The sequence below is a fragment of the Malus sylvestris genome, chromosome 5, assembly GCF_916048215.2.
Source record: "Malus sylvestris chromosome 5, drMalSylv7.2, whole genome shotgun sequence".
NCBI lineage: Eukaryota > Viridiplantae > Streptophyta > Magnoliopsida > Rosales > Rosaceae > Malus > Malus sylvestris.
In genome coordinates, this window is record NC_062264.1 from 37,143,807 (window position 1) to 37,269,583 (window position 125,777).

At 37.3% G+C, this 125,777-nt stretch overlaps 12 protein-coding genes, 1 long non-coding RNA gene and 2 pseudogenes across 42 annotated transcripts; 6 read left to right on the top strand and 9 right to left on the bottom strand.

Annotated features, from left to right (window-relative positions):
• Positions 1 to 5,776: 5,776 nt before the first annotated feature.
• Positions 5,777 to 6,292, bottom strand: LOC126622857 (uncharacterized). Its single transcript, XM_050291555.1, has one exon. It carries the CDS (start codon positions 6,290 to 6,292, stop codon positions 5,777 to 5,779), a length of 516 nt encoding a protein of 171 aa, XP_050147512.1.
• Positions 6,293 to 12,344: 6,052 nt separating this feature from the next.
• LOC126624305 (phenylalanine--tRNA ligase, chloroplastic/mitochondrial-like) lies at positions 12,345 to 17,257 on the bottom strand. 3 transcript variants are annotated; one of them, XR_007624044.1, is made up of 12 exons: positions 16,923 to 17,257; positions 16,185 to 16,375; positions 15,726 to 15,932; positions 15,514 to 15,631; positions 15,194 to 15,270; positions 14,345 to 14,524; positions 14,127 to 14,171; positions 13,619 to 13,723; positions 13,068 to 13,181; positions 12,896 to 12,949; positions 12,761 to 12,807; positions 12,345 to 12,685 (listed from the first exon to the last, which is right to left on the bottom strand). XR_007624044.1 is itself a non-coding variant. In XM_050293343.1 (11 exons), exons 1-10 carry the CDS (start codon positions 17,128 to 17,130, stop codon positions 12,899 to 12,901), a joined length of 1,296 nt encoding a protein of 431 aa, XP_050149300.1. In that variant the 5' UTR covers positions 17,131 to 17,257; the 3' UTR covers positions 12,743 to 12,807; positions 12,896 to 12,898. The 3 variants fall into 3 exon arrangements, 2 of the variants coding, with proteins under 2 accessions (XP_050149300.1, XP_050149299.1); XM_050293343.1 differs by lacking the exon at positions 12,345 to 12,685 and having other exon boundaries at positions 12,743 to 12,807; XM_050293342.1 differs by lacking the exon at positions 12,345 to 12,685 and having other exon boundaries at positions 12,743 to 12,949; positions 16,923 to 17,256.
• A 932-nt stretch (positions 17,258 to 18,189) lies between these two features.
• Positions 18,190 to 19,230, top strand: LOC126622858 (uncharacterized). The gene is made up of 2 exons (XM_050291556.1): positions 18,190 to 18,255; positions 18,502 to 19,230. Exon 2 carries the CDS (start codon positions 18,628 to 18,630, stop codon positions 19,228 to 19,230), a length of 603 nt encoding a protein of 200 aa, XP_050147513.1. The 5' UTR covers positions 18,190 to 18,255; positions 18,502 to 18,627.
• Positions 19,231 to 19,470: 240 nt separating this feature from the next.
• LOC126624049 (uncharacterized) lies at positions 19,471 to 19,955 on the bottom strand. The gene is made up of 2 exons (XR_007623975.1): positions 19,623 to 19,955; positions 19,471 to 19,545 (listed from the first exon to the last, which is right to left on the bottom strand). It is a non-coding gene; the product is annotated as an uncharacterized LOC126624049 (long non-coding RNA).
• A 23-nt stretch (positions 19,956 to 19,978) lies between these two features.
• On the bottom strand, positions 19,979 to 21,594 carry LOC126624050 (uncharacterized). 2 transcript variants are annotated; one of them, XM_050293044.1, is made up of 2 exons: positions 20,824 to 21,594; positions 19,979 to 20,595 (listed from the first exon to the last, which is right to left on the bottom strand). In XM_050293044.1, the coding sequence occupies exons 1-2, from the start codon at positions 21,074 to 21,076 to the stop codon at positions 20,345 to 20,347; spliced, it is 504 nt and encodes a 167-aa protein (XP_050149001.1). In that variant the 5' UTR covers positions 21,077 to 21,594; the 3' UTR covers positions 19,979 to 20,344. The 2 variants fall into 2 exon arrangements, with proteins under 2 accessions (XP_050149001.1, XP_050149000.1); XM_050293043.1 differs by having other exon boundaries at positions 19,979 to 20,658.
• Positions 21,595 to 22,694: 1,100 nt separating this feature from the next.
• Positions 22,695 to 35,688, bottom strand: LOC126623001 (serpin-ZX-like). The gene is made up of 2 exons (XM_050291676.1): positions 35,057 to 35,688; positions 22,695 to 24,064 (listed from the first exon to the last, which is right to left on the bottom strand). The coding sequence occupies exons 1-2, from the start codon at positions 35,657 to 35,659 to the stop codon at positions 22,919 to 22,921; spliced, it is 1,749 nt and encodes a 582-aa protein (XP_050147633.1). The 5' UTR covers positions 35,660 to 35,688; the 3' UTR covers positions 22,695 to 22,918.
• Positions 35,689 to 44,565: 8,877 nt separating this feature from the next.
• LOC126623002 (UDP-N-acetylglucosamine diphosphorylase 1) lies at positions 44,566 to 49,605 on the top strand. Its single transcript, XM_050291677.1, has 15 exons — positions 44,566 to 44,830; positions 45,073 to 45,127; positions 45,208 to 45,359; positions 46,443 to 46,482; positions 46,608 to 46,700; positions 46,930 to 47,042; positions 47,163 to 47,237; positions 47,428 to 47,467; positions 47,588 to 47,670; positions 48,011 to 48,088; positions 48,352 to 48,495; positions 48,672 to 48,739; positions 48,838 to 48,952; positions 49,048 to 49,204; positions 49,316 to 49,605. The coding sequence occupies exons 1-15, from the start codon at positions 44,681 to 44,683 to the stop codon at positions 49,411 to 49,413; spliced, it is 1,461 nt and encodes a 486-aa protein (XP_050147634.1). The 5' UTR covers positions 44,566 to 44,680; the 3' UTR covers positions 49,414 to 49,605.
• Positions 49,606 to 50,492: 887 nt separating this feature from the next.
• On the top strand, positions 50,493 to 52,046 carry LOC126623003 (uncharacterized; annotated as a pseudogene).
• Positions 52,047 to 52,249: 203 nt separating this feature from the next.
• LOC126622995 (protein FAR-RED IMPAIRED RESPONSE 1-like) lies at positions 52,250 to 57,086 on the bottom strand. 15 transcript variants are annotated; one of them, XM_050291665.1, is made up of 9 exons: positions 56,940 to 57,086; positions 54,007 to 56,237; positions 53,845 to 53,901; positions 53,519 to 53,587; positions 53,328 to 53,393; positions 53,140 to 53,205; positions 52,905 to 52,967; positions 52,718 to 52,825; positions 52,250 to 52,543 (listed from the first exon to the last, which is right to left on the bottom strand). In XM_050291665.1, the coding sequence occupies exons 2-8, from the start codon at positions 56,206 to 56,208 to the stop codon at positions 52,745 to 52,747; spliced, it is 2,604 nt and encodes an 867-aa protein (XP_050147622.1). In that variant the 5' UTR covers positions 56,209 to 56,237; positions 56,940 to 57,086; the 3' UTR covers positions 52,250 to 52,543; positions 52,718 to 52,744. The 15 variants fall into 15 exon arrangements, 8 of the variants coding, with proteins under 8 accessions (XP_050147622.1, XP_050147621.1, XP_050147620.1 ...); XM_050291664.1 differs by having other exon boundaries at positions 52,905 to 52,973; XM_050291663.1 differs by having other exon boundaries at positions 52,250 to 52,562; positions 52,739 to 52,825; positions 52,905 to 52,973; positions 53,137 to 53,205.
• A 10,044-nt stretch (positions 57,087 to 67,130) lies between these two features.
• On the bottom strand, positions 67,131 to 78,650 carry LOC126622993 (protein CHROMATIN REMODELING 4-like). Of its 7 annotated transcripts, none has more exons than XM_050291657.1 (12): positions 77,951 to 78,650; positions 77,260 to 77,372; positions 76,765 to 77,000; positions 75,715 to 75,816; positions 74,773 to 75,582; positions 74,428 to 74,535; positions 71,492 to 74,302; positions 71,112 to 71,260; positions 70,816 to 70,930; positions 70,507 to 70,586; positions 69,589 to 70,204; positions 67,131 to 69,427 (listed from the first exon to the last, which is right to left on the bottom strand). In XM_050291657.1, exons 3-12 carry the CDS (start codon positions 76,984 to 76,986, stop codon positions 67,412 to 67,414), a joined length of 7,029 nt encoding a protein of 2,342 aa, XP_050147614.1. In that variant the 5' UTR covers positions 76,987 to 77,000; positions 77,260 to 77,372; positions 77,951 to 78,650; the 3' UTR covers positions 67,131 to 67,411. The 7 variants fall into 7 exon arrangements, with proteins under 7 accessions (XP_050147614.1, XP_050147610.1, XP_050147609.1 ...); XM_050291653.1 differs by having other exon boundaries at positions 76,765 to 77,108; XM_050291652.1 differs by having other exon boundaries at positions 76,765 to 77,121.
• A 3,636-nt stretch (positions 78,651 to 82,286) lies between these two features.
• On the top strand, positions 82,287 to 86,683 carry LOC126622999 (uncharacterized). 2 transcript variants are annotated; one of them, XR_007623557.1, is made up of 11 exons: positions 82,287 to 82,794; positions 82,892 to 83,012; positions 83,302 to 83,390; positions 83,531 to 83,945; positions 84,041 to 84,141; positions 84,257 to 84,323; positions 84,582 to 84,809; positions 85,133 to 85,597; positions 85,737 to 85,809; positions 86,005 to 86,373; positions 86,438 to 86,683. XR_007623557.1 is itself a non-coding variant. In XM_050291675.1 (10 exons), the coding sequence occupies exons 1-10, from the start codon at positions 82,352 to 82,354 to the stop codon at positions 86,250 to 86,252; spliced, it is 2,250 nt and encodes a 749-aa protein (XP_050147632.1). In that variant the 5' UTR covers positions 82,287 to 82,351; the 3' UTR covers positions 86,253 to 86,683. The 2 variants fall into 2 exon arrangements, 1 of the variants encoding a protein (XP_050147632.1); XM_050291675.1 differs by having other exon boundaries at positions 86,005 to 86,683.
• A 4,708-nt stretch (positions 86,684 to 91,391) lies between these two features.
• On the top strand, positions 91,392 to 98,705 carry LOC126622994 (uncharacterized). Of its 2 annotated transcripts, XM_050291659.1 has the most exons (10): positions 91,392 to 91,563; positions 92,459 to 92,495; positions 92,577 to 95,699; positions 95,794 to 95,874; positions 96,627 to 96,779; positions 97,137 to 97,300; positions 97,397 to 97,544; positions 97,712 to 97,834; positions 97,965 to 98,052; positions 98,241 to 98,705. In XM_050291659.1, exons 3-10 carry the CDS (start codon positions 92,652 to 92,654, stop codon positions 98,441 to 98,443), a joined length of 4,008 nt encoding a protein of 1,335 aa, XP_050147616.1. In that variant the 5' UTR covers positions 91,392 to 91,563; positions 92,459 to 92,495; positions 92,577 to 92,651; the 3' UTR covers positions 98,444 to 98,705. The 2 variants fall into 2 exon arrangements, with proteins under 2 accessions (XP_050147616.1, XP_050147615.1); XM_050291658.1 differs by lacking the exon at positions 92,459 to 92,495.
• Positions 98,706 to 100,464: 1,759 nt separating this feature from the next.
• LOC126623004 (APO protein 1, chloroplastic-like) lies at positions 100,465 to 101,748 on the top strand (annotated as a pseudogene).
• Positions 101,749 to 104,625: 2,877 nt separating this feature from the next.
• Positions 104,626 to 109,480, bottom strand: LOC126622998 (potassium transporter 10-like). Of its 2 annotated transcripts, none has more exons than XM_050291674.1 (9): positions 109,313 to 109,480; positions 108,684 to 108,917; positions 108,174 to 108,399; positions 107,715 to 107,960; positions 107,282 to 107,332; positions 106,911 to 107,171; positions 106,653 to 106,820; positions 106,311 to 106,565; positions 104,626 to 105,898 (listed from the first exon to the last, which is right to left on the bottom strand). In XM_050291674.1, exons 2-9 carry the CDS (start codon positions 108,807 to 108,809, stop codon positions 104,856 to 104,858), a joined length of 2,376 nt encoding a protein of 791 aa, XP_050147631.1. In that variant the 5' UTR covers positions 108,810 to 108,917; positions 109,313 to 109,480; the 3' UTR covers positions 104,626 to 104,855. The 2 variants fall into 2 exon arrangements, with proteins under 2 accessions (XP_050147631.1, XP_050147630.1); XM_050291673.1 differs by having other exon boundaries at positions 108,684 to 108,920.
• Positions 109,481 to 111,751: 2,271 nt separating this feature from the next.
• Positions 111,752 to 118,575, bottom strand: LOC126622997 (potassium transporter 10-like). 4 transcript variants are annotated; one of them, XM_050291670.1, is made up of 9 exons: positions 118,100 to 118,574; positions 117,366 to 117,720; positions 116,856 to 117,081; positions 116,067 to 116,312; positions 114,811 to 114,861; positions 114,411 to 114,671; positions 114,125 to 114,298; positions 113,300 to 113,554; positions 111,752 to 112,960 (listed from the first exon to the last, which is right to left on the bottom strand). In XM_050291670.1, exons 2-9 carry the CDS (start codon positions 117,495 to 117,497, stop codon positions 111,918 to 111,920), a joined length of 2,388 nt encoding a protein of 795 aa, XP_050147627.1. In that variant the 5' UTR covers positions 117,498 to 117,720; positions 118,100 to 118,574; the 3' UTR covers positions 111,752 to 111,917. The 4 variants fall into 4 exon arrangements, with proteins under 4 accessions (XP_050147627.1, XP_050147628.1, XP_050147629.1 ...); XM_050291671.1 differs by having other exon boundaries at positions 117,861 to 118,574; XM_050291672.1 differs by having other exon boundaries at positions 116,856 to 117,078; positions 117,366 to 118,575.
• Positions 118,576 to 125,777: the final 7,202 nt, after the last annotated feature.

Below are 125,777 nucleotides of genomic sequence, written 5' to 3' on the forward strand. Positions count from 1 at the left end.
TGTATATTTCATTTCGACAAATTGATGAAATTTACAAAAGATTCAAAGCCGACGTATTACAATCAATTCTCCTTCTGGATGCAATGGTATCTTCAGCTGATTTTCCGATGTCTTCATGGATGGAACCCGATCAGGTGATCGGGTTGTGCTGCCAACATGAGCCTGGTAGAGGATCCTCAGACAGGACCATCACCATAAGTGATGGTGAAGCCCGACTTATCACCGCAACAAGCAGGAAGACAAGCCTTCGAAAGGAAACCGCCTGACCAGGGGTGTTGCAGATAGCGGGGTGTTCGACCAAGGGTGTTGGAGATAGCAGTCCTTTGATGAAAGCCCTTTTTCTCAAGAAATTGGAGTTTTAGGAAACCCCACTCAAAGCCGGAGGAACCCATTTCTCAGTTTCTAAACGCTCGAGGAAGATGGAAGAGAATACTGAAGAGGATTTGATGGCTTGGCAGAAGAAATTCCGAGCCAGAATTTATAGAGCCCCCTGAGGATAGTTCAAAGGTCGTGAGGAGAGCAAGGGGCACAGGGTTGCCTTCATCCTGTCTAGAAAACACAAAGTTCCAAAAGATTGATATACACGCATGCGGATATTCAATCAATGATGGCGCCTGGGATTCCAACCTTAACATTAATTGAAGGAGGCACTGTTTGGATCAAAACTTGAACTTTGGGCTCAAGAAATGAGCTGGCCCAAAAGGAGGCCTGAAGGAAAAGTCAGCCGAAGCCCAGTCGAAATCCAGAAAAGCAGAAAGGGCATTTTCTGACTTGGTGCAGCTCATGAAGACCACTTGCTTACCTACCCAAAGGCCAAGTGGTATAGACTGACCAGCTACACATCCCATAAAGTACTTTATGATGGCAGTACATGTAAAATAGCTGATGAGTCATCACCCTTCAAACCGCATTTGGGCAAGGTTGCTGCTACAGGAGACCAAGCCGAGTTGTCTATATAAGAAGAAAGAGAAACCAAGAATAAAGACACTCAATCAAACAAACAAATGCAAGCACAAACTCTGCTCAAAACCACATTTGCCTTCAAAATGAAGCTGTAGTCAGTCCAAGCCTTCATCCCTCTCGGGACAAACCTTCATCCCTCTCGGGACAAACCTTCATCCCTCGCGGGATAAACCTTCACTCAAACCCTTGTAATAGCTCTACTACCTTGTTCAACCTTGCTATAGTATCGATTCATCTTTTGTAAATCTCTCTCCCTCTCTAAAGCTTTCATACCCTTGATAAACTACAAAGATAGGAACCTGCAAGACGACCAGGCTTGCCCAACAAGGTTAAACCTTGCCTGACCTTCTTTGTTTTTGTCTTTTCATTCATTAGCCTAGCAATATGTTGTATACTTCCAGTTATATTCAAGTTATTTCTAGCAAGATGACTATTAAAAGGCTTTCTCGGTACTTGGATCCGATTTGAATATATCTTCAATGTTCAAACCAGATCCAAGTCATAAGCCCTCGGGCATGTAAATCTGATTAGTTAAAAGTCCTTGGCCTCAAGGCATAAAAGAGAACCTTATGTGGACTTAAACCATCCACGACAATCATTGATAAACGAGAAGTCCAAAGTTACTTGGGGCGCAAGTAATCGACCTACCTCTTAGTCTTATTTCTATTACATTATGATTATCATAGAACGCTTAAGCATGGGAAGAATTCTGATAGGAAGCATCAATGCCTACACCTAAGGCCCCACGAAGGCACCTATTTAGATTCATTCCATTCTGCGGTCTAGAACGTTTGAGTATAAGAAAGAACCCTAATGGGAAGCCTCAAGGCCTACATCTAAGGCCCTACAAATGCACCTATTTGGGTTCATTCTACCTCTTGAACTCGGGTAATCAGAAGTATAATAGTTATAAGACTCATGCATTCACAAGAACAAATATGATGTGTTCGAGCACTGGTTTAGTTATTGATAGGAAGCCTCAAGGCCTACACCTAAGGCCCCACAAAGGCACCTGTTATAACTAACACGGTTTCTCGGGTATATACATATGCAACCAAAACTCGATATCCATTTCATATCTGCCATACTGAAGATGGCAGTGGCATGCCTGAACACTTAAAAGTTAACCTTGATTGTGAGCCTCAAGGCCTACACCTAAGGCCCCACAAAGACACCTCTCAAAGTTAACTCTGTCCTTCTCTTTTAGCCTTGCCCGACGAGCCTTGCCCGAAGAGTCTTGCCCGACGAGACTTGCCCGACAAAGCCCGACAGTGAAGCAGAAGCCCGACAGCAGCCCTCAACCGGCGCCAACCTCCCGGGGAGCTGTGTGCTCGTCGGCCAGGAAACATCCCCGACGGAAATTCCTGACGCGAACAGCTTGCAAAAAAGTTAGGGTTTGATTTTGGGAAGAAGAGTCAGGCTACAATGGCATGGTTAAAATGACAAATGCTTGAAACCCTAATTATCTCTTCAACTTGCATGACATATCTAGCTAGAGTGGTGCTATCCACACACCTATTTTTACTTTTCACACACACATCTCAATTTGCGGTCGTCGGATTGGATGAATTAAAGAAGATAGATGGTCAAAAATTAACAATGGCGTGTGATAAGTAAAAATAAATGTGTGAATAGCATTATATATCCATCTAGCTAATAAACTAAGATGCTCATGATTTGGGATGCAGCTTACCGTACCCATTCACAGTGGGGGTCTTCTCTTTGGAGTAGGATTATCTCCCTTCCTATTCTCATCTACTTCCCTCCCCTTCCCTCCCATATTGTTTTTTGTCTTATTGTCTTTATAAAAAATATAAAAAGTTGACGTGGTTAAACTGTAACTGTTCAAATAGGAGGGATGAAAGGGAAGAGAGATCAGAAGGAGAGATAAGCATCCTCCCTTCTCTTTTGGAGCGTTCAGATCAATTTTAGGTAATGAATTTCACTTCGAATTTCTACAATCTGCTGATCAATCAGTTTGGCACTTGGCCACGGTTTGACATTCAATGGAAAACGGCTTTTCAATTGGCCACGGTTAATTGCTCAAGGAAATATAATAGGAGCTACTTGATGCAGTTTTTTTTTTTTTTTGGTCAAACTACTTTATGCAGTTGGAAACCTTACAAATTGAGAAAAACTTTGCTATTTGATATTTTGGATTTTGTAACTATTAGATCTTTAGTTAAAATTATAAAAATAAAAATTCAACGATTACAATACTCGAAACATTTTATACTTTTGAGCATCAAAGATTTTTTTTTGTTGCACACAGACAAGTTTTTCTCCTTTCAAAATATTGATTTTTTATTTTAATATCTATGGACGCTTAGTGTATGCACCTATTTAACTATGAAATTGGATAACAAGTGGCCTCTACCATAGTGATGGAGAGGAGTGTTGCTCTTGCATTACAGCGTGGGCGAGAACCCCGTTAGCTCTCCAATCTAACATTTAATCTGACAAACTTATCGTTTGACAAAAAAAATGAAGGTACTATGTTTAATAATACATCAGGTTATGTTAATTATGAATCAAGATAGACTTTGTTGAAGTAAGCTCAAAACACATTGTGATATTTCAAGTTGATTTGTAAAATTTGAGCATGAAAACTATCAAGAGAATCTAACACTTTAAAATTTGAGTAGTTAGGTCATGTCATTGGCACCCGAGTCTTGAGTTCCTCAAGCTAGAACCCTATTTACTAGTTAGATCTGATGAATGATGAGTTTGCATTTAAGGCTAAATTGTCAAGTTGTCCCCTAAACTATCACTTAACTTTCGATTATCTCCTAAATTTTTTAATTGGAAAATTAAGGACTTAAAACTAATTTTTTTGGTTGATTTGCCCCCTACCGTTAGTTTTTAATAGATTTTATCCAAATTAATGTTAACCCTTATCACGTGCCCACCACGCGACTCTCCTTTGTGGACAAAAACGTCACTTCGCTAGACCTTCAGACACAAAAGCTATAGAATCACACATATTTGCATAGGTTTATATTTTAGAAATCTAAGATTTTCAATTATTTTAAAGAATGAAACAACCGAGCTACCCTCACATATTGTGCACTTGCTTCCATTTAACAGAAATTTGGATAGAATGAATAAAAAATTAACAATAGGGGTAAATCGGTTAAAAAAATTAGTTTAAATCCTTAATTTTAAAGGGAAAAATTAAAAATTAAATGATAATTCAAGAGGCAAATTAGCAGTTGTATGTTTCAATATGCGTGCTAAATTCATGCATAGTGATAAGTTGATTAAGAACAAAGAGATTTCTAAATTAATATGCGTGCTAATCTCGTGGGTTACCTTGTAGATGGCTTTTGTTTGTTTCAATCGATCAGTTCTCAGAACCACTCTTGAGCTCTCAGCTTTTCTGCAGAAGAAAAATCAAACTTGAATATTTTAAAGCATTTTCATATCATACAGAAATGCTTCTTCATGGGGCACACCCATGAAGTGACTAACATGCGTTGACTAAAATCCCCATTCAAACTCCATCATCATTGTGTTTGCCACAAGCTACCAATGGAAAATGACCTAACTGGTGCATTTGTTGGATTGCATGCTACACTTTCCGATTTCATTTACCAATTCTTTTTCCCTCTCGCCTTTGTAATTTGTATCATGCAAAAGGTTGAAATGCTAAGGGCATCTCCAACCGAATGATTCAGAAGATCAGAAGGTCGAAAATAGTTTGAAAACCATCTCCAACCGAGGGCTAGGCCAAATGGCTTGTGGGTCCTACTGGACAAAAAGGGGTCAAATGGCTGATCGGTTGGCCCAACTCAACCAGTCAGCCAACCCCAGTTGGCTCAACTCAGCCGGTCAGCTAGCCCCGGGCTCGGCCATAATTTTCATTATTCATGTCGATTATATTCGATAGCGTTGTACATATTCATGTCAGTTATATCCGATAAGAATGGTTTTAATTTATTTTTTTTTTACAAAATTTGTTTTAAAAATTGAAATTTTTTTTTTCCCTAAACTTCTAAACCATTAAACATTACATAACATTAAGTAACATGAAACAACATTAAACAATATTAAATAACATTAAATAACATTAAACAATATAAAAATTATTCAACATAAAAAAAAAACATTTAACAACATGAAACTTAAACAATATTTTTAAAAACATTTAACAACATAAAACTTAAACGCTTACACCATGCTATTTTTGGCTCAAAGATGTGCAACAAGATCCTGCTGTAGGTACTTGTTTGTGGCACGGGAACGTATTATTCCATAACGTCTCATGTACTCATTTATAGAGATACTACCAGTTATTGGATTGAAAAGCAAATTAGGCCCATCATATATTTTTGCACGAGCCCTTCTTAACCTATTTGGATCATCTTGGTTGGCATCAGACTCTCCATTAATATACTCATCTCATTCATCCTCTACTATCATATTGTGTAATATGACGCATGACATCATGATGGAGGCCAAATTTTCTCGACTCCACCCTCTTGCCAGTTCGCTGATGATCTTCCATCGTGCTTGTAGAATACTGAAAGCTCTCTCAACATTTTTCCGGTATGCCTCTTGGTGTAAGGTAAATAACTTTTCGGTGTCATTCCTTGGGTTTGGAATTGCTTGGACAAGTGTCGCTCACTTTAGGTAGATGCGATTTGCCAAGTAATACCCCATATTGTATTGACGACCGTTGATGTAGTAGTCAAGTTGACGTGTTTTACCTTCTGTCAGGCTATTGAAGATGGGTGAACGCCCAAGAACTATAATGTCATTTTGGGATCCAGGGGCTCCAAATAAAGTATGCTAGATTCATGTGTCATACGAGTCAACCGCCTCTAACACAGTAGTTAGCTTTCTTTACCTTTCGTATAAGCCTCATTGCCATCCGGTGGGAATGTTCTTCTAATCTTAATGTATGCAGTCTAATGACCCCTATCATGCCTGGAAACCCAGGGTCTTCAGCTTTGTGAATGAGCCGATCTAGATCTTTTTTATTTGGCTCACAGAGGTACTCGTCTTTGTAAACCTGAACAATTGTGTCACAGAATTGTTCAAGAGTATCAGGGCATGTAGACTCAGACATACCATGTGTTTCATCTATCAAATCAGCTGGGGAGCTATAGGCCATCATTCGAAGTACAATAGTAACCTTCTGATAAGGTGAGAAATCAGGGCAACCTGCTCTGTCCCGCTTCTGTTGAAAGTATAGATTAATCTGCTGGACATCGCGAAGTAAACACTTGAAGACATGACACCTCATCCGGAAGCGACATCTGAAACCCTCTTCTGTGTACATTGAGTTAGGGTTGAAGTAGTTGTTCATCAGATTGACTTGCGTCATCACTCTGTTTTGTGGTTTATAAGAGCAACTAGCAACAGAGCCACCCCATTGAGGTTGTTCCTTAGTTGGCTGACACACCATGGCCGCACTCATGGATGCTGCTCTGTTTTGTTTGTTACACCTTACTTCAGCTTCTTCATCAGACTCCTCATCTTCTCGTCTCATCTGCGCCCATTTTTCTTCTAATTTGGAATTATATGAAGACCTCCAGTTGGAATCCGAAGAGGATCCAAAGTTGAAATTCATTGCAAACTTGAATTGAAAGAGATTGAATTGAAATAGATTGAATTCAAAGTTGTATGAATTATAGTCTAATATCCACCCTATTTATAACCAAAAAACAATTCAAATCCAACGGCTAGCTGACGTCATTTAGCCGTTGGATTTGAATTTAAGTTGTAGTTTTTAAATAATAAATTATATTTGACCCTCGGTTGGAGACTATTTTTTGTGACAGGGCTTAAACGAGCCATATGGCTCTGTGGCCCTCGATTGGAGATGTAGGCAAATATGACTTGTACTATTCATTGTCTTCGGTTGGAGATGGCCTAAGGGTTTCTAGTGCTAGTTGCGCACACATCCTTTCATTATTTGTACCTTTTGTTGGAGAACAATTCAGAAATAAACAAAAATAACAGAAATTCTAATATTTTATTAACCAAAATATACTTGCTATACAAAACGAAAATTACACAATAAATACAAAAATTAATGTTACTAACTTGTTTACAAAAGGTAGAGGCTAGCGTAAAAGCTATGTCATTCGAACAGTATTTTCGTCCCACTCATGTGCTTGTGGTTCTATAAACTTAATCTGAAAATTAAAATTAATGAATCAGATTAATTTTAAATTCCAAGGCCCAAGGCCCTTGTCTTGATTAATTAATATTAATTGTATTTAGGCTATATTATACAAGCCTAATCCACACAACCATAAGACCCAAGCCTTCAATTCATTTCCAAATGGCCCATGTTGTAATTACTAGACTAAAACATTAAATCTATATAAAGATCCTTAGGAATCTTGTTTTCCCCAATATGGGACAAGAGTCTTAAAACTTCCAACACGTTTACCCTAATTATCTAGAGGAAGTTGAATATTAAGCAGTAGATTTGTGAAGGGAAATTTAGATTAGAGTTAATATCTTATTAACAATAGAGTTAAATAAAATGCATGGCCCGGGTTGTGGGGAAAACTCACAAGCTCAACAGCATGTTTGTGGACGAGTTCGAGTTTACAATGAGAGGTTTACAAAGACATGAGGTCATCTGACCCCGTCGATCCCTGCAGAATCTGAGTAGTCGTTGGGACTCATGTGGGACTTTGGGAAAAGATACATGATGCATACGAGAGAGAGAGAGACGTTAGTTCAAATCGATATAAAATATTAATGATATCGGAAGTATTAGTAATTTAAAAACACGAAAATTTCAATAGGAATATCGAAATATTATTTATATCGATAAAAATTGAATAAAAATCACAGAAATTGTAAGAAAAACTTAAAAAATTTTATTGAAACTTTGCAGGATGTTTATTTAGTCAATTATCTATTAGTTTATCACAAAAAATTATAAGGAAATGCATTGCATGATAGATTTAACTGATTTAAGTTGATTATATAGCAAGCTGGCAAACATTGTGAGTGTAGAAAGTATGTAGTAATTAATGAAAGAAGTTTAAACACACCATAATCATTTATATATAATGAATTAGTACAATATTTTACACTTTATGCATTGCATGGTAAGATACATGAGTGATTTAGCACTACATAAAGTTCCTATTAAGGTCTAAAATATTTATAATATCGGAAATATCGTAATCCAAAAACACGAAAATTTCGATAAAAATATCGAGATAATATCGATATTTTAAATCTTGTTTAAATACAATATTTCTTTAAACACATCGATCACACATCGAACACACCCTTGTCAGCCTTACAACTTGCACCTGGCTCTCATCTCTCTCTCTCTCTCTCTCTCTCTCTCTCTCTGTCTATCTTTCGGCGGCTTATTACGTCCCTTCCATCTGAATTCTGACCTGGGTGAGTTTGTAAAAGCCAAAGCCACCACGCTGTTTCTGAATCCTGATGTGAAAATTCATATTCGATTTAACGCGCTCTACAGATGGTAGAGTGTATCCATACATTATAGGCCTGATGTTAATTGCGAGATAGCATTGATAGGGATGGGCCATGTGGCTGCTCACTCACATGCAGGAGGCGAGGCAGAGATAAGAGCAACTGAGCAACTCCACCCGCTTTACTTTATATATTAATTCTTTGGGATGTGCTATTTATACATATTTTTTTACTTCTCACACATTTTTTGTTAATTTTTGTCATTTGATTTTCTTCAATTCATTCGATCCGACGGCCGAAAATTAAAAGGATGTGAGAGAAGTAAAAAAGGGTGTGTTGATATCACATCCCTAATTCTTTTTGTGAAAATTCACTTATTTGGAAAGCAACGATTACTATTCACAAACATATTTTTTATTTATTAATATTTTCTTGATCTTATCCTCATATATCATTATCGTCTTAAATTTTTCAATGAGATTTTTATCCAATTTCGGTGCATAATGTATCATTATCCATTAGCAATATATGCTCAGATTTTGGTTAAGATTTTTGACTATTCATGTAATGTCACGTGTTATTATTCTTTAGTAGTATCTGCTCATATTTTTGTTTAATTAAGTTGTGAACTTTGCAAGATTTTTCAGAGTGAACATTGTAAATATTTTGGACTTTTTAAATATTTTATTTATTTTTAATCGTTGAATTAATTTGGCCGTTGAATTTTTTAAATAGTTTGAAATTAAATGCGCCACAAAGCACCGCGTGCCACAACAACAGCTTAATTTTCGATTTTTTTTCCGTTGGAATCCAAGGTCCTCGTCAATAAACCGTTGGAAATCCAACGACTGGCGCGCCTAAATCGGCGTCATTCGGCTGACTTCGGTGCACGTGGGTGGGGCCGGCCTTCTGCTGCTTGACGTCAGGCCCGACAATTGTTGCAAGGGCATTCCAACAGGCTTCCCGAAGACCACCAATTCCCTGCCCAATTTTGCACCGGTTGGACCATCATTTTTTTGGGTCAAGGGCAATTTAATGCAATTGCCTGCGGATTGGGCCACCGCTGGACTTTCTCTAATTCGTTCTCACAGATTGGAGGAAAAGCACTTTTCTTTCTGAGATATGCCAGTAGTTTTTTAAATTGACATTTATGATAGCGAGTAATATTTTTGTATAATTAATCGTTTATTTTCCGAATATACATGAATAATTTATTTTTTTTAATTGAACGAATGAAATGAATTAAATTATTTGTATAGTAAAATAACATCAGAGATTACAAATAATATATGTTGTTTTTTATTTATTTATGCTTATGAAGAAATGTAAAGCAAGCATGAGATAAAGATTTATCTTGGATCATGCATATTGAATGAGGATTTTTTTCAGATCCTCTTTGTGGAGATCGTAGGGATTCTTACATCCTAATCGTCCGTCGTATATTGTGGGATCAGTTTTTATTAGGTACTATTTGTGTTTAAATATAACTAAAAAATGTCAAATAATTTATGACCGCACAATATACGATGAATGACTAAGATGCAAGAATCTCTAGGATCTCCATAATTTTGATCCGGATATGATCCAAATCCATGCATATTTGTGGTCTATAAAGATTGGCAACGGTTGACTACAGTATTGAATGCATCCTTGGTGACATCGAGCTTCTAGTACAAAGGTTAACGTCTGTGACGTTTTCGTTTGTGCCTAGGGAGAGTAACCGTGCGGCTCACTCGGTGGCGAAGTTTGTGATTTTGTTTGGTATTGTATTGGGCCAGAGTTTTTGTTTAATGTTCTAGCCCACGATGTAAACATTCCTATTCGTCTCTAATATATCCTATCTTCGGTTAAAAAAAAAAAAGATTGGCAATAGTTGCAACAAGTTTAAGAAGGTTAAAGGCAGGTTGCATGCATTATTGGGGTATCAATGTCGTCGGATTTGTGCAAACACTGAGCTTTACCTCCCCTCCTCAACAACACTACATCAACCGTAACCGAGACAACTATGACTTGATGTTAATATTAACGATCTGAATAGAAATGATTGCTCCACCCTTCTAGATAAGAACCTTGTGTATTGATTATGTCGTTCGTACGTAGCTTTTACAAAAGTATATTTTTTATATTTTGATCATGTTACAGCATTATATTTATTCAATTTGTGTGAGAAACTAGAGAATTTGGCTTGTAAATGATTGTATATTTTTTTATGTCTCATTTCTTCATCCCGACACTCCAGCTTAGTAATGAATATGTTTTTTTTTTCAATTGATTAAATATATCTTTTTGTATATATCGTCTCATCGTTAGATTTTAACTTTCGACGTGTCTATTCATTTTAGCATTTAACACGGATTGAAGGAGAAGAACCCAAAACGATATAAAACAAATTCTTTCTAGCTAGTTGTTACACCACAACACAGTTGAAGCCTTGAAGATAATGTAGAGAACACATAGCTATGGGAAATGGATACTCAAATAGGGAGAGGACCTTTGTGCTTAATCCTCTAAATGTGGATTGTATTCCTTAAACAAAATTTGGGGGAAAATGTTTAATGAGCTGAATGAGGATCCTCGGATCCTCATTGTGAGGATCTTGGGGATCCTCAAATTATGTTCGTTCATCGTGCATCGTGCGGTTAGAAATCGTTTTAAATATTTCTATTTAAAAATAAACATGAACAGAACATGATAAAAACTGATCACACGATGTACAACGAACGAACATGATATGAATCTCATAGAGAGGATCCTCATTCGAATGAGCTAGGCATCCTACCTCGTACATTACTTGGTCCTTGAGCATGGACGGAGCCAATGAAGGCTCACTGGGAGCAAATGCTCCAACTCAAATAATTCATTTGTTTAGTTGCAGACTACAATTATATAATATACACATATTATCTTTGAAGAAAATATATGTATCTAATATCCAGCATACATTCATTCTACTTATACTCCATATCAAATATTATATAAGCACTAGTGCTCTTGTTTTGTGATTCGAACCGAAAAAACTCTCTCCCGCCTATCATGTACTTATATTTTTCTCATCACTTTGCCACTTTTCACTACTATATTGAAATTTTTGTAACATTAGAATTGTGATACATTATCATTTGAAACCATCCTTAATATCATATTGCATATAATCATACTATAATAAGGCTTTCTTAGTTGTTTTCGGTTGCCCCCATTAGAAGAAATTTCTAATTCCGTCGTTGTCCTTGAGAGAGGGTAGCCAAGGGTGGAGGTGGGAAAGGGACCCGACATCAGATATTCGAGAGGCCATCATTGTCCCAATTGTTTGACTCATGGCACTCTACGTCCGTCTTCCCTTTTGACCTGTTGCCATCCTGAACGATTACCTTCTGGCTCATGGCAGCACAATAATACATTGTCGGCAAAAATGGCGTAGATATTATACAAGATTTGTTCAAGTTTATAGAACGGTTGCGTTTCACCACTACATACCTCGATATTGTTTTAATTTAATTATTCATGTAATCAGTAAGTGGGGGATTTTTATGCCAAAGTTTTGATGCAATTAAAAGTGCAACCATTTAGTATTATTTGTGATTGTTTTGTAAGATGACCGATATAGAATTTTTTGCTTTGTTCAACAGAATTACATTCTTCTTGCAATTGTGTATAACATTTGGATAGATTAAAGAGGTAAGAATGTGCAAACAAAAGAAGTATGCAGAATTCATTACTGTTTTACTTTCCTGCATTAAGGATATTATCATTGTATTCTTCAACTAATGTTTGTATTTCTCTTAATATAGCTTCCTTTTTATTTTCCGAAAATTTGGAGGTTGAGTGATTAAGAACGTTTATCTTTACATATAGGATGTTGTGTTCGATTCCTTATGAGTTTGCTCTTTCATTCGCAGAAGGATGTGAACAAACCAGTTTACAGATCACACAAAATCTGTAACGAACTAGAAGTGAGCTCCAGAAGCTTGCAAAGTAAAGACTCATGCAATTTCCAACTAAATTGTGGAGGCCATGCTTCTGCATAGAAGAACCAAGTTTGGGGATACCGTAGGTTGAACTAGGGTTCCCCTTTTGGATATAATCAAAAGCCCATTTGCATAAAGTTCGTATCACTGCCTGCAAAACACCAAAAGGGCATATATCTTTGCGTGATGGCCCTTGATTCACCTTTGATTTACTCAACCAAAAGGTCGGAAATAAATAAGGGTATGCATGAAGAGAAAACGGGCCTGCGCATCTCCCTGAAACAAATTACCGCTGCTGAAATAATACGTTCACTTGCCAAAACCACTTTCGATTCTACAACCTTTCTTTTTCCAGTAAAAAAAAATAAAAAAAATATTTTCAACGTCTCCCCATTGAATTCTTGGAAGGTTGATCTCTTTATCTCTTGCCAAGGCAGGCTTAGAAATCTGTATTCACAGGCAGCTGAAAAAAAAGGGAACAATTTTACAATGCAGGTAAAAATTCAACACCTATAAATCATGACTGCCAAAATAGGCTACTGCACCGAGACCTCTCATCTTAGAACGACGTTCAACTTGCTCTGCACCAACTCTCTTACATTCCACTGCATAGAGAATCGAAACAGTTATGGAGGTGTGGCTTACACATTTGAAACAGTTATGGAGGTGTGAATGCTCCTATGAAGGAAAGATGAGATTACATCGGCTTGTTATCGGACTTACCTGCAACTTATTAATTTCATCATCTGTGAGCGAGCGTTCCATGGATCGATATGCGATTCTGTAGCAGTGACTGGTCATTCCTTTCTTGTTTGTGAAATTGTCTATCAATTGTACCTGGCAATCATGGAATAGCTATTTCAGAAAACTGCATAAACCCCACTTCCAATATACTGTCAGGTATTAGAGATCACTTCATCAGACTCCAGACTATGTTGGGGCGAAATATTTGATGGACAAATATCACACAGTGGTAAAACTTCCACACTCGGATTACAAATAACTTTCTAGGTGTAGGAATTATTCAGCCGAACCAATTTAGTAAGGTTGATATGGTTAATTAATATAGCAGTTTAAGTGTGGGGATTATATATAACTTTCGAATCTTCCAATTTTAAGCCACTTCGGTAGAAATTCGTTTCAGAAAACTAGCTGCACTGAAGACGTCAAGTTAGAGCTGCTTTTCATTTCCAATAAACATCGACGTATCCCTTTAACCATAATGTTCAACGTCTACACACCTCCAGAAAGTTTATGAGTGTAAACAGGCATACCTCCTCTGCAAGATCTCCAGCAACTTCTCTAACAACTTCACATAGATTGTTTTCCGTGAAAGACTCGTTTATCCAAAAACTGACATCTTTGTAACAAGGAGGATACTGAAACGAAAAGAAAGAAACTTTATAAGAAATGCTAGCAAGCAGTGATTTACCCTCAAACTAGTAGTTAGATCCATAACTACCAAGATCTTAAGAAGCAATATTTTTTCAAGGCAATCAACAAATCCATTCATATATCAACTGCTGTAAGATCATCATTTATTTGTTCTTTCTTTTTTCATGATTCAATTTTTGCTTTCTTTCTTTTGATTTACAAGATATAACAAAAGGGCAGCCCAAGCTCTAAACACATGAAGGAGGGAGGCATGGAGGCATGGAGGTCAAAGATCTCACTAAACTTTATCTTAATTTTACACAATAATAAGTGACCAGAAAACTCAGTAACCAGACAAAAAAAAAAAAAAAAACATGATAATTTCCTCTGTGTGAGTTGCAACATTACCTTGGAAAATGGCTTGAATTTGACTCCCAGCTGGCCACTCGAAAACTATATCCAAAATCCAAAATTGGACAATCAGATACTGGATTAGAAATGACAAGGACTTTATTACTTGCTTATTTCACTTGTAAGTCTTAAAATCGAGCTAATGGAATATATCTGAAAAAAAGAGAGGAAAGAGAAAGAAAAAAAAAATCATATTTAACACATTCAGGAACCACCTGAGAAGTGAATCTCTCATCACTTGACCAGAAAAGACGAATATCAGGGATGTCAAATAAAACCATTGCCAGCCGTTCCAATCCAAGTCCAAAAGCCCAAGCAACATTGTCTGTTTTGCCACTTCTCCTCAATATTTCTTGTTCTGTCACCCCACAACCCAAAACTTCCAACCATTTTTCCTGGTATTGTATTCAACATCAGCTTATAAAATTGATTTAATGCTAAAAATATTCATGCATCCAAGCATCAATTCAAAAGAAATGACAAGGGGTTTCAAAGCATGAACTGTAACAACAGAAAACTTTCCTTAACATTTAAGAACCACAACTTATATCAATGGCCACTAGTTCAACATGAGATTTAAATATCAACAGGTGTCCCAGTTCAAGGCATGTCAAAAGCACTAGTTGAATATGAACAGTAATAATGAGGAATAGAAACAGTCAGAATAGAAAGTATCTCCTGGGAGTTGCATAGATATATTTTTGATAAGTTTTACTTTTTCGTAACCAGAAAGAAAAAGTTCTATTACTTTTTCATCTACATGCATTCAACTCCTTGTGTTTTGGTTTCTAAGGGTCTCAAGGGACCTACATGTAATCTAGGACAGGCATCAAGTTTAAATCTAGCATAAACACCTACTTCCACTCTAGAATTCCTAGATATCCCGGGCAGTAGATAAAACAAGTTATACAGGCAGAAGCAGAGTTCCAAATTTGGAAGTATCCATATTATATATATACAATTATACATACATACATCAGAAATAGCATGAAGTAGATTCACAATCCAAAACAAACACGGAATGTTATTTTGTGCCCCCAAAATCATCATAGTCAGTAGTATACCTGAAAAAATATCTCAAGTTCAAATGATGGGTTGGTAAATGGGAAATATGTATCAACCCAGCGCATTTCCACAGAACCTGAAAATTTCAATTTAATCAACTTAGATGTTCCAAAACAACTGCATCATTCATATAATTTATAAATATATAAATAAAATAAACTAAGAAAACAATTGAAGAATTTTTAAAGCAAATAACACTCCATAAAAAACACTCCATATACCTATTTGCTATTTGTTGGATACTAAAGCACTCAAATGGCAAACCAAATTATAGCTTGTCTATGAGATACCAAGCACAGTGGTTCAAGATAGATTTTACCAAATAAGTGGCGTGCCAAACCCTCTAGACATTTCTTTAAATCTCCAGCGGCATAAGATGTGCCATCTGTCCCAGATGCCTCCCAATCTTGTGGAGAAAAAACACGAACACCTTCCATCTATATGGGCAGGAAATAAATTCATTACATAAGGCAGAATCCCAAGAAGCTAAGCAGCATTGACGTCTTATTGTAAGCATTAGAGTTAAGAAACCTGATGGAACACAGGGTAATGAGTTGAGTCAATGGAATCCCTACGGTACACATCCCCCGTTACAAGGAAGTGAGTATGTCCTCTTCTCAATATTTCGGCCTGATGAGCACTTGTATGACACCTCAAAACTGTTTGAGAGTCAGTATAGTATGTATCATTATAACTTCGACTCACATGATCAGCAGGAACCAAAACATCGTCAAAATTCTGAAAGAATTGAAAATTTTATTCACTGTCAAGAAGTAAGTCATAGGTTCTTACAATCTTACAAGGATAAAAGAGCATTGCAATAACGCACATCTACAATTCTTCTCTTATGAAAAATGCATGACATCATCAATGAGGTTAACAATCCACAAACATAGTAGATATGAATGATAAACACTGGAAGCTAAAGATTCTTTATCCCTTCATTTGGCGTATTTCATGGCCCAATTTTTAATAAAATCAAGGTCATACCTCTTTAACAGACACAATTGGACTAAGATTATCAAACTTATCGAACTGATTCGAGTAATTGGTGTCAAAATACTCGTATATTGCATTCTTCAAAATCCCAAGTGGGTGCTGATCTCGTCTGTGGAGTTGGAGTCCAAGCTTTGCGAAAATTGTATCCGGAACATTGTTTGTGGGGTCATCCCTCAGCACATCTACAAACACATAATCCAAAATTATTATGCCAATAACAAATCTTTCAGAAAACCAAGTCGGCAACTTTCCATTTGTACAAATCCGACACAGCATCAAACGCAACATATGACGAGAGTTCTAACATGCTTCCAAGAGTTTGTTAGACTTAGGCCATCAAACAGACATCCAACATTGGACTGGAATGTACTCGAATCGGAAACAAGTATTCCAGAGTGCAACGCCTTTGTGTGAGATACAATTCTAACAAGTATAATAAACAAAATGCAAAATTTTTCAACCAACCAATTGCATACCGAACAAAATATACTGCAGCCTTAATGAATAATAAAATAAAAGGGCGAACCCAAGTAGTAAAAACGTAAAACCAATTCAAATATAACAGTTTCACAGAAAACTACAACTTATGGAATGAAGCAATTCAAAGTTTCGGGATGTAGAAATTCAAGCCAAGTACAAAAATTTCATCACCACTCAAACCCAATACGGAAAAACAGCAAAAATATCAAAAACAAGAGCAACCCAGATGGGGGAAATGGTTAAAGTTACCATCTTTAGCAATCTTGACGCCGCCCAGCTCGAGCACCGAAGCCACCGGCTGCCTCCATTTCTTGATGTGAAGCTTATCGGAGGAAAGAGCTGCAGAGGAAGAAGAGAACGGCAGGCAGAAAGTGAAGCTTCTGAGGCAAGCTGCGCGGAGAGAAGGTGAGGTTTTGGAGAAGAGAGTGGTCTGCGCAAATGAGAAGGCCGTTGCCATTCTCGTCGGGTCTGAGAAGAGCTGTGCGTGGCAGAGTCTCTACTCTTTATCGAAGATTTGGGCCTCTAATTTTCTTTTCTTGAATTTTTTTTCTCGGATTTGGGAAAGAGGATCCTTTCTGGATTCATTTTGAGTGGATCCTAAGAGCAATTCCAGCGGGGACAAAATGTCCCAGCCCTCAGTCCAAAAAACGTGCCGGGCCTCTGTCAATCAAGTCCACCCCATGAAATGAACTGGTACCCAGCCCGAGCTGGGCAAGAGCCCAGCCCAAAAGAGACTGAGACAGAAGCCGGGGAGGAAGCCTGGCGCGTGCGCTTCACGCAGCCGTGGCGCGAGTGCCCGACAAGCTTTCAGAGCCCGGGCCCGCGTGCAGGCGCTGTCAGTTCCACCCCCCGAGTTTGCGACGTGGCTCCCTCTCTGCCGTTGGATTTCCAACGGCTAGTTTTCTAGACCGTTGGATTTCCAACGGTAAAAAAGTTTTAAATTTTACTTTTAAAATAGACCGTCGGATCAAAGATCAACGGTCCACGTTTTTTTCACAAAAAGTTAAAAAAAAAAAAAAAAGGGCCCAACGGTCAGAAATATGACCGTTGGCCACGTGGCAACTCCCTAGCTCTTGGATTTGAATATTTTTCAAATCCAACGGTCCAGATTAATTAACTATATTAAAATTCATTAAAAATTATTAAAAAATACAGAAAAATTATTAAAAAATACAGAAAATTTTGAAAAATGTTAATTTTTTTTCCTATAAATACTTAACCCTCATCTTCTACCTTTACACCACATTCCAATATTTTCTACACTTTCTATACTATCTACATTTCAATATTTTCTACACTTTAAGAGAAAAAAATGTCTTCGTGGAAGCTCATTGAAGATGTTACGTTGTGTGAATGTTGGGTTCACACTACTCATGATCCGATTACGGGTAATGAGATGGATAAGCGAGAAATGTGGAGTAAAATTACGAAAGCGTTTTGTGATGTACATGGAGAAAACGCCAGAACTAGTCAAGGTCTTCAAGGTCGTTGGAAAAAACTCAACGCATCGTTTACTTGTTGGAAAAACGCCATCTCTCATGCTTCCGGTAACCTCCGTAGTGGGACAAGTTTAGCGGATCAGGTGACAATATTTTTATTTATTTATATGCATTCCGCTCACATTAATATTTTGATTTATTTAATTTCGTATGTAATTTTTATGTTATTTCTTATGTAATTTTTATTTAATTTCTTATGTCATTTTTATTTAATTTCTTATGTCATTTTTATGTAATTTATATGCATTCCACCCATATTAATATTTTGAATTTATTTATTTGTGTTACACCCGCATTTTTTAACACTATGTTATCCCACATTTTTATAGACACTACAAGCTCAAGCATTCTACAATTCAAAGAACGGGAACAAATCATTCACTAGATGGGAATGTTGGCAAATTGTCAAAGATTGCCCTAAATACAAAATTGTCGCAACTGGTCCAGAAGTTGTCATGCACGGTATGGGTCTACATAGTTCTCCAGAACCAGACATGGCCGAACAAGAAGCCGACACATTTCAAGACACGGAAGGGATGCCTGAACAAGTGCCCGAGACCCAACCGACTCGTCAGTCCCTCAGGCCCGTAGGTAAAAAGGCGTCAAAGAAAAAAGGTAGTTCTTCCAAGAATGACTACACTAAATATATGGAGGAACTTACTCGCCAAGGTGAACTGAACATGGCACGAGAAAAGGTTAGAGATGAGGAAAAAGTTGATGCTATGGCAGCAATATTAGCAGCTACTGAGGCCCGTGATGCGGCGGCTGAGAGACAAAGAGAAGTAGTTAATCGAGAGAACGAGCTAGTTAGAGAAGCACTTCATCGAGAAAATGAATTGCTTCGAGAAGAAAGGATGGCTCAAGCAGATCGTGACACTATCAGCAAGTCTCTAGTAGGACTGTCTCCGAATTCTAAATATTTTTGGACATCGGAAAAAAGAGATGTCATGCGAATGAGGCGTGCAAGAGATGCGGAAACAAGTCAAGGGGGTTCTAGCAACTTTTGTGACAACCAAGATCCTCACTTCACATATCCTAACTCGAGAGACTTTGTATAATTTTTATGTATTTTTTATGTTTTTTCTTTCTTTTTTCTTTTGAACTTTATTTAATTTCTTATGTTTTTTTATTTTTTTAGGTTTGAACTTTATTTAATTTCTTATGTAATTTTTATGTTATTTCTTATTTATTTTTAAAACTTTATTTCTTTTGTACTTTATTTAAACACATGAAATAAGATTACATAAACTCACCAAATAAATTTAAAAACAAAACACACTACATAGAATTACATAAACTCACCAAATAAATAGAATTACATAAACTCACCAAATAAACTTAAAAACAAAACACACTACATAGAATTACATAAACTCACCAAATACATATAATTACATAAACTCACTAAATAAACTTAAAAACAAAACACACTACATAGAATTACATAAACTTTAAAAAAATACAATTTATTCTTCAACCACAAGCCTCATTCTAATTATCTTCGCCTTCATGCAATCCCCACTGGTGCTCAATCAAGTCATTCTGGCGGGTTACGTGTCAGTATGGCTCTTGCACATTAGTGTAACGTTGAACGATCAATTCATTGTAACGTCCATCGCGTTCCAACGGCTCATGTTGCACTGGATCTTCGGTCCCATCATGAGCACAATAGATACGTGTTCTTGAGTTGTTCATCGGATCCGGCTCATATTCATCGACGCCATCATAATCATACTCATCTTCAACAATCATGTTGTGGAGAATAATACACGTCATCATGATGGATCGAAAAACATCGACATCAAACATTCTAGCTGCAGCCCTGATAATCGCCCAACGAGCTTGCAGGATACCAAAACAACGCTCGACATCCTTCCTACACCCTTCTTGACATTTTGCAAAGTGTTTTTCCTTTTCAGTCTGTGGATGTGGCACTGTTTTGACAAATGTTGACCACCTTGGGTAAATGCCATCTGCAAGGTAGTATGATCCCTCGTATTGGGTACCATTAATGGTATATGTGCATCTCGGCGAGTTTCCTTGCAGCAGTTCGTCGAACACTGGGGATTGGGCAAGGACATTTAAGTCATTCTGAGCTCCTGGAACACCAAAAAAAGCATGCCAAATCCATGTATCAAATGAAGCCACCGCTTCCAAAATGATGCTTTTGGCTCATTTTCTGTTGCCATATGCTCCTTGCCACGCACTTGGACAGTTTTTCCAAGTCCAGTGCATGCATTCCATGCTTCCAATCATGCCAGGGAAGCATCGCATCTCACCCTTCCTCAGAAGCCTTCGCATGTCCCTTGGCGTGGGTGTCCGGAGGTACTCATTGGTGTAGAGGGCTTCAATTGCAGAGCAAAAACGCATCAGGGACTCCAAAACAGTTGTTTTTCCCATCCTCGCGATCTCATCCACTTGATCTGCAGATGCTCCATATGCAAGCATTCGCAAGGATGCCGTAATTTTTTGCTCGGGAATGAGACCTAGAACATGAAAAGCATCCTCTTTTTGCACAAAGTATGAATCATGGTTGCAAATATCACTCATGATTTTGTTGAACAAATTTCGTTGCATTCTAAAACGCCGTCTAAAAATATGATCAGGAAATATGCTATTGGGAATAAAATAATCTTCCAATAGATTTTTACCTCGTTTTTCCCTTTTTCTATCGAGGTTTGCAACACGTCTTGGTTTGGCTATCTGACCCACGGCTTCCATGACACGGCGGGAATGTGAGGCCTTCTGCCTTCTATGGTGATCATCCTCATCCTCCTCCATGAAGAAAGCCTCATCTCCACCTCCACTTCCACCTTCCTCGAGATTGGCCAATTCTGCCTGTTGTGCCAACAACCTTTGTTGTTGCTCCTGCAACTGTTTATACACCATTCTTGAAGAAGACATTGTAATAAGAACTTAAGATTTGAAAACGATGAACAAGGATTCTGAGCTAAAAAGAAGGATTGAGCTTGGTGTGAGGATGGATGTAGGGATGTAGGGTTTATATGGACAAAAAAAAGAAAGGATGAGGTTCTGGACAATGCCACGTGGCACTACGTGATTGGTTGAAAATCTTATCGAAATCTTGGCTAAATTATTGTAAACCGGAAGTGACACGTGGCATGTCGGGATTGGTCGAAAATATTATCAGAAATCTATCCACAAAATAGTACGTTCAGATAATGACACGTGGCATGACGTGATTGGTTGAAAATCTTATCGAAATCTTGGCTAAATTATTGTAAAACGGAAGTGACACGTGGCGTGTCGGGATTGGTTGAAAATCTTAGCGGAAATCTATTCACAAAATAGTACGTTCAGATAATGACATGTGGCGTGACGAGATTGGTTAAAAATCCTATCCGAAATTAAAACTATTTTATTTTTTTATTCTTTTAGACAAAATTTAAAAATATCTTAAATGGGCTGGGTGCCAGCGCATTTTGTAAGGATAGAGATCGTTTGTGCCAGCGCATTTTTTTAGGGGTGGAGATGCCTTGGCCTATTACTGTTCATTGGAGTCTGTTACTGTTCATTTGAGTGGATAAATGCGCTGGGTGCTGGCGCAAAGTCCTTAGGGGTGGAATTGCTAAGGATCCTTACATTTTAACGTTTATCGTGCAGTAAGTTTTCGTCAAATATTTATGTTTAATTTTAAATAAAAAAAATTAAATAATTTCTGATTGCAAGATACACAATAAATGATTAAGATGCAAAAATAGTGAATCCGGATAAGATCCAATTCTGGGTTTGGGTTTGGTAAAATTGAAACGCCCAACCTCATAGCAAGGCCTAAGGCCATATATGTATCATTATGGTCTAGCACACTAATGAAAAGCAATGCCAATCCGGACACGATAAGTTACGTAATTTGAAATCCGTACGAATCATAAATAAAATGTGTACACCATCAACACCGTTCAAGTAATATTATGTTCACAAAATGATAATATTATAGTCGGATTTTCCTATTAGACTTGCGCGAGTTGACACCCTTACTGCACACACTTTTAAATTGTTCTCTCTATAACTCTTTTAAGTTTATATAGAGAGGTATTTTGAAGTTATTTCTTGGAGATATCTTACAAGCACTTCGCACTAAGCTGCATAGACAATGCATATCTTGAACATATTTCTTCCAACCCTATTCATTGTGGCTCTAAGCCTTTGTGTGCAGATTTGGATCCCATATGGATTCAAATTGTGAAGATTTTAGGGATCTTCGCAGCTTAGTTATTTTTTTTATTTAAAATTAAACACAAATATATAGTACTGATGAAAACTGACCGCACGATGTTCGATAAATAGCTAGGATGTGATGATCCTCTTCCTTTATGTGCAGCCTATGGTCTAAAGCATCATTGGCTTTACCCACTTCCTTTGAATAGTATAGCTTTCTCATAAAAGCCTTACAATTTTACATTAATATTTCAACAGAGATTGAATCGACTTGTCATGGAAACAATCACTGAACCTCAAACACCAAAAAGAAAAGAAAAAAAGAGGGAATGAATTAGAGGAATTTTGATTAACTTCGAAACACAAAACAATCCTTGAACCTCAATTGTTAAAATATTGCTTGAAAGAAAAACAAGAAATAAAAACCATCTCTAAACGCAATCATCCCACAATGTAAATAGTTGAAAAACATAAAGGAAAGGAAAACATATAGAATACTACCAGATTTAAGTCTAAGGGATAAACTATAGCATGTAGAAATAAACCAACAGAGTTATATATTTCTACTCATCTCCTTTCAAGCGGATTGAGCACGTGACCGATGAATAGAACCGTTGCAGTCATTTCCTCTCTGATGAAAAACAGGAATGGGTGATCAGCCACAAAGTCTATCATTTTAGTCGGTTCATCGTCGTGTAGAGAAAATTGTATGTCATCAACAGTTACAGCTGCAGCTTTTGTGCCTTCTTCATCAACTTCAATGAAGGACTTATGGATAAGTCTGGCCTTACCTCGGGGTGACTCCACCATCTCTGTCAGTTCACCATCATCACTAAAAGGCAACACCAGTCCTAAATCCTTGAGAATATCGGAAGCTTCAAAGCCAGAGGTGATCTTAAACCTTGGCATTTTGAACAAACGAACTGGGACTAGTGGTTCGGGGCGATGGCAATCTAAGAAATCATGCTGGGAACAAACCCTCTCGACCAAAGCTGGGAGCCCATCCCTTGCATCGGGAAGTAATAAGTGCATTGCAAACTGCCGCTTCTCGTCTTCGCCTTGTTCGTAAGGAAGCTTCAAGATTTTGAAGCCATCAAAGACTTTTACAAACCGGTCCCCGTAGCTTCTCATTAATGGTGCCTTAACAAAAGTACCATCGAGGAGGTAGAAGCGACACTCTTCTGTCTCCGATGCATCAAACGGGTCGCTCCACACTCCTTTGAAGTATATTGCATTTGCAGCTATAAGCGTGGTTTTGTTGTTAATTGTCCCAGGACCAAGAACATCTTTGATAAGGCCCTGCGTCGCCTTTTTAGCCCATGCGTTCACTTCAGCTCTCGCTTCTTCAGGGTTGGTCCGGAAATTAACTTGTTTTATAGCCGCCTTGTGAACAGTTTCCACAACCTTTTTGAAAGAAGGTTTGATGGAGACAGATTCCTCAACCCAGAGGCCATTGGCAAAGCTCAGGCAGGGACCGCCTCTAGTGGATCCATCCGCAAAGATCAGAGGGACAAGATGGGAGGAGAGGGAGTTGAGTTCGTCGACGGACTTGGACTTGAGGAAAGAGAGCAACTGCTCCTTTGTGGGACCCTGGACGACCTGAATAGACAGCGGCGAATACACCATGTTCTTGTCTTTGCCGTCAGTGGTGAGCAGTTGCTTAGTAATTTTGAGAGAGACATCGGTTAGGTTGCTGATGGATTCTTTGGTCGACTGAGATACGTACAAACAAACAAGCTCCAGTTACAAGGAAATTAAACACAAATAATAGCGTTTAGAAATCAACCAGAAATCATAGATTTCAAAAACCCCAAGTGAACTACCAATGCTTAATTCTAAACTCCAACAGTCAAAAGTGCTACACAAATTTAATTATTATCATCCAGAAATATTATATTATAAGAAAAATTAAACCAACATTGGGTTGACCCATATATAGTTTAGGGAAAACAGATTTAACATACATTAAACCCTAAACCCTAAATCCCATATAGAGAAACAACTAATTGCCCGGTGGTGAAAGCGGCATGCAATATTTGGAATCAAAACCTAAATAGTAAGGTTCTTAATTCCAAAGAGTACAGATCTAGGGTTTTGAAGGAAGAATAATGAAAAGACTACTCACCATGTTGTACGAAACAATTTTGGCAGCCACGCTGGTTTTGAAGTAGATTTGGAAGGGGGTGGGGAAGCGAGAGGCGTTTAAGTGAACTTTTTATTGTGGAAGGGGGTACAATTTTTGTTTTAATATAGAAAAAGGGTAAATCGCCAAAATAGTCATTGAGATTTGCATAACTCATCACTTTGGTCTCTGAGATTCCAAATCGATAAAATGGTCCCTGAGATTGTCCACCATCCATCATTTTGGTCTTTCCGTTAAAAACTCCGTTAAGTGTCCTGGAGCTCTTGGCCGGAAGTTTGGGCAATTTTCAAAGCTTCGTAACTCAATCGTTTCTTAACCAAATTCGACCTATAATATATCAAAATGAAGATAGAAAAGTGTAGAATAAGATTATACCTATTTCAAAGCCCAATGGCGGTAGGAGATGGCCGGAAAATAGCCTCAAAGTTGACTGGTCCGAGTGAAAACTTGAAAACTCGTCGGAAACTGGGTAAACTTTAAACGCTCATAACTTCTTAAATACTCAACGAAATCAAGTGATTCAAAAATAAAAATCATACTTCTCGACGAGACAAAGAGAATGGTACCTTTTTCGACGGCTAACTCGCCTTGGTTTGGCCGGAAAACGGCTCGAAAGTGGCTAATTCGAGACCAAGGCAGCCACTTTCGAGCCGTTTTCCAGCCAAACCACGGTGATTTAGCCATAAAAAAATGTACCATTCTCTTTGTCTCGTTGATAAGTATGATTTTTGCTTTTGAATCACTTGATTTCGTTGAGTATTGAAGAAGTTATGAATGTTTAAAGTTTACCCAGTTTCCAGCGAGTTTTCAAGTTTTCACTCGGACCAGTCAACTTTGAGGCTATTTTTCGGCAATCTCAGGCAACCATTGGGCTTCGAAATAGGTATAATCTTATTCTACCATTCCTATCTTCATTTTGATATATTATGGGTCGAATTTGGTTAAGAAACGATTGAGTTACAAAGCTTTAAAAATTGCCCAAACTTCCAACCAAGAGCTCCGGGACACTTAATGGAGTTTTTAACGGAATGACCAAAATGATGGATGGTGGACAATCTCAGGGATCACTTTTATCGATTTGGAATCTCAGGGACCAAAGTGATGAGTTATGCAAATCTCATAGACCATTTTGGCGATTTACCCTATAGAAAAATTAGAAGGGGCGTGAAAAACTAGGACTCCCTTGATAGCCAATTGGGCCCAAACAGGGCCTATTTGCGAATGTGTTTTTGTAGAAAGTATTTTAGCTCGCTATCATGAATCTTGCCGGATTCACGAAATTTATCTCTTATTTATTGTAATTGGTTGTAATCAATTAGCTTAGCCATTCAAGTCAACTTACATGGAAAGTGATTTTTGTTGAATTGATTTTTTAATAATAGTACAAACATATATAGTATACAAGAGTTGACCTGAATGGACAAGGGCAAATACACCATGTTCTTCTCTTTGCCTTCAGTCGTGAGCAGATGTTTAGTAATTTTGAGAGAGACATCGGTTAGGTTACTGATGGATTCGTTGGTCGACTGAGAAACAAAAAAAACAGAAACCTCCATTTACAAGGAATACAAACACAAGAATAATTAACCTAACAATGAGAAACCCTAAATCCAATATAGAAAAACAACTGATAGACCAGCGGTGAAAAATGCATGCAATTTTTGGAATCAAAAGTTCAAATTGAATTGTAAACCGTAAGGGGATTAATGTTCAAAATTTAAGAAATTAGAATTCAAAATCAAAAGGAAAATTGAAAGCTAGGGTTAGGGGTTTGCACCGAATAATAATCAATAACAAAAGGAAAAACTTACTTAAATATCGCGACTGGGGAGGGAGAAGGGAAGAAGAGCAACAGGATCAATCTTACTCATCAAATTGACGTCCTGGAAGGGTTCCAGGTCTGCTGTCCCTGTTTGGATTAAAACTTGATTTTTGGCCCAAGGATGGAGTCGGCCCAAAAGGAGGCCTGAAGGAATAGAAGATCAAGGCCCGGCCGAAACTTGGGAAAGCAGGAAAGGGCCTTTTCTGACTTGATACAATTCATAAGGGCCACTTGCCTACCTACCCAAGGACCAAGTGGTGTAGACTGATCAAACTGCACAGCCCATAAAGTACTTTATGGTGGCATTACATGTAATAAAGCTGATGAGTCATCACCCTCAGACCGCATTCGGGCAAAGCTGTCGCTACAGGAGCCAAACCGAGTCGTCTATAAAAGGAGGAAGAGAAGACAGGAATAGAGACACTCAATCAAACAAACAAAAGCACAAACTCTGCTCAAAAAGCCAGATTTGCCTTTCAAAACAAAGCTGTAATCAGCCCAAGCCTTCATCCCCCGCGGGATAATCTTTTCTCCCAACCTCTGTAATAGCTCTGCTACCTTGTTCGAACTTGTTGTAGTATCGATTCACCCTTTGTATTCTCCTTTCCCCTCTCCCCCTCTAAGCTTTCAGACCTTTGACAGAACTACAAAGATAGGGACCTACAAGACGATCAGCCTTAATTGATAAGGTTTAATCTTGCCCGACCTGCTTTGCTCTGTCTTTGTCTTCTCTTTCGTTAAAGTCTAGCAATATGTTGTATATTTCCAGTTATATGCAAGTTGTTTCTAGTAAAATCACAATGACAAAGCTTTCTCAGTACTTGGATCCGATTTGAATATATCTTCAATGCTTAAATCAGATCCAAGTCCTAAGCCCTCAGGCATGTAAATCTGATTAGTTTAAAAGTCCTTGGCCTCAAGGCATAAAAAAGAACTTTATGTGGACTTAACCCATCCACGACAATCCTTGATAAACGAGAAGTCCGAAGTTACTTGGGCGCAAGTAATCGACCTACCTCTTGGTTTTATTTCTATTATATCATAATTATCATAGAACGCTTAAGTATAGAATGGATTCTGATAGAAAGCCTCAAGGCCTACACCTAAGGCCCCACAAAGGCACTTATTTGGATTTATTCTATTCTGCGGTCTAGATGGTTTAAGTATAAGAACGGACTCTAATGGGAAGCCTCAAGGCCTACACCTAAGGCCCCACAAAGGCATCTATTTGGGTTCGCTCTACCTCTCAGACTCGGATAATCAGAAATATAATAGTTATAAGACCCCGATAACCATAAAGACCAAATATAATATGCTCAAGTACTGGTTTAGTTTGACAGGAAGCCTCAAGGCCTATACCTAAGGCCCCACAAAGGCACCTGTTATATCTAACACGGTTTCTCGGGCCTATGCATATTCACAACTAAAACTTGACATCTATTCGACATCTGCCATAATGAAGATGGCAGTGGCACGCCTGAGCACCAAAATGTTAACCTTGATTGTGAGCCTCAAGGCCTACACCTAAGGCCCCACAAAGGCACCTCTCAAAGTTAACGATGTCCTTCTCTTTCAGCCTTGCCCGAAGAGTCTTGCCCGACGAGACTTGCCCGACAAAGCCCGACAGGAAAGCAGAAGCCCGACAGCAGCCCTCAACCGGCGCCGAACCTCCAGGGGAGCTGTGTGCTCGTCGGCCAGGAAACATCCCCGACGGGAATTCCTGCCACGAACAGTCCCCTTTTGTGTGTCTCATTTGTGTCTCATTGCTAATATTTTGACACATGTCATCTAACTTAACCTCAAACTCTGTTAACTTTTTATTTAACATTTAAAAGTTTAAAAAATCCAAAATAATCTGCAAATCCAAAATAGAATTCTTTCTGTGGTTGTTGGGTTACCAACATAAGCAAACTTCTTCCAAATTTTTCTGCATCGTTGTACTGCTTCTTCATTTCTTTCCAAGTCAGCTCTGGTTGAACTTGGAGTCTGTCCAGTTGAAACTTGAAAACAAGCTCTTATAGGAGTTCGTTTTCTCCATGGTTGTACTGCGTTTTCTCTATAGTTTATCCTTGAGAAGTTAAGCAACAAATCAGGTATAGGATATATATATATATATATATGTATGTATATATATATGTATGTATGTATATTTGAATCATTTATAGTTTTCTTGCTTCTTATTCATATATAAATTTGACTCTCATATTGTATTTTTCATTTTTCCTCAAAGACATGGACGGACAAAATAATCCATGTGAAGCCAATGGAACCGAAGCATATGAAAAGCACCAAAGAAGGATTTAGGCTTTGATCAGCTCTCAAATGACAAGCACCACAAAGACTCATGATAATGATATGAAACTGCAAGATGCTATGAGAAAAATGCTCAACGAATTTACTCTGTTTTGGGACTAAAGTTTCAGTTAATACTTTTTATTAAAGATTAATTTTATTTGGTTTGATGTTTGGAAAGTAGTAGCGACTATCAATTCTTGTGATTTTCTGATGACTCATAAAATAGTTTGATTGAGAAGAAAGAATTTTATTTTGTTTTTAGAGTGAAATTTGTTTGACACCAAGGAAACGAACCCTGCAACAGCTTTCTTCGAGTCACAAATCAGTTCTTGCATTTAAATGACATAGAGAGCACTACAATTGTGAGGGATGATTTCATATTTGTTGTAATCTCAGTCACCTCAAACTGAGATTTTCTGCACGACAATAACAACAGCAACATACACACAATTGATAATGAATAAAACCCTCCGTTTGCTTACTCAACCTCTTCACCCAGTATGCTTGTCCCACTGTTTCGAATCGTTTCCGTCTTCACTAAACAATTTATACCTCTTCTTCGATCCAGAATTCCCAGAGAATCCTTGACTCCTAGAATACAACGGGATTTCACACCTGAAAAACTCTCACTCTACCACCTCTTAGCAAATCCATATTATGTGATCTTCTCGTTGACTTCAGCCAACAGCTTTTGGCATATTTGGTAGAGAAATGTTGGCAGGATATGGGGTCTCATGGTAAGCTTGTTTTCAAGTTTCAACTGGACATAATCCAAGTTCAACCAGAGCTGGCCTAGAAAGAAGTGAAGAAGCAGTACAACGATGGAGAAAAATTGGGAAGAAGTTTGCTCACGTTGGTAACCCGACAGCCACATAAAGAATTCTATTTTTGGATTTGCAGACCTCGATAACCCAACAGTCAGATTATTTTGGAATTTTTTTTTTTAACTTTTAAATGTTAAATAAAAAGTTAACAGAGTTAGAAACCAAGTTAAGCTAAAAGACATGTGTCAAAATATTAGCAATGAGACATAAAGGAGACGCACAAAAGGGGACAACAGACCTGGAGCCGGAAGGGAAGGGTGTCGGCTCTTCAAACGAGGGCATATAGAACGGACCCTCAGATTCTAAGGCGCCAGGAGAACAAGGCTGCTGAAAGTTAAACAACAGCGTCTGCTGCTGAAACGTCGACGGCGGCCCCAAGACTGCCGTCAACGAAGGCGTCACGTACGGGGACGACGAAGATTGATCTCCGAACATCGTCTCTCGCTGTTGAATGTAGAGAGGGAGAGTGGTGTAGCTCAAGCTGCTCAGCTGTTGGACGTTTTGGGGTTTTGAGGTAAAAAGCACCAAATCTATGACCAAAACGGTGTAGAATTTTGATTTAAACTTCTGCAGAATGGTTGCAATATATAGAGAGGGTTTTAACCTCAACCTTGTTGCGGAAGGAATGTATCCAATTATAATATAATAGAGAAATTATGTTTTTATTATTTGTGTGTGTGTGTTTTTTTTTTTTGTCAAATGATAGATTTTGTCAGATTAGATGTTAGATTAGTCACTAACGGAGTTTGAACTTAAGATTCAACACATTTCCACCACTGTGGTAAAGGGGCACTTGCTTTGTGTTTTTATTTATAATAAATATTGAAAGTGGAGTTTGAAGGTGATTCAGTATTGACAGTTGCAGCTATTGCGCAAAACGGCGATGATATGTCGACGCTCGGACCGATTATTAATGAGCTTAGGGAGTATGTACGTGCTTTTTCTGAGACAAGGATGAACCATGTTCGAAGAGATGCTAACCATGTGGCACATAGATTGGTACGAGTAGGTCTGGACCAGCAGGTAGAGATGCAATGGAATTTGATTACTGATGTACTTTTGCAAGATAGCATTAGTCGTGCTTAATCCCTTTTCGTGGTATTGAGGATAGCTTTCTCTTTGTAAGTGCGGGACACTTTTTTTCCTTTCGATTGGGTTGCAATTCCTGGCAATATTTTTATCGAGGCCCAGCTATGCACTGTATCCTCACCCTTTAGTTTGTACGTTTTCCCGGTTTATTGAATATCGTTTTTACTCAAAAAAAAAAATTATAGTGGACTTACTTGTCTTGCAAGTAATACAAAACTTTAAAGAATAAGATTTTCTAGATCACCTCAGAATTCTAAATATAATATACTAATGATTTATACAATCACACATATATTATAATTAATATCACAATATTAGGAAAAGTTTCTTTTGGAATCCATTTTTTTCCTTGTGATCAATTTCTTTTTTGTGTGAAGTTGAGGGGGGCATTTTTCTTCTTTTGTGTCAGATCCCAGTCCAAACAATCTCAGTTTAATATATAAAAATAAACGATTCGATTGTATACTCTAAATGTGGAAATTGATTTTCCTTGGATTGATTTGTGTAATACCACAAACATTTATAGTATACAAGAGTTGACTTGAATGGCAGATCAATCTAGGGAGAGATTTTTCAGTGTGACTAGTACACGGGGTGATACATCACTTGTCATTAAATAAATTATGTGATATGTGTGCTAAAAAGTTAATAACTTAAAAAATAAAAATTTCTAACATTCCTATTAAAACACGTGGTACATCAGTTGTCATTAAACAAATGATGTGATATGTGTGCTAAAAAGTTAATAACTTAAAAAATAAAAATTTCCACCATTTCTATTAAAACACGTATTGTACCACTTGTATTCCTGTCACAATTAAAAATTTCTCCAATCTAGGTCAATCCGGTGAGATTTCCGATGGCGAGAGAATCTTGCTGACATATATGTTCATGGTCTAATTGTTTTTAGTATAAACATTTTTGGAGTTGTTATTAAAAATTTAAGTTTTTCTACAAAAGCGTTTTTGGCTGTGAAAGCACTTTTAAAAGCAATTTTTTTGTATAGCGCACTTCATTTAATAACACCTCAAATGAAATACATTTATAACTTGCATCAAATTAATACACAGCGTTATACACACCTCAATTGTTTTGGTGTCTTAGTCTTCGACTCTATCCGGCAATATCACTTGTTGTATGTAAATAATTACAAATAAACAAAATTTTGCGTGTTGATGGGGAGAAATTTTTCATTGTACCCAAAACAAGGGTGGTACACTACGTGTCACTATATAAGTGGTGAGATATTTGTGTTAAAAAATTAACAACTTAAAATATAAAACTTCCCTTGACTTGTGTAACACGTGGTGTAAAATGGTGTAGCTCATCTTTTCAACGTTTTTGCCAGCCACACTAGGGTTTTGAACCCAATTCTCTGATCAAAACGGGGTAGACTTTGGTTTAATTTTCTGTACAATAGTTAGGTCAAACACTAACCACCATGTTTCCTCAAAAATAGGAATTATTAACAGAAGCAAATTAAACTAATAAAAGCTCAATAAAACTAAGGGATAAATATCCACACACACAAAAAAAAAAAGCGGGGTAGAATTTTGGTTTTATTCTTTAGGTTAAACTAAGTAATCTTTTTTCCATACGGAATCCTATTTTGATTACTGTTTTTTTAACAAACGATATTATCTACAATAAATGGAGAAGGTTTAGCCTCATAATGGGGCTAACAATAATGTGGTTCATATTCACCTTTGGTGAGAATCGAACCTTGGAACCTAAAAGTTCTCTCTTATAAGTAAGAGTTCTCCTTTATAAGTTAAGAAGAATACCACTAGACCGTAGTACTAAGAGAATTCGGGGACATATTTCTACTCCAATAGCGTCCAGAAAAAACAGATTAAAAAGGAGAGTTGCCCTAATGATAAATCATTTTTCGAGAGGATTGAGAAGGTGACTAATGAACAAACCGTTTCAGTCATTTCCTCTTTGATCAAAAACATGATCAGCCACAAAATCTATCTTTTTGCGAGAAATCGGAGGACCACCAGAATTGAAACAAACAACTACATAACTAGAAACTGTCGCAACTTCTGTACCTTCTATTTATGATACATTGTGGCCGCATCTGGTGATGACTCCACCATCTCGGTTGAATTACCACCATTGAAAGGCAACACCAGTCATAAAGCAACTTTTTTTTAGTAGGTATGAAGTATGTATATAAACAAAATTTTGTATGGTGGTTGGTCCTTAAAAAGAATTATTAGTTAAGATTCATAACACCTTTTATTTGAGTTCACCGATATTTTTATCTATGCCAAGTTTTAAATTAAAACTAAACTCGTTTTATTAACATCCACATTTTCATCCACACCCACAAACACTCATACCACCCAAATGGTTTTCTTTCGGTCTGACTCTGGCGACTATCTCTCGCATCTCGGCAACCATCCCTCACTGCTTGTGAGGCATTTACAGTTTTAAATTTTTTTGAAAAAAAAAATAAAGAACAAAAGCAAAAGGGTGGACATAGAAAAAGGAGAATATCAAAGACCGTGAAATAAGGTTTTTTGTGCCTAACAATCCTCACTTGGGTTAAATGAAGAACTCAAAAAGGTGCTAAAAGGGTTCAGCTGCAGGGATATACGAAATATACGAAATTTTGTTTTCATTTAGATGAGGACTTGAGAGAGTTCAGAGAAATACTTTCGTTTTACAATTAAATATAATAAAAAAAAACATAAACGAGAAGAGAGAAGAGATTGGATCAACTTGTCGAGGGATCACTGTCCCTTTTTTACTCCTAATATTGAACATTATACTGTTTAGATCACAGTTTATCTCATCATCGTGTTCGTTTATTGCCTATCAAAAACCAATAATTTTCTGAGAAACACAAAGCAATCACTGAACCTCAAATGTAAAAATACTGCCCAAAGAAAACTAATCAATAAAAATTAGTAATCATCCCAACCGCAATCATACATCCAAATTATATAATATATAGAGCACTAGTTGTTTCAGTTAAAAAAAGAGAGCAAAACTACCAAATCTAAATCTAAGGGATATCAAACCTAAAAGAGAGATAGAACAAGAGAGATTTTCTGACCCTATCTATGATAAAATCATTCTTTAAGAGGATTGAGCACTTGACCAATAAACATAACCGTTCCAGTCCTTTCCTCTCTAATAAAAAAGAGGAATGGGTGATCAGCCACGAAGTCTATCTTTTTAATCGGTACAATCGGTCTAGCCGATGCAGCTGAATAACCGACAAAAGTAGAAACAGCTGCAGCTTTTGTGCCTTCTTCTTCAACTTCGATGAAGGATATATGAAATATCTTTCCCTTAATTATATCTGACTCCACCATCTCTGTCGAACCATCAGTGAATGGCAACACCAGTCCTAAATCCTGGAGAATATCGGAAGCTTTAAAGCCAGAGGTAACCTTAAACCTGGGGATTTTGAAGGCACCAACTGGGACTTGTCTTGCTGGGCGATGACGATCTAAGAAACCAGGCTCGGAACAAACTCTTTCAACCAAAGCTGGCAGCCCATTTCTTGCATGTGGAAGTAAAAAGTACATAGAAAACTGCCTCTCCTTGTCTTCGCCTTGTTTGTAAGGGAGCTTTGCAACTTTGAAGCCGTCAAAGGCTTCTACAAACTGGGCCTCGTAGCTTCTCATGAACTGTGCCTTAACATAATGACCGTTGAGAAGGCGGAAAAAATCCTCTTTTGTATTGGATGCATTGAACTTGTTGCTCCAAAGGCCTTTGAAGTATAAGGCATTTGAAAATATAAGAACGGTTTTCTTGTCAACTAACCCAGGAGGAAGTGCCTCAGTGATAAGGCCTTTCGTTGCCTTTTCTGCCCATAAATTCACTTCAAGTCTCACTTTTTCAGGGTTTTGGAAACTAACATGGTTTATATCTGCCTTGTAAGAAATGTCCACAACCTCTTTGAAAGAAGGTTTGATGGAGAGAGACTCCTTAACCCAAAGGCCATTGGCAAATGATAGGCAGGGACCGCCTCTAGGGGATCCATCTGCGAAGACCAGAGGAACAAGATGGGTTGCGACTCGCGAGGGAGTTGAGTTCGTCGACGGACTCGGACTTAAGGAAAGAGAGCAACTGCCCCTTTGTGGGACCCTTTGACCCGGCCGTTAACAGCCACAGGACGATCTGAATGGACAGCGGCGAATACACCATGTTTTTGTCTTTGCCTTCAGCGGTGAGTAGATGCTTAGTAATTTTGAGAGAGACATCGGTTAGGTTGCTGATGGATTCTTTGGTCGACTGAGAAACAAACAAACAAAAAGTTACAAGGAATTCAAACACAAGAATAATTAACTTAACATTGAGAAACCCTAAATCCCATATGGATAAACAATTGATAGACCATATATAGGTGAAAAGGGCATGCAATTTTTTGAACCAAGAGTTCACATCGAAACGTAAATATTAAGGGGCATAATATTCAAAATTTCAAATATTAGAATTCAAAATCAAAAGGAAAATTGAAAGCTAGGGTTAGGGTTTTGCACTGGAGAACAATCAATAACAAAAGGGAAAGTTACTTTAATATCGCGATTGGGGAGAGAGAAGGGGATATTGCGACAGGGGAGAGAGAAGGGGAGAGAAACATGATCAATCTCGGTCATCAAATCAAAGTCAGGGAAGGGTGTCGGCTCTTCAAACAACGGCATATAACTCTCAAATTCAAATTCAAAGGCGCCAGGAGAATGAGGCTGCTGGAAGTTAAAGAACGGCGTCTGCTGCTGAAACGTCGACGGAGTTACAAAGGCCGGGGTCCAAGGAGTGACGAAGGAGGGGTTCCAAGACGGCGTCCCCAAGTCTGGGGTCGACGAAGGCGGCCTGAAGGCTGGGTTCCTAGACGGCGGTCCGAAGTCTGGGTTCCAAGACGGCGGCCCCAAGGCTGGGTTCCAAGACGACGTCCCGAAGCCTGGGTTCCAAGATGGCGGACCGAAGCCTGAGGTTGACGACGGCGGCCCGAAGGCTGGGGTCGACGGCGGCGGTCCGAAGGCTGGGGTCGACGACGGCGGCCTGAAGGCTGAGTTCCCAGATGGCGTTCCCATGGCTGGGGTTGAAGACGGCGGCCCGAAGGCTGCGGTTGACGAAGGCGTCACGTATGGGGACGACGAAGATTGATCTCCGAACATCGTCTCTCGCTTTTGAATGTAGAGAGGGAGAGAGGTGTAAGTCAGCTGTTGGACGTTTTGGGGTTTTGAATTTTGGATTAAATTTCTGTACAATGGTTGCAATAATAGAGAGGGTTTAACCTAAACCTTTTTGCGGAAGGAATGTTCTAAATTATTATAAAGTATAATTGGGTTTTTTTTTTTATATTTTTGAAAAAAATGATATTATTATGGGAGTTTTAACGAAAAGCCTACGGTACTGTTCATTTTAACGAAAAACCACATTTTTACACTAAAAAGTCAAACATTGTACTATTCACTTTACCCTTTATTTTGTTCTTATCGTTAAAACTCAAAGTTTTCAAGGTCTTTTCATTAGTTTTCCTTATTATTTATAGTTCTATATTAGGGGAAGATGTGGGTGTAGCTTTACAATTGGCTAGTAATAATATGGTTCAAACTCGCATTTGGCGAAAATCGAACATAGATTTTTCACTTACAAGTTAAGAGGAATACTACTTATAATTGGGTGTTGTAGCCTATTTATTTTACTGGAGGCCGGATGTAGAGATAAAAAGAAGGATTGACAAATTTATGTGGAGGATGTTTTTTATTATTTATGTTTTCATTTATAATAATGATAGCGTATTTACTTGTCTTGCAAGTAAGACAAACTTCAAAGTATAATCCTAAATACAATATGTTGGTGATTTATACAATCACATATATATTAGAATTAATATCACAATATTAGGAGCTTTTTCTTTTGGAATATTTTTTTTTCTTTTTCTTGTGATCAATTTAATTTGTTTTTCTTGGGATCCTTTTTATAATTAATATCAAAATATATATCATGCATACTACAATATTTTCCAAATAATCTCAATTTAATATATAAAATTAAACGATTCACCATTTTTCTGCAGTCGTTGATTAACAGTCACGAAAGAATAATAGTGTCCAAGGAGGTATTGATTGATTACCATTATAATAAACGATATGCAATAAACGCAGATTAAGTAGCATTCCGAGACAAAGATTCTACTCTAATAAGGCTTGATCATTTAGAGAGATTTTTCAGTGTGTCAGAAACATGATCCACAAAATGTATAATAATACAATGGTTGGAAATTCATGTTTTTGTTAATCAATTAGGTTTGTTTGGGGTTATTTATCTAGAGAATACTTTTGTTCTTAAGTGGTTATATTCTTATTGTGTTTCATACAAAAGACACTTAGAAGTGTTTCCTAACACCATCTTCCATATAGGGGCAAAAAACTTAAACTTTAGCCTTTATTTTTAAGGGTAAATTACATAGTAGCCCTTCAAGTTTGAGGTCTATTGCAATCTTATACAACATCTTTAAAACATTTCACTTTCATACCTCAAGTACTATTTTATTTCAATTTCATACAACCGTTACATTTTCCATCCATGGATCTGTTAAATGCTGACGTGGCTGCCACATATATGCCACGTGGCTGCCAAATGTTTGCCACGTGGAAAATAAAATAATTTTTTAATTTTTTTTTAAAAAACCTGTCTGCCACTTCTTTTTTTTTTTCTCTTTCTGCTTCTTCTGGGTTCGGGTTCGGTCCTTTTTTTTTTTTTTTTTTTCTTCTTCTTCTTCCTCCTCCTCCTCCTTCTCTTCTTCTTCTTCCTCCTTCTTCTGGGTTGCAGGGGGTTCGATCATTTTTTTTTTTTCTTCTTCTTCCTCCTCCTCTCTTTCTTCTTCTCTTCTTCTTCTTCCTCCTTCTGCTTCGGTCCCTTCTTTTCTTTTTTTTTCTTCTTCTTCTTCCTCCTCCTCCTCCTCTTTCTTCTTCTTCCTCCTTCTTCTTCTGGGTTCGGTCAGTTTTTTTTTTTTTTTTTTTCTTCTTCTTCTTCTTCTTCTTCTTCTTCTTCTTCTTCTTCTTCTTATGGGTTCGATCCTTTTTTTTTTCTTCCTCTTCTTCTTCCTCCTCCTCCTCTTTCTTCTTCTCTTCTTCTTCTTCCTCCTTCTTCCTCTGGGTTGCAGGGGTTCGGTCTTTTTTTTTTTTTTTTTTTTTTTTGTTCTTCTTCTTCTTCTTCCTCCTCCTCCTCCTCCTTCTTCTCTTCTTCTTCTTCCTCCTTCTTCTGGGTTCAGTCCCTTTCTTTCTTTTTTTTCTTTTTTTTTTTCTTCTTCTTCTCTTCTTCTTCCTCCTTCTTCTTCTGGGTTGCAGGGGTTCGACCCTTTTTTTTTTTTTTTCAATTTTAGGTTTTTTTAAAAAAATATATTTTATTTGCCACGTGGTAGACATTTGGCAGCCACGTGGCATATATGTGGCAGCCACGTCAGCATTTAACAGATCCATGGATGGAAAATGTAACGGTTGTATGAAATTGAAATAAAATAGTACTTGAGGTATGAAAGTGAAATGTTTTAAAGATGTTGTATAAGATTGCAATAGACCTCAAACCTGGGGCTACTATGTAATTTACCCTATTTTTAACTATTCATCTATACGTATGGTCAATTAGTTTTTTTTTTCTTCAATGATAGGAGACTCACTAATTAGAGTCCCAAACTTTGTAAATTGTTTAACTTTTGTTTATCTCTAATTTTTTGCCAAATCTTTTTTGTGCTTCACGTGGTGTCATGACATTTTCAATGTCACCCTCATCATGAAAAAGTAGTTAATTAAACTCTCGTGGTGAACCTTGTTAGCAATTGTGATTCAAATCTATACTTTCGTAGTCTCTTGTTAAATAAGCTCACGTGAATCTCACATGGAGAGACGAAATTAGTCTTTTTCAAATCAAATCAAGAAACCAAAAACTTATGTCGTTGTATACTAGGGTTCAAAACTAAATGGCACGTACATGTAGGAAATGTTTGAGCTTTGGATAAGACATTCAGAACTAATATCTCCAGGCCCAACACCAAAACTAAAAGCCACACAAGTGATTCAAAATTTGAAGGCTGTTTTAATTACATATGTACCAAAGAGCAAGGGATTGGTGGAGTAAACCATGCAACCACTAGGTACTTTAACGGGGAAGATGGGGGAAGGGGAATGGGGAATGGGGAAGGGGGGAGGAGGGAGGGAGGGAAGCCTTTATCCCTTGCCAAAACAAAAACCACCAAGGGGTTGTGACACCTAACGCATCAGTCTCACTCTCGTGTTCGCTAAGGATGCAGCCACGGGAGCTGTTAGATTTGTTGCCATGGGATGTCATAGTTTCGCCGGATCCATCGCCAGCCACACTCTCATCCTTGTCGTACAAGTTTCAAGCCTTTTTTTCGTCAAGTCAATTCCAATTTCAGTTTAACCCTAGTATCTGACAACTTATGTTTTCTGGTTTCTTTATTTGGTTTGAAAGAGGAATTTAGCCTCTCCACATAGACTCACATGAGTTTATTTAACGGAAAATTAATCGAAGTTGAAGTTTGGACCTCAATTGCTAACATGGCTCGTCATGAGGGTTTATTTAACAATGTTTCACCACAAGAGTGACTTTGAAAGTGTCATGACACTACAAGGACGATAAAAAAAATTTAGCAGAATTTTGTTGGATAACAATAATTGAGTTGGTCCTTCTCTATAATCTTCCTTTTTTTAGAAAAATACTGGCAACATTTGCACTAACCTTTGCATTTGGACATTTTCACTTCTTCAAATGACATAAGTCATATTTTAGACAAAAAAAGCGAGGCCTTTAATGACTTTGAAATTATATTTTGTACTTTTCATCATTAATTCTTAACCAAGTTGCACAAGGAATTTGTGTTAGCTATCCCACATCAGTGGGCTGAAGAAAAAAAAAGTGTTTAAATATGATTACCCCACTCTAATTAATACCATGGCCTTTTATAATAAAATCTCACACCTGACGAATTGAACAAGTGGTAATAGATTTTTAGTTGATGGACCATTGCTCCAATTTGATTAAAGTTGAGAGACCATTGCTACAATTTACTCTTGCAGAAATAAAGTTATAGATCTGCAGTTGCAGAGATGGGCGACGGCGATGTTGGTTTAGCCTTTAGGCTAGCTTTGGGCATGGTTTTTATTTTAAGGAATCCAAAACAAAACTTTAATTTTAATGAAAAATGACAAATAAAAGTGTAATGAATAGTACCTATGAAGGGTAAAAATGTGATTTTTCTTTACAAGTGAACAGTAACCGGAAATGTTTCGATAAAACTCCTTTTTTATTAAGCATGTGACAATTCTCTATCAAAACTAGGAAAGTATGTCAACAAATGGGGTGCATTTTTCCTCACCACTCTTAAGTGGTAGTAATGTTCACAACCCTACTCATTACCATTGAATGAATTTAAATTTTGAGATTCGTGTCTATCCAATACACAATAAGTGAGCAAAAATATTCCCCAAAAAATGTGTCTAAATAACATTACTCACATTATTTTAAGGCCTAGAAAAACTCACCCATTTCATAGGATTCAACAATCTTTACTTTTCAACATTGAAATTGAAAATGATCTTGCTACCAAATTAGAGAATAACAAGAAGTAATGCTATGTGGTGTGACTTGAAAATTTTGAACACTATGGTCTTATTTGATAGGGAAAACTAGCTTAGATAGGATTATTCACCACATTGAAGCGCATTTTAAAGAAAGAAATGGATGAGAACTTCCATATTTTGTCCAAGTTGGAGGGTGCTCGAAGAAAAAATATCCTTACCAGTCCCCACAAAAATGGTAGGATCAAAATGAAAAGGGGTGTGCTATCCACACACCCCATTTTACTTCTCACACACCCCTTGATAATTTCTATCCGTTGATCTTCTTCAATTCATCCGATCCGACAATCAAAAATTAAAAAGGTATGTGAGAAGTAAAATGGGTTGTGTGGATATCACATCCCAAAGAAAAACTTAACTTCATGAGTAATCTTCAACTTGTACAAAATAGAGAAGTTGTCATCCATTTCTCCCTTCAAAACACCTTAATGTAGTGAATAGTCATATCCAAACTAATCATCTCTATCAAACAAAGCCGGTAGAATTGTTCACTCTAGTGTTAACATTTAGTACTTTGTTAAATGCTTCCATGTCAAAAGTCAAATTTCCCCATTTCATTTGCTTTACAAATTACTTTTGCCATGATAGCTATGAATTCTATTGTCTATCCCCCTAACTTCCCACCAAAATTTGGCAAGGTTGGTATGCAAGCTTCTTACATAAATGTTTGGTCTAGACTCTCTAGTTAATAGGGCTCCATGAGTTTAATCCATATACATACATACTTTCCTAATAGACTTAAGACGGTGCACATGTACGAATTAGGCTTAATTTGATCAGAACAGTGCGTCCATCTCTTTATATTTAGTTTAGTTTAAAGCATCGCATGCTTCAAAGAAGAATAAATACACTTAGCGTAAGAAACTCGTTTGCACAACTGAAAAAAAAATACATAAACTATATGAGATTGGATCAAACACGTGTTTGACATCGATCTATGTCTAACACGTGTTGGACTCCTAATTGAATAATGATATTATTTTCTAGATTAATCCATCTTCATCCCCATTCATTGGCTTATCAAAAACCAATAATTTCTTTTATACTTCCAACAGATTCTTTCTTTCGCTCCACACAGCGACCCATTTTCGGGTCGCACCCACCGGGTCCCCACCCGCTCACAGGGGCAAAATCGGCAGAGTGACCAAACTGGTAGTTGAAGCTTTATCTCTATGTCCTAGATTTCCAACATAAGAACACTTCCAGCGTGGACATGGCTCCATTTGCAATCCAATCCCCTTTGAGCACTTCCAGCGTGGACATGGCTCCATTTGCAATCCAATTCCCTTTCAAACTAACTTCAGTCCATTCGAGTAATTGGGCTAAGGGGGGAGTTCGTGGGAGAGGGCAGGCGGGAGTCCAAGGTCTGAGTGCTTGAGGAGGAGTGATGCAAGGCCATACTATAAAAAAAATTGCGTCAAGTGCGTGGGGGCGTGTCTCGGGCATGTTTTCAGACGATGGGGTTCGCTTGTCAGCCCCACTCAGTCACTTTGAATTTGGACCGTTTGATTTCCAGATCAACGGTACAGTTTTTTTGACTTTAAAAGTTTTTTAGAAAAAGAAAAAAAATCATAAATGTTTGGGTGGGCCACATGTCTCATTCTGGACTGTTGGATTTCAAATTTTTTGTAATCCGATGGTCCAGATTAATTAAGTTAATACATTTTTTAAAACTAATTAAAATTCCAAAAAAAAAATTAAAAATTAAAAAATTATAATTTTTATTTTATTTTATAAACACCTTACCATTTTCTCTCACCTTACACCACATTTCAATATTTTCAACGATTCTAAATAGGTAAGGACATGTTGCACGACATAATTGGTTAAAAATCTTATCGAAATCTATTCACAAAAATTGTACTTTTTTATAATGACACGTGGCGCGACGAGATCGGTTAAAAATCTTATTCGAAATTTAAATTTAAATTATTTTTTATTATTTTATAAAAATAAAAAATACTAATATTTTATTGCCTATTGCCATGGCTATTTAGTTTAGAGCAAGTTTAGCGGTAGCAAATGCCTGGTGGACCGGGGACCTTTTCAATCCAATTGCCTCCCTTCCTTGCTCCAGCCCATGCGGGCAATTGGGCTAAGGGGGGCTCGTGTGAGAGGGGAGGAACGAATCGAAGGCCCAAGCACTGAGGGCGCACTGATGCAAGGCTGGCGTCAGCCACGTTATAAAAAAAATTGCGTCAGGCACGTGCGTAACACGTGCGCATGGGGGCACGTCACTAACAACTTTTCAGTCGGTGGGGCCTGCGGTTTGATTTCTAAAATGTTACCGTTTCTAGGGGCACATGGCACCTTCTCGGCCGTTGGATTTCAACGGATTTATTTCCAACGGTAAAAAAAAAATTCAAACCTCCCCCAACGGCTAGATGACATGGCACAATATCAGCCGTTGGATTCCATATCAACGGTCAATGTTATTCGCCTTTAAAAATTAAAAAAAAAAGAAAAAAAGGAAAAAAAAATCAAATATGTTACCATTGTGCCACGTGACACAATCTGGGGGGTTGGATTTCAAATTTTTTTAATCCAACGGTAGAAATTAATTTAGTTAATAAAAATTGTAAAAAATTAATAAAAAAATCTGAAAAAAATTTAAAAAAAAAAAAAAAGATTTTACTTTTCTATAAATACCTTACTCTCAAAGTTTCTATGTACTTTTGTTTCCAACAAAATGGCTATTGATGCAGGTACGAATTGGACGCTATATCGAAGATGTTACGTTGTGTTCTAACTAGGTTGAAGTTACTCATGATCCAATTACGGGTAATGAGATGCAGTTGTGAGAAATGTGGAGCGATATTCATACCCTTTTTCTTGAGAAAATTGGTGGGAAAAGAATGGAACAATCGCTCTCCAGTCTTTGGAGAATACTCAGCCAATTGTTTACTCATTGGAGAAACGCCTTGGCACAAGCTAGTAGTAATCTTCGAAGTGGGGAAAATTTCGCGGATCAGGTAACAATATATTATTTATTTGTTTGTACTATACCCAAATTTACATTAGCTACTTTGATTATAATTATTTCTTCTCCCGCATTGTGTAGACACTTCAAGCACAAACTTGATATAATGCCAAAAACAAAAACAAATCATTCACCCGGTGGGAATGTTGGAATATTGTCGAAGATTGTCCTAAATTCAGAGTTGTGTCTGTCGGTCCAGAAGTTGTCATGAACAGCACCCCTCTACACTCTACTCTGGATCATGACTCACATGTTTATGAAAGCGACACAGGACAAGTGCTAGAAGCGACCCTTGAACAAGGGTCGGGGTCGACCCGTTATCCAATTAGGTCTCAAGGCAAGAAGGCTTTAAGAGAAAAGGGAGTGCTTCCAAGAATGATTATGCAAAATATATGGAAGAACTTGCTTGCCAAGGTGAATTGACTTTGACGCGGGAAATGGCTAAATTTAAGGTTGATAAGGTTAGAGATGAGGCAAAAGCTGCAACTACTAAGAGATTATTTCAAGCTAATGAGAGAGAAACAAAGCTAATTAGGCAAGAAAGGGAAGAGCTTAAAGAAGAATGAGGGCTCAACAAGATCGTGACATTATGAAGGAGCCTGTAGGGCGATGTCTCCAAATTCTATATATTTTTGGAATTTGGAGAAAGCGGACGTGGTGCTAAGAAGGTGTGCAAAAGAAGCGAGAGCAAGAGGAGATGGTCCTAGAACCACAAATTGGTTAGGTGATGATTTTCCATTCACAAGGAACTAGGGAATTTATTTTTAGTCGAAGCCCATAATTTTCCAATCACTTTGGGTTGTAATTTCTTATTTATTGAATAAAGTACTTTATGTAATTTCCAATTTATTGAATTTAGTACTTTATTTAAACTAAGAGTATATTTATTTAATTTAGTACTTTATCGAAATCTATTATAAAAAATTATCTTTTCGGATAATGATACGTGACGCAACAAAAACAATTAAAAATCTTATCCGAAATTACAAATAAAATTATTTTGTATTATTTTATAAAATAAAAAATACTAATATTTTATTGCATATTGTAATGGCTATTCAGTTAGAGATGGAGATGCAAAAGGCAAAGACAATTACTATTCACTGGAGGGGATTCAATAGGCAATTGCCCTGGGGGCCTTCCTCTAGTGGAAGTACTCTTAGGGGTAGAGATGTAAAATATAATTATTGTTCATTAAAGTATTTACTATTCATTAAAAATGATTCAATTGCCAATTATTATGGAGAGCCATTGCACACTGAAATTGCTCTAAGAGTAACACACACCTAATGAGTCCCACACGACCGGGCCCCACAACCCAAATCTGAACGCAAGTCACAAGTACCCATGGCCCATGACCCAACTGGTACTTCCCGGATCGAGGGCATTTTCGTCAATCCAGTACAGTAGGTGGTTACTCTGCCTGACTGACAATTGATTCTTGTCTTCCTCGCCACTACTAGTGTTAGCTGTCTGCTGATGCTCTCCATCGTTTTCTCTATTAAGCTTCACAGAGAGAGGAGAGAGAGAGCGATTTACAGTTCTTGAGAGAGAAAATGAGGGAGCCAGCGAGCGACGTGACGTCGGCGCCACCGCCGCCTCAGGGGTTGCTAGAGAGGCTCAAGGATTACGGCCAAGAAGACGCATTTGCCCTCTGGGACGAACTCTCCCCCGACGAACGCCAACTTCTCGTCAATGAAATCGAGGTCATTTTTTTGCTCTGGATCTTTCTCTCTCTCTGGTTTTAATTTTCTCGGCAACCAAACAGTTAAGATTCTTAAAACAGAGCTCGGCATTGATGGAATTCGGGACCAGTAACGATAATTCAGCTGAATTTTCATAAATGCGTTGCATTTGAATGCCAATCTGGTACAATTGATTTGATTGCATGGTAAATTTTGCTTGTGAATCGGTTGATTGATGCAACTTCCTTTACATTTTTGTTCAGAGTTTGGATCTTTCGAGAATCGATCGGATCATACGGTGTTCGCTTCGATCTCACGGTCAGTATCTCGCCACGCACACAAAGATCGCATAATGAGAGTATGATTAATAGTTCTTATGGATTTTGATGGTTTGGCAGGGCTGCCGACGGCGGCGATTGAGCCGGTGCCGGAGAGCAATGTGTCGTCGGTGGAGGAGCGAACGCTCGAAGACAGAGAGAGGTGGTGGAAGATGGGATTGAAAGCCATCTACGAGGGAAAGTTGGGTGTCCTTCTTTTGTCCGGTGGACAGGTGAGGTCCAGTTTTTTCAATCATGTTTGGTAACTTTTATTAGATATGTTTGCTTAATGTGGCATTGCTTGGCACTCATTGCTTTTGCTTAATGTTAAACTTTATACTGATTACTGCATCAAAAGAGAATTATTAGTTTAATGGTGCTTGTTTTTTTAAGTGGGGTGTTACATTTGGAACCTCTCTCCCCCCTTAAAATTATGACTTTCGGTTTGGAGTCGCTTTTCGGGGTTTTGTGTATGTAAAGATAACTTGATTACAGATAGGGTTTGTCCACTTAATGTTTAAAGCAAACTTTTTTAGTCCATAATGCACATAATCATCCTCTCCTCTCTCTCTCTGACTATTATTTGGCTATGATGTCGTTTTATGGAATTATAGGTAGTCTTACGAATAATGTCTTTCTCCCTCTCTCTGGTTGGTAGGATGTTATTTTCTAAATGTCCAAGTGGGACAATAGTTGAGAGCAATTAGTGATGGAAAAAGCATTGGAATATGGTTTTCCCTGTGAGTACTCGTTTTGTTTACAGCAAAGTTGCTTTATAGGATTCCAAAATCTTTATTCTTTCTTTCTATTCTTTTTCTGGGTTTTGTTTTAAGGGGGGTGGGGGATGTATGGTGCAAAGTGAAAATGTTTTACACTGTAGTTCATTCTCTGGTCACATTGGGAAGTGAAATACCGACATGTTCGGGTTCCATATCTGGGTGAATGCTTTTAAAGAATTTGAGGCTCATGTCAGCGGCCCATCATTCTTGGCTTCCTGACTCACTTAATCTCATTTTAAGGGTTGTGTGCTCAAGTTATAGTAACAGTAAACTACTCAAGCCTAGTAATTTTCTGGATAATAAAAATCGTGGTAATGGAAGTTACTAGAAATTTTCATTGTGACTAAAATGACTATGCCCATTTGACCATGTTTGCTGATTGAGGCTATGAAGTATGTGGTTGAGGTAACTTAGTCATGAATAAATCTGCTAAACTGCTTCCAGTTGGGCTGCTTCAGCACATTTTCTTCATAACTTATTGAGCTGTTTCAACTCTGCCCCATCAGTTTTTCAAGTATCTGTTTGGTAATTTTGCAGGGAACCCGGCTTGGAAGTTCAGACCCGAAGGGATGCTTCAGTGAGTAGTAGTCTTATCTTTCTTTTCGTTCTTTACCTTATTTTAGAGAATTTTCTGTATCATACCTTTATGTTAACTTTTACCTGAAATATTTATCACCTGTGTAACTTTTATACATATTTTAGACATTGGACTTCCCTCTGGAAAATCACTCTTTCAACTCCAAGCTGAGCGGATTTTGTGTGTCCAAAGACTAGCAGCTCAAGCTATAAATGAGGGTATGATTTATTTCTCTGTTTTTTCCTTTCCTCTCTCTCCAGTCCATAGGCTTGGTTACAAAACAATGTAGCTTCCCACCATAAATGAACCCCTAAGTCTTGGTGAAGGTGAAATTTTTTCGTATGACAAGTCTACTAGCAGCTAAGCTGGCACTTTTATGGTTCATTGCAAGAGGTTCTTTATGGTCTTAAGTAATTTAGTTTTCATACTAATTACTATATTATTCAGGTTCTGCTGCTCCACTGCAAATACACTGGTATATCCTGACCAGTCCATTTACTGATGAATCCACACGGAAATTTTTTGAAAGTCATAAATACTTTGGTCTCGAAGCTGACCAGGTAAGTATTTTTCAGGTTCATTTTTCTTATATTTTGTTGATAATCTGGGATGTTTTTGCTTACTATGAAGGAAACGGGGTTTTTGCTTACTTTCCTTATGTTCAAACTTCCTTGATGCAGGTCACCTTCTTCCAGCAAGGCACCATACCTTGTGTTTCAAAGGATGGCAGATTTATCATGGAAACTCCATACAGAGTAAGATTCTTTTTGAACTGTCGTTTGTTCGGAAACCTCATTTTGTTTTACCTCCTTTTTTTAAGGCTTTTTAGAATCACTTACTTACCTTAGGTATGCTTGGAATAGACCAAGCATAAAAGATTGTGATATACTGCCACCTGCAAAAAAAAAGGCCTATGATTAACACCAGTTTATTCTTCTAAGTCAGGTAGCTAAGGCTCCGGATGGGAATGGAGGAGTATATTCAGGTATTTTCCCATAAGATTTGGTTCAACATGTCAACTACTATTGCTGAGCTTAATTTCCTCAATTTTCCTTAACTGCCGATAAGACATTCCTTAATGAATTGGGCCCGTATATTTTATCAGCTTTAAAATCATCAAGATTATTAGAAGATATGGCTACAAGAGGAATTAAATATGTGGATTGCTATGGAGTTGACAATACACTGGTGAGATTTCTTCCTTTCTGAATGGCGTCTTCCTTCTCTTCCATTATTTGGTCGGTCAAGGAAGAAAATACTCATCTTTTTCTCCTCTCAGTCCCGCCTAAAGTGTCCACTGAAATAGATGATGCATAGTAGGGAGTTGGATAAAGGAACCAAACCTACCGAGATGTGATTTCGAATTTTTTTGGATCTACATTAAACAAACAAAGAGAGAATAAAAATTCTTTGTCTCTTTTCCACCAAAAGCTAAATCAACTGGAGTGTAAAATTGTTCTTTAAAAAAAAAAAAGAGTTGGGAGTTTTTCTTATTTTAGAGGTATAATGATTAGGTTATTGAAAGCAGGTTCGTGTAGCTGATCCAACATTCTTGGGATATTTCATTGATAAAGGTGTTTCAGCTGCTGCAAAAGTTGTTCGTAAGGTAAGTGCCAAGAATTTCTCTCTCTCTTTCTCTCTCTCTCTCTCTCTCTCTCTCTCTCTCTCTCTCTCTCTCTGTGACACATACACACATATTTACTTTTGCTTCTTCATCTTTTTGGAAGAATATACTTTTTTCTGCATAACTATTTTACTGATATATGAGTTTTACACATGAGTTCTGAAAGTTTGTATCATTCCATACATATTGAATTTTAGAACTATTATGACATCACATTTTGAGTTATTTGGGGTTTCTGGTTACAGGCATACCCACAAGAAAAGGTTGGTGTGTTTGTACGTCGAGGAAAAGGGGGACCTCTAACTGTGGTTGAATACAGTGAGATGGACTCATCTCTGGCATCTGCAATCAATCAAGAAACTGGACGTCTTCGTTTTTGTTGGAGTAATGTAATGCTTATTGTTACCTCTGATCTACTATTTCTTTCTATTGAAATAAATACTGTCTTGTAAGTTCTATGCTTTCTTTAGTGGATTGAGGTCCAATTGCCTGAAGAGGAAAATTCATGTCCCTTTAGCTTATAGTTTCAAGTTATGACAGCTTCTTGCCACCTTGCGTTTTTCAGGTGTGTTTGCACATGTTTACCCTGGATTTTCTAAACCAAGTGGCAAATGGCCTTGAGAAGGATAGCATGTCAGTCTGTCTTGATCTCTCTAATTGCCTTGCGTTTGGAATTTCTCATAGATAGTTTTCGCTATTCTAACAATAATATTGTAAACACATGAATGCAGTTACCATCTTGCTGAGAAGAAAATTCCTTCGATCCATGGACAGTCAATGGGATTCAAACTAGAGCAATTCATATTTGATGCATTTCCCTACGCTCCCTCAACTGCGCTTTTTGAGGTAACATCATTACCCCCTACTTTTACCCTAATCCCAACTATTTTTTTTCTTGATGTTGCGGTGCTAAGGATTGCATTTGTTTGCCAAATATTCAGGTATTGCGTGAAGAAGAGTTTGCACCAGTAAAAAATGCAAACGGGTCAAATTTTGACACTCCAGATAGTGCTAGGCTTCTTGTTCTCCGACTTCACACTCGTTGGGTAGTTGCCGCTGGCGGATTCTTAACACATTCAGTGCCTCTATATGCAACTGGTAGTTCATGCACTTTGCTTTGATTTGCATTCTAGTATGTGCATAAACGTAGGGGAAGGAAACAAAAAGAATAAGGGAAAGTTGCATTGACACAATTGATGTTGAATGCAGGTGTAGAGGTTTCACCTCTTTGTTCGTACGTTGGAGAAAACCTCGAAGCTATTTGCCGCGGAAGAACCTTCCATGCCCCTTGCGAGATTACATTCTAATCAGTTGACAGAATCGGTATTTTTCCCTTGCTGTGCGGCTGTATTTTACTGAAAAACTAGAGTGTGAGTTAGGTCCTATATATTTGACTGTTTGTGATAAGATTAGTGGGTGATTTGCAGTGTATAAAGTGAAGGTATTTGGGATACATATATTTTGGTCATGCTTCAATTCTATCAATATGTGTTTTGCAATTCTTCACACAACCAATCATTTTAATGTTCTGCTTAGTTATAATATTAGGCTCGGCAATGGCAGACTTATTTTTCAACAACTACATCATTTTAATGTTCTGCGTAGTTATAAATCAGGCTTATTCTTCACATAACTAATCATTTTAATGTTCTGCTTAGTTATAATATTAGGCTCGACAATGGCAGAGTTTATAAACATTTGGTGCCAATCAACTTTATTGTCTACTCAGTTACAAGTTACAACAAGTCCACGCTATAAGGTTCGGCAATTACTAAATCCAGTTTAAGTCCTTATAAGCATTTGTATCATCCTATGAATTTCCAATGTGGGATATCTAGCATAACAAATGTTTATCAAAAAGTCAAGATAGTCGGCCAATATTCACTCTAACGCGCAACGATTGTAACTAATAATGTAATGCACCCATGGAATGGAAGAAACCTGCAGGTTGCAATGCTTTTTTTTTTTTTTTTCTCCAGCTAGTCCGACAAGCTTATCGTCCGGTTAAAACCATCTCCGTCCAGCCACTTAATCATTCGAAAATGATGGGCAAGAAAATGATGAGAATCATGAAGCATCGTACGGTTATTCTACTGAATCATTTGTTGTTAGATTAATCACCGACGTGATTTGAACTTACGCTGTCATGTAATGGTTAAACTCTTTTTCACGGTAGAGTACCAGTTGCAATCGAAAACAGATTTGAAGCAAGAACATGAGAAGAGAATTAAATGTGGGTCATGGATCGTGTCATAGAAACGATTTAACCTATTGAGGAAAAATGAGACTGAATAGGGGGCACGTGTCTACTCTTGGGTCGGGTCTTACGTGCCTATTTAAACCAGGGATTTTTATCCGGGTAAATGGCTTTTCTCCATGTATTTTAGCATTTTTCTTTTCCTTTAAAAAAACATATACAAAAACCCTTGTTCCTCGCTCAGTCTCTCTAGGGTTCTACCTCAAGCTTACACGAGCTCCGAACTCGTAAGGTACTCTCTCTCTCCTCTCTCTCCCCTCTCTCTCCCCTCTCCTCCCTCTCTGTAATGATTAATTTTGGACTTGTGAACAGAAATGGTTTCATGTGATTGCCTAATTGAGTTTCCATCAGGCTCCGGAAATGGGCTCTTCTTTGTTTGTTAGTTTCATAAATTTACCTTCTGTTTGGTTGCTCAGAAAATTTCAATCAAAAGTCCCAAACTTTAATGATTTCTTGCTTCCTGTCTGTTCTGCTTTTGATTGTTGAAGGCAAAAGTCTGAATCTTGTGGTTAAGACATTCCCGAAATACACAAAACCAATCTCGGAATCCTCAAAAACCAAGCATTTCCCCTCCCCTTTTTAGTTATTTGTTGATTTTTAATGAGAAGATGTTGAAGACAAACATTTTGGATATCATTACCTCCCAATGATAGAAATTTACAACGAGTTGGCGGAGATAAATTTTTTCAAGGGGAAATGATGTGCAAGTAGAAGAAGGATAGTTCTGTTTGTTTCTGAGAGTGTATTGATTCAAGCCTGTTTTGTTAGCTTTAACGTTCGATTCTTTTAGCATTAGAAACTCTATTAACCTTAGCAAATGCATCTGACAGGTTTTGTGTGGATTCCGGATCCGAATAGGCGATTGCGAGAAGTGAATGGGTTTGTCATAGGTTGATTTCCATTTGTTAGAGAACCGACTCATGTGCAAACCTTGAAAAGATGAGTTTGATCTTAAGATTACGGAATCATTTGCCTAAAGGGATTTGCCCTTATTTCTTCCCTTGGAGCACCGAATCCTGGTAGCTTAAATGGGTTTTGTCGGAACTTTGGTCAACCTGCAAGGCAAGAAGAGGAAGAGGAGGAAGAGGTGGAGATTGACCAAAGGAGACTCCCTGCTGATTATGATCCAGCAACATTTGATCCACAGAGCATCGTGGTCCTCCAACTGATCGGGTTTTTAGGCTCGTAGATGAAATATCATCACTCACACTGGTGGAAGTTGCTGAGCTGGGTTCCATTTTGATGAGAAAAAATGGAATGACGGAACCACCAGTTGTAGGAGTCATGAAGCCGGGAGCTGCTGGAATAGGATTGGCGACGAAGGGACCGACGGCAGCTAAGGAGGAGAAGAAACCAGAAAAGACTCTACTTGAATTGAAATTGGAGTCATTTGAGGCTGCTTCAAAAATAAAACTGATCAAGGAGGTAAGGAGCTTCACTGACTTGGGACTCAAGGAAGCAAAGGATGTAGTGGAGAAGGCGCCATCGGTGCTAAAGACAGGAGTGTCAAAGGAAGAAGGAGAGCAACTAATAGAGAAGCTGAAAGCTCTTGGCGCAAAAGTTTCTCTTGAATGAAATAAAAAAGACGATCAAGATGTGCTCCTCCTCGCGAGATTAGTCAATATTTCTTGGGGGACACCAACAGCTTTTTTGGAAATTTATCAATCCTCTCTCGATATTAAATTTCCACTAGTTTAATAACAGGAAATTATTTCCACGGTTCACTTTTTTCCCACGCACTCCTCTCAATCCTCCTTTGATTTGTTCAAGTCAACTAGTGGATAAAAGGGGAGGAGTGCGTGGGAAGGAGAAGAAGCGCGGAAATCACTTCTCGAAACCCCCAGATGGTGCTAATGCTTAGGGATGGAAAATATGAACATGGCTAATTAGTTGGACTTGGAAATTGGACTAACTAAAAAAATTGTACATTTCTATTTGACAGAGGAGGCAATCACCTGTACAGAAGAGCTGTAAGCTAAAAACAGAAGAATCGGATAGTATTAGTTCTTGGACTTGAGGGATTTCCACATCTCGACTGGGACAAACACCAACGATATTTCCGTCTTCCTGATCATGGTCGGATCTCTCCCTGTTCTCCGACAAAATCTACAACGTTAGATTCCTTCAATTTTGGATTTCTCAGTTGCTGCAGAGTGTTGCTTCATTCCCATATTCTTCACCTGTGAAATGATAGATTTGCTACATTATAATCTTATGATTCTGGAAAACAGAAATCAAAGAAAAGTCTGCACTAGGAACCGAGGTTGGTATCGATAAAACTATGATGGAATACAGGCCAACGAAGGTTGGTTTTGAAACGTTTGGGAGCAGGTAGTCAATCCCTTATAACTCACCTTTGGTAGACAGGTACTAACGCTTCACTACTGATGAGACGGGTGTCTAGAATGCAAATGTTTTGATGACAAGCCATGTGGTTGATTGGTTCCCACAGTAGACTGGTCCTGGAAGAAGAATGAAAACCGATGTCAAGAATCTCACGCCAAGAAAAAGTCCAGACAGCCTAGGTTAGTATTTGCATACCACATCTTGCAAACCATCCTGAATGTCAAAATAACTCGGAATAGGTTGTGGTCCGAAATGCAACTGCGCCTACACACAACAGGGTATCATTAACATACCAAGAAATGCAAACAGAAATGGTACTAACAGTAACAAATGATGTCACCCCTCAAATGAATGGACTCTCCTTTCGTTTATGATTAAACGAAAAAAAAAATCCGTGAGCTTATGAAAAAACAACAGAATTATGTACCACCCCATGCAGTCTTTGCTGAGTCATGTAGTGAGAATCATGGATGGGCGCGATTGAGTTTATTAGACACTGTGGCAGAAGCGAAGGATTTAGTGAAGAAGTTGTACTGTACTTTTTTATAAATAATTAGAAATTTATATGAAAATATCCATAAAATTAAGTTTCTTAAACAAATAGGAAATGTGCACTACCGGCCTTGGCATATGCTGATTGCTATGATATTCTTCACGGCTGGAGGGTATCGTGTTAAGCTGCCCCTACAAGAAGATCCAAGGGACACAGCTCAAATCAATTTTAAGCATGGGATAAATTGTTGTACAGTCGTCTTTTTCCTTGAACAGAATCGCAGTATTGTAATTTCGTGATGAGAAAAATATCTTACCATTCCTTGAACAATTTGTTGACTGCCATAATAACCATCGAAGTTTGGAGCTCTTGAGGTGAGTTCTGCCTAAGAATAAACATGCCACTCTAAATTTTAGGAAATAATAAACAGCAATGTGAATAAGAAGTGTTTTGCTAAACATTATGATTGCTGCTAACTATATTGTACCTTCTCTTGCATGCTCTCTTGCGATTTATAAAAACAATCAAGGGCTGGAATTCGTAATTTCAAGTGCCCCGACAACAAGTTTGGAACCCACATAAATAAATTCCTTTTATGCTATAAAATGGGTAAGGCTTAAACAATAACATAGCATGACTAACCACTTGTTGCCAGTTTTCTTGCATCCCAATGCTTATGGCCTCTGGCTCCGAATGCACCTAAAAGAATTCAAAAGACATACCAAACCAAATGAGCATTTAAATTTTCCAAAATAAAACACAACCAGGAATATAAGAATAATAATCACCACAAGTTCAACTAACCTGTCCTTTCTTGGATGCACCATTTTTTTTATTAGTCTCGATATTGTTGTTGCCTTGGTTCTCTCCTTCGGAACCTTGAGGACCATGAGTCTTTGGCGAGATTGGCTCTGTTACATTCTGGATTGAGTTATTTATACTCTCACAACTTCTCAGAGCTTCTTCCAATGCATTAAACGCAATACTGTAACTTTCTTGGGATAAAGAACCTTCATCACTCAATTTAAAGGCTCGTCGGCATAGATCATTGTAACGTTGAACTCTAGATTCGGCTGCATCAGACCCTTCTCTGGTTGTTTGCCTATTCTTTGCATCTTTCGTCCAACGTTTTAATATATACTGAGATGGAATACTGTGTACACCAGACATTTGCAGTACAATCAACACATGTCTACAAAGAAAACCTTTGAATTCAAATGAACGGCATAAACAGGATACATCCGATGTCATTTCGTTCCACTCCACAATGAAATCTTGACTCTCTACAAAATCTTGAACTCTGAAAGTTTTGATTAATCCGTCTTCAGTTTCTTTCTTTGGATGACAAGCAACTACTCCCAAAACCTCAACTTGGAATTTCTTAAATACTGCATGAGTATACACAGTTGCCATTTGTTTACCATATGGTGATGGAGATCTCAATGCTGGTTGCTTATGCCATGTTTCAAAATCAGCTTTTACTTCCTCTTCATACCTCTCTCGAAGGATTGTTTTGTATTGTTCTAAAAATTCTTTCAACGGAGTTTTCCTCTGCATGAATTTGTCGAAGAAACAATTTATACCTTCTAACCGCTGGGTTGTAGACATACCTGCCAGAAAAGTGTCTCTCATGTATGTTGGTATCCATCGTCCACGATCCTCATACAATGATTGAAACCATGCGTCATCCCTTAAATTGAATCTGTCAACCATTTTCCACCATCTTTTTTCAAACTGTTCATTTGTCCAAGACTTAAAAACGCATTTGTTAAACTTAACCATAAATTTTTCATGTTGCCTAATCACATAACCAAGCTTATCAGGAATCTTGCCAAATATGTGCCACAAACAAAAACAATGACGAGAATCAGGAAGGACCTCTGTAATCACTTCTTTCAGGACTTTATCTCGGCTACTAAGTATTACTCTTGGAGCACGTCCACCCATTGCTTTTAGCCATGCCCGTATCAGCCAGACATAGGATGATTTGCTCTCATCAGCTAGTAAAGCACATCCAAGCAAAATGAACTGAAAGTGGTGGTTCACGCCAATAAAGGGAACAAACGGCAATTTGTATTCATTCTTGATATATGCAGTATCAAGAAATACTACATCGCTAAAATTCCCATAATCAAGTCTACCTTTGGCATCAACCCAGAAAACATTCTTCAAACGCTGCTCCTCATTCAGATCAACTGCATAAAAGAAGTTAGGATTTTCATCTTGCATATACAGAAAATGGTCAAGCATAACTTGAGCAGCTCCTTCCTCTAAAGATAAATGCTTCCTCGGTGATTGATTTGTCCCACCACCTTTTTGATTATCTAACTTCTTGAAGCCACCGGACTGTTTGGCCATATCAACATACATCTTCTTTGTTCTTCTCCGGATAGCAAGTAAGCGATCAACATCACATCTACCTAGATCTAAATCCCTATGCCCCCGAAAATAATAGGCTTCATCAGGAAAAATTTCATGATTATGCTCTTTTATGAAACTACGAATAATCCATCTACCATCTTGCCTCTTAACATGCATGGAGGCTTTACAATCTGTTTTCTCCCAAGATCGGTTAGAGCGACCTCGTTTTCTCTTAACAGAGTCACAGATACTAGATTCTCTGGGGTTTGAAACAGACTCTGGTGCCTCAGCTGTATTAGATTCTCGTTTGCTCCCATGTCTAGTGCATGCAAATTTTGCATCAATAAACTTTCCGGATACTCTTGATCGACGACTGGCCTTTATTACAGCAGCGAACCCCACAGACTTGGCATATTCTCTATAGAACGAAAATGCAGCTTCCTTTGATTCAAACTCCATTCCATCATGAGGTTCTAAATCTTTTGTAGAATTCAAATTAATTTCGTCTCTGGCAACCGCCTTGTTTTCATTTTGTCCTGTATCCTCCTTATCATTTGCAGGACCATTAGTTGCTTTCACAATGGCATGGTCTCTAATACCTTCCTTACGGCATTCTCCCGAAGGCCGTTCAAGATCTATCCCCATTGAAAGAATCTAAATTTTCTTAAAGCAACCTGTTCAGATATGCGCGCGGCAGCAAGAAGGGGTTATATTTAGTACAACCGGAAACTAGATGCAGTACCAAAAGTGACAGGACCATCACAAGTCACAAACTTTAACAACATTTCACTGCAGTACCACAGGAGAATGAAAATTATAGATACATACACAAACTGAAATACCAAGATACACACACAAAAATGAAAATTATAGAGATAAGAATTAATTAATTACTACTTATCTACTTCACAGTACACATAACACACAATGCAGAAGACTTCACCCACAAAAACAAAAATTACAGAATCTAAATTTCAGCATAAAACATCATAATTCAGCATAATGCCAAATACCCAATTGAAGAACACAAAAACCAAACAAATGGCAGTCAAAAAATGAAAACTTTCACACAGAAAACCTACATGTGAGAAGTAAGAGAGCATAATAATACTACTGATCATAAATTAGAACAGAAATTCCACATTAATTAACGAAAATGAACCCAGAAAGAGTAACTAAGTGTTCACAACAGCTAAAAAGGGAAGATAAAGTAAAATTCAAACTAATTAGAAGCAGATTAGGAAAATGAAGCTGCAAGCAATCACTGAAGTGCAGAGCTAATAAGTAATAAATTAAAAATCACAAAAATCACAAAAATAGATAAACAAAATTGAACTTTGGGTTGATAGTAATAAGGAAAGGAGAATTGGAATTACCCGAACTGAATCGGCCAGGGTCCGGAGAGTAGGAGAGATCAATCGGTGGCCGCGAGTAGGGAAAGCTTCGGACTATGAAGGTTAGGGCTTCGGAGTTGCGAGTTGCGACTCCCGTACTCGCATTCCATTTTGCCATACTCGCTCTTCTTCCCTTTCACGTGGGACCCGCCTAAAATTTCCAAAAATGATTTTGACCGTCTCTTTGTTTTTTTTTTTTTTTTTTTTTCCTTCTTGTTTTGGGTACAACAATATATTTTGATCGTCTCCTATATTACTATATTGGTAAGTAATAACTTTATTTGTTTACGAAATAAGTAGTAACTTTATTTTTAGGAGTGTACTCAAATTAGGATTTGATAGTATTTTAATGGATTTTAAAATATTTTGAAATCATAATATAGTTAAATTGAGATTTTAAAGGATTTAAAAAAATACATCGAAATCCAGGAATAGTCGATTATGATTTTAAATGAGTCTGTAGATGTCTAGGTGTAGTGAAATTACCAAGGATTTGCTAGGATTTTGATGAGTGGTGGATTTTAATGGATTTGAGGGTGCTATCAAGAATCCAACCCTTACCCCTCAGATTTCTTTTCACACCAGAGGAACAGTCTTCTCCATTTAAGAGGACCCACTGTGAACTCAGCTGTCTTGGACTTCCATGGCTGAATGTGAAATCTTTGTAGGCATGAGAAGATGTCCCAGCACCACCAACATATTTTTTTCTTTTTTCACCAACTGCCCAAACTTCTCACGTAAATTCCCTTGCTCACACTTCCTTTCCCTTCAACTACTTCCTATCTATGTTGTACTTTTATTTACATAAGACACCGTGTTCAATTCTACTTTGGTGCCTTTGAAATGTCACCATTCATTATTAAAACCAATCAACGTCACTCTCAAAACACATTCTTTGGCTTGGGTTAGATAAATTCCTTCAACCCATATACATTCTAAACGTTATTAATTTGTGCTATTACTACGGTATGAAAATATGCAATTAACTAGTCCTTGGATTGAGGACTGTGATTTCAAACGGTGTAGTAGAATACACATAACAATTAGGGTTTCAATTGCAGAGAGTTTGAGAGATTAATCTCAGCCACATGATTTCATTAAAAATGATCCCAAGACTTTGCGTGTGATTTCTATTTTTTTTTAAATCCTAAGAAATCTAAGAAAGAATCCATACAAATCCATAGAAATCTATAATGGAAATCCACATAAATTTATTAAAATCTATATGGAATTGTAGAGTCCATTAAAATGCTTTAAAATCTGTCACCTAAAAAAAATCCATTAAAATCCTCTGAAATCCAAATTGACTACACCCCCTTAATCACCTCATATATATTTTTATGGTAAAAATTGTTTTATTTAAGCACCGATAGATAATATTTATTAAGCAGTATAAAAGTTATTCAAAACTTAAACATGACCATTAAAAATTGAAGTTGTGCCGTTTTAAAAGACACGCTGCTTAAAAAATTATCACGGAGCAAAATAAAATACAAACCAACATTGTCAACTATGTGTAAAATACAATGCCAAAAAAACCAAAGTAACAATTATGTGGGTCTCGTTGATAAAATCTCCCTAAAGAAAACCTTTTGAGACAAAACTTCAGGATAGAGAAAAGAGTGTCGTACATACAACAATTATAATGTAAAGACAAATGCTATCACAAATTTAGACTTTTCTCTAAATTTCTTTTTTGGTATTTAATATGATACAAATAATAAATGATGTGACAATTAACATAACAAAACTATCTCTTTCTTCACTTATAACGCGTGAATTGGTTTATAATGTTTAACCATATATAACTTTTCAAGATTTTGAGGACAATGAGGACAATGAGATGAGTCATGTAGTAGTTAATTAAGAGCACCATGTTCAAGGTGACCAAAGAAATACAATGTATAACCAGGTGATGAGTCATGAGTTTTCCCTTGATTAATTGGGATTAATATCTTGATCAATGCCTTGTGCTTGAAGATCAATGAATATGCATTGCACAGTTGCATGGATGTCGTAGAATGATTAACCAACTTCCAAGTGAATTGAACCCTAAATAATTAACTATTAGTTTTCAGTCAATTAGGGGACGGGGACGAGGACGAGGAGGGGGGTCGATTGTTTTTGTTTTCACTTTTCAAGGTGCGACTTAAACCAAGACGTGTCTTTGCGTAGCAGAGCATAGGTTTCAAAGTTTTCCACTGGCATCCAATTATATTGAAGAACTTAATTAACCGTTAATTTGGATGATTATCTTTCATAAACATGGTTTACAAACCCTATAAATGATAACCCATTAATTAATATGTGTACCGGTTTAGTGCCTAGCAAGATAGATGGTGGCGTTCATGTACTGGTTATTTTATGCTGCTGGGTCTTGTCAGTTTTGATCGTTTGATTGATACATTTTCTGTGGATTTGGAACGTAATACCATGGTCTAGCTAGGTTCTCGAATGGTATTGCCTACTGACTGTTTTGTCATGCTCTTTGTTTTTTTCTGGACAAGTTTTGTCATGCTTTTATGCAACGGAATTGGATCCCCTCCGGATCCAATCATTCTAAACCTACTAATGCATCTGAGTTATTAAAATTTGATATTATTATAATTTTTAGAGGGATCTTCTTTTTATGGTCGTTAGATTAAATTTCAATGATCCGAATGCATTAAGAAATCTCCTGTTTATAGCCGTTGCATTAAATTTTGATGATCCAGATGCATTGATTGGTGGACTCAGTATGGTTGGATCCGAAAGGGATCCGGTTCCTTATGCAACTATCACATTTTAACTATAATATTTTTATTTTTATTTTTATTTTTGCATTGTATTATTCACTTTAATAAGTGATATAAAACAAACAATTTGTACAGAGAACTGCTCTAGTGGGCAACATGGTTGCTAAAACTTTTTATACAAAAATGATATCATAATCTTACTTAAAATTTTACTTCAAAAATAACTTCTTGTTTTGAAACTAATTATAAAGGTGGTAGGTGAGAGAGAGGAGACATCAAAAGAGAGAAGAGCTCAGGTGAATGAGAATTGTGTTATTGTTCCTTGTAGCTTTATTTATGCTAATCATGATGAATTTTCTTAAAATTATATTTTAAGTTTACACAATCACATTTATAGTTAATAATTATATTCATAACAAATGCTGCATTAATCCTAAGGAAATATTATTTCTACGGATCGCATAAATCTGCCTCGGGAAGGACCAATATGGCATGCACGATGCACCTACATACCCTCTAGTTAAGGGTCAATACATACATACATACATACATACATACATACATACATATAGCCCCTACACAATATTGGTCGGTTGGCTTGGACTTGGAATGTGAAATCTTGAAATTTTCCCTATAGTTTATATAACAAGTATACTCCCATTTGAATTTGGTACTACTTTATATATGAGCTGGCCTACCCCAAGGCATGTGGAGAAGATTACAATATATGCAGCCACATAAACTTTGAGAAACCCTAGACATATATAGACACTTAGCTCGAACATTAATGTACCCACAAATATACGTGTTTCTTATATCCTATTAGGATAATGGTTGAGTTCCTTCTTGAGTGAATGAGCTCATTCCACCGCTTTCAAATAATGTATTTTTTCGTAGAAATGTTATAATCGGGACATTTCAATTTTTTCAATTTTCATTAGAAGATTATTCTTACACGTTTGAATTGGAGTTCCTTTAGTTATTCAAATGTATCATATACATCAAGGCTGAAGGTACCAAGTACTCATGAAGAACCGTCCATTTATTGGCACATTTAGATACCTAAACGATTTTCAATTAAAATAATTTTTTATAAGAATAATCTGTCAATGAAAATTAAAAAATTAAAATGTTCCAATTATAAAATTTCAACAAAATATATACGTTCTTTAAAAGCGGTGTAATGAAAGTAAAAATAATATTATGTTCGTGCAAAGAGCATGATCTAACCACAAGGAGAGAGAGAGAGAGAGAGAGAGGGAGATTAGAATAACAATTAGTTGTAGCCACTACCTAGTTAGAATCCCTAATTAATTAATTAATTAATTAAGATAATTAATCTTTGTGAGCAGCTGATCACCAGTCAAGGCTTATTATATATTTGATATCGAAACCTTAATTTCGTAATCATCACTATCGCTTTGACTATAAAAAGTGGAAATCCTCAATTTAAGTAAACTTTTGTTTACTCTTTTGACGAAATTAGGAGGAAGTGCTAATTAAAACTATGACAATTATGCTACGTACGTGCTCTAGGAAAATGTGTATGTGAAAAGTGTTGAGAGAAATTGTAAACTGTGGAAAGGATCCTCCGGATTCCTTCCACATAATCCTCTTCGGATCATTTCCATTTAATCCTCTTTATCAAACAATTTGAATTCTTAAAATTTGATCCAACGGCTAAAAACAGGAGTCCACTCTAAAAGTTATAATAACTTTAACCGTTAGATCAAATTTTAAGGATCCGGATTGTTTGATGAAAATGATTAGGTGGAAGGGATCCAAAGAGATCCCTTTCCGTAAACTGTAACTTGTATTCACACATTTTTGTCACATTATTTCTTATTTTCTCCCAAATTAATTGGGATGCAAGTTTATTGATAACATAGCACTATATATTATCTTTTGCAAAATTTAGGCATATAAGTATTTGTTAGGGTTGCCTATGCGTCACGGCACCTCATTTTTTAGGAAGTGAGACTCCTATTTGTAGGTCTCACTTCTCTGTAAAAAGTGAACCGATGCAAGTAGTAACTCTATCCAATACGTTTTTATTTTTTCAGTATTTCCTTCTTAATGAGTATAGAATATGTTCATCTGTATGGTTGGACCTCCATAAGAATTATTTTCTTAGGAGAGAAGAATTATTTTCTTAGTATAATGAAACCTCAGCCCTTTAAAAGAAAAAATGAAAACAAAACCTAAGATCGAACGGAGGATCCTAAAGGTAAAATATATATGTCCGAATGCTAACTTTTCGTGAGGAAGAAGACATTATCAGAGCAACTTGGTCAAAAAATGATGAAACTCAAAGAATTACACAATATCATTTATAAAAAAAAATTAGAGAATATACATGTCTATTGTGAGAACGCAAAGACAAAACCTCTGAGAATGCAAAGACAAAACCTCACATCCGATGATGTCCAAATCATGTAAAAAAAACTTATAAAAGATTGAACTATTTCTTATAATATTAACTAATTTTAAGGAAAATTAATGAAAAAAGTATGAAAACTTTAAGTTTTAATGAAAATGACAAAATAAATAGTAAAATAAATAGTACCAAAATTGACTTTTTAATATAAAAATATAATTTTTTATTAAAATAAACAGTACCATGAATTTTTCATTAAAATTCTTTTAATTTTATGATAAAATCTCGATCGTAATTTTTTTTTTTAAGCACATGATATACCTGAATATGTTATTCATGCCTTCACATGTTGGAAGAATATGCAGACCCCGTTCTTATCCCACCATCATTATTTTATCCACGAAAACAATGAAAAAGAGAGGAGTAATGCAACTTAGGATTCGATGCGAATGATTTAAGTTTGTACATATAAAATAATTTTTTGTAAAGACTTAATAATATGCTTAAGGTCAGGGTTTACTGGACCTGAAAGTAAACAGTCAAACTGTCAAACATGTAAAATAATCAATCTGACAAAAGAAAGATAAAAATTCAATCAATTGCTGTAAAAGTTAACAAAACAAGAACTTCAGCCGTTGGTATTATTCCATTGATCGGTCATGTCTCGTTCACACTCACTCAAACGCGTGATAAATTACACGAAAGTTTGTACATTATATTTATAGTGTTCCTATGTTCGGTTAAAAATGCAGATATGTCTTTGATAAGGATTAAATATTTGTTGCTATTGTTCACATAATGAATTTAAAATTGTTACTGTCGATATATTATCTACAAAAAATATTTAACCGTTACATAAAATAACTCTATATATAAATTTATCATGAACCATATTTGAGAATGTAAAGATCAAACACAAACCATCGAGTGTATGAAGCCCTAATAAATTTTCTTTACGACTTGACCTACAAACCCAATGCACAAATCACTACTCTTGCACTATGCTTCTCATTGATCTCAAAATCTTATTAACTAGGTTCAGAAACGCTCAGGACACCAGAATGCCCGGGTATTAGGGTCCATAATAGAGGTCAGAAAGTACACTTAGATTTGATACTGCACAAATCTTACCGTGCCCAAGTAGCCAAGTGATCAGAGATTCAGAATTCTTTCTCAGATCTCAGGGAGAGGCAGGGAAATAGGGTTTACAATGCATGAAAAAACAGTAAAAATGCGTTAAAGAAAACAACGATAATAATAATAGGTCTTTGGCTTTTGGATTTTGTCTTTTGGCCTTTTTACTTCCAAGTAAATATAACCGCGGGGCTTAGAATCACAGAGAGACTCAGAGGACATATACATGTATATAAGATCCAGGTACCCCATGATGGAAGGAGAGGCCATGTGCAGCTTTGCATGATCTTCGACTTTTTCTTCTTTCTTTTTCTTCTTTCTTTTTTCTGTATAAACCGATTGCTGACCAGGGCCACCACGTGATCGACTATGCCCTAGCTCCTCTCTCTCTCTCTCTCTGGTCTTCGTCTTTACAAATATGCACATTGACTTGCATGCTTTCTTCAATTCAAAGCCCTAAAACACTAAAGAGCTCCCATCAAACAAAAACAAACAAACGCTAGATGATTTGATTTTCTGACATGTGGATTTTGGTGTCAACCCCAAAAATAAGAAACTTGGTTATGACATGGATTTTTGGATGTCATCAACTTTCTACTTTGTAGTAATACTTGCAGAGAGAGATAAGATCTGAGTTTAACATTAATTAGGCAATAGATTTTTCCATCAACAAGAGGAAAATCAGAGCATCTAATGAATCGTTAACATGATTTTTTTCTATTGCTCGATCTACAAGACGAGATCTAGAAGGAGCGAAAAGAGAATGATGAGAATCATAATAGGGCACTCATGAGACGGGACGTAAATAAGAAAAACTTGCATACGATATTATATACAAGTAAAATTCTAAAAAATGCTAGGTGCTAGTCGGACGGTGAGCTGAGACCTAGCACCTGGGCGGGTTCCTAGGCAGACTAAGCGGATTTAAGTAATCTATTATATTTCGTGTAAATAAGTGTTTATTTATACTTAAAATATATATCATTTCATCATACACTACAAAATAAAGTGACATATATATTATGAAGTATTGGAACATAATGAAAACATGGGGAACACACATATAATGTGGGCTCATTTAAGTATTTAACAAGTTTCTTACAATTTATTGAAAACAAAAACAAAATGCAAAATGAAAGTTATCTATTTTCTGTCTAAGTGAGTCGCAACCTAAGCGAGTCTGAGCGGGCTAGGCAAGTGCCTAGGTAGTCTAGGGGTTCAAACGTTTAGGCATTAATCAGGGCGATGGCCAGCCGCCTAGCGCCTAGGCAGCGCTAAGCGAGGATTTTTAGAACAGTATACAACACTTGTTGAAATTTGTATGTAGTGGTGCATGCAAGTCTTTCGTGAGCTAATTAAATATTTTAGATATTGACGTTAATAACTATTTTCTTTCTAGCTCTCTCTCCTACAGGATTGTAATTATCATTTAGTCATTTACTATCAAGAGTGTGTAAAACATTAAGTGGTGTTATCTACACATTTCTGTTTATCTTAATTTCTGTCCGTCAAATTGAATGAATTAAAGAATTAATATAAAAAAATAGAAATTAATATAAAGATAGTTCTCAAATAATTCAAATAATTAACTTACTTTTTTGTGCTAACATTATAAAATTACAGATTCAGATCTTTGATCGTTGACAGTTTGGTTGATAGGTGGGACCTATGCAAAGAATATAATACCAACCGAGGCTGGCCACTTGTGTCCTTTCAGTCAAATTATTTCTCTGCTCTCTGACAAAGACTGGATTGAGATGCCACTGCCTCACTGCGTCACTTCCTACACTTGCTTTAATCATTTTTCTCTTAATCATGGTGGTTAGTGATCTACTTAAGTTAACCTTGCTTTTACGCTCAACTTAAGGACAGTAGTTTCTCCCTAATCTCATAAACACATTCAGATATAACTAACACAGATTCTCTACAAAGCATATGAACACGTTGTAGTCATTGAATTGTTGAGTTCACTTGTAGGTCGAGTTTACTAAATATGAAGGTAAACGTTTCGCATACTCTATACTCTTTACAAACGTTATGAGCTTGTATGATATACTATAAATTCTAAACTCTCTCAATTAAAGTTTATTTGTTAAATGAAATTCGCACGGTCAACCAATGAACTTTCATTTTATACCCAAAAAGAAATATTAACTTTAATAATTTAATTGTGATTTAGATGTGCTCAAGAAATAATGTATGAAACCAAACCTTTTTATTTTAATAAGAATGATAAACGATTAAACCAATCAAATTACTCTTTAAGTTTGGTCATCAACTATAAAATTATGATCCTCTAGCACGCATAAAACAGTAAAAATGAACCAAGACTTGGAATTTAGCAACCTCCCAATTTGGTCATCTAAACCAAATTAAAAAGGTTCACATTGGCTTTCTGTCATGTGGATGATACATTTTTTATACATTGAAAAGTACCACAAAACCATTCAAAAATTTGGCATTGCATGCAACTTTTAATTTAATTTATCATTTTTTTTTACTTTTTAAAAGTGAGATAACACCTCCCTCTCACCCCTCCATATATACACTCATCAAAACTCACTTCCATCACCACATCATTCGCTGTAATCATTTTCAACTCACTAACTCCAAATTTCCAAAAAAAAACTCCATATTTTCACAATGTGGGTTATTTCTTGGCCCAAAACCACTTGCCGCACCAAGACCGGTGGCCGAGAAGGTGGCACCACCACAGCCACCGCCGCCGCCGCTGTAGCCGCCAGTTGGTGCATCAATGTTTCATCATCCCACTGCACTTCTCTAACCAAACTGGTGAGGAAGCTTAGGAAACATAGGAGAAGGGTAAGGGCTGCAGCTAGTAGGCAACGTTCACTGCAGTGCCACTATGATCCACTGAGCTATTCTCTCAACTTTGATGCCAGTGGATGTGGGAACTTGTTGGATGACCAAGATTACTTCAAGTTCTGTGCATTTTCCTCCAGGTTTGTGGCCAACCCTTCAGGAAACTCAGCTTCTACTCCAAGGCTAATCACCACCACTCCTCACTAGAATTATATATATATTGAGCTTGTAATCTTTGACTTGGATGTAATGGGTATTTTGTATATTGGATGAGGCTGGCATCTGAGATTTCTTGAGAGAGAGAGAGAGAGAGAGAGAGAGAGAGAGGGGTAGTTGATGATGATGGGGTAGCTAGCTAAGCTTATACATTTTTGTACTAGTAGTTAATTATTGTGCTGACTAGTAGATAATGGTTTGATGATCAATTTTCACCTTCTTATTTTTTCTTCTTTTTATTTTCTTTGATTTGTGATTTTTTTTTGTTTTTGGTGATATTTTGCTGATGTCAAGTCAGTTCAGAAAATAAGATTTGCAAGGACAAAGATAGCAAAATTCCAAATTAAATTTGTATCCTCGTCGTCCCATTGCTAGGTTCACATGAAAATTTTGATCCCCAAGCAAAACAAATGACCGAATTTGTGAGTACTTTTGCTTTCTCACCAGTTAGTAGATGGGGGATCCCTACCACCATAGAAGTTTTGGAAATCAGAAAAGAACTAACAGATAAAATTAGATGGATGAGTGCAAAATGTTCAAAAAGGAAGTTACGGAAATCACTTTTCTTTCCACAATCGGTCATGATAAAAGAAGAAAAATGATAACCACGCATCGTTTTTCCTTTATGCACGCTCTTGTGTAATCTTATTCGTTGTTTTCGTTTAATTTATTCTAGTAAATTACCAAAAATAAAAAAATGTATGAGACGATAAAAAAATAGTATAGTTAGATCGAATTTCTTCTGATGAGCCTTTACCACTTAACCAATCAAATCTTTAGCAATCAAAAGCAGTGGAGATTTGGTTGCACAAAGCAGCAACTCCTCTCATTCAACTGTAGACAAATCAACAGTTGACAAGACCGCCAAATGGAAGCGGCCACCAGAGATTTCAAAGTCCAAAACCAGCCATTTTTTTCAGTAATCAGACCTCATTGATGAGACCACAAGGAGGAAGAAAGCTCCATGGTTGGATACATACATTGCAAAAGAAGGCAACAACACTATACTTTCATTCTCTTACATGAGCTTTACACAATTATCCTAAAACAACCCTATATCCGGCTAGTTTATCTTGCACTACAAGAGACCTACAAAATTTTAAGCACGACGGAGCCTTGAATAGCACGAAAGAATATTTATGTTCTAATCTTCGCTCCGCATATTACAGCTATGATTCCCGATCACTCATGGGATGATCCGAGACGGTGCCCTCAGAAGAAATTTCCTCTACATCGGGTCGTTCTGTCCTAGAGGGATCTGACTCTGTCTTGCTAGAATCCGCACTTTGAGTACCACATGTTCTAACAGGCGAGCCCTGCTTGGCCTCCGTTCTTACCACTGCAGTCGCAGTTTGAGAGTCCAAGAGTTCTACTTGGTCAACAGAGTTCGGCAATGAGGGTTTTGTGTCACGGACGCTTGAGCTTGCCATGCCGGAAGCTGCTGACAGGTGTGAACCTGGAGCAACACAGGATGCTACCAATTGAAGCACTTCAGGGGAAGGCGACAATCCCATGGTTGTTTTCTTGTGCTGATTCAGATGTGGCGCTGCAGATGATGGGTTTACCACATTTAAACTCAGAGGCTCACCGAGGTCGGATTCAATCCGTGAAAAGCCTGAAGTTGCAGCCATTGCTTGTGAAAGAAATGGAAATGATGGGGCCATAGGAATGGAGCTTGAAGCATTGCCACCAAAGTGCCTGCTCTGAAAGTCCTGGCTGCTTCCAGCGTCTAGTTGAACCCGCCTGAATAGACGTGATTTCAGCTTTCTTTTCTTCTTTAGACTCCGTCTTGGATCCTTTGGTAGCGAAGGAGGTGGGCCGGGAATCACAAATGGAGGAATCGTTCGCTTATCCTCCCCATATAACAACCGGACGGATTGAGCTATTGCCGTCACTGTGGGTGGCAGATCAGGTACTGGGGGTTTAGCAGGAGCACTTACAGCTTCCCGTAGCCAATGGGGTAGCGTGTTCTTCGAAGAACTACTTCCAGCAACATCATCTCCCTTTAAGATTCCTCTCTTGAGATTAGGCAGCAATCCTGAACTGGAGGGTTCACCTCTTGCCAAATTATTATTCATATCACGTACAGCATTCAGTGATCTATCAAGCAGACTAGGCAACTTCCCGTACCTAGGGGCACCCTGTTCATCTTCATTCTTCTGCACATCATAGCTGCTTGAGGAATTCAAGCCTCCTAACGAACCCAAGCAACTGGTACCAAAAGAAGTGACAACAAATGGCTGCTCAGCAGGAACACTGGAAGATGTCCCTGCTCTGTCAGAAGCTACAGCAGCAGAATCTCCGGAAAAATTAGTCCTGAATTTATCATGAAACCAAGATGGAATAGGGGGATATTGCTCATTTTGCAAACCGAGTCTATCTGATGATTCAAAATGTGGAAAGCCAGTTGAAAGATCAGTAAAACCCAGCTTTATATCTGTCAAATGGGATTGAAACTTTGGTGGTGTAACAAGTCTACTACTATGCAGTGCCCGTGCCATCATTCCATCAGATATGCTTGGAAACTGTAAGGATTTAGCAGCCTTTTTGGTTGACTTAGACACTGCAAAAGCTGACCCGTCTAAAATCTTGAGTTGTTCCTCCTCCCACCTAGCTGACAAATCTTCCGAAGTTTTAAACGTTGAGAACTTCAACCTTGGGTCTCTCAGCATTGCATCCCAATTGCCCCTTCCATGCCTACGAACACCAATCCATAGATAATCAAGTTCATCTTCCGTCCAGATATCTGCTTTAAATTTATTTTTAAATAAGTTGCTTGATCCAGGACCAGTCCTCATCATTATGTTTTCGAGCACCTTCCGGTGGTTATCAGGTAAAGACGGAAAATTAGTTGGCATGTGCCCCAAACCAAATGAGGGAGGCACATCTCTGTCTTGCTGATTATATCTGGGTGCATCTGGTGGCAACTGTAAATTTGGAAACAATGACATTGTTGGAAGTTCTTGCAAGGATCCACCAGCAGATTCAAGTCTGCTACCTAATGATAGATTAGATAAGAAGTCCAGATGTGGACTCGGCATGCTCTTTGCTCCAAGTGGGAATCTTGGTAGCAATTTCTCATCGAATGGTAAGTTAGGCAATGCCATCTTTTCTTGGAAATCAGAAAAGGAAGCACTGGAACTTTCTGGACGATCATGATTATTCCCTTGAAAAGTCGGAGGATACTGCAAACAGACCAAGCATTGTGGTCATGCATCAACAAATTTTCACACACACGCACAGAGACAGAGACATAGACACAGAGAGAGAGAGAGAGAGAGAGAGAGAGAGAGAGAGAGAGATAGAGAGAGAGAGAGAGAGAGACAGAGATACAGAGAATATGTACCAGCCTAAATGGGAAACCACCATTTGGGATGCTATTCAACTTATTCTTGAGATGTGATACTTCAGCTGGTGCATCTGATAGTTTCGTGTCATCACCATTTACTTCTGTCTCGTTCAAAGTCCCAGACTGAGGAGCCAGACTAAATGGAAACTCTGGCCGACCTCCTTTTTGTCTGCCGTTTGACCTTGAGAATTTCTTATTTGATGATACTATTTGACTAGCATTGGGAGCACAGAGTCCCAGAACAGGTAATAAATTATTTGAGGGCAGTAAGCTTGTTCCCAGAACCTGGTGATTGGGAAGGAACATGTCAGGTGACATGTAGTCAAGAGAATTAACAGAAAGACCAAGGTGACTGTTTTTATGCTTCAATAGCCGGCCCAATCGTGAGGGAGAATCAGTCTTGGCCTTGGGAGCATCTAACTTATCGTTCTCCAAGTCAATTACTGAAGGTCTCTCTCTGAAAAACTGAACTAATTCAGTTGCTTGATCGCCATCTTTGGAAGTGTTGGTGGGACCCTGAGGAAGTGACTCAGGCGGTCCTTCACTAGGTTGAGGTTCTTCAACTGCATTCCTCTGAGCAAGCCGCTCTTTTTGTCTAGCTCGGAGCTTAGCACTGTTGAGTAAAAATAAAAGTAATTAACGAGATCCGCAATCCACCAAATAGTTCATAGAGATTAAGTTCAGATTTGATAATCCATATATTAAGGCTCCAGTTCTAAAATCATCTAAACTATCAAAGCCTGACCCACGTAGCAAAGGATGCTTGACTCAAATGAATAGCGCATCTTTCGAAAATGTGAAAGTTACACATGTATATCCCTTTCACAGAACACAACTAGGTACACTGCAAAGCTGCTGAACTAAAGCAATTACGGTAGCACTACTAGGAACTACTAGAAGGAAATCTGAACTTACAACTTGTCCCTTAAAGCTCGTCCAGCAGGTGTGTACTCCCTCTCTGGCTCTGGTTCGGGCTCATGCTCCTCGTCAGCACCCTGCTTACATGCAACCAATTAGACCATTGCAAATAAGAAACTTAACCCAAAATAACTATGCGGTAAATAATTTGCCCAGATGGTCCAAGTGTATCTACTGTTGAAAAAACAAAACAAAGGTTTTTTCTTAGCAACATTTTCAGCAGCAATGTGAAAGTGCAGATACAAAAGAAAGGTAGAGTAGAAGAAGCAACATGCTTCAATCAAGCATATATCTAACTTTGTGTACCTCACTTAATGTTTCAGTTGGGTGTGCACCATATGCTTCCCTGTAAGAAACAGCTTTCCGCAGGCGCTTCCCACGACCAAGAGCCGCTTCTTCCTCACTTTGATATTTCTCCCATCTACAAATCCAACAAAATGCAAATAAGTCCTTAATAAATCAAGAAAATGGGAGATGGAAAGCACTTGGTACACAGGAAACCTCATCAGAAACATTCAAGTTTGGATGCAGAATATCAATTAGCAGATTAAGCTGTGATAACACATGGAACAGTGAACATGGGTTACAGAAGAATTTGTTACCTAAGACGCAAAAGTCTGTCCCATTCATTTTCTTCCGTAACCATGCTATCCTCTTTCCTTTCAGTATTTGGTACCCCAGTATCATCACTTGCACCTGGAGATGATTCAACTCCCTGCTCTTCAGCAGGCTCCTCATTCCATTCGATGGCCTGGTTAAAATATAAGTTGGAAACTTTATGAGATAAACGACACAGACGAAAATCGAATTTCCGAATCTGCTGACCATCAGTCTTTATGGTAATTTTCAATAAAGATAAAAACAGCATAAAGTAGGATAACAAGACCAATATGCATGCAACAAAAATGAAAACAATGAACTTAAACTTCTAATCGAAAAAAAGCTTAATAAATGCATTAGATAAATTCAACATGTAGTTTACCTTTACTGAGCCAAGCATATCATTTTCCATTTCTCCTTCAGCAATATCACTTGAACCAGACTGAAGGTCTGAACGGTCAAGTAACTTTGAAATTGCACTTTCATCCCATACAATCTTGTTGCTGCTATCTGTACATTTATCTGTATACACATCCCCCAAGCCACCAGTCCGCTTCCTATGCTTATGCTCAACATCTGTCACTGCCTCATCTTTGTTACTGTTATTTTCATCGGTATCTTTTCCATCAGTAATTGGAGAATCATTAAAAAGCTCCTCAGTTCCCCATTTTATAATATCCTCCACTTCTTTTTGGGATCCCGACTTGTTCACAAAAAGCTGATCAAGCATAAGTTTCTTCTTTGCAAGCTGCAAGATGCGCTCTTCAACACTAGCACGAACAACAAGCCTATACACCAAAAGTCGTTTTGACTGTCCAATTCGATGTGCTCGATTCATAGCTTGAATATCAGCGTGCGGGTTGAAATCAGAATCATAGATAATGACAGTGTCTGCTGTTGCCAAATTGATACCAAGGCCACAAGAGCGTGTTGATAACAAAAAGACAAATCGGCTTTGATCTTGGTTAAAACGCGCAATTGCAGATTGACGCTCAGTCACTGAAACAGAGCCGTCTACTCTCTCATATGTTTTAGGTCCAAATTCTATAGCCAAATAATCCTCAAGGATATCTAGCAGCTTGGTCATCTGTGAAAAGATGAGGACTCTGTGACCCTCTTTGTGCAAGATCTTAAGCATAGAATGCAACAGAGTCAACTTGGCTGAAGCTTTAATTCGCATTTCATGAAGGAACTCAGCAGACCCAGAGTCCGGTTCAGTGCCTGGTATGAGATACGGATGATTGCAGACTTTCCTTAACTGCATTACTATGTTCAGCATTGACTGCTGTGCCACCCCTTTGCCAATATTCCGCAATATCTGATAATTCTTTGTCAGCATTGCGCGGTAGTATTCAGCTTGGATAGAGGACAGCTCAACAGGAACCATCCGTTCGGTCTTGGGGGGGATATTTTGCATAGCGTCCTTTTTAAGCCTCCGAAGCATATGTGGAGCAACAAGTTTTTTCAATTCATCCACTTTTTCTGCAGTTGTAAGATCATTAAACCTTTCCTCAAATGCAGATAGGGAAGGGAATGATGCCGGCTGCAAGAAGTTAAGCAAGTTATACATTTCACCGATGTTGTTCTGAAGAGGGGTACCAGTCAACAGTACGCGATGTTGGAAAGACAAGGAGTTAAGCAAGCTGAAGAGCTTACTTCCCGAATTTTTCAAACGATGACCCTCATCAACTATGAGAACTTCCCAAGGAACCCCGCGGAGATGTGAGGAATCAGCAAGAACCATTTCATATGTAGTTAAAAGAACATTAAATTTATACGCACATGTTTTCTTATTCAATGAATTTGGATCACTAGCATGCCATTCATGCTGGCGTATTATGGTTCGTGCTTTAGCACACCCATGATATTCCACGACATTCAATTCGGGTGCCCATAATGCAAACTCAGCAAGCCAATTACGCATTGTGGAAAGTGGAACCAAGACTAAACAAGGGAGAGTGGCTTTGAACTCGACGTATAATGATGAAATAAAAGCACAAGCGGACACAGTTTTACCAAGCCCCATCTCATCGGCCAGTATTACATTCTTGGATTTATGCCAGCATTTCCGCAACCAATTCAGAGCTTCAAGCTGATGAGGAAACAATATACCCTTCAGTTCCTTAGGCTGCTCTGTCAGAGTAACTATTTCACTTTGCTGACAACTAACCTTCCCCTTTGATGAATCATCCTTAGAAGCATTGTTTTCCAGTGTTTGGCGTTCAAACTGATAAAACTGATCAATCAGATTCTGGGAATTTTTAATGACAGGCTCATCCAGTCTTTCCCAAGTGCATTCATCGTAAGGGAGACCATTCCACTTTATGAAAGCTTCACCCAAACCATTTTCAACACCACGGAGACCAATCACCCGCTGTGGTTGCTTCCAACGTTCCTCACATATATTTATAACAGCAGTTCCATACTTAGCCTTGTAATTTTCTAATTTTCTCTTGGCCAAGGATTTTAGCTCAGATTCAGAAATCCAACTATTATGAATATGAGAACTACCCACCCACTTAACTAAAAATTCATACAATACCATCCCATCACTACCACCTGCAGGCTCAGCTAGTGAAGGCTCCTCAATTTTGGTTTGAGGGCTGCTGCTGATTCCAGTTTCTGTATCTACATCTTGTTTATCTTGGGTGTCAGGAGATAAATGCATTTCAATTTCAGGAACCTCATCATCATCATGACTTTTCAAACTAACTTTGATAGTCGCTGTTTTTTCAGGGTTTTTTCCTGAATCATCTGCAGTTACAGCAGATTCATCTTGATCTTTACAAATTATGGTAGCAGGACTCGAATCCTTAGCACCTGTCCTCAACAAATCCATGGAATTAGCTTTTTTACCTTCTTTGTTCACAGATCTTCTGTACACATGTAATTTGTCCACTCGAACATCATCCTTTGTGCTTTCATCCCCATCAGCACCACCGACAACATTTTCGCAAACCTCAGTGAGATTTTCATCCTTCATGCTTTCATCCCCATCAGCACCATTGACAACACTGTCCGCAGCTCCGACATCCATGTCATTATCAAAAGCAGAATTTCCATCTGATAGTCTGTTTTGAATCTCAGAAACTTGCAAATCAGCAGGACACAGGCCAGGGGCAGCTGTCACACATAACTGACGAGAAGATTGAGCATTATCACCCTGAACTCGACATCCCAAAACCCGATCAACCTGTGACATGGGCATACAGGAAACAAATTAATCTGCATGGCGACGTCAAGTAACCAAAACAAGAGAGCATATTTTCTATGTATCCAGTGATAAAAACATTCTGACATTCTAGAAAACTCATTTACCTGCAGAGGTTGAGCAGTAAAACTGTCTCTACAAATTGTTGTTTCAACTACATGACTTCCAGCTTTATCTGCATTATGTGATGAGTCTTTTGCTCCCTCAGGAAGCTCCTAAAACAAATCAATGATATTACTACGTATAACTAAACATAACAAAACAAAGGACTTATCCCAATAGAAACAGTTTATCGACATCAAGAACATGAAATTACTTGACAAAAATAACAGTGATAACAGTATAAAAAACCAGCATGATTCAGAAAACTATTAATAAGTAATCAAAAGCCTACTGACAATTCCTACATATAAACATGTGTCCAGTATAAAAATCAGAAAATTTAATGATACCTCGTCTCTGCTTTGGACATCTGACTTCTTGGTTCCAATTTCTTCTCTTGACAAAATAGCAGAAACCCCATGGTTGATAGATTTATGCTTACGAGGTGCTTTATCAATCCTCGGTTTTGTAGTATTTGCTTTAGATCCAGATTGTTTGGAAATACCAACAGACTTTCCCTTATCAGTCCTGGGCTTCTTTTTACTCTTATCATTATTTCCTTTGTGTTTTCTTTTTTTAGCCTTGTCGGTGGTAGCACTGATTGCAAGAACAATGGTCTTATGTGGAGATCCATCAGTACAAGATGGATCCGGCTTCACATCAGGAGAGGCAGATGCCTCAGGCGCTTCATCATTCGTCTCTGACAATGTAACTTTAGAATGAGATGCAACTTCTTTAGCAGGAGAGCTCGACTTTCTGTCTGTGGAATCCTCTTCTGGGACAATGCTGGATCTTTTTTCATCATCAACATTCACACATGATGAAATACCGTCTGCAGAACCACCAACTGTTGAATGAGTCGGCTTGGTGCTACATATATCTATCCGGGAGTTCTTCTCTAAGGATTTGACTCGATGGGTTAAAACAGCTTTTCCTTTGCTTGAAGATCTTTTCTTTGCAACAATAGAGTTTCCAAAAATCTGTGATACTTTCTCCCTGTCGGATGACTTCATTCCAGTTTTGGACTTAGTAGTGACAAGTTTTGTTCTTGCTCGTTTTGAGATGGTCTCTGTCAAAAAGTTTCTGGGTTCAAGCAGATTACTTTTCTGATCTCTTTTCTGACAGCAAGTTGTACATTGCCACTTCCCATTCGGAATGCGCTTCACGTGATGAATTCAACAATTAAAGATTTTACAATAAAGGGAAAAACAATAATTGCACATTAGTACAGCTAAAAAGAAAATTGATCACGCAAAACAAGCTATCGTAGTACAATCTAAATATATATCTACCTTAAGAGGTGGATTAAGACACTGGAGATGATAGGTTCGGGGACAGCTATCACAACACAACAAGTTACCGCCAAGGTCACAGACCACACACTCGTAGAAATACTGGATGAGAGAGAAATAGATTAGACAAAAATTTGCATGAAGTCAGAGAGAACTTAAGAGAAACTAATACTACATAATAGGCATAAAACATAAGTAGCTACTCATTGCCCTAATGCAAACATCGGACTGCTAATGTGCACAATATTATGTTCCATACAGACACAATAACTGCAGTATAAATGCTGTTACTGCATCTGGGACAACATGTTGTGCCAACAAACTCAAAAGGAATAAAAAACCCAAAATATATGAGCCCATTATTTATGTTTATCTAACCCTTCGGCAGACCAGGAAGTCACAGTTCAGCAACTAAACTGAACTTCTCAGTTGCATATTCTAAAATAACCGTTTCAGTCAGAAATTAACTTTGACTCTTCAGTCGATCAAGCCTCCTATGATGATCGTCCACATACCATGTACCCAGGAATCAATTTAACTGTATATACCGATCTCTAGATTTCAATTGAACAAACTCGATACTGATATTGTTGAGCTATTATTCCATTTCAAAGCTTTGTGTGTGAAAAGAGGTATAGCGTTTCAAATCACAAAGAACTTGAGTAGGCTGCAGAATAACTTTTGTATGGAGAACTAGAAACCACAGGTTAAAAATGTTTGAATCAAAACACCAGCACCACCATTGCAAACAAAGCCCATGCTAGAACGACTGAAGGGTCGTACCCAGTGCACAAGGCTCCCGCTTTACGCAGGGTCTGGGAGAGGTGAATGTCGGCTAGCCTTACCCCCATTTATGGAGAGGCTGCTCCCAAGTCTCGAACCCGAGACCTACCGCTCATGGACGAAGGCACTTGCCATCGCACTGAAGAGTAATATAAAATGAACAAAATGGAAAACAAATTCCACCCAATGATAAAGTTATTCCAATGAAGATTTGCTTTCAGGTTAAAGAAATCGGTTGAGTAATTAATCAATTATGCAAAAACTAACCCCGTCATTTCCTTTCTTCTTGGATTGAAACCGCTCAGAAATTAATTCATTTTTCAGCTTGCGCTTAGCTGAAGAAGAAGTCTTCCCTGGCGATTCTGAGGCCGCTGAAGTGTCTTCTTTGCCATTAGACTGATCAGGTCCATGAGGAAGCTTTCTACGTTTTCGTTTCAAGACCCAATTTCTGTTTATCATTTTACTAGGTGACGAACTGTCTTCCTTCATCTTTAGACCTGGGTCTTACAAACGTAGTCAACAGTGACAGCAAGCACGTCAGGAACAATGGATTAGTCAACACATCAGAGCTTCTACATGCATACTTAGGCACCGCAGCTTCCAGAAAAACACTGGCACACAACTCTAATTTAATAAAGTGTTTGAAGCAAAAAGCATAAGATTAGCACAAACGCAAACAAAAAACATTAACATAAAGAGAAAAGGTATGGTATATATAAACTACAGAAGCTCTATCAAGGATAATGGATACAAGAGACTTACCAGAGTAATTGTTAGATTCAGCAGGGATAAGCAAATTTAAATTCCTAAAAATGAATTCTTTATCGGCTACCACGGGCCACAGTGACAGCTCCCAAACAACTCAACCTTAGCACCTGCTACAAAAGTATAATTCACTTCAGTATGATATTGGATTAACATTTATAAGGTACATTGCCGGACGCCAACTTTGTAGCAGCATGGGATAACAAGATAATCTAAACACATCGAAGAAACTAGCATATATACTGCAACATTACTACAAAACCAACACACTATACAACCGACAATCGAGCAATTCAACCATCTTTTCCAAGCTACCACTTTCAAATGCCAAACGCAAACTACCATAAAATTAACAATCAAATCAACAAAAACTTAAACATGCAAACACATTCAGCTGCAGCTAAACACAAACCCCATTTCAACACCTATTAATAACTTATTACACAATCTAGATTCTACAAAAACCAAGATTCCACTAAACAAGAACACCCCACCATTTTCCACCACAATCAAACCTCAAAAAACACAATCTTTCATCAATCAAACAAAACCCACATCAAAACCAGCACAAAAACATACACGCGCAAGTTCCTACTCACACGAATTCAAAAAACCTAGATACAACCAACCAAGAAATGAGCACAAAAACAGAGAAATAAAGACTGCCAAGATGAATTAAGAAGCTTACCAATCAAGTAATGGATCAAAAACCCAAGAAACAGAGCAGCAGTATGAGGCAGCTGGATTGGGAGGAAGAGCTGGGGAGGTGGGGGGAGGTTTAGGGCATGGAAGGCAAGGCTGTGGGAGATACGAGAAGGAGAGAGAAAGCGAATGGGAGACAAAGGAAAATAAATAGGGTGAGAGGAAAGAGAGAGTTTTTGGTTTTTCCAATCTTATTTTATTTTGCTTCTCAAATTTGTTTTTCTAGAGAGAGAAAGCATACAAATACGGATTCGCCGGTGTCATGGGGACGGGGTTACACTCTGACATGGCAGGAGAGAGAGAGAGAGTTGGAGATAGAAAGAGAGAGGAAGTAGTGCGGGTACTTTCTCTCTCCTCTTCCCATCTTGTTCTTGGTTTTTTGGTTTTGGTTTGGTGATGTTGTTGCCATCTGATTTAGTTGAAAGCTCACCACCACTCAAAACTCGCCACGCGGCGGATCCAGAGACTCTTCAGCACTTTCTCTCACTGCCCATACTCTTCCCTTTTTCCCTCTCCTTCCCTCATCACACCTCTGCTTTTTCCCTTCCCCTCCATTCCTTCCACCTCCACAACTCAACCCTCTTCTGTGTTATGTAATAGCTTTTAGAGAGAGAAAGTTCTAAGAGAGAGAAGAGAGAGAGGGATGTCATTCCCTCTCTCTGTATTTTCCATTTGCATGATCAATTCGCTAGCTGGGTTTTTTTTTTGAACGGGGGTGGCTGTTTTCTTGTTTCCAAAACTTTCTTTTTCTTCCTTCGTTTGCAGCTTTCTCTTTCATACTTTTTCTTTTCTGCTCAGCATTTTTTGTTTACTATATTTTCGGTGAAATCTTTAGCGTAAAAGTTTGGTAACTCGGATTTGGCAGTGCTTGTTTGAGGAGCTAAAAACAAGATTAGGGATATTGAACCAAAAGAGAAACAAGGTTTAGGGATGAACATCTGTATACAATGGAATTGGACTTGCAAATTGCATTAGGCAGGTGGTTTTTTACTTGATTTGGGTACAAATCCAATTATAGATTTTATTTTTATTCAATTCATATCTCACAATTAAGTGTTTGTGAGAGACTTGCTTTGTTGTTTAAATTACTTTGGAGATTCGATGTTGAAGTGGGTTTACGTTATGTGGTGAGTCGTATTTATGAAGTGTGCCGCTTATATTTGGATTGGAGCGCGAGAGCATACTGAGCGCGAATAATTCAAAACTTACAGTTAACGAGACTTGTCGTTATTATCAATTGTTAGGGGTTTGTCATTCTTTTTCCTTTTAAACTACTTTTGAGATTTGGTGTTGAAGTACGTTTACGTTATGCAGTGGGTCGAATTTATGATGTGCGCCGCTTATATATGTTTTGAAGCACGAGAATACACTGAAATAGCGCGAATAATTCAAAACTTACAGTTGACGCGACTTGTCGTTATTGTCAATTGTTGGGAGTTTGTCTTCTTTTTCCTTTTAAACCACTTTGGAGATTCAGTGTTAAAGTACATTTACGTTATGCAGTGGGTCGAATTTATGATGTGTGCCACTTATATTTGTTTTGGTGCACGGGAATACACTAAAAGAGCGCGAATAATTCAAAACTTACAATTGACGCAACCTATTGTTATTGTCAATTGTTGGGAGTTTGTCTTCTTTTTCCTTTTAAACTACTTTGGAGATTCGGTGTTGAAGTGCATCTAAATTATGTTGTAAGTCGTATTTTATGATGTGTGCCACTTATATATGTTTCGTAGCGCGGGAGTATACTGAAAGAGCGCAAATAATTCAAAACCTAAAGTTAACGAGACTTGTCGTTATTGTTAATTGCTGGGAGTTTGTCTTCTTTTTCCTTTTAGTAACAACAAGAGTGACCGTTATAGCGTAACAAAAATCACATCGTAGTAACAAAAACTACTTACTAAATTAGTATTGCTATCTTTTCTTACGTTACAATTGATCTATACCCAATTCGTGTCATTTATATTAAACATTTGGGCCTTTTTCATAAACCTAAAACATAGGTAGAATTCAAAGACAATTTGATTTATTAAAATTCAACTTCACCAAGCCATTGTGATTTAATTTTTATAGAAAATCATTAAACTGTTTTTCCTTGTTTTTCCAATTGAAAATTTAAGTTGTTACAACCCTTGAAGGACATAACAAGGATTAAGCTAAGTGATGAGGGATATCAACTAAAAAGGACAAGTTTAGGGATGAAGATTCGTCCAATGGAATTGGACTTTCAAATATGCCATGCTGGTGGTTGTTTACTGATTTGGATACAAATCCAATTATAGATACCTTCCTTTTTAGTTTTCAAATCACATCTTACGATTAAGTGTTTGCGAAACACGTGTTTTGTAGTCTAGTAGTCTAATTACTTTTAAGATTCGGTGTAGAATGACATTTCTGTTATGCATTAGATCGTATTCACGATGCGCACCGTTTGTGTATGTTTCGAAGTGTAGGAATACACTAAAAGGGCGGAAAATATCTTAAACTTAATGTGAACAAGACTTGTCGTAAATGTGGAGTTAAATATTGTTTTTTCTTTCTACATTGACAAAAGCGATCATGACACCATAACATAAACGCATAATATTACAGAAACTACTTACTAAATTTGTACTCCACTATTTTTCTTAAACTACAACAGATCATATCTAATTCTTGTCATTATCTTAAACATTTATGTCTTTCTTTAAACCTCAAACATAAATAGAATTTCAAAGACAATAAATTCATAGAAATTCATCTTCACCAAACCATTGTCATTTTTATATAAAAGCATTAAACTATTTCTTCCTTATTTTTCCAATGAAATTTACAACCTTAAAAAAACAAGTTTAGGCATGAATATTGTGTCCAGCGGAATTGGACACTCAAATATGCTATGCAGGTATTTGTTTACTGATATGGATACAAATCCTCTTTTGTTTTCAAAATTAAGTGTTTGTGAAATGCTTGTTACGTTGTCTAACTACTTTCGAAATTCGGTGTGTAAGTGTATATAAATTTTGTGCTAGATCGCATTTGTAATAAGTGCAGCTTATATATATTATGAAGCACGAGATACAATAAAAGAGCGCGAATAATCCAAAACATGTCGTTATTGTCACTTGTCAAGATTTTTGTTTTCTTTTTCCGTTCTTTAACGAGAAGAATGATCGTTATAGCGTAATCACAACAGATGAGAACAAATAAACTATTTACTAAAATACAATAGTTCACACCCAATTTTACAAAATAAAAACTAATAAAAATAGCTTGAAAACTTTAAGTTTTAACGAAAAAGACAAAAAGTTGTTGTAAGTGAATAGTATCAGGATTGACTTTTTAGAGTAAAAATGTGGTTTTTCGTTAAAGTGAACAGTACCGGGAGTTTTTCGTTAAAATTCCATTTTTAAAAATCGTAAACACGCACTTAAGTGTTGAGAAAATATCATATTACACACTTAATTGTTTGTCAAACACTTATTACGTTGTTTAACTATTTTCCAAATTCAATGTAGAAAAACGTTTGTGTATGCGCTGAATCACATATATAAGGTGCCTTGGATCACATTTATGATGTGTGGTGTTCATATGCGGGAGTACATTGAAAGAGCCCGAATAATCCAAAACGTAAAGTTAACGAGACTTTACTTTATTGTCATTTGTCAAGAGTTCGTCTTCATTTTTATTTCAACAACGATAAAAGTGACCGTTAAAGCATAACAACAAAGCGACTGTTAAAGGCTTAATGTGTAACAACAACACATCGCCTTAATAGAAACTACTTACTAAAAACATCTAAACCTCTTGTACTTGTCAAGGTGCTCATTGTTGAAGCTTTGGCCTTAAAAATTGAACTTTCATACTAAATGCACGACGCAATAAGAAAATTCTGTTGAAGAGTATTTCAGGATGCTAATTTTTTTGATGACATCTTAGCTAATTTTATAAACAAACTAAGACTGTTTTTCCTCCAAAAAAAAGTTTATTTATTTTTCTTTATTTTTAAAATAAAATAAAAAAATAAATAAACCAAATGGATCAAAGGTTTGGGTTAGGGGTGTGCTATCCACACACTCTATTTTACTTTTCACATACTATTGATAATTTCTGTCTGTTAATTTTTTTCAATTCATTCAATCTGACGGTCAAAAATAAAAAAAATATGTAAAAAGTAAAATGTAACGTGCCACACCCCTTTAGATTTTTGTTTGGCTACATAAGCCCAAGTGCCCAACCCGCCAAAAGTGCCAAGTCGTATTTCCCACCACACAATTTCAAGTCCACAGAAAACGACACCACCCAAAAACTGGTGGTTACCAATTAACGGTCGAAAATCCAAAAATACACTTCCACTCTCTCGCTATCTCTCTCACTCTCTGCTTTCTCACTCCCTCTCACAACCTCCATGATCGCCTGCAAAGCTTCAAACCCTAACCATGGAGCTCTCTCCCCACTCCACCCTGCCAAAAGACCCCTCAAACACGCCCCAATATACAGAATATGCCACACTCCCCACACCACCACCACCACCAACACGAACAACAATTTGTGCGTGGTATTTTCGTCCTTAGCAGATGGACCCAGATGGAATCAGTACCACCAATTCACGAACGGCGGCAGCAAGAATGGCAGCAGCACCGTTTACAAGAAACCCAGAAACGCGGAAGAGGCGGAGGAGGAAGGAGGAGGAGGAGGAGAGAGGAAGGTGCAGTGCGAAGTGGAGTTGATTTCGTGGAGGGAGCGCCGAATCAAGGCCGATATTTTGGTCAATGCCGATATCGATTCGGTCTGGAACGCTCTCACTGATTACGAATGTCTCGCTGACTTCATCCCCAATCTTGTTTCCAGGTACTAACGCCTTCAATTTTTCGGTTTTAAAATTTGTTTTGAAGATTTGATTTTTATTAAGTTTATGAGTGACCTTTTGCTTAATGTTTGATATCAGCCGGAGACTACCATGTCCGCATCTGGGGCGTATTTGGTTGGAGCAGAGAGGCTTGCAGAGGGCGCTGTATTGGCATATCGAAGCTCGGGTTGTTTTGGACCTTCAAGAATTTCCTAACTTAGTGAGTGTGTCTAAATTGAACCCAATTTTTGGATTCTTAATGCTGTTGTTTGTTTCGAGATGCAGTTTAGTCCAACTGGCTCCCTTGCACCCGAGTTTGAACCCCTCCTGGTAGAGTAGTTTAGAATATCGCCTTGTCCAAGATAAAATGATTACCATTTGGTTCAATTTATGGTTATGTGGGTTTGATGGTGTTGTTTAATAAGCGAAGTGAGTTGCTTTAAAGTTCTTATGTTAGCATCTTTTGTTTCGTTGCACTTTGTAATTTGAAACTTTGGTTCATTTTTCAGAGTCATAATAATCGTGAGCTCCACTTTTCCATGGTTGATGGAGACTTCAAAAAGTTCGAAGGCAAATGGGCCGTTAGATGCGGGACAAGGTAAGGATGGAGTACTTGGTTTGTAATCTTAACTGGTTGTACAATGTGCTTGCGTTTTGCCTGCTTCGCTGTATCAGCTATTGAAGTTGCGTTTTATTTTCTAATTTTCTAATTTCCTATTTTCTCACTGATGATTGCAGGTCATCATCAACAATTTTATCATATGAACTTAATGTAATACCAAGATTCAACTTTCCTGCCATTTTCTTGGAAAGAATTATCAGATCAGATCTTCCGGTGAATCTTCGGGCCTTGGCTTGCAGATCAGAAAAGAATTTTGTAGGGGATCAGAAGATAACAATGACAGAAAGTTCCTTGCCTACCACATCCATGGCTGCTACTAGTTCACTCCCCAAAAACATCGACGGTTCTTTGAGTGAAAAGGATTATCCACGTAATGAGTTTAAAGAGAATATTCCTGGCTCTAATCCTGGTCCACTGACCCCATCTTCAACTGAGTTGAACAGTAACTGGGGTGTTTTTGGGAAAGTGTGCAGACTTGCTAAGCCTTTCTTGGTGGATGAGGTTCATCTTCGGAGATTCGATGGTCTATTGGTAACCAATTAACCCTACACTCTCACCTAAGCCTTTCTGTCCTTGAGAGAGACTATTCCGCTTAGCAATTGACGATAAAATGATTTTGGCTGAAGGAAAATGGAGGCGTTCATCGCTGTGTTGTTGCTAGCGTAACAGTTAAAGCTCCTGTTCGTGAAGTATGGAATGTTTTGACTGCTTATGAAAGTCTTCCTGAGTAAGTAATGCATGTTCACTCTTCATTTAAATTTTGAGTACATAGGACGCAGTTCGTGCTCAGGCTAGTTTCTTTCATACCTGATTCTTTTTCTTTGTGAAATTACAAATTGCAGGATCGTCCCAAACTTGGCAATCAGTAGGATATTATCAAGAGAAAACAACAAAGTCCGCATTCTGCAGGTACTAGCAGTCTTTTTCATCAAGATCATACGTTTTCTAAATAGTCGGTATTTAATTTTGGGATCAGATTATGTGTCAATGTCTCATCTCTAAACTTACATTTTGTGGGTCTTATAAATTCATTAAGAGGTTAAGCACTTTCTGATCCTTAAAAATTTGGTGCTAAAAACATGTCTTTTAAGTACTCTAAGTGATGCGAAGGCAGAGATCATCTTATAAGTGATACAAAAGTTAACTTACCTTTCCGGTAATATGCAGGAAGGATGCAAGGGGTTGCTTTATATGGTACTTCACGCACGTGTTGTCCTAGACCTGTGTGAGCAGCTTGAAGAGGAGATAAGTTTTGAACAGGTTGAAGGGGACTTTGACTCGTTTCGAGGTAAATGGGTTCTTGAGCAGCTAGGAAGTCATCACACGCTGTTAAAGTACTCTGTGGAATCAAAAATGCGCAAAGACACTTTGCTTTCCGAAGCTATTATGGAAGAGGTTGGTATAGTACTTCTCAATATTATCATGTCTGTACTGCCATGGGCTTTGTACTAAATGTTTCTGTTCTGGTTGCCTACTTCCTTCATATATTAGTCTTTTGAGAACATTGTCGGCGTAGATACCTCATAGCTTGCCATGCGTTAAAATGAATATTTATTTCATGAGCGTTTCATATGAAGAATTAATTGGTGTTATGTAAGATCCCACATCGCTCAGGGGAATGGATCATGTAAACTTTATATGTATATTCCCATCTCTACATAGCACGAGACCTTTTGGAATAGGGACTATCTATTTGATACATATCTGTGGCATTGTAGGTTATATATGAAGATCTCCCTTCAAATTTATGTACCATACGGGATTACGTAGAGAAAAGGGAGGTGGCACACTCGTCAAAAGCATCTGATGAAAACATATATACGGAGGAAGAAACCGCTTCATGTAGCTCTGGCCATGATGATGAAAGAAGTAATACAACAGTTGACCGGATTTCCGATACCGATGCTCGAAGTTCATCTAGGAAAAGGCCGAGAGTACCAGGCTTGCAAAGGGATATTGAAGTTTTGAAAAGTGAGCTCCTGAAATTTATTTCAGAGCATGGGCAGGAAGGATTTATGCCCATGAGAAAGCAACTTCGTGTACATGGAAGAGTAGATATTGAGAAAGCAATTAGACGCATGGGCGGATTTAGAAGGATCGCATCATTGATGAACCTCTCTCTTGCTTACAAAAACCGAAAACCAAAGGGCTACTGGGACAGCCTTGACAATATGCAGGAAGAGGTAAGATTTTTATGCTGCAACTTCTAGCAAACCCCTAGTGATAGGCACGGTAATCAATCATATTGTGCTAAATTTCTTGTTATCGATGGAAAAACTGTGCTATAACCTCGATATTAGTAAATTTCCGCTTTGCATACAGATCAACCGGTTTCAGAGGAGTTGGGGAATGGACCCTTCATTCATGCCGAGTAGAAAGTCATTTGAGCGCGCAGGTAAGAAATGGGACAGAACACAGAAGCATGAAATATTCATACTTGGTTAGATGTTTTACCATGACACAGAACCGAACGCAATGGCGTTCTAGGATTCATATAGCCGATCCCACTTAGTGAGAAAAGGCTTTGTTGTTGTTGGTTAGATGTTTTACCATGGCATAGCCATTGTGTTTCTGCTATGACATTTGACAGGGCGCTACGACATTGCTCGTGCATTGGAGAAGTGGGGCGGGCTTCATGAGGTTTCCCGTCTTCTGTCGCTGAAGGTGAGGCACCCTAATCGACAGCCGAACCTGGGGAGGGATGTAAAACTAGACTATGTGGTGTCAACCGATGTAGAGGAGGAGGAGAAAGTGATAGCATCTAATCCCTATGTATCTCAAGATACACAAAAGTGGATCTCTGAATTAAAACATTTGGATATTAATTGGGTCGAATAGCAAATGCATGTTCATTTGGTTCTGTCTCTCCCTTCACTCGACATTCATACGATGAATGAATGCATACATGTTCTTATATATGCTTGAATGTCGACGTACAGTGTTTACAACAACAATGGAGGTCAGTATACATGTTCTTATATATGCTTGAATGTCGACGTATAGTGTTCACAACAACAATGGAGGTCAGTAGAAATTATTTTTGCTCCCGGGATTGTAATAGGGCAGCACATCCATTGAGTTTTTTGTTTCGAGGGGGGTGGCCTTCATGGATAGGGCTGTTTTGAGACGGAGTTGTTGTTTAATACTTTGTCATTTGATGTAAACGTTTTTATTCGAATTTAATTAAAATTTTCACCGTTAATAAAAAGAAAGAAAAACAATTCAAGACAATAAACGTCTAATCGTTTTAGTCTTTCAATAATTACTTACATGGTATGGAGGTCAGTAGAAATTATTTTTGCTCCCCGGGATTGTAATAGGGCAGCACATTTATTGGTTTTTTTGTTTCGAGGGGGGTGGCCTTCATAGATGGGGCTATTCTGAGACGTAGTGGTTGTTTAATACTTTGTCCTCTGATGTAAATGTTTTCATTCGAATTTAATTAAAATTTTCAAAGTTGAATAAAAAGAAAGAAAAACAATTCAAGACAATACAGCGTCTGGTCGTTTTAGTCTTTCGATAATTACTTACATGACATGTGTGGGGCCCACTTTGTTGCACGAGTAGTCTCAAACAGTAAGAACTAGAGTGGCTTGATTTGTAGAACAAAAAAAGAAGCGGTTTGAATTGTTAAAGAAGGGAAAAGGTTGGGAACCTTTTAAAAAGTGACCCGAAATTAAAGGGGTGGATTTCGCAACTAGCTCTTACATAATTAAACATTCATCCAAAATAAAGCAAGAAAATGTCAAATCTACTGTTTCTTCGTACACTTCTTTTTGAATCAACCCATCATCTCACATGTCTTGCTGCTTCTATTTTGGATGTATTTCTTGCGAATGGTCAATTAAAATATTCTACTATTCAATATATGATATTTAAAAGCTTGTTTGGAAATACTTTTCGGATGATTTAAAGCGTTTTTAGATAAAATGTTTTGAGATTCCAAATGATTCACTTGTGTTGTTACTAAATATTAATTTCAAAAATATTTTCACCTAAAACGTTTTCAGTCGAACTATTGTATTAAACATAATGATAAATATTCTCACTACAGTTAAACTCAACGCTAGTACTATTGTCTAGCAGTACTTATAATTGAGATGTTCGCGGTTCAACTCACGGGCTTCGATACCTAATGACGATTGAACCAATAAAATATTATAATTTGGTATGAAAAAATAATTTAATTAATCCAATAGAAGGTTACAAGCCAAGAGAAAGGAAGGCAAAATAACTCAAATACATTAGGGGAACCGATACATAAAAGCACAACCCAATTAAATAAACTAAAACGGAAACTCAAATCTCTAATTTCTGACCACAAAAAGCAACGTCTGCCACCATCACTACCATGAAAGTCTTGTCAGCAGTCGAATCAACAATATTAGAGAAAACGACCGAGTGATGAAAACAAATAAGACATCACAGCACAAAAGTACCAAACCCGCATCAAGAAGCACACCACATTCAGATTTCTTCACCAAAGACACAGATTCAAAAGATAGTCACCATATCTAAATCACATTCACGAATCCTTGCAAATATATACAAACACAGTAACACATGGATATAAGGTGAGGCTAAGAGGTATGTACAATACCCTTACTTTGGCCGAAGCTGCAATACATTGGCCCTTGATGGAAATCCGGCAAGTTGTTTGGGGGTGGGACAGTGAGGGAGGAAAATAAATATGGCAACCATATTCAACCCCGGAATCTGCAGATCATAGCAAAGGATGGGGTGGGGATGGTTGTAACGCCCCAAAAAAAAAATTATTTGGAAGCTAATCACAGTGATATGCCCAAAATAAAATCATGGTTAATCAATATTCTATTAACCACCATAAATCAAATTCGATCATTTTATGGCCGCATCTAACTTTCTTGTTAGACAACCTACGTACCCTCAAACGGGATCAAGTCAATCGTAGTTCACCACCTTATTTAAACAGCGTAACTCTTTTAATTCACTCAACCAATCAACGATATGTGGGACTTTTCTCCACAATACTATCTATATATTTTATATATACATATACATATACATATACATATACATATACATATACATATACATATATATATATATATATATATATTCATACCCACATAATATGCATACGCATAGAAATGAAAAGTTATGTTTTTTTTTGTTGGAAAAATTGTGTTTTTTTTTTTTTTTGGAAATGAATCAGGAAGAAAGGAAAGGAAGAACAATCTAGTCCTCCCCCCCCCCACAAAAAAAAAAAACCATTTTTTTTTTCCTTGAAGGTCCCGTCCTCCCAGGTAACTCAATCGAACAAATGCATGAAATCAGGAAGAAAGGAGAGGAAGAACAATCTAGTTCTTCACCCACCCCCCCCCCCCCCCCCCCCCCCCCCCAAAACAAAAAAAACCAGTTTTTTTCCCCGAAGGTCCCGTCCTCCCAGGTAACTCGATCGAACAAATGCATGTTAGGTGGCAAATTCACAGGTATAGCCGTCTTGCATGTATGACAGGTGGAACATGGGAATCTGATAACACATAGATTTTTTATTTATTTTTCTTTCCAACGAGTTCACCCAAAGGAAAAGGATAGGTGATATAAGCTCAAACTTTAGGGTACAAAGTCAATCTCAACTTCTTTGTTATTTCCCTTTATTGAATTTCATTAACCATCCATTAATCTGTCTTTCAAATTCTTCCATTTAATTATAAAAAATTGTATAACTAAATCATACGTCTAAAAATTCAGGAATATTACATTTGATCATCTTTAAAATAAATCTCATCATCGAGATTTCTGATTACTAAATAATGGAAGAGATGTAAACCAATCCCACCGTTCCATTTATATTGAATGAAATCAAAATCTTAGTATATGAATTCATTCATATCCAAAAATTAACCAATAAATAATCATCACAGGCTTCCCACATATTATAACTTCCAGTCACAATCAATGGCAATACCAATAATCATCATTGGCTATACAAAGATGTTAGCACGATTCTTCTCTCAAAACTCGTGTATAGAATAATTCAACCTGATGACCGGTCCCGCGGTCGATTACTCTCACTGCAATTTCACAACAATGCGAAGTGGGGTAACAAGAGTGTCCATTTACTTCCTACACCACATATCCAAGTACCCTCCCTAAGGAATATAGGTACATGTCTGTTTATGTAGGCCTCTAGAGGTTTAGGGGATTGAAACCCAAGGCAGCGCACGGTGCCCCTCACTCCTAGTGCCACTCAATCTATGAGCGTTCATTTCACGAACTATACCATATAGACTATCTTGCAGGAGTAGCCCGTCCGTATAACACCCTCTGAAGATTTAAGGAATCGAAACCTAGGAGAACCAGACAATCCTTTTCACTCTCATGTCTTCGAAATAATTCAAGTGAATGCACCTTCATTCATAAGACTCATGCAATGGTTCAATATCACTGCAAGTCATATTTCACGCCAATAAGAGTGGAGAGACAGAGCGAGTAGTTTAGCTAAAGTTTAGAGAGAGTAGAAACTAGATTAACACACAACACTTACAATTCTTGTCAAACGCCAATGTCACTCATCAGAGGAAAAATATCCCGTTAAGCCGAAATTATAGCACACATAATAATTATAAATAATAAAAAGAAAAAACTAATGAAAATAACTTGAAAATTTTGAGTTTTAACAATAAGAACAAAATAAAGGGTAAAGTGAATAGTATCAGGATTGACTTTTTAGTGTGAAAATATGGTTTTTCGTTAAAATAAACAGTACCGGGAGCTTTTCGTTAAAGTTTCCTAAAAAAAAATCCTTGCAATCATACATTCTAACTACAGTTTCCAGTAACAGGGAACTACCTATAATAACCAACGACTTAACCAATGTAGCAATTCATATTAGAATAGATAAATTCTTCAAATACAAAAGTCACAAATAATCTCACAATCTGTAAAAATAGCTTTTAAAAATTTACCTTGAATTGTAAAGCTCAGCTCCATAACATTGTGTAGCTGAAAACGATTGCCAAAACTTTGTAGCTCAAAATGATTCATGAATAAAAATTTACACCAAAACTTACGATTTTTGGGAAAAGGTTTTTAAGTGGAACAACTATTTTCTGCTTTCTGAGAAGCAAACCAACGAAGAACTCAAGAATATAGTATATTGTAGAGTATAATCGTTTGCTCTGATATCACTTGTAATCCCCCAAATTTTTTTTTATTTGGAAGCTAATCACGGTGATAGACTCAAAATAAAATCATGGTTAATCAATATTCTATTAACCACCATAAATCAAATTCGATCATTTTATGGCTGTATCTAACTTTCTTGTTAGACTGCCTACGTACCCTCAAACGGGATCGAACCAATCCTAGTTCACCACCTTATTTAAACAGCGTAACACTACACAAGAAACAATACCTTCTTGGCTAGAAATTTCAACAATTACATGAAAATAGGACTTCCTCAAAGGATTTCAATTGTATATTTGGTCACCAGTTTAATCAGTAGTCATCATTTCAATTCACTCAACCAATCAACGATATGTAGCACTTTTCTCCACAATAACGTATGTGAAAACTGTCTATATATTGACTTTGTACCCTAAAGTTTTTGCATATATCACCTATCTTTTTCCTTTGGGTGAAATCATTGGAAGGAAAGAAAAAAAAATCTATGTGCCATCAGATTCCCTTTCCTTAGCCCATAAGTAAAATTTTCTCATCATAGGTTGACAGATTAGGATTGAAACAAATATCTATGAGTGGAATATTTGATTTTTAGACCACCGAATTGGGTCATATCAAATGCGACCGAGTTCACACCTTGGGTACACTCACGGGACCTCCGAAAGCCTGCGAAGGAATATCCACTCCGGCTCCAACTGGCATGTGTACTACACGCTCCATTAAAACGCGTGGCTCTCCTTCTTTCATTTGTTTGTAAATGATTTTTTGTTTTTGTCTGCCGTGCAAGATAAATAATCGTTAAACTGTGCTGAGGGGGACGTAAAATCAGAGACGCCCAAATCTTGTTAAAAAACAAATAAAAAGAAGAAAATTGTAGGAAAAAGTGAGAGCCTTTGAGCTCAGAGACGGTTCAACTAGCATCGGAGAGAGAGAGAGAGGGAGTGTTCGTGCTCTTGATCGATGGATTGTAGTTTTTTCGGAGGTAATCATTGTATTAATCTTCTTGATTTTTTAATTTTCGGATCGTTTTTGTGTTGGTTTATCCGATTATTGTACGGATTTCAGCTGGATCTCTCGCAAGATTTTGTCTTTTATCGTTAATTTGGGGATTAGATGTTTAATTTTGAGCTAATTTTGTGTGAGGTTGACTGGGTCGGAGTTCGTATGCTGAAATCTTGCGTTTTTGATTTAGTGTTTCTGTGTGCTCAATTAGGTTTTTTTTTTTTTTAATTGGGATTAATTTGGTGGGTTTAGGATCTTGAATCTGAGTTGCATGCCGGCGCCTCAAAATCTATCTGAAGTCTCCTCTAGTCCTTTCTGGTCCAATAATTTAATGATTTAGTCAATTTTACGAGTTATGCATTTGTTCGTGGATTGTCTAATTTGATTAAGATTGTGTTACTGGCATTGACTGTAGCGAAAAGCCGAGCAGTCTTAGCTGTGTGATTGTCAAACATCTGTATACGGTTTGCATACGATGGAAGTCGTGGTCATTGATGATGCAGTCTTGAGTTGATCCAGACAATGTGAATTGTAGGATGTCTTTCAGATTCTAGTCGTGTTGATTTATTGCCTGTTTGATCACTGAGAATAAGAATAAACGATTGAGAAATTAGGAAATCCTATAAACGACTTTTTGCAACTTTTGTCTTATTTAGGGAGAAGCGTGATTCGAAGCGTATGAATGTGCTTCAACTACAATGTATGTGAATAATATCATAGCATTTCTGAAAATTACATAATTACGAGAGATTTTTTCGGGTTAAAATATTTGATTATGTAGTTTGCACTTTAGACTTGGATTATCTGTATATGGATTACTTTTTTGTTTATCAGATCATTGATGCATTTGAATTCTAATTCATAACTTGTTTAAGGTGCTTCAAGTTTCTGACTGCTGTCTTGTTGGAGAAGGTTGTTTTCTTAGACGTTGCTCGTGCTTAGAAATTATCCTTATGGTTAACTGATCTAGTGATACCTCATTTGCTCTCTCAGGTTACTAGTTAAGGATTGCTTTGTTGGAAGAATGTTTGCTGTTGGCAAGGATTGCAGTTGGCTACCCATGGGAACATGCTTACGTGTCATATTTACTGCTTGTTTGCTTGGATGTTTGTCCATGTGACTTTAGACAGCATGGATAGAAATATGGGTAGAGGTGCAATGGATCAACATAAAAACTATGAGCACGTTCGCTACAATAATGTTGAAGCTAGAAACGACGGAAATGGGTCATCCAATCAAAGGTACTTCCAGGATCCATCAAGTAATGCTAGTACTAACATGCGACCTCCAGATTACAATGTTGCTGTTGGAGCCAGGCCTGTGTTGAATTACTCCATTCAGACTGGTGAGGAATTTGCTCTGGAATTCATGAGGGAAAGAGTGAACCCAAGGCAACATTTAGCTTCTGGGGATCCTAATAGTGCTCCTAACTATATGGATCTAAAAGGCTTACTGGGAATTAGCCATACAGGTTCAGAAAGTGGGTCTGATACTTCGTTACCGAACATGGTAGATAAAGGGCGTGTCCAGGAATTTGAAAGAAAGGCATCTTATGCACATGAAGATAAGGGTTACTTTGATTCGGTACGATTACCACAAACCTCATCCAGGAATGACAGCAATCGAGGACTTCATTATGCTTCTTCAGGAATGTCTGATAGCTCAGTGAGGAAAGTGAAGTTTCTCTGCAGCTTTGGTGGTAAAATTTTGCCTCGTCCGAGTGATGGAAGGCTTAGATATGTTGGAGGTGAAACACGTATGATACGGTTAAACAGGGATATCTTTTGGCAGGATCTGATGCAGAAAATGTTTACAATTTATGACCAAACTCGTGCAATAAAGTATCAGCTTCCCGGTGAGGATCTTGATGCACTTGTTTCTGTTTCATGCGATGAAGATCTGCAAAACATGATGGATGAGTTCAATGGGCTACAAGATGGGGGATCACAGAAACCTAGGGTGTTCCTGTTTTCTCATGTTGATTTGGAGGATTCTCAGTATGGTGTAGAAAGCGTGGACGGTGATTCTGAGATTCAGTATGTAGTTGCTGTAAATGGTATTGACTTAGGTTCAAGAAAGAATTCTATTGCTTTGGCAAGTTCTTCAGGCAACAACTTGGAAGAGTTGCTCAGTCTAAACGTTGCAAGGGAGAGCACTCGAGCAGTGCCTGATACAGTTGGTGCTGGCACAGCACCTTCAGCACCAAATGTGCCTATCTCAACTGACGTTTCTTCTCAATCAGGATTTCCAGGTTCTTCAAGGGCATATGAATCCAATTCACAACCATACCAGGGGCAGATGATGCATAGTGGAGAAGCCAGACAACATCCAGTGTCAACTTTCCACTCTGTCACCGGGAAAGATGGTCAGACTGCTGTGCCTTCATCGGTTCCATTACAATATGATTCAAGTTCTCTCACTTCACATCATGCAACACCTGGAGGAAATATGGATTCAGTGCCTATATCCGGCCAATCCCCTCAACAGGGGGGATTGATTGAAGAGCAGCTATATGGTGGCATGCGTGGGCAAGGTTCAGAATTGCCCGTAAAGGAGACGAAATTGAAAAAAAACAGCTCAGCAAAAAAGATAAATGAACCTGAGAAAATTCAATCCTTAGAGAAGGAAGTTCCACCAAAGGAAGCAAGAATGAAGAGAGAGAATTCTCTCCATAAGATAAATGAAAGCGATAAACCTAGGAATTTAGAAAATGAAAACACTGTTTCTCTACCTTCATCTGACGGTTCAGTTCCCAATCATATTTCTAGGGATCAAGTTTCAGTTGCCAATTCAGCAGCAGAGACAGGATCACCTTTGTTGGCTTCAAGAAGCAGCAAAAAGCTCCAGGAACCTCGACAAAAACCAATCACCTCTGAAGATGTAAATGATGGGAAAAAGATCAATGAAGATGACCAATTCCACACAGCCAGTGGACAGTCTAATCCTGGATATGGTGGCTCTGAGGTTGATTCAATGGACTTTAGCTACCCTGAACCACCTGTGGCTCCTCAGCGTGTCTATCATTCTGAGCGGATCCCCAGGGAACAAGCAGAATTGAACCGTTTATCAAAATCTGGTGATTCTTTTGGTTCCCAGTTTATGGTAACTCAAGCACATCCCGATCACTCACAACCAATTGCGGAATCCGTGGAGAAATTGCATGGTGAGAATGTCCCTTTGCAGTCTGAGCAGTCTGTGCAGCCGGGCTTACCTTCAAAACTATTGCACGTTGAAGATGGACTGGCACAGTTTGAAAAGCATAAAGAATTTGCTGAAAATATAAGTAAAATGAGTTCTGATGCTTATGATGAGGGGCTTGAGTCAAAGGTACACAAATTGGATCAGGAAATGGGCTGGCCAAAAGATAACTACAAAGACCCAAGTAGCAATGATAAAGTAGCGGCTGCGCTGACTCAACAAACTGCTGAACGGGAAACATTTGGGAAGCGTACACATGATTCTGCTTCAGTTCAACCAGAATTTAAATGGTCTGAGATTGCTGCCAATAAGGACAATGAGAATAATGCCAAGGGTCATGGACAGCCATTGGCTAGGGCAGAGAACCCAGCCAAAGGTGTTGCTCATGGGGAGTCTGCTGCTGGTGCTGGCACTCCGGAGCAGGGAGACATTCTCATTGATATTAATGACCGCTTTCCGCGTGACTTCCTGTCCGATATATTTTCTAAAGCTAGAATCTCAGGGGATCTTTCTGATCTTCCTCCACTTCCTGGCGATGGAACTGGCTTGAGCTTGAACATGGAGAATCCCGAGCCTAAGCATTGGTCGTATTTCCGAAATTTGGCTCAGAATGAATTTGTAAGAAAAGATGTTTCCCTTATGGATCAGGACCATCTGGGTTTCTCATCCCCACCGACTGATATTGGATCAGGAGCTCCAGTAGATTACAGCTTTCCACCTTTGAAGTCTGATGGAGTTGTTTTTGGTCACACTGATTCCCAAATAAATTTTGATGAAGATATTCGGCAAGGTTTGCCTGCTTTAGCTGGACCAAACAAAGTGAATTTAGGTTCAGATTACAATCCTACGCCACTAAAGGGAATTGAAAGTGAGCAGCTGGATGGGGTAAATCATGGAGTAAGAGAATCAGAGTACGAGGTATTTCTTCTGTATCTTTTACTAGCAAATCACACTGTTATCAACTTATCATATTGATTGCCTCTGACCAATTTTCTATTGCCCTTTCTTGTAGGATGGTGAGCTAAATATTCAGAACACAGCTGTACCTATTGTCGATATTCCTTTGGAAGAATTTGATATTACTACCTTGCAGGTAAGATAGTTTACCTATTACAATTTCTATTGCATTATGGAAACGTTAACTAGTGGTCTTCGTTTTAACCTATCAATAAACTATACAGATCTGTTTTTCTTTCCTTTCTGTTCTTTCAACCATAAGAATTTTTAGTATCCTTGTTCAATTAAAGTCAAGGAAGTATTAGAGTAAATCTAGTAGTACTTGGGTTGTATTTGGAAGTAAAATTTTGCCTTTCCACCATAGAATTCTGCCTGAACAGCCTGCTTATTAGCGGTGTTGACACTCCCACCATGTTCCTTTTCTGTAGTTCTATTTTATGGAAACCACCAATCCCTCAAACATCAGAGTATATAGTATTATACTTCCCTAACTACCATGGCACTGCCATTACTAACTTACAGTTTTATTTCTTCATACCATTTTTGGCATCTTGCCACCTCTAATTTTACAACTGTTAAACCTAAATGACTGCCTAATAGAATGTATTGCATACCAGCTCTGCCTTGTGTCTATGCTACATGAATCCTGGTTATTTTTTTTACTTTGATTTGTTTAGTAGAAGCTTCATTGTCATGCTAATATCAAATATCCCAACTTTTGCACAGCAAAATTGATTGATGGAACATCTTGCCGTGTATTCATCATGTAGTGTCAGACACATACGTTTATCCCTTATTAATATCATCCGCACCTTGTTCTGTTGTGCAAATTGGAGATTTTTGAAGTCTGTTAATTCTCTTGTTGGCCATCTATGTATTTCAATGCAGATCATAGAGAATGAAGATCTTGAAGAGCTTAGGGAATTGGGTTCTGGCACATTTGGAACTGTTTATCATGGAAAATGGAGGGGAACAGATGTGGCCATTAAGCGGATAAAAAAGAGCTGTTTCACAGGGCGTTCATCAGAGCAAGAAAGACTGGTGAGTCAGAACAGAGAGTTTTTTTGTTCAATAGTTCACTAAGCTAGAGGTCGAGTGAGTCATGTCAGGTGAATATGTTTTTCCAGTCAAACTCGAAGAATATTTCTATTATGATATTATACAGAATGAAGGCTATAAACAATCCATCGATTCAAATTCAGATGGCTGTCATCCCTCCATCGTCTAGTCTGGTAGTGATAGTTATATCAGATATTTACAGTAACCTCTCGGTGCTGGGTGGTGGAGGGTAGCATTCACCTACAGCATTGTGCTCATTAACTTGTCATTATGCGACATGTCAATAACAATAACCATTGATCCTCTTCTTCTTTTTTTCTTTTCTTTCCCCCTGTTCAGACTGTTGAGTTCTGGCGCGAAGCTGAAATTCTTTCGAAGCTTCACCATCCAAATGTGGTGGCATTTTATGGCGTTGTCCAGAATGGACCAGGAGGAACACTAGCCACAGTGGCCGAGTTCATGGTGAATGGCTCTCTGAGGCATGTTTTACTTAGCAAGGAAAGGTAATACTGTTCTCTTTAGTTATGTCAATGATGTAATCCTTACCAGTGTACCAGGCACTTCAATCTTTATCTTATATTGGTTTTGTGAATTCCCAGACATCTTGATCGTCGTAAGAGGCTCATTATTGCGATGGATGCAGCATTTGGAATGGAATATCTACATTCAAAAAACATAGTGCACTTTGATTTGAAATGCGACAATTTGCTTGTAAACTTGAAAGACCCTCAACGACCCATTTGCAAGGTATTTGTATAATTCTTGTTGTCTATATAAGATTCTATAGTTGATCAGGAATTCATGATAGAATCGAGCTTATTATGTGGGTCTTTTTTATCGTCCTTCTTTGCCAAGCTGTTATCATGTTCCAAAATCAAACATTGTATTTAGCAGAGAATTGTATAATTTTGCAGGTAGCGGATTTTGGCTTGTCAAAAATCAAAAGAAATACCTTAGTCACTGGTGGTGTTAGGGGTACCCTACCATGGATGGCTCCAGAGCTTCTTAATGGTGGTAGCAGTAAGGTTTCTGAAAAGGTAGGATGGTACAATTCATATCTAATGCTTACTGGCAGAAAAAGAATGTTACTACCGCACAGTTTCAGCTGATTTTCTTTTCCACACACGTTGATGTAATGTCATCGAACCACTTTATTCCTGTTGACAGGTTGATGTATTCTCCTTTGGTATTGTCTTATGGGAGATTCTAACCGGTGAGGAGCCTTATGCCAATATGCATTACGGAGCAATCATAGGTGCGTACACTATGTTCTCTCTTCATGGTGTCTTACTGGGCTTCAGTCCGATATTCAAGCACTTATAACATCTTGTTTATTAGTCCTGGTGTTTTAGCGTGTGTTCATCGCTGAGCTGCTGATTTTTCGCGTGTATGGAGCCGAGAATGAAAGAGAAACCGGAAATACTGACACTTGGTTACTTGCAGGAGGCATTGTGAACAACACATTGAGGCCACATGTGCCACCCTTTTGTGATTCTGAATGGAAGTTGCTAATGGAGCAATGCTGGGCCGCGGATCCTGTTGTTCGCCCATCGTTTACAGAAATAACCAAACGCTTGAGGGTGATGACTGCAGCTTGCCGGCCTACTAAACCACCGGTTCAGCCACAGAACCAGGTCCCCAAGTAGCAGAGTTCGACGATGATTCCCTCGTGCAATCTCGGCTAAGCACGAGAGCCAATTATTATAAATTATTTATACCCCATGTAAGTTGTGTGTATTATATGAGTAGGGAGAAGGGCTCCCAACCAACTGTTTTACAGAACGCAACGGAGTGATTGTGTTTTTTGGTGCATAAAACCGGAAGAATTGGGTTTTATACGTAAATCAATTTATTTGTGTTCATACTTCATAGTGAAATACAAACTTTTATTTTTCCTTTTGTAAGAAAGCTCAAGTTTCAATGAAATAAACCAAAAAAAAAAAAAAAAAAAAGGAGCAGTGAAAGACAATTGTTTCATGTTCATTTGATCATCTACTTCAAGGGTCACTTTGGTTTTTTACTTTGGCTGCTCAAGATTGAGGAGTTCCTCTCAAGATATTTACGGAATTTCGTGCTCATGATTGAAACTGTTTTTATTATAAATTTATTCTGTAAAGATCATCATTGCAAAAAATCAATAAAATATGAGATTGCATCGAACATATGAAAATATATGGACGGATTTGGTAAAAGAATTACGAACAGTCTATCTATAGGGTACAATTGATTGACAAAACAATCTTATTTTGAATTGATTTTTTGCAGATATGATTTTTGTAGAATGATTTATAATACGAATGGTTCGAATATAAATACAAAGTTTCATAAATCTCAATCTTAAAGTGCCAAGCCGTTCTCCTTACATAATGTGACAATGATACTTAGAAAAAATAAAAAGGTCGCGTTCTAAAGTATTTTGCCAACATTTTAACATGTTAAAAGTTGTGTGCTCGAGATTTTATGTTTGACTCCTCTTTTAAAAACTTGCGATCTTGTGTTCGAATAATATTTTCTCGAAATTGCTTGTATAGAAAACATAACGTGGTAAAGTTAATCATTTTCATGTCAATAAATACATGTGGAGTTCAGATTCTCTTCATGTTAGGATTAGGGTTTAGCTGGACAGGTTAATAATTTAATTTATCATTTGGTTCAAGATTAATCCATCTCTTAAATCTTTCTTTTCGCTTTGTTGATAAGATTGAGTAAGTTTTCCTTGTTGAAAACTAAAAACAAAACACTTAAACACGGGAGTTAACAAAAAAAAAAAAAAAAAAAGATCAAGTAGCTTTAGATTTCTCAGTAGTTGTCTCAACTTGGTTGGAAGAGATATCAACTTCGACTCACCAAGTGCAATAAGTCAATGACGATCATTTTTCTTGAATTTGACACTTAGGTATGGCTAGTCCTATTATAGTGACGTAACTTTGTTGTGAGTGCATTATCTCGTTGGATTGTTTGCAGATGGATTATACATGATACTCGTGGTCTAGAAACTATCCAACAACGAGAAATAATAATTAATTTCCTATATATGCCCTCGTATTAGTGCGTTATTTACAACTATGTCATTTCCATCAATGGATAATGAAGGAGAAGCTGGCCGTAAATAAGACCGTTAATTGAAGAACAACAGCCACCCATGAACTCTTGACAGCAGCAGACTCGCAGTTTCGTGTTCTCAAAATTGCTGAAAGGTAAGCTCTTTCTCTCACGGACGCATGCCTGTTTCAAAGTTTTGAATTGCATTGTGTTTATCCGGCCGTCGTCTGCTGTGCACGCAAATTGTTTGACGAAAAGCCTCAGAGAACCCATCCAACATTAATTTGATGGGTTCTGTAAATTCTACAGTCCAAAAGCAACACCATTTCATTAGCTTTGGCTTTAACCAAGAAAAAAAAAACGTGGGATTTGGGCGGTGGTGCTGTGCTGCTGGAAAGATTTTTCCTTTTTGGTTGAATACCCATGTTTTTTTTATTGTATTTGTATCATTGTTCACTCATTAGCAATTTTGTCTCAGCTGTTACATATTGGAATTGAAATGCCATATTAATTATTGGGTAACTGGTTTTACTAGGCGACTGCAGACTCGTAATAATATTAGCTAGATGTTCCAGAATCCTCCAACAGTATCCTCTGCTTTGTGGGAGTCATATCCGAAGGGTGATCGAGTTCTTCTTTCATTTTTGATCTTCGATTTCTTATTTTAATCAAAGGCATTGCACAGCTGTTGCACGTCATTCCGGTATACGCTTGCACGTAAGTATGCTTTATTTGTATGATGTGGCCGTCTTTCAGAAGTTATGATGTGGCTGTACATAGCTATGTACTAACCTCTTAAAAACCTAGGTTTTAAATTGGAACAATAAAATGCTTCAATTTTTTTTCTGCAGTGAATGCTCTGAGGTTCACGTGAGCCACTCTGGTCATCACATACAGGACTGTCTTGGTGCAACCAGTGCTAAACGCCGGAGCTTCCACTCCTGGATCAAGGGTTCCGTCAATGACGTACTTGTACCCATCGAGGCATATCATCTCTATGACCCTTTTGGTCGGCACATTAAGCATGAAACTATATTTCAATATGACAGGATTCCAGCTGTTGTGGAGCTGTGCATCCAAGCTGGTGTTGAGATCCCTGAGTACCCTTCACGTCGAAGAACCAAACCCATCTGTATGATTGGAAGGAAAGTGATCTATCGAGGTGGATTGATTGAGGAGCCTCAACCAGGTATCTCTGCAAATTCATCATCACTTATTGATCTCGATACACATGGGGCTTGTGGGTGGTTTCCACCTCCACCACCATCAGATATTCCCAAGATTGCACAGGAGACAATGGATGCATATGAAACTGTTAAGCTGGGGGTGACAAAGCTGATGGATAAATACACAGTGAAGGCATGCGGGTATTGCTCCGAGGTTCACGTGGGACCTTGGGGTCACAATGCAAAGCTTTGTGGGGAATTCAAGCACCAATGGAGGGATGGGAAGCATGGCTGGCAGGATGCTACCGTGGATGAAGTTTTCCCTCCAAATTACATATGGTATGTCGAAGACCCCAAAGGGCCTCCGCTGAAGGGCGGTACACTGAAGAAGTTCTAGGGGAAGGCTCCGGCAGTTGTAGAGGTTTGCTTGCAGGCAGGTGCACAGATCCCTGAGAAATATAAACCCATGATGAGGCTTGACATTGTTGTCCCTGAAAGTGAGGAGGCACAATTAGTTGCCTGAAAATTAGACTTTTTGTGCAGCAGAATACTGTGACGCATGTATATATGATTTTTAACCTTTTGGTTACTTTCGAGAGTCTCGAACCCTAGACCTGTCCCAATTTGAACCCATCACCGCCTCCTTATTTTTCCGATTTCTTATTGTTAAACCCCACCCCCAAAATTATTGTAATTTCACATTTTCCCCTAAAGATTTATTGAAGTTACAAATTGGTCCCCTATTCTCTACCCAATCAGAATTCTGTTTTTTAGATTTTTCTCAAACTTCTCCTCCTCTCTCTGCTTGCCACATGGCAGATCCCCTCACCTTATCTCCCCCCCCCCCCCCCGAGTCAACCCTCAGCTCACTCTCTCTATCTCACTCTCGGATCTCTCTCTCTCAGCTCACCCTCCATTTTTCTCTCCGGCGAGACACACACATCCACAAACCCTGTTGAAAAACCCGCACACTAGACCTTGTTCTTTAATGTAACCAATGACAATAGACTAAACTAGCAAATATTAGAAAACTTAGAAACACACAAGAATTATATTGCTTTGGCAGAACTTTTACCTACGTCCAATTGTGATTTCTCTCACCGCTCCTTTGATTAATAATAGAGATTACAAAATTTTTGCAAACCCTAGAACTAATCTCAAAACTCACGACTGTTTGGCTATTTTCTTTCTCTCCTTAAAAATCAGCCTTGCCGTACTCTATTTATAGACATAGAGTTGGCTTACATGTCCCAAGGTTGATTGAATTCCTATTTCTAAGTGGACTAGGAAATTACACTTATCCAAATCCAAATAGACTTCTAGAAATTCAAACCTAAATTGAATAAGGAAAACTGAAATTCTATCCTAATCCCTTTAGGACAAGAATCTGTATCTCTAATTTTCCTAAACAATCCTAAACCAATTAGGACATACTTGACGAGCCAAAAACCTAACACAACCCAAACCACCCCAACAACGATGGCAACACCACCATCACCGTGCTAGCTCTCCATCTCTCTCTCTTCGTCTCTGTGGAGCACGGAGAACCCTCGACGAGTGTGGGTGTGCGAGCCCAAAATCCGGCCACCTTCGGCCTTTCTACGGTGTATCGAAGGTACCAATTTACTTTTTCTCATCTTTATCGTCTTTTTATTTGGTATATCGTAGGTTAAGGAGTAAATCGCGTTGATCGGAGCTCGGGAGGCTCCGACCTTCGTCTCAACAAGAACCGGGTCGTTCGACCCAAACCCAGATCCCAAAACCCATTTAACCTAGGCCTTAGGGGCCGTGCCAACTCGCTAAACCCTAAGCCTAACCCGTTTAACCCTAAACCCAAACCCTTTTTTAGTTAAACCCCAAGACCCTTTACTTTGGGCCGGGCTTTCAAGTCTAGGCCCTTTGACCCAAAACCCATTAGACCCAGGCCTTTGGGCCTTAGAACCCAGCCCAGTGGCGAAGCCCATGCCACCGAACCCAAGCCCAAACCTATTGGACCCCAACCTAAGAACCCAGGCCCAAACCCGGTCCAACCTAGCAGCCCAGCCGCGACTGGTCGGTGCGTGGGTGCATGCTGGTGCCGGCGTGTGGAGTACATACGCCATCGTCCACGGCGACGCCGGCGAATTTTTCGACGACCCACGGCTGCGTGTGGGGGTATCCGAGGTCTCCCTTTATGTTTTTTGATGTCCTGAATTCGTTTATGACGTCCGTTTTAAAAAATTCAATCGTTTGAGTATAGTTTTATTAATTGGACCCTTTATGTGTTTAGGTGCGAATATTAGCAGCGATTCTGTCATTCATATTTCGTACGGCTCTTCAACGACGGAGTATCTTCTAAAATGCATGTTTTAATAGTAGAAATGCATACATGAAAAGTATGATTTAATGGTTACGTTTTATGAAATGTTTTATAAGTAAATTGAATTTACACTATATGATTATCATGCTTTACTGAAAATATTTTGGAATACTATATTTTGTCGAACTTATGTTCTTTGTAATATATATGATGGATGACTATATACTATTTATTAACATGTTTTTACACTTCTTTGTAGTATATATGATTGATGACTATATTCTATGAAGATGTTTTTGAGATATATGTACCTATGTTTGTAAATAGTATGTTCAATGATTTTGTGCGTATCTAGTGGTCACTGTTTGGCCTATGGGCGAGGGAGATATATGGCTTCGGGTCGAGAAATATAGTGCCTACGAGCGTTTTGATACCACTAGTTAGCACACTATATACGATATATGTTTTATGAAAGGTTTTATGGCATACTAGGGTTTTCGGAAAACCTACTACATATTATACTATTGATGTTTTCATGAAACTTTGGGGGTTAGTATGTTGATAACTGTTTCAATATTATATATATATATATATATATATATAAACTTGGTTCACTCATGTTTGTTTTGCGCCCCTTGAACGAGGCTTACAATCCGAGCTACGAGGCATTCCCCTAACAGTGATATCGTGCCATCATCTCTTCTTTGACATCATTGTAATAACACATTCTGTTGTATTCTGAATTAGATGTATGCTCTGAACATGTCATGCACTATCACTATCTTTATCATTGTTGGCAGTTGAATATTAGTATATTATTTTATGTAGTTCGAACGAAATTTATACGCATGATTTACATGTTCTCAGCATATGCATTCATTAAATGTTCTCAGCATATGCATTCATTAAATGGCTTGCATCACCCTCGGGTGTCGGCCAGCATGTGGCCATCCCGATGTCCCCCGAATATCGGGATCGGGGCACTTATTACCAACAGAGGGAGAGTTTGAACTTGAAATCTTGTCCAACATTGATTACTAATTAGCGAGTTAAATATCATTAATTATCTACCTAGGACATAGATGTAATCTATTATCCACCTATGAAAAAGATTCTAGTCATTTGACACCACTGTGGGAGCAAATTTCCGCTTCGGGATTGAATTTCACCGGACCTTTTTTGTGTACTCTTATTAAATGTTTGTCTTAATTTAATTGCCTTCTGTTTCCTCCTGTTTTCTTCCTTCTACTTGTGTATATAATTTCTGTGCTGATATGTAGCAGATGCATTCGAAGTGGAATGTTGAAGACAAATAAACAAGTACAAAATCACATTGCTTAATCTATTTATTCGCCATTGAAGACTTGAAGTAATATGAAACAATAGATGGAACTTGAGGAGTACAGCAGAAAACTCGTTTCTGAAACAAATTTGGCCGAAAAATCTCCTGGTGGGAGGGACTTAGATTTCGGTCCACAAGTTACAGTGAACTGAAATGGATGACAATATGTAAACTTGAAGTGTTTGAAGTTTACAGCATTGACGCAGATGCTATACGTAGAAAACCTGCCCGACATTCAAGAGACTCTCGTGAGGAACGTTGAACATTACACTCTTTTCCCTGCACACCTTCCTAAGAAATGCGTATAGGTAGTCAATAGCGATCTTCTTCAATAGTTTGGATTCCCTCCTGGCTTTTACGACAGTATTTCCTAGTATGTGCACCACTCCTGCATCTCTACAGTTGTTCAAGAATTCTATCTCATCAGCCTCGGCCTGGCTGCTTGCCGGAACGAAGGAGGTCGGGTTGTTTGCATGCAATGGAGAATCATCAGGCACGATCGAGTCCACTGATGCAATTGACAGGTCTACTTGATTGGAGTGGCGCGTATTGCTGACATTGCTCAACTCGCAATCTCCTGACTGATTAGTTTGTTGCTCAAGTATACTAGATAAGTCAGAGTCTGAAGACGCTTCCATCAGGGACTCAAGCCGGACATACGCGAATAGGTTGTGAAAGAGCTTGTTCTCAAAATCATCATCCTTTTTGTGGTAGTCTTTATAGCCATACCTTGCAACACAACGGAACATGTGGAAAGTCTTGGGTCCAATCCGCTTTACAAGGAACCGCTCTTCTTCTGGGACTGTGAAGACAGGAAGGTACTTCACGCAGACAAAGACGACAACAGAATGGATGGCGGGTAGGTTGGTGATAAAGTGAGAGAAGATCCGGGGCACTCCACTTGCTAGCTCTGTGTATACAAGGCCTATCCCAGGTACGCGAACCAGTCCTAGACTGGGACCAAGTCCAAGAATCCATGCCATTGAAACCTTACTGTGCATCTCCATCTCATAGCGTTTAACTGTACCATAATGCCAAACATACATGATGATAAAGAAGGCTGCTGCGATCACAAGAGGAACCCAGCCGCCTTGATTGACCTTGAGGAGTACGGCAGAAAAGTAAGTGCCCTCCACAACCAATGATAAGCCAGTGAAGATCACCACAAGAATCCAATGGCAGCGCCACACTAATATCATGACTAAAATCATAAGCAATGTGGTTACCAACATGACTATACAAACTGCCGTCCCTGTTGCAACACGTAAGATTATGTTAGATGGTGCAATCTTAACTTCAACCAAGAAGCTTGGAATGAGATACGACAAGTAACAGTCAGAACACAAGTTTGAGAAGAGAAATGGGAAAAAGATTTGCCTAGAATGTTACCCTGTAATCCTTATTGCCATCGTCGATTTCCTAATGCTAAAAGATTTTTCATAGAATTTGAAGATGGCATGATATGGAGGAAACTCCTTACTTCACCGATGCTATAACAAAAATTTCATACTAATCGAAGTCCATGTCTTTTCATAGATGGATAAAACAGGAGAGTAATAACGAATGTTGAAAGAATATCAAACCAATTAAACACTGAAAATTTCATGAAATTATGTTTTAAAGTAGGAAGATGTGTATAATAAGCTGCACCTGGTTAAACTTACCAGAGGCATTCCCAATTTGGTTTTGATTTTTAAACCCAGCTGTCACGGCAATGCAGAGAATCATAACAATCCAATTAATTTCTGGAATATATATCTGGTGACGGTATTTCCTTGATGTATGCACGACTTTGCATCTTGGGAAACAGCCTAATGCAAGTGCCTGCTTGATTAATGAAAAAGTTGCAGTTATGGTGGCTTGACTTGCAACGACAGCAGCTCCAGTTGCAACAATAAACACGGGCCAATATATGTTGTCTGCAAGAACGATTAATCAGAATCTTTCCGCAATGCATAAACCTAAATGGTTATGTTATAATTTGTAGGTAAAGAAATCAAACAAACCTGGAATGGAATGATAAAAAGCACCGAACACGTTGTGTGGATTTTTCATAAGGTATGCTGCTTGACCACAGTAGGCTAATAGAAGACAAGGAAATACAACCAATGTGAAAGCAAGTTGCACGGACGGGACTGGGAAGTGGGATAGGTCAGCAAAAAGTGCTTCAGTACCTGTAAGTGTTCACAACCAGTCTTCAGGGACTACGTCACAAACTTGCTTGTATTTCACAAATAAAAAAGGATGGAATATCGAAAATTTACCTGTTATACTAAGCATAATACCTCCAAGGGAAGTCCACCCATCTTTTCCTCCCCTCTTAAAAAATCGATATACATATACAGGTGAAAAGGCTTTTAAAACCCTACTATCATACTTCCAAACATTGAACATGCCAATTCCTCCAATTACGAGAAACCAAATAAAAACAATTGGTGCAAACAGCCAACCGACTTTATCTGTCCCATAGCGTTGCACACTAAACAAAAGTATCAGTATAACAACAGCAACAAGCACGACTACCTCTGTATAACAAAAGAGTAGTTATGATTAGATTTGGAAACAATGATCGATGAGTAACAAACATGGTGAAGCAAATGAAACAGTATATTTGTGTCCAAGAGTATGGAGATACCATTACTAATCTTGGAGTGGCCTACATTGATCCCACCAACTGCTGACAGAACTGCAAACGATAGTATGGTTAAGGGTTAAGTGTACTTATCAAGCAGAATATGGTTAAGAGCTTCCAATAGAACTGACAAAGAATCATACTCGCTTCAGCGGGAGTTATCATAAACTGTAGAGTATTTTAATGTTCTAACCTAGTCTAAATGCTTTCCAGGAAGTAGCTTTTACCATTTAAAAAAATAGTTTCTCAATTAAGATTGGTTAGAGTATAAGGGATTGCAATATGCTTCCCTTACAAGTTATGTCTATAGGAACTAATCACGCAGGTTGAAAGTGTTGGGATATCCGTAAAACAAAACTACATGATCACGAAAATTACCAATGAGGATAGTTAAACAGAAGAATGATCCTACAATATCAACAATGAAGCTGCGCACCTGATATGGCTGGAGTCAGAATCCCGTCCCCAATCACCATGCAAGAGCCAACTAGGACAAGAATAAGAAGAGTGCTCTGCATAAATGCATGCCCCTCCAACCATCTCCTGGTTCTTGCAGCAAATGATTTCTGACCAAACGAAGAATGACTATATGTTGTTAGTGCCTCATCCGTTTGGTCTTGGTTAGGAATAGCCTTTATTTTTGCATATCGACAGAGTAGTGAATATAGAGCAAACGTTCCACCTGCAACCATGAGGAGGATAAGTTTACATGAACTAAAACCCGGAAGAACAGCATCTATAGCTCTCGATGTATTGTCTCTATCAGTGAATAATCAAAACATAGATACTTTTGATTAATGATCTGAGAACAGCGTTCAAGGTAATACGGTAACATTACAAAGGTGGGAGGGGAAGGAAGAGCTTATATATCAATGATAGACTGTGATCAAATTACCTTGACCATTGTCATTTGCTCGACAGACAATAAAAACGTACTTCAGGAGTGGAATAAGAGTGAGAGAGTAGATAATAACAGATAAAGCTCCAATTAAATCCTCCGGGTCATCAATTCCATCAGGAAATGTATTGTAGAAAACATACAAAGGAGATGTTCCTAAATCTCCATATACCACACCAAGGCTTTGAAACGCAAGCTGCACAAGCAATAATGCTGAAAATTTCTGGAAGAATAAGAAAAGAAGTGATCAGCAACAAGAGCAAATATAGTTCAGAAATAGCAGAATACCTTCAAGGTTACATAAAGCAATCGTTTCAACCATATAGTACGAAAAGTTAATATTAATAACATATCTCTGATGACAATAATGAATTGATTATAAACAAACCAACCCAATCGCTGGACTGCTAGATTTCGAAAGTTCAAAGTCGAATTTCTATTTGTACTGGTGAATTCGGTTTTGAAACAGTTCCACTGAAGAACAGGGGTGAAGGAGTGAGATAGTACCTTTTCCTTGTACATAATTCTCAACCTTTTAGCCTCCTCATCCATGGGCTGATCAAGCTGCTGATCCAAAACCCAAACGCTACCATTCTTATCAGTGCTTTCATCAGCTGCCATTCTTGCAGCCATTCGAAACCCGATGATTCAAAGGACTTTACTTCCCTTCCACCAATTCACCTCTCCACTATATTCTTTTCAATCCTTCCCCTCTATAATTTAAAGTTTGAAACTTTAGTCCTGCTGAACAAGATCCAAAACAGATATCAGTGTTAGCAATCTGAAGATTCTTCTTTTGAATTGCTACCAACTTACCAGGGAAAAATCCAAGAATAACTAAACACCAACATACAATCCCCAATTAAAAAGCTTATCATCAAGTACAAAACACTAAAAAAGCATTCAAGTGAAACAAGTGCACCGCCCAGAATTCCAATACAGTAGATGAACAAGTTGAATGGATCAAATCCAGAGCTTAACACCAAAAATGAACAATAACCCAGAACTCCATTGAATCCATGACAGTCCAAGAACATCCAGGATATATATATATATGTATGTATGTATATATTATAATTTACACAAAGATTGTAAAATAACATGGGAAAAGAAGCAAAATTTATTAGTGTGTTTACCTTGGTTGCAACTTGCAGGTGATATTCCCAGGTGGGTTTTGTCTTAAAGACTTCGAGTAGCTATTAAAGCATAAAACAAGAGTGAGAGGGATGAGAAGACGCCATTTCAGAGCAAAAGAGGAGTTACAGACTTCACCCTTTTTTGTTTTGGCAATCATTGAGTCATTTCTTAATCTAGTCAGGTTGAATGTTTATTTATTTACCTTTTCTGGGTCAATTTCTTGGATCTTACGAAGACAATTGTTATTACCAAGCTTGTGTTTTGGCCTAATTTTTTAATATAAAATGTTGAATAGAAAGGAATTGAACGCGTCCAGAGCTTAGGAATCAAATTATCTGAATCATCGATTGGTGTGTAAAAGAAATTAGAGCCGTTGGTTTTATGTGGTGAGTCAGAAAAATGAGTTAATGGGGATCGTTAGATTGAATTTGTTCCATTCAAATGAATTGATTTCTAGGCTCCGGACACTAAGGTTCGGAACGGATCTAATTCTGAACAGAAATTTAAAAAGAAAAATTAACTAAAAATCCATAAAAACTTTAGTTTTAATGAAAAAGACAAATAAAGATGTAGTAAATAGTACCAAAAAAAGATAAAAATGTGATTTTTCATTAAAAATAAACAGTACCGAAAATATTTTGTTAAAACTTCCAATTTAAAAATCAATACCTTCCTTAAATGTCCGGGAGAATTTCAAGTTACAAATGTTTTTAAGCATGGTAAAAAATTCTCGTAATATGTAATGTCTTGCATGTCAGAAATATGTAGAAGATTTAGAATTTAGAATTCATACCAACAACGTGAAAAGCGACCGACACAAATGCCAAAATCATTCACGAGATCTGTGATGTTATTTTATGAGTTTCTTTTTGTTAACATGCAAGATTCTAAATGTGGGCAAATATGCTCATTATTTTACCATGTTATTATGACTGTGATGTTTCTACATTCCGCTAGTTTGTGTGCCAATTACCAACGTTATACAAACATTGACTTAGTCAATGTCGTACAAACATTGACGTTGTAGTACGGCATTAGTCAAAGCAAGTGCAAGGAAAATATAAACCATGGGATTTATTATCAATTTTATATTATATTGTCATATTTAGGTATGGTGTAATATATTAAAAGTGAAATTAGTTCAAATCTCACCTTTATCACAAAAATTTAGATTATCGTTTTGTCAAAAAAAAAACCAAAAAAAAAAAAAAAAAAGCTTTTTAGTCAAAATGGTCTCTGAGATTAAAAATCAATAGAAATGGTCTCTGAGATTGTCCACTATCCATTATTTTGGTCATTCTGTTAAAAACTCTGTTAATGTTCAGAAACTCTTGGCCAAAAGTTTGGACAATTTTCAAAGCTTTGTAACTCAATTGTTTCTTAAACAAATTCGACTCACACTATATCAAAATGAAGATAGGAAAGTGTAAAATAAGATTATACCTATTTAGAAGCCCAATGGCTGCTGGAGATGGCCGTAAAATAGCCTGGAAGGTGACTGGTCTGCGGGAAAACTGGAAAACTCGCCGGAAATTGGGTAAACTTTAAACGTTCATAACTTCTTCAATACTCAACGAAATCAAGTGATTCAAAATGAAAATCATGCTTCTCAACGACATGAAGAGAATGGTACCTTTCTCAACGGTTAATTCATCGTGGTTTGGCTGGAAAACGGCTCAAAAGTGGCTAACTCGAGATCAAGACAGCCAATTTCGAGCCGTTTTCTGGTGCCTCCTCGCCTATTTTCCAGATGAAGAGAAAAAGTTCGGATCATGGTTTGATGCCTTGCCTATTTATAGATTTTGCATTTCATGTAACAAAAGGGAAATAAAACGAAATAAATATCCAGATTTTTACGTAGAAGACAAGACCTTTGTAGAAAACTGAGTGACACGATGCAACAAGCACGTAGCTTGACATGCAATGAGTTTCCCGCTCAGTTTGTCAAGAGAATTCAGTTCCTCTTTCTCGAGTTCAAAATAACTATTCTACCAAAAAAACTAAAATTTGGAGCTTGACATGTTTTCTGTTAAAAAAAATACCCCCTTTGAATTGTCCCTTTATAAACAGGAAAAAAAAATTACAAAGAAGATTCTCGACGGATGTTAAATACCAGAATTTACATTTCCCATGTCGAAGCTATAAACAAGTACCGAGTTCAAAAGAAGGCAGAAACAGAAAATCCCATTTTTCACAAGTTTCTGTAACATTTCTCAACGGTCTAATTGCATTCCTAATATTATACTAGTAAGCCACTAAAGCTTTGGGAAAAAAAATTATAGGATATGATGGCAATAAGGCCTATATAATGCTTTGCGGTTCAGATACTTTGGTTAGAAGATGCGATTATGAGACAGAGTCGGAGCAAAAAGTATAAAAGAAGACTTAGGAAGAGATTTTAAGAAAAAAACATAAAATACTTGGAGCCAACGGAAGACTTGGCGCAAAACCGAGCGCATTAGCATGCTAGGATACATATAGCCACCCACTTAGTGGTATAAGACTTTGTTGTTGTAACTGTATTTGCAATAATACAGAATTTGAAAAAAATACAATTGGCATTTACATATGATATAAAGTAACTATTTTATGATAGACAAAAAATTACACATAGAAAATCTGTCCAACATTCAATAGACTCTCGTGAGGAACGTTGAAGATCACACTATTCTCCCTGCAAATTTTCCTGAGAAATGCATAAATGTAATCAACGGCTATCTTTTTGTAGAACCTGGAATCCCTCCTTGCTCTCACTACCGTGTTCCCAAGTATATGCACCACCCCGGACTCTCGACAATTATTCAGAAACTCTAGCTCATCAATCTCATTCTGGCTGCTCATCTGCCCGTACGAACTCACGGTATTGTTCGCGTGCGGTGGAGATTTAGCCGGAACAATTGAGTCCACTGATGAGATACTGAGGTCTACGGTAGAAGTGGTTGTGTTGCCATTATTAGTTAAGAGGCCGTCCCTTGATCTCTCAGTTTGCTGGCCATTGATGCTGTACTCATCTGAGTCTGAACACCCTTCCATCATGGACTCGAGCCGGACAAACAGGAAAAGGTTTTCAAAGAGCTTCTTCTCAAAATCATCATCTTTCTTGTGTAGGTCTTTATAACCGTATCTTGCAACACAACGAAACATGTGGAAACTCTTGGGGCCAATCCGCTTGACGAGGAATCTTTCTTCTTCTGGGACGGTGTATACAGGGAGGTACTTAACACAGACAAAGACAACAACCTGGTGGATTGCGGGCAGGTTGGTGATGAAGTGGGAAAAGATGTGGGGCACCCCGCTTGCAAGCTCGGTGTACACAAGTCCTATCCCAGGGACCCGAACCAGTCCTAAACTGGGGCCAAGCCCAAGAAGCCATGCCATTGAAACTTTACTGTGCATCTCAAACTCATAACGTTTCAACGTACCATAATGCCAAACATACATGATGAGAAGAAAAGCAGCTGCAATCACAAGAGGAACCCATCCACCTTGATCAACCTTGCAGAGTACAGCAGAAAAGTAAGTGCATTCCACAATCAGCGACAAGCTGGTGAATGTAACAACAAGAATCCAATGGCAGCGCCACACTAATATCATGATTAGAGTCATAAGCAATGTGGTTGCGAGCATGACTATTACAACTGCCGTCCCTGTAGCAACATAAAATATAACTCAATTGAGTGCAAGCTTATTTTGGAAGAACGAGCTTAAACTAGTAAACATTTCATCACAATTCAATTTCACAACGGCAGGTCAGCAACTATTTCTCTAAATTGTCTCAAAAAAAGTTCACCACCTCCCGACTTCTTCAGCTCTGAGTTTATCTCAAATACTTCTCCCGTCTCTTATTTTATTTAAAGAAGTTTTCAACCATTTTTTTTTTCAAAGAAGATTTCGCAATTACATTACATGTTCTTCGAGTCTAGTTGCACAGAATAGAGAATATGGCTCATGTAAGCTTCACAAGATTTAGCAGAGGATGAACTTACCATAAGCATTTCCAATTTGGCTTTGATTTTTGAACCCAGCAGTCACCGCAATGCAAAGAATCATAAGGATCCAATTAATATCTGGAATATATATTTGGCCGAGGAACTTCTTTGATGTATGTACAACTTTGACTCTAGGAAAACAGCCAAGTGCAAGAGCCTGCTTGATTATTGAAAATGTTGCTGATATTGTTGCTTGACTAGCAACTACGGCAGCAAGAGTCGCAACAATGAAGACTGGCCAGTATATTTGTTCTGCAGTAAGAGAAACAGTAAGCATCTTTGGAACAACAACATGCTGCCTAGTGCCTACTGTATAAGACATTATATTACTTGTTTCCCCGCTTTTCTTAGATTATGTTAGAGATCGCATGGAGATGGCACAGTAAAAATTCTGTACAGGAAATATTACATTCCCACTCCAACTAAAAGACTACAATGTATTTTGTGTCATATCGACTTTGATGATTTTCTTCAAAGCAATCATATTCGTTCAAATATTTGATCAAATAATCTCTCGGCAAATAGAGAAGTGGGGACTTATAGCTCGAAAGGTTGAAAGTATTTACTCTCACACTCAAAGTTAAAGTTTGAGCGTGCCCATCCCCCCCTTGACCTCCCTTGTACAAAAAAATAGACCCAACAATCTACGTTAGTTACGATTAAAAAGACTAAAAAAGGTACTGAAGAGTGAAGAGCATGTTCTTTAATTCTATCAAAAACTATACTTTGAAATGTTATGCCTCAATTTTGAGAAAATCATTATGTGTACTACCATGTTTGATATGGGCATCCTTTAAATGCAAAATATAAATTAGAACAAACCTGGAATAGAAAGATAAAATGCTTGAAGCACAGTTTTGTCTTCATGATTTTTCACAAGGAAGGCAGCCTGTCCGCAATAGGCCAAAAGAAGGCAAGGAAACACGACTGTAGTAAACGCAATCTGTACAGCTGAAACTGGAAAATAGGCAAGGTCGGCAAAGAGTGCTTCTGTCCCTGTAATCATTTATCATTCAGAATTTTCATAGGAATCCAAGATCAGAGATGTGGTAAATTTTTGCTGAAACTTAAAGAGTTGGAAAGTGAAACTAGGATACAGAAACTTTACCTGTTATACTAAGCATAATACCCCCAAGAGAAGTCCAACCATCTCTCCCGTTCCTTTTAAAATACCGATATATATACACGGGGTAAAAAGCTCTCAAAACAGTACTGTCATGTTTCCAGATGTTGAAAATGCCAATACCTCCAATTAATAGAAACCAAAGCAGCACAATGGGAGCAAAGAGCCAACCAACTTTATCTGTGCCATAGTGCTGCACGCTAAACAGACCTACTAATATTACAACAGCAACGAGTATGACATAATCTGCACCACAACAAAGAAAGTATAAGTTAAGAAATAGTTCAAGTAATGACGGAGAAAGATGCAGAGGCAGCAATCATAAAAAATTGACAATTATAAAAGAATAAAAAGTAAACTTTAGCTCCACGGAATTTGATGGTACCATTGTTCATGCCAGGACTTCTGACTTTGATCCCACCAGCAGCTGATAAAACTGTCAAAAGCAAAGCATAGTTAGTCATTTTCTAATGAAAGGTGAACCTGAGGAAAATAAAAAAAATTTAACTTAATTGATATTGATGTGTCACTTTTTTTTATCAAACTGGGTAGAAAAAAAGAGGAATCCATGTTGTTGGGGAAAGATAATTAACACAGCCAATCCAAATGGTTTGGAATGAAGGATGAGTTGAGATAAAAGAAAATGCAACAGAGTTGTACATTCCTAATTACGTAAATAAGAAGGGTATGGGTGTTACGGAAAACTGTTACACAAAGTAGGAAATCTTAAGCAGCGAAATTTTCCCATTTCAATCTTTTTCTGCTTCCAGAATCAAGAAAAGAACATTGAACATATTCAATTATATGGTGCCTAAAATCTGCAACTTTAATTGTCTTCTATGTCCAATAGTTCAGGATGACATGACATTAACCAACTTCCACTTCCAACTCATTACTTCAACCCATGGAAGTGGAACCATATTTTTCTTCAGTAAATCCTGTGACAGTTTCCCAGACATCACTAGATACCAAGACTAATGGAATGCATTGTATCTCTTGAGAATGATGAAGATATTAACTCTTTGAAAATGCAGACGCTGAGATTAATAAGGGAACCACTGAGTACCGAGAAAAACATGGGAAAACCTAAGACTGAGTAAGCATGCAGAAAATCAATAAATCATTTCCTGATACATTGTCATGTGATTTGTAGGCCTTTGTGCTTTTGTTATTTAGTGGATCGTGGGATGCTTCCAAGAACATTCTTCGGCACTTACTTCTTGGCATGGCCCTTTAGTAAGATGAGGAATCATACAGTTTGGATTACTTCTTTTTCTGTTTAGACAGATATGTTAGATCTTTCTGAGTGTAGCACTCTATGTATTGGCTAAAGGCAGACTTTTGAGATTGTTATCCAAGTCGATAACTACATTGACCTCCAGAACACATTATCTTTTTCTAGCTTTTCTTTGTTTCTTAACTTCTTTTGGCCTTTTAATAAGAAGTTTCTCTGTTTCTCAATTACTTCTTGTGTGTATACTTCTTATGTACCTGAGTGCACCATTGGGCCTCTCCTAATTAATTTTTTTCACTTATCGTGGAACCAAAAAAGCAGATTAAAAAAAAAAAAAAAAGGACCAACAGGTAGATTAATTACTTGGAGAGAGGTTAGGATAATTCCAACTGTGGAGGAATGCGTACCAGATATAACTGGAGTAAGAATTCCATCTCCAATCACCATACAAGTGCCTATGAGGACCAGAAGAAGAAGGGCATTCTTCCTTGATGCATGCCCCTCCAACCACTTCTTGGTTTTTGCAGCATATGATTGTTCATGGAAAGTAGAACGACTATATGTCGTTAGCTCCTCATCAGTCCGGTGTTGGTTAGGAATAATTTTAACATTTGCATGCCGACAGAGAAGTGAATAAAGAGCAAATGTTCCACCTGCAACACAGAAACCACAAGCTCCATAAGACTTTACGGTGACTCATAAGCACAAAAGGTACTATACAACTCTTGGAGGCATGTAGTTTGAGAACATTGAAAACAAAGCCGACACAATGTCATGTTTGATCAATTTCAGGAGAAGAACTAAAAAGAAAACTTATCAAACCTTTATTCTAAATTAAGAAGTATATGTATCAGTGTTGCCAAAATAATCACTTCATGTGTAAGTATAGCTTCACACATTGCTGCGCATAACTTAAAACACATAACCAATGATGTGAGCTGGGGATTGAATCGGTAAGTAAAAAATTTATAGGCGTGCATCATTAATGTAAGCCGAACACTGGACACTAGTATATGCTACTTTTGGAAACAATTCTACCAGAGATCACTTTATACGCTAGCATAGATTTTAAATAGGCATATTTTAACTGTAATAGCGAATAATAGTAAAGATGTGCTTTGTCCATTTTACAATCCCATAAAACACCAGAACAGTTGAATTTAATGGAGCAAATCTACAAGTAGAGTTTGGTTTACCTTGACCACTGTCATTTGCCCGACAAACAACAAATACATACTTGAGGAGCGGTACAAGAGTAAGAGAGTATATAATCAACGAAAGAGCTCCAACCACATCCTCCGGATCATCAATCCCATGGGGAAAGGTATTGTAGAAAACATACAAGGGAGAAGTACCCAAATCTCCAAAAACCACTCCTAGACTTTGGAATGCAAGCCGCATAAGCAATAGTGCGGAGAACTTCTGGAGAATCGAAAATTGGATCAGCAAACAGAATCAAGAACATACATTATCTTGCAAATCAACTAATATCAGGAAATTACTCAACCTATAAGCATATACCACATTCCAGTCGTTTTCATAGCAGTTGCATTACGTCCAACAAAGAATTAAGAGAACTACTTACTAATAGTTTAGCCCGAGAAGGTATAAACTCTTATACAGGGAGTAAAAACTGTTTTAACTTCACTGAATTACTTCTGAACTGTTATAGATTGAGGGAAGTGGGAGGATTAGAGAGAGAGTACCTTTTCCATGTACATAGTTCTCAGCCTGCCAGCCTCCTCGTCCATGGGTTGGTCAAGCGTCTGATCCAGAACCCACATACTGCCTTTGTTGGTGGCATCACTGTCTCCATTAACCTCTGCATTTGAAGCCATTGAAATTTCAAAAGGTTCTGCAGCTTCCACAATTTTATTCCTTCTGATATCCCCTTACACCTCACAATCCAAATCCCACAACAGGAATACTCAACAAAACCAATATCAAATCACAAAAAACTGACTTTAAAGCTAGACCCAGATCTTCAATTTTTTATCTTCACTTGAAAATTTTACTCCCAATACAACTTTGAATAAAAACCCAGAAACAAAACAATACAATCTGCACACCAAAAGAGAAAACAACAACAAAAACTGATTAGGATGATATGTCCAGTTCAAAAAACATATCTTTTAAAACAACAAAAGACAATCCAAAGGCACTTTACAGAAATTGACAGAGCTCAAAAAGTTGACACCCACCAAAAGTTTGAAAGAACAAAAACCAAAGTTCCAATCTTCTGATAAAAACCCACCAAGAAAATGAATTGAAACTAAAGTTTTATACTTCAACTCAGTGCCAAATATACCCAAAATTCAGGAATTGAACAAAACCCGTCAAAACCCAGGAACCCAATTGGCAATTGAGGACAGAAGAGCTGAAAGAACACCTCACACAGACAAGGAAACGACAGAAGAAACAAGGAAGTGATAATTATTACTTTTGCCACTGGAATTCCCAGGTGGGGTCAGCTGAGTCTCATCCACAGGATCAAGAAGTTTCCCATGATGCACTAAAGCAGGGAAGATGAACAGAGAGAGAGGGAGGGAGAGAAAGTCAGTTTTCTGCAGGAGAAAACAAAGGCTGGCTGAAACAGAAAGGGAGAGTCCTTTTGCAGTGCAGGTTTTCACAGTCCGTTTGTGGCAGTTTATTTGTTGAAAGCGCAAGCTTTTCAGCCAAATAACAGAAAAACACACAGCTGCTTTAAGGAAAGGATTTACTCATAAGCAACTCTCTGCCAATTAATGGGAGAATGTAGAGAGATATCTAGAAAAAGACAAGCAGAGAAGAGAGAGAGAGAGAGAGAGAGTAAAGAGGAGAAGTTTTTTTTTTTTTTTTTTTCTTTATGCACAAATAAATACACAGAAAGAGGAGAAGTTTGATTGTTAGTTTTCGATACACAGAAAGATCTGGTGCCTCCAGAACCATCAGAAAAATAGAGAAAGATCTGAAAAATTGGTGAAGTCTAAACTTCACATTATATCGAGAAAAAAAATCTTAAATTTTGATCAAAATTGATGAATTTTATCGATATTTCTGACATATCAGTTGAATATTGACAAACTACCGTATGACATTTCCTAAAGTTACATTGTAAATACTAAATTTCCACGTTGTTGAGCAAATTTCTTTTATTTCCATCCAAAACAACCGATATCGATATTTCTATCACTATTAACAAAATTTGCATATCAATATTCCACGATTTCGATATTTTAAACTAATTAGAACTAGGGTTGGCCACAAACCAGGTTGGGTCCAAAATTAGAGAAACTAATTTGTAAATTAAACGGGGGGAACATAATGGATCGTGTTTTTTTTTTCATAAATGAAATTGGCACCTTTGTAAAAGAAAAATTGAGATGTGCTATCCATACATTTTTTTCTTCTTCTTATATACCCTTTGTTAATTTCTGTTATTTAATTTTTTTTTTTTATTCAAATTCGACGACGGTGGCAAATTACGTAGCGTAGCACTCCAAAAAATTAATCAAGTGAGCTAAATTTAACAAATAGTTAAATAAGAAGACTTTTTTTTTTGGGAAATAGTTAAATAAGAAGGTTAAAGATGAAATAGAATAAAAATTTTGAAGCGTGATATATGATGTGGGCCACTGTTCACCAGTTCAACGTTTTTAATGCGAGTGTTGGACCCACGAAACTGATTAGTTGATTGGGTGTGTCTAATCTGGTGGAACCTCGCTTCTTTGTTTATTTATACACTCGCACTGATTATTAGATGCACTTAATAATAAATAAGTACGTTAATTAATATTTAAGTTATAACTTAATTATCAACAAACACACCATTTGTTTATAAATTTTGATTTAAGAATTTGATCTCACTAGCATTACCCATTGACAAAAACACTTGATTAATTATTAACTTATATTCAATGTATAAAACATTGATATAGGTGGAAACATTGATATCAATTACCTTCGGCAAAAATTATAGAAATTTGCAATGAGGTGGGTATACAAACTCATTAAAATTTAGTCGAAATTAGAGAAAAATTTCTCAATAAAAGTTCAAAAGTTTGAATTCTGCAATGGGTTCAGCAAATTTTTTTGCAGTGAATCGGTAAATATCATTGATCTTCGTTGATTTTCCTACCTCGCCGATATAGGGTGAAATTTTCATTTCACCCCCTTTTTCGATATCAATCCTTAATTTTTCAAATATTTCGATGAAAATATCGACAAATTTCAAGGATATTTTAAACACTGCTTATGTCCACAGGTTGCACAATAATAGTAAGAGAAATGCTAAGGAGACCCTCAAAATGAAACTCGGCATAGAGACTTTATCACCATATTTTTTACACAATGTTTTAAAGTATTGACTGTAAGTTTCAACAAAATATGTGAGTCTGCGAGCGATTGTATGCATAATATTCATTTTAGTGTATTTTACTCAATCAAACAATGAATCTCGAAGCTTTTCTTATCAATCCAAAAATGTTGTTTGTATTCAGTTTTATGATTATTTCCTTTGTCAAATGAGTTTGGTAATAGAGATACATATTAATATAAAGAATTTTAGCTAATGTTTTTAACATTGAATTTTAGCGATAATCAAATAGGGTTATCTTTCGAGCGGGTTGAAAGTTTCGACAAGATTTTGATGAAGTTATTGTACATGTCTTTTCGGACATGGATCCTCTCCGGACCTAATTGTCCTAATACTAGGGATTCATCAATCCGGACCGTTGAAATTTGATCCAACGGTTAAAGTTATTATAACTTTTAAAGTGAGCTCCTGATTGTAGCCGTTTGATTAAATTTCAACGGTCCGGATTAATGGATCCCTAGGATTAGGACAATTGGATCCGAAGAGGATCCATGTCCTGTCTTTTCCATCTTAATGAACATCGTAACTTTTTTTTTAAAGAAAGAAAAAGCACTCTAGGGCTAGGGTTTTGGTTTCACTGTCATAACTGGATTCCTAATACTATTATAGTGATCTACATCTAAATATTCTACGGCCCATTATTAGTAGGTTGAATAGTTACTTTAGCAGTGAGTAGAAGACATTGGCTTTTGTTTTTTTTTTTTCTTTTAATTTGCTATTTTTAGAGGGATGAGAGAGTTTGAAATTATTAGAATAATTATGAAAAATTTTAAACTCATGACGTATGTGTGAAAACGCAACATCTAACAGTTTATCTACTAGAATATTGCATGCACCACATGCAAAACTTTGGCTCTTGTGGTTCGACACAAAAAGGATTATTCTATCTAATTTGTCGAGAAAATGTTAGCCTTGTCACTTCCTTTTAGTTTAATTGAGTCACAATACATATGAACTTCTCTTTTAAGAGGGAATCGTGACAATAAGACAAACTAATTGAATCAATTGTCTTAAGTGGTTATAACTTTCTTTTTAATTCCATTTTATATGTATTCGAGTTTTTCTTCTTTTTCTTAATACAGTTAAGGTCAAAACTATCGCTTGTAAGTTGTAAATAAAAGAAAAGTAATCATTTTCCTAGGTGGAGGAATTTTAATTTTTGTTTTTTCAAGCTTATCTTTGTTGCATCCAAGGCTGTTCATTTCATTTTATAATTAGCATTTTGTGTACAAAATAATTTCATTCTCTTCTATCTTTATAGAGGTCGATTTGCTGATGAGTTTGTAATTGTAAACTTCTGTTGTTCCCTTTTTCATGTATAACATATTAATTACGTTTAACATGTCTTTTCTATGTATAGTTTTTATCTTTAAAAAAAGTTTCACTTGATTATAAAAAATATAATATCAATTTATCAATAATCAGTTGGGGTAAGTGGAGTTTAATCCTTGGCATAGTTCAACTTTTCATAAAAACCTGGTACAAGATAAGAAATTTTAAATTAGTCCCTTGACTGGATGTCCACCTCAGAATTAACATTAAAACTCATATTTCATTGGATTTAATGTCTTTATGTGTATTTTAGTTCCTAAAATACCCCCACAATTAATATTTGATTTGAGGGCTTCATTTCCTCCTATAAAATAAGAAATTCAGATACATACCAAATAAGAAAACGAAAGTATTGATTAGAATTCAAAAAGTTTCATATCACAACGAAACAAAACTCTAGAAATCAAATTTTAATGAATACATCATACCAAATAAGTAAATAATGTACCTAAATCATGGTACCTATATCACAGTACCTATAGCATGGCACCTATATCATGGTACCTAATACATGGTACCTGCAAATTAAAAAAACATTATTAGAATTTTAATGTACCTCAACCATGGTACCTATGTTGGATTAATGTACCTCATTTCTATAGTGCGCCAAAATATAAAGGAGCGAATGGCATGAGAACCATTTGAAACCATGTGCAGTACACATATGCATATCATATACAAATATTGAACTAATATATCAAGTATTCCACAAACAAACAACAAATCCTAACAAAAACCCATGTACACGATTTTAGTGAAAATGCTAAACTTCCTAGACAAAGAAACGAATCTGCACAACACCATAGAAGAGGACGATGAAAGATTCATACAATTGAACTTTTGTGTTTAAAATGGACAAAAATTGAAAATATATTAAGTAATAATTGCACACTCTTAACTCAGCATTTAAAATTTGTTATTGTCCATAATCACATATGGGCAATGTTGGAAAAATAGAATCAATAAAACCACCAAAAAAATAAAAGCTGACATGGATAATATATATTGACATGGATGTATAGTCAAAGGACTATAATCAATATTTAATCTTGTATAAGACATTTTTCTAATTATAATCTTAAGCAAGGATTAAAATCACATTTACCATAATCAGTTTGGTAAAAGGGAATGCGAGCATACTAATTTATGTGTTAGAAAATGTTGCACAATCAAACAAAAATTAGATGTGTGTTTCCAATACGTTGAAAAATTTCTCTTATGACTGCCGCTTTGAAGAAGTTAACTTATTCAAAATCTGCAGAAGGAGTTAAGCAAAATGATAGAAATCATGCCAAGCTCTTAAAATAATTTAGTGTTAGAAGCTCAATTATTAATAGTCAAAATCCAATTGCTAAATTGTCTTCTTCTTTTATTCATTTGGTATGCATGATTGCTAAATTTAAACAATGTTATCCAATTTTTTTACGAAGCACTATTATACTCCAAATTATTTTAATTTACGAAAAAAAAATTCAGACTCAGACGTAGGTATCTAAAACAAAACCCACATCAACTCATGAAAGTGTAATTGGTAAAACTAATTAGACGTAGGAAGTTTCATTGACCATCATATTAGTGGGTGATTATAAAACCCGACGTGGAGCATTTATAACTTTCAAATCATGATATCACTAAAAAAAACACTTTTAATCAATCATGTCAAAACGATGAGCATTAAAATATGATGAACTATCGATTTAATCTATAAATTATTATCTTAGTGAAAATTAAATTCTTAAATTTATTAAAAATTATTAATTTCATTCGTAATATTATACTCAAAACTATTTTATTCAATTTCTTAGTCAATTTAAGTCACATGACACATTTTTGAGGATATTGCTCTCATTTTCTTGCATATAAGCTCTAAATGTTGCAAATAGGTTGCGAATTTGATGTCTAATTTACCTTTCAAATTTAACTTCATACGCTATTTCTTCAAAAAAAAAAAAAATTAAGTCCTTAAACTATGAAAAACTACCAATCTACACACATGCAGTCACATCACTTGAATTGACGAAAAATTGAACGAAACTGCTTCGAATCTAACATTAGAGATATAGTTGGCAAATTTTATTAGGGACCAATTTAGGCAATAAATCGAAAATTCACTTTTAAAAATATGTGTTTCATTAAAAATAGATCAAGAAAGAACCTGAGTTCTATCCACGAATAGACTGCAGATAAATATTCTGATTCGTTTCACTCTAATTAAGAGAGAGAGAAGAAGATTCTGATCATTTCATTACACTAATCAATCTTAAGTAACTGTAACAAGTACTAATCAACCACTCATATATGCACAACACGATGGTCCCAGATAGTCAATATTGATGAGCCACAATATGAACAAATACATTAGCTTAGACTTTGAGGGTTCTCGCTTTCAACCTGCCTACAATGTTAAAAGATAAAACGTAATCAAATTCTTACGAATTATCATGGTTAATTAGGATCCACACAATTAATTAAGCATGGTGTTAGGGTCCCCACATTGACACTTGTGTGTCGACCACTAGCCTCTCATACCTTCGAATGTCTGTTAATCTTTTTGTAGGTGAAAAACATATCTAACAACTAGTATTAAGGAAACTTTGATATCATCCACCTAATAACGTATGTGTTTAACCGAATTTGGTTATTAGAGTTTTCAATATGTGACAGTCATTTTCTCTTCTAGGAATGCTAGGTAGACTAACTTTTAGACCACATTTGTAAATCATGTAACGTGTCACTAATAAAAAATAAACACGTTAGACATTTAAGTAATAATTCAATTATCAACAACTACGTTATGGTTTAGACTCTCTTTCGATTGTAAATCATCAACAACACGTTAGTTAACAACATTTGTAAATCAAATAATCTCGCTAACATTACTTTTTCAATGAAAATGGTATTTCGGATGCAAACAGACAAAGTTAGTTCTACTCTATCGTAAATTATATTTTATACTTGAAGAAAAAGTTAGACCCCCCCCCCCTTCCTACTCATGTGATTTTCTTTTCGTTAACATGTAGGGATGATTCATTGTTATATTACGAAATTCACATGCTCGTGAAATGATTTTTTTTTCGGGTTTTCGACAATTTATTTAATGAAATTTGAACTCAGAACTTAATTTAACAAAATCAAAATGAAAATTTTAAAATGTGAACATCCAATTCAAAACTAATTGAATATAAATGAAAGAGACTTAAAATATTCAAAATATATTTGTTTATTTGACGTGTAATCCACCTTCTAAAGTAAAGACCTTTAGATCAAATAGTGGAGAGAGTTTGTAATGTGCCCGAAATATAGATTGGTACACCACATATCTTTATAAAAGTGGAGAAAAACTTGAAAAGTAAAATTTTCCTTCACTTATATAGTGTCGTAAAATGAATGTCTTATGTGATTGGCTCGTACAAAAGTTCATCGTGATTTACCATCTCTAACCACAAGTAAAAATTAAAAGGGGTTTTTGAACATTAGTCCTTCTAAAAGATTAAAATTCAAAAAAAAAAAATATGGTGCTAGATTACATATTCAATTTAGTCCCTTGAATTGTACTTTTATCAAAATTTATATTCATTTTTTTGTTATTTAATGTGTATTTTTATTTAATCTCTCCATATTAAATTTTAATTTTATTAATATGCACATATTTAGTTCTTTAATTATAAATGAACATAAATGAGAAAATATTAAAAGAAATTTGTGATACAAAAATATATAAATACACAAGTGTACATAAATGATTGTGCCGAAATAAATAAAATTGACTTTTTGTATCGAAATATTTGTATCTACATGATTGTACTGAAGTATATTATAGTGAACCTAAATATATGCACCAAAATGTATTATATTGAAATGAAAATTAAATTTAAATGTAATTAATACATTAAAAATAGGAATAAAAGGATAAATAAAACATCAAAATATAACAAATAAATAAGATGATTAAATGTACTAGGGACTAAAATTGGATTTTAATCTTACACAAGGTTATAGTCTAAAACTTATCTTTTTTAAGGGTTAAAATGAAGTTTTTCAAAATAAGTAGAAGGATAAAGGGGAAAAAAAAATAACTTTTGGGTGCTATTTACTATTTTGTTTGTTTTAAAATTCGACTCGGAGTACCTACAGTGCGGACTGCGTCTGCTTTTTGGCATTTTACACATGCCAAAATGTCGTGTAGTTTTGAAGAAGATTTTCATTGGTTTAACTTTACCTACCTAACATACATGCACCACATATCCTACCAAATACGTACGCTGCACATATCCTGTCATATGAAATCGCCCTTTCATAGACTGTTTGGCATACGTACTGTTATATTTCCTTTAACTTTCATGCAAAAAACCTGAGCTTCGGTTCTCGGTAAAGTAATTGGTTACAGTTCCTATATATGAGATTTTTTCTCGTCAAATTTTTGGCGAATGAT

Excerpts from the sequence above, each read along its gene's own strand:
- LOC126622995 (XM_050291660.1), bottom strand. The coding sequence starts at position 56,208 with ATGGGGATAGATCTTGAACGGCCTTCGGGAGAATGCCGTAAGGAAGGT. Across the intron at positions 53,902-54,006 it reads GTGCATCCAAGAAAGGACAG|GTGCATTCGGAGCCAGAGGC; the intron begins GTTAGTTGAACT and ends GAATTCTTTTAG. Across the intron at positions 53,394-53,518 it reads AACAAATTGTTCAAGGAATG|GGGCAGCTTAACACGATACC; the intron begins GTAAGATATTTT and ends ATCTTCTTGTAG.
- LOC126624305 (XM_050293343.1), bottom strand. The coding sequence starts at position 17,130 with ATGGCAACGGCCTTCTCATTTGCGCAGACCACTCTCTTCTCCAAAACC. Across the intron at positions 15,933-16,184 it reads CAATTGTGTCTGTTAAAGAG|AATTTTGACGATGTTTTGGT; the intron begins GTATGACCTTGA and ends CAATTCTTTCAG. Across the intron at positions 12,950-13,067 it reads ATGAAATTAATAAGTTGCAG|TGGAATGTAAGAGAGTTGGT; the intron begins GTAAGTCCGATA and ends TTCTCTATGCAG.
- LOC126622857 (XM_050291555.1), bottom strand. The coding sequence starts at position 6,292 with ATGACGCAAGTCAATCTGATGAACAACTACTTCAACCCTAACTCAATG.
- LOC126622994 (XM_050291659.1), top strand. The coding sequence starts at position 92,652 with ATGCTTACGTGTCATATTTACTGCTTGTTTGCTTGGATGTTTGTCCAT. Across the intron at positions 97,301-97,396 it reads GTTTTACTTAGCAAGGAAAG|ACATCTTGATCGTCGTAAGA; the intron begins GTAATACTGTTC and ends GTGAATTCCCAG. Across the intron at positions 98,053-98,240 it reads GCATTACGGAGCAATCATAG|GAGGCATTGTGAACAACACA; the intron begins GTGCGTACACTA and ends GGTTACTTGCAG.
- LOC126622999 (XM_050291675.1), top strand. The coding sequence starts at position 82,352 with ATGATCGCCTGCAAAGCTTCAAACCCTAACCATGGAGCTCTCTCCCCA. Across the intron at positions 84,142-84,256 it reads GCTTATGAAAGTCTTCCTGA|GATCGTCCCAAACTTGGCAA; the intron begins GTAAGTAATGCA and ends TACAAATTGCAG. Across the intron at positions 84,810-85,132 it reads CCGAAGCTATTATGGAAGAG|GTTATATATGAAGATCTCCC; the intron begins GTTGGTATAGTA and ends GTGGCATTGTAG.
- LOC126624050 (XM_050293043.1), bottom strand. The coding sequence starts at position 21,076 with ATGTCTTCTTCAAGAATGGTGTATAAACAGTTGCAGGAGCAACAACAA. Across the intron at positions 20,659-20,823 it reads TAGAAAAAGGGAAAAACGAG|GTCTCATTCCCGAGCAAAAA; the intron begins GTAAAAATCTAT and ends TTCATGTTCTAG.
- LOC126622997 (XM_050291670.1), bottom strand. The coding sequence starts at position 117,497 with ATGGCTTCAAATGCAGAGGTTAATGGAGACAGTGATGCCACCAACAAA. Across the intron at positions 116,313-116,855 it reads GGCAAATGACAGTGGTCAAG|GTGGAACATTTGCTCTTTAT; the intron begins GTAAACCAAACT and ends TCTGTGTTGCAG. Across the intron at positions 114,672-114,810 it reads AAGTCCTGGCATGAACAATG|ATTATGTCATACTCGTTGCT; the intron begins GTACCATCAAAT and ends GTTGTGGTGCAG.
- LOC126622858 (XM_050291556.1), top strand. The coding sequence starts at position 18,628 with ATGCACGGTATGGGTCTACATAGTTCTCCAGAACCAGACATGGCCGAA.
- LOC126623001 (XM_050291676.1), bottom strand. The coding sequence starts at position 35,659 with ATGTTCGGAGATCAATCTTCGTCGTCCCCATACGTGACGCCTTCGTCA. Across the intron at positions 24,065-35,056 it reads TCCCCAATCGCGATATTAAA|TCGACCAAAGAATCCATCAG; the intron begins GTAACTTTCCCT and ends TACGTATCTCAG.
- LOC126622998 (XM_050291674.1), bottom strand. The coding sequence starts at position 108,809 with ATGGCTGCAAGAATGGCAGCTGATGAAAGCACTGATAAGAATGGTAGC. Across the intron at positions 106,821-106,910 it reads TATTATGCTTAGTATAACAG|GTACTGAAGCACTTTTTGCT; the intron begins GTAAATTTTCGA and ends GAACACTTACAG. Across the intron at positions 105,899-106,310 it reads CCAAATTGGGAATGCCTCTG|GGACGGCAGTTTGTATAGTC; the intron begins GTAAGTTTAACC and ends GTGTTGCAACAG.
- LOC126622993 (XM_050291657.1), bottom strand. The coding sequence starts at position 76,986 with ATGAAGGAAGACAGTTCGTCACCTAGTAAAATGATAAACAGAAATTGG. Across the intron at positions 70,931-71,111 it reads GACAGACTTTTGCGTCTTAG|ATGGGAGAAATATCAAAGTG; the intron begins GTAACAAATTCT and ends TTGGATTTGTAG. Across the intron at positions 70,205-70,506 it reads CGAGCTTTAAGGGACAAGTT|TGCTAAGCTCCGAGCTAGAC; the intron begins GTAAGTTCAGAT and ends TTTACTCAACAG.
- LOC126623002 (XM_050291677.1), top strand. The coding sequence starts at position 44,681 with ATGAGGGAGCCAGCGAGCGACGTGACGTCGGCGCCACCGCCGCCTCAG. Across the intron at positions 47,043-47,162 it reads TTGGTCTCGAAGCTGACCAG|GTCACCTTCTTCCAGCAAGG; the intron begins GTAAGTATTTTT and ends TCCTTGATGCAG. Across the intron at positions 47,238-47,427 it reads TCATGGAAACTCCATACAGA|GTAGCTAAGGCTCCGGATGG; the intron begins GTAAGATTCTTT and ends CTTCTAAGTCAG.